The sequence below is a fragment of the Mesoplodon bidens genome, assembly GCF_964165515.1.
Source record: "Mesoplodon bidens genome assembly, chromosome: 8".
NCBI classification, from domain to species: domain Eukaryota; kingdom Metazoa; phylum Chordata; class Mammalia; order Artiodactyla; family Ziphiidae; genus Mesoplodon; species Mesoplodon bidens.
Genome location: NC_138165.1, coordinates 78,917,082 through 79,038,977, shown reverse-complemented (window position 1 = coordinate 79,038,977; position 121,896 = coordinate 78,917,082). Strand labels below are relative to the sequence as shown.

Here is a 121,896-nt window from a genome sequence, read left to right as displayed (position 1 = left end):
ACAGAGATACCACTACCACTGATCTTTTTATTGTCTCCATTGTCTTTCTATGACGTCACACAGTTAGAACCATATAGTATGTAGCACTTTCAGATTGGCTTCTTTCACTTAGTAATTTACATCTAAGGTTCTTCCATGTCTTTTCATGACTTAATAGATCATTTCTTTTTAGCACTGAATAATATTCCATTATCCGGTTGTACCACAGTTTATCCATTCACCTACTGAAGGACATCTTGACTGCTTCCAAGTTTTGGCAATTATGAAAGCTGCTATAAACATCTATGTGCAGGTTTTTATATGGACATAGTTTTCAACTTCTTTGGGTAACTACCAAGGAGCACAGTTGCTGGATGGTATGGCAAGAGTATGTTGAATTTTTTAAGAAACCCCTGAACTGTCTTTCAAAGTATCAGTACCATTTTGCATTTTCACCAGCAATGTATGAGAATTCCTGTTGCTCCACATCCTTACCAGCATTTGGTGTTGTCAGTGTTCCAGATTTTGGCCATTCTAATAGGTGTGTAGTGGTATCGTATTATTGTTTCAATTTGCATTTTCCCCAACATATGATGTGGAGCAGGTTTTCTTTTTTTTTCTTTTTTAAAAAGTCTTTTCCATTATGGTTTATTACAGGATATTGTATATAGTTCCCTGTGCTATATAGTAGGACCTTGTTGTTTATCTATTTTATTTTATTTTCTTATAAATTTATGTATTTATTTTATTTTTGGCTGCATTGGGTCTTTGTTGCTGCGCGCAGGCTTTCTCTAGTGCAGTGAGCAGGGGCTACTCTTCGTTGTGGTGCATGGGCTTCTCATTGCGGTGGCTTCTTTCGTTGCAGAGCACTGGCTCTAGATGCTCGGGCTTCTGTATTTGTGGCACGTGGGCTCAGTAGTTGTGGCTCATGGGCTCTAGAGCACAGGCTCAGTAGTTGTGGTGCATGGGCTTAGTTGCTCCGCGGCATGTGGGATCCTCCCGGACCAGGGATGGAACCCATGTCCCCAGCATTGGCAGGTGGATTCTTAACCACTGCACCACCAAGGAAGTCCCCGTTTATCTATTTTATATATAGTCGTTTGTATCTGCTAATCCCAAACTCCTAAGTTATCCTCCCCCACCCCTTTCCCCACTTGGTAACCATAAGTTTGTTTTCTTTGCCCGTGAATCTGTTTTTGTTTTGTAAATAAGTTCATTTGTATCACATTTTAGATTCCACATATTAGTGATATCACATGATATTTGTCATTCTCTTTCTGACTTACTTCACTTAGCATGATAATCTCTAGGTCCATCCATGTTGCTGCAAATGGCATTATCTCATTCTTTTTTATTATTCCATTGTATATATTGGAGCATCTTTTCATATGCTTATTTTCCATCTGTATGTCTTCTTTGGTGAGATGTCTGCTAAGATCTTTGGCCCTTTTTATGGGAATTCTCTGGCAGTCCAGCGGTTAGGACTTGGTACTTTCATGTTTTCACTGCTGTGGCCCGAGCTCAGTCCCTGGCTGGGGAATTAATATTTTGCAAACTGCGTGGCCAAAATAAATTAAGTATTTTTTAAAAAAAGATCCTTGGCCCTTTTTAAAATTAGATTGTTTCCTTGTTGTTAGGTTTTAAGATTTCTTTTTATATTTTGAATAATAGTTCTTTATCATATGTGTCTTTTGAAATATTTTCTCCCAGTCTGTGATTTCTCTTCTTATTCTCTTAATATTGTCTTTTATAGAGCAGAAGTCTTTAAATGTTAATGAAGTCCAGGTTATCAATTATTTCTTTCATAGATGTGCCTTTAGTGTTGTATCTAAAAAGTGACTGCCAGGGCTTCCCTGGTGGCGCAGTGGTTGAGAGTCTGCCTGCCGATGCAGGGGACGCGGGTTCGTGCCCCGGTCCGGGAGGATCCCACATGCCGCGGAGCGACTGGGCCAGTGAGCCATGGCCAATGAGCCTGCGCGTCCGGAGCCTGTGCTCCGCAATGGGAGAGGCCACAACAGTGAGAGGCCCGTGTACCGCAAAAAAAAAAAAAAAAAAAAAGTGACTGCCAAATCCAAAGTCACTTAGGTTTTCTCTGATGTTATCTTCCAGGAGTTTTATGGTTTTACGTTTTATATATAAGTCTGTGATCCTTTGAGTTAATTTTTGTGAAAGGTGTAAGACTTGTGTCTGTATTAATTTTTGGCATGTGTATGTCCAACTGTTCCAGCAGCACCTGTTAAAGAGACTATTTTTTGCTCCATTGTATTATCTTTGTCCCTTTGTCAAAGATTAGTTGACTATATTTTGGGGGGTCTATTTCTGGGATCTCTATTCCATTCCATTGATCTATTTGTCTACTCTTTTGCCAATACCGCACTGTCTTCATTACTGGAGCTTTATAGTAAGTCTTGAAGTCAGGTAGCATCAGTCCCCCAGCTTTGTTCTTCTGCAATATTATGTTGAGTATTCTGGATCTTTTGCCTCTCCACATGAAATTTAGAATCAGTTTGCTGATATTCATAAAATAATTTTCTGGTATTTTGGTTGGGAATCCACTGAATCTATAGATCAAGTTGGGATTGGTTTAGTTCTGGAGAGGACCTATACCTATTGGGGAGTAGGAGTTATTTTGGAGATAAAAAGATAATAAATAAGTTAATTAAAATCAGCTACAGGCAAAGGGGAGATTTTAGCATAGATTGTGTGTTAGATAATACTGTGTATTTATTTTAAATTTCTTGGGTGTAATAGTGGTAATTTTATTATGTAGGAGAATGTCCTTGTTCACAGGAGATAAATACTGAAGTATTTAGAGGTAAAGTATCACGGTGCCTGCAAGTTACTTTCAAATGATTTAGCAAAGTTTGTGTGCGTGTGTGTGTGTGTGTGTGTCTCAAGAAAAATGAAACAAAGTGGCCAAATGTTATCAATTGGTGACTCTAGGTGAAAGATATATGTGTATTCTTTAAACCTTTCTGATTTACATATTTGAAATGTTTGAAAATAAAAAATTGGAAAAATATCTATTTGTGATTCTGATATCCTACCAATTGTATTCAAAATGCAATACAAGATTTTTCACACACATCATTTTGTTTTAAAATATTGTATTGACTTTGGGAAGGATACAAGTATAAACATTTCCTATATAAATGTTAGTCAAGGGCTTCCCTGGTGGCGCAGTGGTTGAGAGTCCGCCTGCCGATGCAGGGGACACGGGTTCGTGCCCCGGTCTGGGAGGATCCCACATGCCGCGGAGCGGCTAGGCCCGTGAGCCATGGCCGCTGAGCCTGTGCGTCCGGAGCCTGCGCTCCGCAAGGGGAGAGGCCACAACAGTGAGAGGCCCGCGTAACGCACCAAAAAAAAAAAAAAAAATGTTAGTCTAAAACACTGTATAAAGGAAAATATATTCTTTGAAGTTTGGGTATTAAAAGCAAGATGTATTCTACTAGGAACACATGAACTAGGGAGGTGCTTTGCAGGGTGTGACTATATATATGTTTCTTTCCTTGTTTATCTTTCTTGACTAACCTTTAAGATCCATGAGCTAGGGATCATTATATTTTTGTTTCTCATTGAGCATCCAGCATTTAACACACTGCTTGGTGCACAGTAGGTCCCTGTATTAGTAGGATAACACTCACTGCTTTAACATAGTAACCCCCAAATAGCAGTAGCTTAACACAATGGAAGTTTATTTTGTCATCACCTAGCTGATCAATGCAGGTGTTGCCGGCAGGCAGCTTCCCTCCATGCAGTGATTTCAGGGACTGAGACTCCTTTCATGTTTTGGCCTCACCATTCCAAGGGTACTTGTTATCCTCAGCATTCAGTCAGCAGAAGGGGAAAGAGTGTGAAGAAACATATCTGCTTCTTAACATCCTTGCCCTAAAAATGACACACCTCATTTCCACTCACATTTCATTGGTGAAAACTAGACATATGGCCACTGAAAAAGCAAGGTGTGTGTGGGGGGGTGGGGGCGTCTGGAAAACCATAGTCCCTGGCCTTGCAGCCACTTCCCAAGGACAATTCTGTAAGATAGAAGGGCGGCAGATTGTAGTGGACAGCTAGCCATCTCTATCAGTGTTTAAATATTTGCTGAATGAATGGATAAAGTTTCTAGGTCTGCTGTGTTCTTTGCAAATGTAATGCCATGTAAATCTCAGGATGTGGAGGAGCTCAGATGCAGTCCATGCAACCACTGGTGGTTCTGTTGACTTTATAAGTTCTCTGGCAAAATGTAGTAACAAGGCCTGGAGTACCCTCCTGCCTGAGACAACTAAAAAACCAGATGGACAAAACCAGGTCATGACACAGGGAGAGAGAACTCAAGGAGAGCCTGGTAGTCTCTTTAAATTGAGGAGACAGAGTCCAGGGAGCCACAGTGGCTAGAGTTCACAGGGTGAAGTCTCGGAGGTGAGAGATCTGCACAGAGAGACTGCTCTAGGGAATTTCCGAGAGTCTCCCTCAAGTTTTCAGCTGAATACTAATCAGTGCATACAAGGAAGGAAACCATACAAGTCTGGAGAAGAACTACCTGAAAGGAGCAAAGGAAGCAATTCTTGAAGCTCATACAAGGACAAGAATAGTTCAAGTTCATACCAGACAGAATGGAAAATCTTATAATTCATGGTTCTGAGTAGTAGAGGAAAATTAGCCCTAGACTAAAGGCAACTCTAGTCCTACATAACAAAGCTGAAGAGCAAGCCTCAAAAAGATTTAACTGTTTATAAATAATTTAACTGCATTTCTAGAACAAATTTCAAAAATATTTATAGGAATACAAAAATATCCAGCACCAACAAGGTAAAGTTCACAATGTCGTGCATTTAATCAGAAAATTACAAAAATGCAAGGAACCAGGAAAATACAATCTATAATGAAGGCAACAATCAATTACTAGAATTAGACTCAGAAATACCACAGATCATAGAAGTAGTAGACAGGGATATTAAAACAGATACTATTCCATATGTTCAAGAAGACAGAGGAAAAATTGAGCATGTTAAGTCAATATATGAAAGATTAAAAGACCCACATTAAAGTCCTAGATGCAAACTACAATGTCTGAGGTGAAAAATATATTGCATGAAGTTAGCAGCAGATGACATACTCAAGAAGAAAAGATTAGTGAATCTGAAGGCATAACAATAGAAACTATCCAAAATGAAACACACAGATAAAAAAAAAAACCCAGTGTCAGGGAAGCTGTAATATAACTTTAAGCAACCTAACATACATGTAACTGGAGTCTCTGAAAAAATGGTGTGGGGGACAGAAAAAAACACTTGAAGAAAAAATGACTGAAAACTTCAAATTAGATAAAAAACTATAACCCATAGATCAAAGAAACTCAATGAAACCCAAGTACAAGAAAGATGGATAAAATAATACCAAATAACATGATAAATTGCTTTAAACCAGTGATATGAAATGACTGACCGATCAATCTGTCCCATAACTTTCCATTTGGACTGGAACTGACCAAACTACAGACACAGTATCGCTGGAATTTTGCCAGAATATGAAGTTTAGTGTCTGCTCCATTCTGGACTCTTTAAATGAATCAGATCAGCCCTAAAATGTGAGATCCAGCCTCAGGCAATACCAGCTGTTACCAGCTTTCATTCAGATGGCCTGTCATTTACTGTCCAGAATTGTACCATTTATTTTCTTTGCCTGCCTGGCTTGACAATCCCCTTGAATTTTAATTTATGCACACATTCTTTGTAATTGCACAATCCATTTGGACAGGATTTTCTGCCTCTGGCTTTCAGCACTCTCTTCAGACCTGACTTGGTAAATGCCCTCTACCCCAGTCCTCAGGAGCTATACTAGATAGGCCACCCACCATTCCTACCAGTTTTCCTGTGAAAAATTTCCAGGAAATTTTAAGGGAATAGGTCTTAAAAGTTCTCATCACAAGGAAAAAAAAAGTGTAACTATGTGAGATGATGGATGTTAACTAAACTTATTCTGGTAATCATTTTGTAATATATACATATACCAAATCATTACGTTGTACACCTAAAACAAATACAATGTTATATGTCAATTATATCTCAATAAAACTATTTACAGAATTAATTTAAACTTTCTAACCATCTGACCAAATTCTAAGCAGGCAATGTTGGGATCCACCCGGGTGCTGTGAAAGTTTCAAGTTGAAAGTTGAGAATTTCAGTAGCATTTGCCATATAAATTTGGAACCTGAATTGAAATATATCCTCACATCAAATATGCCTTATGAGAAATAACTGTATTCTTGCTGCCTCAGTCACAATTGAGCAATAACTGCTAATGTTATTGGCACAAATACTAACTCTACAGCAGGGCACTTTTGTAAAAATAAAGTTGAAGAAAGTATTTTTGGACATCTTTCATACTACTGAAAAAATTAATTTTAGGAAGTGCTGACTTCTATAGTTGTCATTTAAAAATTAGCCTTCTGGGCTTCCCTGGTGGCGCAGTGGTTGAGAGTCTGCCTGCCGATGCAGGGGATGTGGGTTCATGCCCCAGTCCAGGAAGATCCCACATGCCGCGGAGCAGCTAGACCAGTGAGCCATGGCCGCTGAGCCTGCGTGTCCGGAGCCTGTGCTCCGCAGCGGGAGAGGCCACAACAGTGAGATAGATGCCCGCGTATCGCAAAAATAAATAAATAAATAATAAAAATAAATAAAAATAAAAATTAGCCTTCTAGACACATGGATTTCTAATCATATTGCTCTTTGTTAAAAACACGTGGACACCCTTCTGCTGTATAAACAATGCTTACATGTCTATGTAGTCATATGTGGGTTATGTGCTCAACCCTAAAATAAACCAGAATGGGTGGTGCAGCTCTAGTGGTCCCAAAGGAGGATAAAACCAAAGTAGTTCTGGAACACAACTTTATTTTTATTTTGGTGAACATCTAGACCATCTGGACCTACAATGGGATGACAGGGGAGTAGTGAGAAGATAAAGATGAAAATACCTAGTCTTAGTCTCAAGGAGTTAACCTAGAGGCAAGATAAGAGTCATGCAAAGTAGAGTGAGATAAATTGTAAATTGAGTATAAGCATTGTGCTGAGGGCTTGAAGAAATGGGACTTATTACATTTGTGGCAGGAATTAGGTTCCAGTAAGTAAGACAGGGAGTGAAAAGGAATGTGGGACATCAGAGAAAACAGCCTGGGGCTTCAAACAGTTGCTAGATGTTGAGCTTTGGAATGCTTGTGGCACTGCAGCTAAATCTCTGTGGTTCATGGCTTAGCAGACAGATGTCTCAGTGTCTCCTCTGGCCTATGGTGACCATAGGACCTTGAGCACAGACAAGAATGCTTCCTATTAATCTACATGACCAGGTCAGCCCCACTCTATGATTGACATACTCAGGCCACCTCTCACGTAGCCCAGACTGCCACGTAAACCCACTACATATCTGCAAATGTAGGCCACTTCATTATTTTAGCTTTTGTAACTCTTCGGAATTATACACTTTATTATGGTCTTTATTATAACTTAGCAAGAATAATCAATTGACTTTGAAGGATAATGGAACAGGGGAAGAAATGATGTAATATATGAAGCAAGTATGGTAAATGCTTAAGTAGATTTAAAAAAAAGAGAGGAGATCAATGTAAAAATTTTAGAGAAATGCAAATCATTTCTCTAAAATTATTATTTTAAATTAGAGAATTAGCAAATTATTAGAGAAATGCAAATCAAAACTACAATGAGGTATCACCTCACACTGGTCAGAATGGCCGTCATCAAAAAAATCTACAAACAATAAATGCTGGAGAGGGTGTGGAGAAAAGGGAACCCTCTTGCACTGTTGGTGGGAATGTAAATTGATACAGCCACTATGGAGAACAGTATGGAGGTTCCTTAAAACCTAAAAATAGAACTACCATATGACCTAGCAATCCCGCTACTGGGCATATACCCTGAGAAAACCATAATTCAAAAAGAGTCATGTACCACAATGCTTATTGCAGCTCTATTTACAATAGCTAGAACATGGAAGCAACCTAAGTGTCCATCGACAGATGAATGGATAAAGAAGATGTGGCACATATATACAAAGGAATATTACTCAGCCCTAAAAAGGAATGAAATCGGGTCATTTGTAGAGACGTGGATGGACCTAGAGTCTGTCATACAGAGTGAAGTAAGTCAGAAAGAGAAAAACAAATATATATTGACATATATATGTGGAATCTAGGAAAATTGGTACAGATGAACCTATTTGCAGGGCAGGAATAGAGATGCAGATGTAGAGAACGGATGTGTGGACACAGCGGGGGGAGGGGGAAGGGGAATTGGGATGAATTGGGAGATTGGGATTGACATATATACACTACCATGTATAAAACAGATAGCTAGTGGGAACCTTCTGTATAGCCCAGGGAGCTCAGCTCGGTGCTCTGTGGTGACCTAGGTGGGTGGGAGGGAGGTCCAAGAAGGAGGGGATATATGCATACATATAGCTGATTCACTTTGTTGTACAGGAGAAACTAACACAACATTATAAAGCAACCATACTCCAATTTAAAAAAATCTGATGGTTATGTTTTTATTTCCTCAGTTACTCTTTCATTTCCTTTTTAAAGGATTGATTTTAGGTGGTTAGGCAGAAGAGGAATTTACAGTCCTCATAAGAACTGATTTAAGATTTTTTAAGTAAGTAAAATTACTTTAAACATGTTCAATTCTGTTCAGCAAATATTTATTGAGGTTTCCTTTCCACAAAGCACTGTGAAAGAAAAGTAGTGTAATTGTGTATAAGTAGTTTAAATGAGAATTATACTCATTATAAGAATTGTGATAAAGTCTTTGTTAAAAAACAGAAATAATGAATAGACGTTTTTTCAAAGAAGTCATACAGATGGCCCACAGGTTCATGAAAAGATACTCAACATCACTAATCATCAGGGGAACGAAAATCAGACAATGAGATACCACCTCACACTTGTTAGAATGGCTATTATCAAAAACAAACAAACAAAAAAACAAGAAATAACAAGTGTTGTCAAGGATGGAGAGAAAAGGGAACTCTCTTACACAGATGGTGGGCATGTAAACTGGTGCAGCCACTATGGAAAACAGTGTGGAGGCTCCTCAAAATTTTTTAAATAGAAATACTCTATCATCTAGCAATTCTACTTCTGGGTATTTATCCGAAGAAAACAAAAACACTAACTTGAAAAGATACCTGCACCCCCATGTTCATTGCAGCATTATTTGCAATAGCCAAGATATAGAAATAATATGTGTCCATTGACAGATGAATAAATAAAGAAAATGTGGTATGTATATGTACAATGGAACATTATTCAGTCATAAAAAAGGAATGAAATCTTGCCATTTGTGACAATAGAAATGGATCTTGAGGGTTTTACGCTAAGTGAAATAAGTGAGACAGAGAAAGACAAATACCATGTGATCTCACTTACATGTGCAATCCAAAAAGGAAAAAAATAAAGAAAAACAAACGAGCCAAGCTCATAGATACAGAGAAGAGATTGGTGGTTGCCAGAGGCAAAGGGTGGGGGGATGGGGGAGAATGGCTGAAGGGGATCAAAAGTACAAACTTCCAGTTATCAAATAAATAAGTCATGGAGATGTGGTGTACAGCATGATGACTAGAGTTAGTAATACTGTATTGTATATCTGAAAGCTGCTAAGAGTACATTTTTTTAAAATATTTATTTATTTATTTAATTTATTTAGTTGCAGTGGGTCTTAGTTGCGGCATGCAGGCTCCTTAGTTGCAGCTCGCCAGCCCCTTAATTGTGGCATGTGTATTTTTAGTTGCGGCATGCATGTGGGATCTAGTTGCCTGACCAGGGATCAAACCCAGGCTCCTGCATTGGGAGCACAGTCTTAACCACTGCACCACCAGGGGAATCCACAAGAGAGTAAATCTTAAACGTTCTCATCATAAGAAAAAAAATTCTGTGTCTATGTATGATGATGGATATAAACTAGACACTGTGGTTATCACTTCACAATATATACAAATATCAAATCATTGTGTTGTACACCTGAAACTAATGTAATGTTGTGTGAACTATGCCTCCATTTTAAAAACCAGAATTCAGTCCAAATTAAACACTTGTTGAACATTTATCATGTGTAAGGCACTCTGTAGGAGATAAAAGAATAAATAAGGTAAGATTTTCAAGAATTTAAATCCTGCTAGAGAACAAAGCAAGTATAAAAATAACTGAGTTACAAGGTAAGGCAAGATATATTTTACTAGGAGGGTACAAAGTTCTGAGCAATTTATAGGAGGGAAAGATCATTATCAAGAATCAAGACTCACTGACAAACTGCAATATCAGATTTATAGTCTTAGGAAAAAAAAAGTTTGGTTGGCAAAATATACTGCATGTGGACAAAATGTCTCTCGTGCCTGCCAGGTAGAGAATAGACCCACTGTTAGTAATGATAATCCTGCACCCGTATGTAAGTACCAAGAGGAGAGAAATTCGTCTGTTTTATTCATTGATGTATACTTTGTGCCATAAAGATCCCTGGTACCTAGAAGGTGCTCACTAAATATTTAAGTGAATGAATAAAATTCGAAGAAAAGGAGCTGAGATGTCTCCTTTCTAGTTGTAACGCCCTGAAGCTTCTTGACTTGGACTTTGGAGGAAGGTTGGGCAAGCATGCCTTATTTGCATGTAGGGGTTATGTTCCTTGTAATCTTGAGAAAACAAAACAAAAAATGACCAATGTATTGAATGAGAAATATTTATTGCATGCAACAGCCATAGGGTAATTGGTTGGTTGCATTTAGCAGAAATTAGTCTTGACCTCCGATGGTTAGTATTTTTATTACTAACTCATCAGCAAGTAGGGGAAGGTTACATAGCATGTGTCAGAAAGCTTAGGCATAGCTCAGTTCTAACATCCTCGCCAAGGGATTGGGGAAATGCCTTCCAGTCCTGGAATATGTGCCCAGGTTACCATCACAGGCCTTTTGTAAATGATCTGTTTTCTTGTAGGCAATTGGAACCAATGAAGCCTCTTAGACATTGGAAAACATGTGACCCTCTCCAATCCTTCATTCCCACTAACCCTTTATTGATTCATAGATAAGGTGTTAATCTGTGACTAATCATTTCTATTACCTCACTTGTATATTTAGATCTCTAATTTTGTTTCTTTAATATAAACTTTTTAAAATACATTTATTTATTTTATTCATTTATTTTTTACTGCGTTGGGTCTTCGTTGCTTTCTCTAGTTGCAGCGTGTGGGGCCTACTCTTCGGTGCGATGCGCGGGCTTCTCATTGTGGTGGCTTCTCTTGTTGCAGAGCACAGGCTCTAGGCACATTGGCTTCAGTAGTTATGGCGCGCAGGCTCAGTAGCTGTGGCCCATGGGCTCTAGAGCACAGGCTCAGTAGCTGTGGCGCACGGGCTTAGTTGCTCCCCGGCATGTGGGATCTTCCCGGACCAGGGCTGGAACCTGTGTCCCCTGAATTGGCAGGCGGATTCTTAACGACTGTGCCACCAGGGAAGCCCTAGATCTTTAATTCTGAATTCATTCATTCAACAGACACTGCCTAAACACCTATCACAAAGGTACAGTCCCTGTCTTCAAGGAGGCCATAATCTAATGAGGGAGTCAGACACTGAGTGAATAATTAAGACGCATTATGATTAGTGCTATAATAGAAATATGTTTAGGGTTTAAGGCTGTAAAAAATTTCTTTCATTTACTTATAAATGTATAAATTGATTTATTAGAATTATAATTGCTGATAAACCCAGGCCAAATATAAGGGAGCATTTATAAGCCATGAATGAAGGAATTAATACCTTGAGTTTAATCTCTGTATTGTTTTTTTTTTAATATTTATTTATTTATTTATTATATTTATTTTGGCTGTACCAGGTCTTAGTTGCAGCATGCGGGATCATCGTTGCAGCATGTTTAGTTGTGGCATGCGAGATCTTTAATTGCGGCACGCGTGTGGGATCTAGTTCCCCGACCAGGGATTGAACCCGGGCCCCCTGCATTGGGAGTGCGGAGTCTTACCCACTGGACCACCAGGGAAGTCTCCCTGTATTGTTAAATACATGAATTGTGACATGTTTCCTTGTTGGAACTTATTTAGCATCTACAGATACGGTTTTAATTTTTAATTATGTTTCACTAGAAATCCTGGTCTAAATATAAGATCTAATTTTAAACTTTTCTATCTGTATTAAACCCTCATGTTACTATCACATGGGATTCCCAGGTCCAGGTGATACCACTGCCTGTGAACCTGATTCATCCTCAGTAAGATGATTCCATCTGCACTGATACAGGGACTCTTTATTTTTAGGACAGCTATTGCCATGGTTACTGTGAACCACAGAGTTGGCCTTCAGTACTATGTCCCTGAACAGTATTTCCCACAAAATTTTGTAGCAAGAGAATAAACGAAATAAAATATATCATACGTATAACACAAGAAGAGCTATAATCACAAAACATTCACTTAACTGTGTCATTCATTCAAATGTGTAATGCAAAGATTTTTTGAAAATCCCTTTGCTCTTCTACAATAAGTAAAAATGTCTGACCAATGTATTTAAAATAAGTACATTTAGAAAGATGTTTGGTTAATTATCAAGTCAGCAGGAAAAGGCAAGTTAAATGCTATTATTATTTCCAAATTCAGTTTGGGAAATGAGCAATTAAAATTAAAGTAGGTGGGACATTTGCATGGGGTATTAAATGCTTTATTTATAATGAGATTTAATTAATAATTTACAAATACTCTGGCAAAAATCTAAACGTAAAAGATTTCTTTCTAGTCATAATTTGCTTTGCAGGGCACTCTTTGGAACATTATTAAGAATTATTCTTTCAGTTTTAAAACACAAAATGAAAATATATGACTTTTCCAAATGGCACAAAATCTTCTGATTTACATCTTAAATATACTTAATGTTCTTATTTTGCAATGGATTTCCAGAAATATAAGTCTTTAGCAATCCTTTTTAGGTAGTTTTGTAACTTGGGGCCACATTTCAAGAGTTTTTTTTTTTTAATGTGAGATTCAACAGAAAAATATACAGACCTTGAGACAAGGAACTTTGTTGTTGTCGTTTTTAAATAGCTAAAGCCAGTTTTAAATTGTTCTATGTGTCAAAGTTAACTCAATCTAATACAATATATTGCATTTAATAATTTAATGAGTTAAGCATTTTGAATATTATATTTATAATATATGATAAATGTAATACTATATAAAAATAAAGTATATAATATATATTTTATATATAACATAATGTGTTAAAATAACACTCTGCAATAGATCCTTTTTAATATAATTATTGGCAGGCAATGTAATTTCCATTGTGTGGTCTAGTTTTTGAGTTCCTGAAGCTGATTTTCTGACCCAAAATAAAAATAAAAACAAAAGCAAAAAAACCACCCCATTTCTCTCTGCTAACTGATATTGAGGTAAATTAGGACTCAAGTGGACGATTCTACTCTCAATAGTATAGCTGTTTAATTTGAATACCTTGAAATTCTAGAGATTCTGAGGACCCATGAGGATTATATCAAATTTTGAAACTCATGTTGCCAACTGAGTGAGAGACCATCATGAAATAACATTTAATTTTTGTTGCTAAACTACCCGGGTTTTATATAATTAACTATACATTAAAAAAATAAAAACTTTAAAAATCTGATGAGTCCTCTGAATGCTATTTTTTAATGACAGCTGAATACTCTGAGGAGAAAGTACATTAAATCTCCATCTTTGTCTTAACATTTTATATGTAATATGTAAATATTATCATCGACATTAAGAATACACAAATATAGAAATTAAGGGTAACACAAAGATTAAACACAATTTTTTAAAGTGTTTAATTCAGGGGTTATTATTATATTCACAGATATGTGTACCATCACTACAGTCAATTTTAGTAATTTTTTTGGCCTTACCGCACGGCATGTGGGATCGTAGTTCTCAGACCAGGGACGGAACCCAGACCCCCTGCAGTGGAAGCACAGAGCCTTAACAGGTGGACCACCAGGGAAGTCACCAATTTTAGTAATTTTTGTCAAACATAATTTTAAATGTTTTCCTAATCATAAAGACTACATGGGGACTTCCCTGGTGGTCCAGAGGTTAAGACTCTGCACTCCCAATGCAGGGGGCCCGGGTTCGATTCCTGGTCAGGGAACTACATCCCACATGCCACAACCAAGAGCCAGCATGCCAGCAACTAAAGATTCCACATGCCACAAGTAAAGATCCTGCATGCTGCAACAAACATCCCACACGTGATAACGAAGATCCCGCGTGCCTCAGCTAAGACCCGAGTAGCCAAATAAATGTTTTTTAAAAAGGACTACATGCCATCATTAGTTAATATATCAGATTTATATACTCTTAGGGCAAGGTTTATTGTACTAACAGAGGGTCCAATCCATATTTTGATCTTTTTTTTTTTTGGTTGACTTTTTTTTCATGGTTAGCTCATTGTAATTTACCTGGTAATGTTGCTGATGAAGAGTTCATAACTTATTTTCTTCTTGTTTGCTTGTTCATGTATATCACTATTAGCAGCTTCTTTGTAAAAAATCTTTTTAAGGCACTTACCCACTTCACGAAGTTTAGTTTAGTAAAACTAGTAGATAATAAATTCCAAGAACCAAGTACATATAAAGTACAATCTGTAGCAATCCACTGAATAGTCCCTTTGTTCTCCCCTTTGGAGGGCAGAACTCCCACTTTCCCCTCAGGATACCTTAGTTACCAACAATTCTATGTGATCACTTGGTAGCCACCAAATAAGGGAAAACCCCACTGTCTGTACCTTAAACATTAGCAAAATTGAATTAATTTTTATTAAACATGAAAATAAATGTTTAAATTTATTCTCTTTCTCACATCAATGCATAGTCTCGCACATCCCATGAGTTGTGTGTATCCCATTTGGGGAAACACCATGTTAGAAAATGTCTGTCTAGTCTCTGATACCCAAATTTTTAAAAAGAAAAATGACAAATATGATCAGTGATAGGAAAGAGAAAGAGAAGAATGAAGGGTAAGACTCAATTTATTTCTACTGGAATAGTTTTATCTAGTTCCTAACCAAGCAAGCCTTGCCAATGTCCTCTCTCTCCAAACTTAAATCTATGTTAATATGTAGACGGACTGTGTTAAAACCCAATGTAAAGTACCTTCCTTTTCACAGTATCATTAAGGTCTATATTTGATTGAAGCAGCGAGTGGATGATTGTAAATACATCCTATTGTGCACGTTCTGCTTGTCTCTGCTGCTTCCATCAGGTCCATAATCCTACAACCCCTTCTTTCCCTTTTTTATTTTCTTCTAATTTGTTTCTTCCATCATATTAATTGCCCACTTGGATAAATTCTTATTCTTTCCATGGTTTTGTCTTTGTACAGATTTTCTGTGCCAACTTGTCCCTCCAAAATCCTCATGTTACTTTAAAAAAAAGTCTAAATCTGTTTCATTAGGTGTATCAAAACAGAGTTCCCTTCAAAGTACAAGTATACAGTAAAATGACTGTATTCATTATTTTCTTTTTCATAAAATATTACATGCCATATTTTAGATTTTTAAAAATCCCTACTGTTTACTTCAAGCGTAATTAGAAAGTAGCGCTGAGAAAAGATCCCAAACGATAATTTTATGGCATCTTATAGTAGTTATCAGATACAACATGATAGGTAACATAATTTAGTGGTAACTATGGGCTGTGGAGTCCGACCTGGATTCAAATCTAACTCTAGAACTTACTAGCTATGCCATCTTAGGTTTTGTTACTTTACTATGAACTTGGCCAACATACAGGAAAGGGCTAATAACCCTTTTAATAATCATCTACAGTGCTTATTCATGAGGCTAGCAGACACATAAATTAGCATTACTCTCAAATGTACTTTGGTTATTTTAAGAACGAGTATCACACTTAATTGGTTCTAATTCAAGTAATGGCAACAGCTAAGATGACAGTCGTTTGTATGCTTTGCAACTCCTAAGGTATTCAGGCAATAATTTTCAAATTAAGATATAAGGAAAACTTTACTTCTTGTTTCCAGCAAACATTGATGGATAAGAAAAATCAATTCTAAGATTTGAGAACAAAACTACTGTTATTCTCTACTATTAATGTATGAAGCACTGCACTTTCCATCTTTTTGTTACCTAACCCAGCAAATGAATTTACAATTAACCAGAGATTCAATTTCTTTAATATATATATGGCTATTCAGGTTATTTACTTTTTTTTTTTTTTTTTTTGCGGTACGCGCGCCTCTCACTGTTGTGACCTCTCCCGTTGCGGAGCACAGGCTCTGGACGCGCAGGCTCAGTGGCCATGGCTCACGGGCCCAGCCGCTCCGCGGCATGTGGGATCTTCCCGGACCAGGGCACGAACCCCTGTCCCCTGCATCGGCAGGCGGACTCTCAACCACTGCGCCACCAGGGAAGCCCCAGGTTATTTACTTCTTTAGTGAGCTTTGGTAGTTTGTCTCATAAGGATGTAGTCAATTTCATCAAAGTTTATTTGCATAAAGTTGCCAATAAATATTATTGTTTCATTGTTGTTTTAATGTCTCTAAGGGATCTGTAACGATCTCTTCTTTCACTACTAGTATTCCTAATTTGTGTCTTTTTTCTCATCAGTCTAGCTAGAGATCAATCTTATTAGCTGCATGTCACAAATTTTGCTATTTGTGTTTTCATTTTATTCAGTTAAAGATATTTTCTAATATACCTAGACTTTTTTGGGCAGGGGTATTTACAAGTGTGCTGCCCAATTTCCAAATACTTGTAGATTTTTCAGATGTTATTTTTAGTATAATTTCTTCATGGTCTAAGAATATACTTTGTGTTGTTTCAATCCTCTTAAACATAGTTTTATGGCCCAGAATATAGTCTGTTGTGGTAAATGTTCCATGTTCATTTGAAAAGAATGCTCTACTGAGCCTGTGCTCTAGAGCCCGTAAGCCACAACTACCGAAGCCTGCGTGCCACAACTACTGAAGCCCACGCGACTACAGCCTGTGCTCTGCAACGAGAAGCCACCGCAATAAGAAGCCCGTGCACTGCAACAAAGAGTAGCCCCCGCTCTCTGCAACTACAGAAAGCCCATGCACAGCAATGAAGACCCCATGCAGCCAAAAATAAATAAATAAACATTAAAAAAAAATCTGGGGACTTCCTTGGTGGTCCAGCCTTCCAATGCAGGGGATGCAGTTTCGATCCCTGGTCAGGGAACTAAAGATCCCACATGCCACGGGGCAACTAAGTTCGTGCGCTGCAACTACTGAGCCTGTGCACTCTAGAGCACATGCACCACAACTAGAGAGACCATGTGCCACAACTACTGAGCCCACACGCTCTGGAGTCTGAACACCACAACTAGAGAGAAGCCCACACACCGCAAGGAAAGATTCCGCATGCTGCAATGAAGATCTCACGTGCTGCAACTAAGACCTGATACAGCCAAATAAATAAATAAATATTGTTAAAAATATTTAAAAAATTAAAAATAAAAATCTGGGGACTTCTTTGGTGGTCCAGTTGTTAAGACTCCATGCTTCCATGGCAGGGGGCACAGGTTCAATCCCTGACTGGGAAACTAAGATCCCACATGCCACAAGGTGCAGCCAAAAAAAAAAAAAAATCTGTTAGAGTACACCTGTGTTCATAGCAGTATTATTCACACAGCTAAAATGTGGAAGTAACCCAAGTGTCCATCAATGAATGACTGGATAAGCAAAATGTGGTATGTACATAAAATGGAATATTATTCAGACTTAAAAAGAAAGGAAATTCTGACCCACGCAACACAGATGAACCTTGAGGACATTATGTGAAGTGAAATGAAATAAGCCAGTCACAAAAAGACAGATTCTGAATGATTCTACTTATATGAGGTACTTAGTCAAAAATCACAGAGACAGAAAGTAGAATGATGGTTGCCAGAGGCTGAGGGGAAGGCAAAATGAGGGGTTACTAATTAATGGGCATAGACTTTCAGTTTTAAAAGATGAAAAGAGTTATGGAGATGGATGGTGGTGGTGATGGTAGCACAACATTATTAATATATTTAATGTCACTGACTGTTCACTTAAAAACAAGATGGCAAATTTTATCACAATTTTAAAAATTAAAAAAAAACTATTAGAACATACCCATTTGTTCAAATATATGCTGGCTGTCTGCTATTTGCAGAATGTACTGCTGCCAGTCCTCAACCCCCCAAGTATTCCAAACCAAATCTGATATGGCTGGAGACACTTTTTTTTTTAAAGAATGACAAAGCAGACTGGTACATGTTCTCTTTATTAAATCTTACTAGTATTCTTTAAGGAACAAACACACAGATGAGTAGGCTACAGTGAAGAAATCTTCTTTTTATAAGAGTTAAGAAGACATTAAAAGATAATTCCAGGTATTATCTTCAGTGATGCTTCTTATCTTTTTTCTGGGACTCCAGGTAATATTCAGCCCCTACAGCTACCACAAATGCAGCAAATCCCCATTTGAATCCTTTTAATAATGCACCAACAAAGGAAACATTATTTGCAAAGCCACCCGTGTATCTCCAAGCTTCATTGCTAGAGGGAAAAAAAGGGGAAAATTATATTCACATATGACTTACATACATTCATTGAGTAAAATATATTTGATTTCATCTTTCTAACAGACTTAAATGCAATCTTCTATAAGATAATCTAAGTGGATCACAATAGGAAACTTTCTTTGACATAAGATAATTAGATCTATATGCCCACATTTCGTACATGAAATACAAGAAAAAACACTTGATGATTTCATATTTCACAGTCATTGTACTCAGGATTTTACAGAATTCTCAAATCCAAGGCTCACCTTGGCCTATTCATCACAGGTCAGTTGTGTAGCTTTGCTCATACTAGTCATTACAGCTTCATGGAAAGAGGAAGTTAAGAGACCTGGGTATTAATCTTTGCTCTGCCATACTAGATACACAACTTAGGCTCGGCAAGTTACTTAACCTGTTGCGGCCTGTTTCTTCTACTCAATAATGATTAATGGTTACTATTTACCTTACAGCGTTATCATAAAGATTAAACAGAGTAATGTATGATGTATTTTGGCACAGAGAGTACATAACACTCGATAATACTATTACTATTCAAGAGGATCATTGATTTTCCCTGTCACAGAAGCCGGAACTTTAGTAGACTAATTTCGTGCTCTGGCAATCATTCTTTTGAGTATCCTGAACAGAGAAGGAAACAAATCAGAGCGCTCTAGTGAAAAGAAGTCTTCTCTCACAGGTAAGGATAAATGAGTGGAAAAAATCATGCTTTAAAGAACAAAACCCATTTAACTCTAAAAATCTGACTTACGAAAGCTAATCAAATCTAATTTAAGACACCAAAACCAGGCAAAGACATTAGAAGGAAACTACAGATGAATATTCTTCATCAACATAGATGCAAATATTCTTAACAAAATTTTAGAAAATTGAATGCAGTAATATTTAAAAGGATAATATATCACGATGAAGTAGGGTTTACCTCAAAAGAATGCAAGATTGGTATAACATCTGAAAATGAATAAAATTAACTCACCATATTAACAGAATAAAAAAAGAGGTGAGCGTCTTAATAGATGTAGAAAAAGCATTTAACAAAATTCAATACCTATTAGTAACAATAACAATAATAATAGTAACTCATAGTAACCCAGGAAGAGAAGAGAAATTCCTCAACTTGATGAAAGGCATCTCTGAACATCCTACAACTAACATTACACTTAATGATGAAAGACTGAATGCTTTCCCCAATTAGGAATAAAGCTAGGATGTTCAAATACACCACTTTTATTCAACATTATACTAGCAGTGTTAGCCCATGCAATAATGCAAGAAAAAGAAATTAAAAGGTTATAGATTGAAAAAAAAAGTAACGTTGTCTTTGTAGACGAAATGATCTTCTATGAAGTAAATTCTAAGGAATCTGTAAGAAACGCCTGCTAGAACTAAAAAGTTAGCAAGGTAACAAGATACAAATTCAATATATAAAAAGCAATTATATTTTTATATATTAGCAATGAACAACTGGAAACTGAAGTTTAAAAATACTGTTTACAATAGCATAAAAATACGGAATAAGTCAGGATAAATTGAACAAAATATGTACAAGACTGTATGAACACTGCTGAGAAAATTAAAGAGGATCTAAACTGTCCATGGACTGGAAGACAATATTGTTAAGACAGCAGTTATCCTCAACTGAGCTAAAGATTCAAGGTGATCCCAATTAAATTCCAAGCAGGCTTTTTATAGAAACTAAAAAGCTCATTCTAAAATTTAAATATAAATACAAGAACTTGGAATAGCTAAAACAATTTTTTTTAAAGTTGGACATCTTAGTTTATACTACCTGATTTGAAGACAGTGTGATATTGACATAAAATAGATATATTGATCAGGGTAACAGAAAATAATCCAGAAATAGACTGTACAGATATTGTCAACTGACTTCTGACAATGGTGTCAAAGTCAATTAATGGGGAAAGACAGTCTTTTAATATATGGTGCTAGAACAAGTGGAGGTCCATATGCAAAAACATTAACCTTCATCCTTACCTCATATGCATAAAAATTAACTCAAATGGATCATATGCCTCAATGTAGGAAAGAACACTATAAAAGCTTCCAGAAGAAGATTAGGAGAAAACCTTAGGATGCAAAAAGCACAAACCATAAAAGAAAAAAATGCTAAATTGGGACTTCAGCAAAATTTAAAACTCTTTTAAAGACATCATTTAAAAAATGAAAAGAGGGACTTCCCTGGTGGAACAGCAGTGAGAATTTGCCTGCCAATGCAGGGGACATGGGTTTGATCCCTGGTCCAGGAAGATCCCACATGCTGCAGAGCAACTAAGCCTGTGCGCCACAACTACTGAGCCTGTGCTCTAGAGCCTGCAAGCTACAACTATTGAGGCTGCGTGCCACAACTACTGAAGCCTGTGCACCTAGAGCCTGTGCTGTGCAACAAGAGAAGCCACCGAAATGAGAAGCCTGCGCACCGCAATGAAGAGTAGCCCCCGCTCACCGCAATTAGAGAAAGCCTGCGTGCAGCCATGAAGACCCAACGCAGCCAAAAATAAACAAACAAACAAACAAACAAATAAATAAACTTATTTTAAAAAAAGAAAATGAAAAGATAAGCCACACTCTGGGAAAAACATTTGCAAAACTTTTATCTGATAAAGAACTTATATTAAAAATATATAGACAACTCATAATTCAATAAAAGACAAACACTCTGATAAATAGAATGGGCAAAAGATCTGAATAAACATTGCACCAAAGAAAATAGACAAATGAGCATATGAAAAGAGTCTCGTGATCTTCATTCTTCATGGAAATGCAAATTAAAACCCAAAGAGATATTACTATCACATTCACCAGAATGGCTAAAATTAAAAGGCTGATAATACTAAGTACTGATGAGGACATTGAGCAATTGAAATTCTCATGCATTGTTGGTGGGAATGCAAAATGGTACAGCCACTTTGTAAAACAGTTTGGCAGTTTTTTATTTAAAAAAATACACTTTTCAAATGATTCAGAAATCCCACTGTTAGGTATTTACCCAAGAGAAATGAAAGCATATGTTCACATACACTTGTACTTGAATGTTTAAAGCAACTTTGCTCATAGTAGCCAAAAACTGGAAACAAGCCAGATGGTCATCAACTGCTGAACAGTAAACAAAATGAGGTATATGCATACATTGGAGTAGTACTCAGCAATAAAAAAGGAAGGAACTGGGCCTCCCTGGTGGCGCAGTGGTTGAGAGTCCGCCTGCGGATGCAGGGGATACGGGTTCGTGCCCCGGTCTGGGAGGATCCCATATGCCGCGGAGCGGCTGGGCCCGTGAGCCATGGCCGCTGGGCCTGCGCGTCCGGAGCCTGTGCTCCGCAACGGGAGAGGCCACGACAGTGAGAGGCCTGCATACCGCAAAAAGAAAGAAAAAAAAAAAAAAAAAAAAAGGAAGGAACTATGGATATAAGTTAACAATGTACATAAGTCTCAAAAGCACTATGATAAGTGAAAGTGGCCAGAAGAAAAGACTAGACTGTATGATTCTAATTGAAAAAGCAGATCAAGGGTTGCCAGGAACCAGGGGCAGGATAGCACTGAGTGCAAAGGATCATCAGGGAACTTTTTGGTATTCTAGAAATATTCTGCACCATGATTGTGGTGGTAGTCATGTAACTGCACACGTAACTGCACACATCTGTCAAAACTCATGGAATGATACACTTAAAGTGGAGTGAATTTTACTATATATAAGTGGTATTTTAATAAAGCTGATTTTAAAACTTAAATGTAAAAGGCCATTTTCAATGATTTTTTAAAAAAGAGAATACATTGAAAAGGAACATAGATACTGCTTCTCTAGGATAAGTTCTATTTAAATTATTTAATTATTCTTACCGGCACCACGGATCCCTTAGCCCTCGTGCAGCCAGCTTCTTCTGGACAGTTTCTAATGGTGTCCCTTCTATACTCCATTGTTTATAATCTGGAAGTTCCATTTTACTATGACCATGTTCATGTCCATGTCCATGGGCCATGTCTACAGGAAAAGATTAATTTAAGGGAGAAATACATATATTGTGGATATCAAATACCCAAGTTTACTATTTATGTTTTAAGGTAAAAATTTAATGTTTTAAAAAGAAAAGCAATATAAATACTTGAAAATTCGAAGCTAAGAAATTTTATAAAACAGTGTCTCTTTACATAACTAGTACCTGTTCACAGTTTGGAAATATACATATGCAAAATATAAAAAAGAAAAATAATCAGTAATCCCATCACTAAGAGATAACCATTTACTATTTGGTTTCTTTCTTCATTATAATAATAGCAAATATTTATCATGCCCTATGTGCCAGGTGCACTATGATAAAGTGCTTTAACTGTCTTGACTCCACATTATTCCTAAAACAACTCTCTGAACTTAAATTACTATTATTATCCCCATTTTATAGATGAAGACAATGAGGCTCCAAGAAAATAAGTAACTTTCTGAAGGCAACAAAAATAGTTAATGGTACCATTGGGTTTTGAACATTGCAGTTTCATTTCAGAGCCCTTGCTCCTAACTTTTAAGCAATACTGTTTCCTTCTTTTCAGTCTTTCATAATGCATGAATATCTATTACAAAAATGTTGTACATACTGCTTTGTTACGTGCTTTCTTCAGATGATTCTTTAAAAATGCGGTGTTACTGTGGTTAATACATATGGATCACGTGAACTTTTTCTGTAAAGAGTCACATAGTAAATATTTTAGGCTTTGTTGGCCAAGAGGTAAAATCAAGGTTATTATGTAGGTACTTTATATAACAGGAGAAAAAACAAATTTCCATAAATATTTATTGATAAAATTCAAAATATAACAACTGAGTATAATTTCTTATAATACAAGTCTTCTGATGAAAAAATACAATTCCTTTTTTGGGGGATAACATTTTGCTTAACTAGGGCTCAAAGTTTAGTGTTCCTTAGTATCAAATTGATTACAAATGTTCATCTGTAAAAACCCTTCTTAACTCATTGGCCACATAAAAACAGGCAATGGGCTGAATTTGGCCAGCAGGCTGTAGTTTGTTAACTCTTTTTTTTTTTTAATAAATAAATAAATAAATTTATTTATTTATTTTTGGCTGCATTGGGTCTTCATTGCTGTGCGCGGGCTTTCTCTAGTTGCGGCGAGAAAGGGCTACTCTTTGTTGCAGTGCGCGGGCTTCTCATTGCAGTGGCTTCTCTTTTTGCAGAGCACAGGCTCTAGGTGCATGGGCTTCAGTAGCTGTGGCTCACGGGCTCCAGAGCGCAGGCTCAGTAGTTGTGGCTCACAGGCTTAACTGCTCCGCGGCATGTGGGATCTTCCTGGACCAGGGCTCGAACCCATGTTCCCTGCATTAGCAGGCGGATTCTTAACCACTGCACCACCAGGGAAGTCCCTAGTTTGCTAACTCTTGACGTAGATCAACAGAGACTTTTTAAAAAAATTTTTATTGAAATATAGTTTATCTACAATGTTGTGTTAGTTTCATGTGTACAGCAAACTGATACAGATATACATATATTAAGTATTCTTTTTTTTTAACATACTCTTCCATTAACAGAGTCCTTAGGACCCCTTTTTAATCGATAAATTTGCTTTAATAAAATATACCCCAATGGGTATATAAAGATTCCAGTTTTCTAGTGTTACTTTTATAGATAATACAAAAATAAACTTGAGCTCAGTCCCCAGTTATATTGTTATGAATTTCAAATTAACAGGGTATGAATTAATAATGCTATACTGTAATTTGTATAAGGTTAGCAGTAGCAATTCTAGAATCACTGCTTTCCAGAAATAAAACCAAACCAAATAATTATTACCATTTTGTCTGCATTTACAACTATAAACAAGTCCAGTAATAAGGCAGGATTCTTACACTGAATTTTAGAAGACAGAGGTAATTATTAGATAGTGTATACTAAAGACACATTATGTGAAGTGCTCATTTCATTAAACAATAGTTCCCAGAATATGGGGGACAAAACTGTACATAGTAATTCTGACAAATTAGCCAACACTTAATATTTTTGTTTATAGACATGTTAAGATATCAAAAAACATTATGTTGATGATTTTCACATTTAAAAGAGAATAAAAATGAACACCTACCAAACACAAGTTAAAACTACAACATTCACAACTTTGAATGAAACATTTAATCCATTATTTCATTATTATTTGGTGGATTCAATAATACAAAGGAAACAAATTATGGTTTCAGATTTCAGTCTGACTTTTGAGATTCAATACATTATCACAAAAGAAAGACTTCTAGAAGCATTTAATTATAATGATAAAGTGTTGTCTTCTTCTAACTATGTTTTCCAAAAAATATTTTTTAAAATAATGTTTCATTCCAAAAATCTTTAGATTACAAGAAAACCCTTATTTTGGCAAATGTCAATTCTCGAACATTAAACGTACTTGAGTATCAATGTACTTGGAAGAGAATACAAAACAAAGGTCAAAAATTTTTGATTAAATAGCTTGATTTTGAAAATGAAAATTGAAATATTACCATGATATGAAAGCTATCTCAAAGTTACAATACTACTATGCTCAAAATATTAAGTAATTTGGAAAATATATCTTTGAAAAAAAAAACCATGAAAGTATACCTATACTTATTTCTCCTAAACAAATTTCCTTTAATAAATTCAATGTATTTTCTCTTCTATCTGATTAAAATATTTCAGTAAGAGTCCCTTCATAGGCATTTACTAAATATTTTAATGACTTTTCAAGAAGAACAAAAAGTTGAACAACACTATTTTTAGGGAAGCTTCATTTTCTCTTAAAAATTATTTCTACTTCAGAATAGCCATAAATCAAACAATGATATCCTGATCACTTGAAGGAAGAGTTTGGAATCCTACTGAAGTGCAGACTTTGGTGCTGTACAGATCTGGCATCAAACCCTGAATGTACCATTAACAGCTGTAAAATCCTGTGCAAATCATTTAAATCTTGCTCAACTTCAGTTTCTTCATATAACATGAGGCTAAAACCTACCTTGCAAGATTGTGAAAATTGGGGAAAACACATTGTGATGATATGCCTTCCACTTTCACAACCAGGTGGTGAGAATGTGATTTAACAAAACCACTGTAAAAAACTGTTTGGTATGTCCTAGAAAAGTTAAACATTTGAATACCTTACGGCCTAGCAATTCCAGTCATAGGTACTGTATATATACTCTAGATCTGCACTGTCCGATATGGTAGACACTAGCTCCCTAAATGTGGCCTATGCAACTGAGGATCTAAAAATTTTTATTTAATTTTAACTAATTTAAATTTCAAAATGGATTTTCAAACCAGTTATTGGAAAATTTTAAAGTGTCTTTGGTACAAACTGGGCATGCAAAGCTGCCTTATCAACTGTAAATTTTATGAAATATAAATGCAGATCAAGTGTTTGCATTTATGGAAACAGCATATTCTGTAAGAGTAAAACATCACTTTTGAAGACAGCATGAAGAAAATGTAAAATATTTCATTAATAACTTTTAATACTGATTACACCTTAAAATTATAATATTTTGAATATATACACTCAGATAAAATCATTATTAAAATTAATTTTGTTTCTTTTTACCTTTTTAAAATTTTTTAAATTTTTTTTATTTTTTTGCATATGAATGTTTATTTATTTTTTCCAGCTTTATTGGAGTATAATTGCTTTACAATGGTATATTAGTTTCTGCTTTATAAAAAAGTGAATCAGTTATACATATACATCTGTTCCCATATCCCTTCCCTCTTGCGTCTCCCTCCTTTTTAATATGGCTACTAGAAATTTTTAAATAACATATTTGGTTTGTATTATATTTGCACTAGACAGCACTGCTCTAGAGAAACTCTTGCATCTGTATAACAGATATATTTTATAATCAACAGGCAGATAGATAGGGACTTCCCTGGTGGCGCAGTGGTTAAGAATCTGTCTGCCAGTGCAGGGGACATGGGTTTGAGCCCTGGTCAGGGAAGATCCCACATGCCGCGCAGCAACTAAGCCCGTGCACCACAACTAATGAGCCTGCGCTTTAGAGTCCGCATGCCACAACTACTGAAGCCTGTGTGCTGCAACTACTGAAGCCCATGCACCTAGAGCCCGCGCTCCACAATAAGAGAAGCCACCACAATGAGAAGCCCACACACAGCAACAAAGAGTAGCCCCGGCTCGCCACAACTGGAGAAAGCCTGCGTGCAGCAATGACGACACAACGCAGCCAAAAAAAAAAAAAAAAAAAGCTAGAGAATCAGGCGGAAAAACTGTTAAAATAAAAATTCAACAAAAATGCCAAACACACAATGAAAAAAAAAATCTTTCTAGCCATATTATTTATGCTAGCCCCAAACTGTAAACAACTCAAATGTCCAACTATGGAATGGATTAATTATGCAATATTACACAATGAAAAACAACATGCAAAAGTATGAATGAATTTCACAAATGTAAGAATGAGCAAGGGGTGAGTTAGAAAAAAATACACACTTTGAATCCCATTTATATAAATGGAAAAACCTAACAATTCATTTTCTAGGAAAAAAGTTTAAGTGAAACAAGTAAATGATTATTACAAGTTAGGATGCTGGTTACCTCTTGCTGGAGGAGAAGGAAACACAGAAACTCATTCAGGGAGCTTCTAAGGCAGTGTTTTTCAACGTATTGTAATTACTGTACCCCAAAGGTGCTTTCTTAAGACCTTTTTTCCCCCTCATCATGTTCTCACCCTACCCCTCCACATGAAAATTTAATACCACAGTTTATGTACTATGGCTCTTTGGAAGGCCACAAACTATTGTATTATCTAAGGGCTTTTTTGCCCTCTCATCCCCACCCAACAAGAACCAGTTTTTACCTCCTTAAAAGGCAATCACCTCTGCTGAGAATGCATATTTAAGTTTTTGGCAATGCTTTATTTCCTAACCTGAGGGGTGGTGATCAAGTGTTTGCTTAATTATAATTCTTAAAAATGTACTTATGTTTTATACAGCCTTCTGTTATGTATACTTCACAATAAAAACTAAAATTAGATAAAGTGACTTAAATCGTGCCAAGGACTCAACAAGAGGTGATTATTTCCCTTTCAGAGCTTTTCAAACAAGAACAGCAAGGAAATAAGTTCAACAAGGAAAGAACATGTAATCATGAATTTTTTTTCATCTCCTTCTATCTACCTATGTTTGGAGTGAACCTACAAGTTTGTTGGATATCAACCTCCACTAACGGGAGCTGGCTCTAGTGCAGGAACAGTGTTGGCATACTTTCCCTAAGAAGGAAATAAAAGGGAAATGCCGCTTACACTATATGTAATTTCACAGTTTACCGAAGACTTTGAAGTATATATCCCAATTTCTCCTCATTTAAAAAACTGTACCATAAGAACATTAGAAAATAAAAGACAAATTAACTGTTTTCCCCTTTAGTGTCCCTTCCAGTCCCTGTATCCGCGTATATGCAATTGAATAGTAATCACACGAAAAACTGATGTTACTTTGTACCCTTTTAACATTGTGTCATAAACTTTCATACCAGAAAAATCTTATTTAAAACTGTACTATACATGCTCGTGAGGTAGGCATTACAAGTATTCCTATTTTATAAATTTTCGATTTGAGTGCGGTTGTGCCTTCATTCGACTCAAAGATAAACCAAAAAACACGGGGCGGGGGGTGTTGCGGGTGACGCAGGAGGAAAAAAAGCATCTGGACTTAACCACCACAGTGATCCTCACAGCATCCTTCTACAACCACCCCTCACTACTCCAGGACTTCATAGTTCTCTCCTGCTAGTTCTTCGATCTCCTTCCCTCTTGAGCTACTCATTCTCATCATCCTTCTCTATTTAGTCTCTCCTTTTCGACAATCCCCGGAGTAGAGTCTCATTCTCATTCCCGATCAAGAGATCTACCACCAGCTCCCCTGTTTACCTGACAGCAATCTGACCTCTCAGGACACTCAAGATTCAACGCACCAGCCGGAGGCAACCGGAAACGGAAGTTGTCACCTCGAGTACCTTACGGCAGGAAAGCAGAGGAGAAATTTAACATTCTGGTCCTGGGTCACTGATTCCTGGACCAGGTGGAGGTGACATGAAGGAGGCTGGAAGTGGACATTTTCCCCGCACATCTGTGCATCCGGAGTCTGACCGAGGTAAGAGAAACCGTGGAGGACAGAGGGAGGGGAAGAAGCGACGTGGTCCTTCCTAGGAGACCGGAATCTTTAGACTCAGCACAGGGGGAGGGCCGCGGGCATACTGCTGCCAATCAGCGGTGCTGTTGTTGGAGCGTGGAATCACCCAATGGGAGGGCCGATTGTTGCGCTGCAGTTGGCAGGCTGCTGCGGGAGGCGGTGGCGGTAAGAAGCCGGAGGCAGAGGGGTGACAGGTAGGCGGCGGCGCTATCTCTGGGGGACGCGGAGTGCCAGATAGGGGGGATTTTCTTCTTCTCCGGCTACAGGAACTATAGAGGGGATCTGCCGAGGGTGGTCTGGGAAGGCGGTAGCCGGGGAGTTGGGTGTTGGTGGTTTCGGAACCTCTAGGAGACCAGCTAGCAGCTTGGGAGGGTCGTGAGGAGAAGGCAGCCGAGGCGGATGGAGGCTGAGCCCTGCTGGGCGACGTAGGGGCCTCAGGCGTGGGGGGCTGCGGTGGCGCCGGCGGAGACGGGAGAGAGGCCGGAGCAAGACGGCGTCGTGAGGGCTGGAAGAATTCCTTGCACGGAGCTCCGAGAGAGAAGAGGACGCGCGGCATTGCAGGCACCTGAGAGAAATCCTAGGGCTTGCTTCTTCTTAGGGCCGTTTCTCAGGGTGGGAACGGAGGAAGCGGAGAAGAAAGATATTTATTGGCGGCCAGATCCTTGAAAGTCTTCGTAGCTGTATATTATGTAACCCTTGGCCGTTATTTACCCAAACAATCAGGTTGCCCCTCCTGGAAGAGGAGGTCTTGCAATCTCTTGATGTGTGAGGATAGTTCTTTCGTTTGTTTGACTGTTTTGTACCCCGGCAGGCTCTGTGGGCGAAGAAGCATGAAGGATAGAGTAGTCACGAAGAGCTTATCCCAAATATGGACTTGGGTTGAGAGATGTGTTAGTCTGAGATGAACGTGGCCAGGTTCACGTTCTGTAGTTCGTGAATTTATTTGTTTTGAGGGTCAAGGCTGACTACAAATCTTTTTTTTTTCTTTTAATCTTCAGGAAAGTGGAGACCCTCAAAAATCTATAGTAGGAGGTAAGTGCAAGTTGGAAAATGACTAGAAGATTAGTTGGTAGATTTTTTTACCCCCTAAATATTGTGGGTGTTAGAGACTGTGAAAATTAGGTGGTGGTCTGATTTTGGTGGGGGGAGAGTCGTCTTTTTAAGCAATTTGCTCTATGAGTCTGAGAAACCAGTTTGAATTATTTATTTCTTAGGTTTAAAAAGTATGTTCTGTGAACCTCTCCGGTAGAGGTAAAATGTATTTACAGACATAATTAATTGTAGATTCTCCTGTTTTTTCTAAGTTTTTATAATTCATTATTTGCACAATGAAATACAGAATTAAAATAGGAATTCCATTCAGTGTGTATTATGGAATGACAGACTACGTTAAAAACTTGATTTTATAGCTCACTGGAAAGCAGTTTTAAAGGAAGTGTTATAAATTTCTAAAATGTGAGCTGATGGAAATGTTGCCTTTAGCTTAGAAGATAAAGACTCATGTAGTATTTATTAGCAAGTGTATCATTTTCCTGAGCTTATTTTAATACTGCATGTCAGAAAAACTTTCTAAAATGTGATTTTGTTTTCTATTATTGATAATTTATATTAGTGTATCCCAGAAACTAAATTGAAAAAAGTTTTTTTTCCACATGTCATTTGGTAAAGAGAGCTGGATCATTAGAGTTTGTTTTGAAATATTTAGCATACTGAGATGTTTATCAGCGTTTCAGATAAAAATTTTGATACTTGGTGTTTCATTCTTGGTCGTTTTATCTTTTGGCAAGAATAATACTCTCAGTCCAAAGAACAGTTCTGCTTCTGTTTTAGGTGCAGTTCTGTAGTGTGAGTACCTGTGAACAAATCTCTGCTTTCATGCAGGGTATATGTGTCCCTGTGTGTGTATGTATGTGTTTCTTCTTATTATGTAACCAGCCTACTAGAGTTGTCTTAGAGAACTAATGGCTGATTTTGAATGGCCAGTAGGTGTCCTTGTAGAATGCAATAAAGTTGAACATTGAGTAGGAAATTACCAAGTGATTTAAGGAATGCTAGTCCAAACTAGAATATAATAATAATTGGCTGATTATTTATACATCATTAGAAATTCTCTTTTCTGATACACTTCAGTATTGTTTATAAGGAATTTGAAACAATGACTGTAAAGAAGTATAAGTGTTTGCCCTAAAATGGGCTTTGAAAGCTTGTTTTTTAATCCAACTCTTAAGCTATCTTGACATGCGATATGGATTTAGGATTATTTGATTGTTTTTTAATACAGTTTTGTCATCTTATTGTAGTTTATTAGGGTCTAGAATGGTTAAGATTTTCAGCTTGACTGAATTTTGTAATAGAAAAACCAATGCTACATAATGAAAAACTAAAATGATAAAACATGGGCAGAAAGTCTCCAAACAAATTAACAGCTGCACAAAATAATACTTTGTTATTGTTCTTTTAATGCTTTGTTATGTTCTTTTAAAGAATAGAGGAATTTTTGTCTTTCTTTTTCTGTGGCTTAGTTTTTTTGATGTCCCAAATAGCTTCTTTTTACATTTTTATCTGACTGGTAGACAGTGTGCTTTTCTCAGGATGATGAACTGAACATTTGTCATTGTCTAAAATATATAATGGATTCTGGAGGGAGCTGGCACAGAAAGATTAGGGCTGCTATTAGTACAGCCCCTTACCTGCAGAGCTTTCTGCTGTTCTCTTATCACTGTGTAGCTCTGCTCGTTTTGCCTGCTGTTGATACAATGTTAAAAAATAGAGTTGGACCTAATTCAGGTATTCTCCATAAAAGTGAGTGACTCCAAGAGAGTTACATGTGTATCAGAATAATCTAGGAGTTAAAAAAAAAAGGCACACATGCATATCCGTTATATCATCTCCACTTCCCTGCAGAATCTTAGTGGTAGGGGGAATATGAAGGGAGGCAGATATATTTTGAAGGAAAAAAAATTCTCTGGATGATATGGTTTATGACGGGCTTCTACTTGAGAATCATTGATCTAATTCAAGGCTCTCACACTGTGGTGTGAACCAGAACAGTAGTTTTAGCTTGAGAAAAAGGGCTTCTAAATCTATCAATATATTATAGCTCAATAAATTTTCACCATTTAATGTCATAGCTGGGATGATGGATTTTCTAATCAGGAGCTAAAGTTGCGAGAAATAAAAATTGTGCTGAATGTTTTGGTTGGGATTACTTTTTACTTGGCACTTAGCTGCTTTACATAAACCAAGCTAATTTCTTTCATAATTCAGACCTGTGCTTTGCACAGATATTTACTTGTACCTGTTCTCTCAATGTCTCTGAAAGCTATCTAGTACTAAATTAAACTAGAATTGGAAGTTTTCTTGATAGAAGGTTTTTTTTGCAGTATTGCTATGATATGATGAAGGTATACATTTATCTTTTTGTAAACAAATAATATATATTAAAAATTGAAATTGTGAATGTGTTGACTTTGACACAGGTCCTGTTTAGAAATTCATGGTATATTCTTATGAATCCTAGACTTTCTGTTTGGGTATTTGTCTGCCATGGAGACAATTACGAGAAAAAGTAAATGAATAGACTTTAATTTTGGAGAAAGGAGTAAAAAACTCAATTATGTAATATATTAAGGGTGTGACTTTGATTACTTATGGGATTATAGTTCTTTCTAAGTTTGAAATACAACTGCCAAAAATGTGGTCATAAAATATGGTAAGTGGGGCTTCCCTGGTGGCGCAGTGGTTGAGAGTCCGCCTGCCGATGCAGGGGAAACGGGTTCGTGCCCCGGTCTGGGAGGATCCCACATGCCGCGGAGCGGGTGGGCCCGTGAGCCATGGCCGCTGGGCCTGTGCGTCCGGAGCCTGTGCTCCGCAACGGGAGAGGCCACAACAGTGAGAGGCCCACATACCGCAAAAAAAAAAAAAAAAAAAAAAAAAAAAAAAAAAAAAAATATGGTAAGTGGCACTTAAATTGTTAAATGGCAAAGCATGGATTACATAATAGTTATTTTGTTCTGTTCCAAAAACTGAACTTCAAAAAAGGTTAGAATCAAACTTATCTATCACTTTTGTCATTATGAATCCTTGCCTTTTTTTCATTGAGGTGTAATTGACATTATCCGTTGACTCTTTTTTTTTCTTCAATTTTATTTATTTATTTGCATGGGTTTTCTCTAGTTGCGGCGAGTGGGGGCTACTCTTCGTTGTGGTGCACGGGCTTCTCGTTGCAGTGGCTTCTCGTTGTGGAGCACGGGCTCTAGGTGCACCGGCTTCAGTAGTTGTGGCACACAGTCTCAGTACTTGTGGCTTGCAGGCTCAGTAGTTGTGGCGCACGGGCTTAGTTGCTCCGTGGCATGTGGGATCTTCCCGGACCAGGGCTTGAATCCGTGTCCCCTTCATTGGCAGGCAGATTCTTAACCACTGTGCCACCAGGGATGTCCCTATCCCTTGACTCTTGATATTGCTTGCTTCTTAGTTAGCTACTAAGATTTGTCAGTTTACCTCCTTAAATTCCCCATTTTTTTTTTTTTTTTTTTTTGCGGTACGCGGGCCTCTCACTGCTGCGGCCCCTCCCCCTGCAGAGCACAGGCTCCGGACGCGCAGGCCCAGCGGCCACGGCTCACGAGCCCAGCCACTCCGCGGCACGTGGGATCCTCCGGACCGGGGCACGAACCCGCGTCCCCTGCATCGGCAGGCAGACTCTCAACGACTGTGCCACCAGGGAAGCCCTCCCCATACATTTTTTTGAAAAATGGGTGGAGGGAGTTGGATGCTGAGTGGGGAGTGAAACTTATGCTTTTTACATATTCTTTTGTACTGAGGCTTAATTGTTTTTGTTTGTTTGTTTACTGGACGTTTTAGAGCGGTTTTAGATTCACAGCAAAATTGAGTAGAAAGGACAGAGATTTCCCATAAACCCTCTCAGATATGCATAGACCCCCCCCCATTATCAATATCTCCCACAGAGTAGTACATTTGTCACAATTGATGAGCCTACGTTGACACATTATCACCCAAAGTTCATAGTTTACATTAGGGTTCAGTTTTGGTATTGTACATTGTATGGGTAACGGTCAAATGTATAATGACATATAATCACTATAGTATCATATGGAGTAGTATTAAGGTTTTTTAATCAGCAGGTATTCCTTTTGTAGTTCTTTTTAAATGAAAAAGGGAGTGGGGAGGGGAGCGTATATTACTCCCTTTATACTTTATACGCTATACTATGATTGTAAAACTCATATGGTAGACATGATGTGCTGTAATATCTAAAGTTAATATGAATTTGCAGTCTGTCACAGTACCTACTGTTTTATTGTTTGTGGGAAAAAACTAGAGGAAATGAATGTTTCTGTTCTTCATGGATCTGTTGTCACATCTCTTTGTCATTCTGTACCCTGTCCCTCTGATGTTATTTACTCAAATCAATCTCTAATCCAGAGCCTTTTCTTAATCTCTGGTTCCTATTCTATACACCTAATTGCCTGCTAGTTGAGGATGACCTGCAGATACCTCAAATACAGTATATATAAAAGTGAATTCGTGGGCTTCCCTGGTGGCGCAGTGGTTGAGAGTCCACCTACCGATGCAGGGGATACGGGTTCGTGCCCCAGTCTGGGAGGATCCCACATGCCGTGGAGCGGCTGGGCCCGTGAGCCAGGGCCGCTGAGCCTGCGCGTCCGGAGCCTGTGCTCCGCAACGGGAGAGGCCACAACAGTGAGAGGCCCGCGTACCGCAAAAAAAAAAAAAAAAAAAGTGAATTCATATTTTGTCATCTATCTAATGTGCTGAAGCTGGAACCTGGTGTTATCTTTGACACTTTATTCATATACCCCTCATCTGAGCAATGCTATATTCTGTTGACTCTGCCTTTTTATTTACTTCTCTCAATTTCTACAACCACTGGAAATAGTGTGAAGAGTTAGGACCTAGAGGCAGATTATCTAGATTAGAATCCCAGCTCCACCATTTATAGCTTCAGTTTCTTTAAAAACAGTTGTACAGTCCAGCAGTTGCACTATTGAGCATTTATTCCAGAGAAATTGAAACTTACATTCACACAAAAACCTGTACCTGAATGTTCATAGCAGTTTTATTCCTAATAGTCAAAAACTGGAAACAACCCAAATGTTCTTCAACAGGTGAATGGTTAAACAAACTGGCACGTTTATACTGTGCAGCAATAAAAAGAATGAGTTATTGATACATGCAACAACTAGGATGGATCTGAAGTGAAAAAAGCCACTCTCAAAAGGTTACATACTGTATGATTTCCTCTATATAGCGCTCTTGAAATATCAAAATTATAGAGATTAAGAGCAGAGTAGTGTTTGCCAGGAGTTAAGGATCAGGGAGAAGGGAGTGGGTGGCTACAAGGGAGCCTCTCGGTGATAGAACAGTTCTGTATCTTGATTGTGATGGTAGTTACACATATCTACATCTGTTATAAAATTGTATAGAACTACACACACATACACAGACAAATGAGTGCTTGTAAAACTGGTGATATCTGAGTAACCCTCTGTGGACTATACCAATGTCAGTTTCCTGATCTTGATATTTTACTATAGTTATGCAAGATGTTACGATTGGGGGAAACTGGGCAAAGGATACATGGGACCTCCTGGCACGTAGTTTGGGAACTTCTTATGAGTCTGTAATTATTTCAAAATAAAAAAATTTTTTAAAGGGTTGTATTAAGGATTAAATGAGCAAACACATATGAGGTTCTAGTTATAGTACTTGCTTGGTTCATCATAAATACATAATACCTCTACTATATATAAAATAGATAACCAACAAGAACCTACTGTATAGCATAGGGAACTATACTCAATATCTTGTAATAACATATAATGGAAAAAAATCTGAAAAAGAATATATATATATGTATATATACACACACATATATAAACTGAATAACTTTGCTGTATACCTGAAACTAACACAACTTTGTAAATCAACTATATTTCAATAAAAATAAAAATTAAAAAATGTCACCAAGGTGACATTCTATTAAAACAAATAAAATAAATATATAGTGCAAATAATAGTAGCAGCAGTAGCAGTAGTAATGATAGTCTAGCCTTCTAACCTCTTACTAAGCCTCTCACTAGGACTATTCCAGCAGTATTCATATTGGTCACTCTGCCCTCATAGGTCTTTCCTCCCTGTGGTCCACTCTACAGTGTAACCAGAGTTCTCTTTCTAAAGTGCCTATTACATATTACTCACTTCATACAAAAATTTTTAATGGCTCCCCATTGTATTTTCATACATCAATTTCTTTTTTTCAATCGTAGTGGAAAGAAGCATTGGAGTCGGCATGGCTTCCAGGGTGCTATAACATATGAATTAAAGATAAAAACAGAAAAATCTCAAGCGAGTGTTCTCACCTTCAAGAAGCTGTTATTTTAAGTGTTATCTTAAAGTTTATTTGATATTGCTGCCTGAAACACTACCGCAAAATTAAATGACTCTGGACAAAAAGATTTATTGTAAGTTTTCATGATTCTGTAGGTTGGCTAAATTGTTCCTTTATTGGTTTCACTTGGCTGTCTCATGTAGCTGAATCCACCTGGAGGGTTGACTGAGTTAAAAGGTCCAAGATGTCTGCACCCACATGTTTGCACATGGTGCTGGCTGTCCATTAAGATGCTTCAGTTCTTCTCAGTGTGGTTTCTCATCCTCTGGTAGGCTAGTCTGGCATCCTTACATGGCATTCTCAGGGTAGCATTCTAAAAAAGGTGAAGGTGGAAGCTGTAAGGCTGCAAGACCTCTTTGAGGATTAGGCTTTGAAACTATATAACAGCCCTTCCACCATATTCTGATGATCAAAGCAACTCACCAAGCTAGTCCAGATTCAAGGGAGTGGAGAAATGGAAAAGGACCTTTGTTGCAGACAATTCAGGCTGCTATAATAAAGTACCATAGACTGGGTGGTTTAAACAACAGACCTCTATTTCTCACAGTTCTTGAACTTGGGAAGTCCAAGATCAAGGTGCCAAAAAATTTTGTGTCAACTAGGGACCCACTTTCTGTTTCCGAGATGGCTACATTCTCATTGTGTTATAACATGTGAGAGTGCTCTCTGGGGATCTCTTTTATAAGGACACTAATCCCATTCATGAGAGCACTACCCTCATGACCTAATCACCTCCCAAAGGCCCCACCTCCTAATACCATCACACTGGGAGTTAGCATTTCAGTATATTTTGGGGAGACCCAAAAATTCAGTCTATAACAATAGTCCACAGAGAGATCAGATTATTTTCTGTTTTCTTAATGTAAGAATGAACAACAGTCCAAAAAATGACACAGTCACTATAAGAATTTAAAATTTTTTGCTGGGATCTATCAAATAAAAGTAAAAACACAAGTACCAAAGACATTAAATAGCAAGCCAAGAAGGACAGATTCAAAATCTTCATGAAGTAGAATAATGTGCATAATATGTGGGAGATTCAGCCTTATCTAACTGTTGTGCTACAGTAGTGTTTCCTGAAACCTTGAAGGAGGTTAATCTGTAGAAAGTTCACTGGGTTTTTATTTGAACAGGTTTTAAACAGCTGATTTAACATCTCCATTAAACTGTTTATTTTTCCTAACCTCTCATTTTCATATAATTTGGTTTTGGCCAGTCACAGTAAGCCACATTACTTTTCTAGAACATAACTCCCAAGTGTTGGCAAGAAATTATAGTACTGCATTATGAAATCTTGTCAGTGTACTGAACTATTATAAACACCCCTCTGTCTGAACTGTAATGGTGGTGCACCTTCACAGAGTAGATTCATTCTTTGGTCAGTCTTGCTTCCTACACTCCCCACCACCCCAATTTCAGTGTAATATCCTAAACACTTTATTCTTAGCATTAAATTGAAGCATAACTGAGGTGGCTTGTTGTCATCTTAGACCATAAATTTGTTCCTGCAGTCTCTTTCTTACCTTACCAGGTGGGAATTGTGTTTGGCTGCTAGAAACAGAGATAAGAAATAACCGTTGCTTAAATAAGATAGTAGTTCATTTCTTTGTCTTGTAAAAACAAATTCAGAAGTAGTCTAAGACTGGTACCGCAACTCCATAGTCTTGTCAAGGACCCAGTCTCCTTCTCTCTTTCCTTTGCCATCCTTAGCATGTGGTTTCTATTCTGAAGATCACAGAATGGCTGCTGGATATCCAACTATCACATCCATGATCTAGGCAGAAGGAAGGAGGAAAAAAGGCAGAGGACAAAAGGGGCATACCTTCCATCTTTTAAGAAAACTTTCTAGGGACTTGCCTGGAAGTCCAGTGGTTAGGACCCCATGCTTTCACTGCCGTGGGCCCGAGTTCAATCCCTGGTTGGGGAATTAAGATCCTGCAAGCCACATGTGGCTGACAAAAAAAAAAAGGAAAGAAGCCTTTCTAGAATTCCCTACACAGTATTTCCTCTGATCTCATTGACCAGAACTTAGTCATTTGGCCATACTTAGCTATAAGTGAGGGTCAGAAATGGCTTTAGCTGATTGTATAGACTAGATCATTGGGGGTGGAGGTGTGCTTCTCTATCGGGTGGGAACTAGTAGTCTTTACCATACTTGCCGCCTGTCTCCTCTGCTGAGTCTGCAGCTGACTGACTGCTTGTTGCTGTTAGGCCCTTCACTCAATAGTCATGAACTAAGTGCTAACTGTGCTAAGCCCTGTCCCAGGAACTGGGAATACAGATACATCTGAGATGTCCTCCCTGTCCTGGAGAAGTTATAGATCTTACAGTTTTCCTGCCCTACCCCCCCCCCACCAAGCAGTCACATCTCTCTCTAGGTATCAGGCGTAGGTATTGTTGATTTCTTCTGGTCTTTGGCTTGCCTTTTCACTCTCAGTTTCTTTTGATGACAGTCCAATTTATCATTGTTGTTGTTATGGTTATGGTTAGTACTTTTTGTGTTTGCTTAAAAAATATTTGCCTGCTTCAAGGACACAAAGATGTTTTGCTATGGTTTTTTGTTTGTTTACTTTCACATTTAGAGCTGCATTCTATTTGGAATTTACTTTTGTTGAGTTGTGTAAAGTTAGAGATCATGATACACTCATTATTTTCTATAGGGATATCCAGTTGACCCGGCGTCTTTTATTTAAAAGAATGTCTTCCCAACTGCACTGCAATTTGCCTTTGTCATAAATAAAGTAGTCTTATTTGTGTGTGACTTTCTAGGCTCTATTTTTTCATTGGTAAGTTTTAGTTACTATACTTGTACAGTTAATTACTATGGCTTTATAACAGGTCTTAATATTTTACAGTATAGTCCTCCAATTTTTGTTGTTTTTCAAGGTTGCTTTGACTATTCTTGGCTCCTTGTAGTTCCCTAGGGATTTCAGAATCAGCTTGTCAATTTCTCTTTAAAAGGAGAAGAGTGGGATTTTGATTATGATAGCTTTGAAACTAGAAATCAATTGGGAGAGAATTGACATTTTTACTATGAGTCTCCAACCTGTGAACATGGTATGTCCTTCAATTTATTTAGACCCTTAAATTCTCTCAGTGTTTTCTTGTTTTCAGTGTAGTGGTCTTGCACATCTTTTGTTAGATTTCTTTCTTTTTTTAAAAAAATGCTGTTGGAAGTTGTGTTTTTATTTTCTTTAATTTATTTATTTGATTATTTTATTTACTTATTGTTTTTGGCTGTGTTGGGTCTTCGCTGCTGTGTGCGGTCTTTCCTCTGGTTGCGGTGAGCGGCGGCCACTCTTCGTTGTGGTGCGTGGGCTTCTCATTGTGGTGGCTTCTCTTGTTGCAGAGCACGGGCTCTAGGCGCGTGGGCTTCAGTAGTTGTGGCGTGTGGGCTCAGTAGTTGTGGCTCGTGGGCTCTAGAGCACAGACTCAGTAGTTGTGGTGCATGGGCTCAGTTGCGCCACGGCATATGAGATCTTCCCAGACCAGGGCTGGAACCCGTGTCCCCTGCATTGGCAGGCGAATTGTTAACCACTGTGCCACCAGGGAAGCCCAAAGTTGTGTTTTTAAAAAACACTAGTTTACAGAAATATAATTGATTGTTATATATTAGCCTTTTATCTAGAAACCTGGATAAATTCACTTATTAATTCTAATAATTATTCTGTAGAATCTTCTGAATTTTCTTGGTACATATTCATATTGTCTATTAATAATAATGTCATCTCTAAATAATGACCTTTTTTCTTTTCTGGTTATTCTTATATCTTTTTCTTGACTTGCTGTAGTAGCTAGGCCCTCCAGCACAGTGTTGAATAGAAATGGTGATAATGGTTATCTCTTTCTTCTTTTTTTTTTTGGTATCACTCCGCGACATGCGGGATATTAGTTCCCTGACCAGGGATCAAACCCACGCCCCCTGCAGTGGAAGTGTGGAGTCTTAACCACTGGACCTCTAGTGGAGTCCCTCTTTCTTGTTTTCAACCTCAGAAAGTAAGTTTTCAATATTTTATCGTTGACTGTGACACTTGTACAACCTTGGTGTTGTTTCCTCCTTAACTGTTTGGAAAAATCCACTGGTGAAACCATCTGCACTTGAGATTTTCTTTATGGAAAGATTTTTAATGATAGATTACATTTCTTTAATATCTATGACGCTGTATGGATATTCTATATCTTTCAGTGTTGGTTATTTGTATTTTTCAAGAAATGTGTTCATTTCATGCTAAGTGTAACATTTATTGGCATAAAGTTTATCATAACTTCTTGTCTTTTTTTTTTTTTTTTTTTTTTGGTGGTACACGGGCCTCTCACTGTTGTGGCCTCTCCCGTTGCGGAGCACAGGCTCCGGACGCGCAGGCTCAGCAGCCATGGCTCACGGGCCCAGCTGCTCCGCCGCATGTGGGATCTTCCCAGACCGGGGCATGAACCCGTGTCCCCTGCATCGGAAGGCGGACTCTCAACCTCTGCGCCACCAGGGAAGCCCAACTTCTTGTCTTTTTGATGTCTAAAAATTTCATAGTAATTTGTGTTTTCTCTAATAAGTATTACTAGGGGTTTGTCAATTTTATTAATCTTTTCAAAAAACCAACTTTTAAAAATATTTTATAATTTATTTGGCTACGTCAGGTCTTAGTTGCGGCATGCGGGGTCTTTGTTGCGGCATGCAGAATCTTCTGTTGCGGTGCACGCAGACTTCTCTCTGGTTGCAGTGCTTAAGCTCTAGAGCGCACAGGCTTAGCTGCCCTGTGGCCTGTGGGATCTTAGTTCCTTGACCAGGGATCGAACCCACATCTACTACATTGGAAGGCGGATTCTTAACCATTGGACCACCAGGGACGTTCCAAAGAACCAACTTTTGACTTTGTTGATTTTTTCCCTTTATTGTGTGCTTGTTTTCTGTTTCACTCATTTGCTATCCTCTCTGACCTCTAGAGATAGATATCTGTCAATAGATAAAACCACTGATTTTTTTTTCAGCCTCTCTGCTAATATAGACAATCTTAGCTTTGCAAGGTACCAGGTTAACTGAAACTCCTAAATGCATATAGGAACTATGTCTTTGCTTAATAATGCAAAGTAAGAACTTTCTACATATGAAATAAGGCTACAGCTACATCCCACAAGCTTTAATATATCTTTCTTAGCACTGAGTTAGGCATTTTTACTAATTTTGGTTGTTTTTTGGGTTTTTTTGGCTGTGCTGTGCAGCATGTGGGATCTTAGTTTCCTGACCAGGGATCAGATCTGTGCCCCCTGCATTGGGAGTGTGAAGTCTTAACCACTGGACTGCCAGGGAAGTCCCTAATTTTGGTTTTAATATCTTCTTTGACCCATAGATTATTTAGAAGTATAATTTAAAATTTCCAGGTAGTTGGGTTTTTTTTAGGTTTTTATTTATTAATTGTTGTTAATGATCTCTAGGTTACTTTGGTTGTGGTTAAAGAACATGAATGGCTCAGTTTTCCTGTCATTTACCCTGTTGGGTTTTCTTGTTTTGTTTTGGCTTTTTCCTCAATTGAGAGCCTAGTATCTGTATCCTTAGCCATGAAAGACTGTCAGAGACAGTCTTCCCAGCATAGCTCTCAAGTCTGCCTGCCTGCACTGCTTCAAAATCTGGTGATTGTCTTGGTGGTTCCAAATTCCCAAGGTACAAAAAGACAGTCTCCTTGGCACCAGCTGCCTCTTCCCAGAGTGTTACCAATTTCCTGTGTATCTTTCCAGAGACTAACAGAGAAAACTTGCTAGTCCTTTTCAAGTTTTTTCCCCACTGCAGAACTTCTCATGAAATAAAAATCCCATGCGATAGCCCAGTATATACGAGATGGTTGGAGTAGGAGCTCCTGACACATTTTCAGTTTGGAAAACATGGGAGACTTTACAATGATAATGTCGTTTAACTCCAAGAGAATATTATTGCAGTATTCTTTGTATTAAAAAATGTTTTGTCAATGGACATATTTTTAAATGCTAATTTTCTTTTTGTGTTTTAGCTTTTAAAGTTGTGATAAGTGTTTTTTTTTTTTTTTTTTTTTTTGTGGTATGTGGGCCTCTCACAGTTGTGGCCTCTCCCGTTGCGGAGCACAGGCTCCGGACGCGCAGGCTCAGCGGCCGTGGCTCACAGGCCCAGCCGCTCCGCGGCATGTGGGATACTCCCAGACTGGGGCACGAACCCATGTCCCCCGCATCGGCAGGCGGACTCTCAACCACTGCGCCACCAGGGAAGCCCTGTGATAAGTTTTGAATCAAAGAAGTAGAGTATAATGTGGTCAGCAACTACATGATATTAGTTACTAATTTATGAGAAAAGTATACTTTTATCAATTTGAAAATAATTTTTAATATTTTTTGGCCAAAAGTTCAAGTAACAGCATTTTCTATGTTCTTTCTCAAAATGATAGAATTTTCAGTCTGTGAAACTTATCCGAAATTATAATGTAGCCATTGATACTTATTTAAGCTTGGTTTTATAGTACATATTAAAATTTTAATGATCGTTGCATGTGTGTATGTGTATGTGTGTGTGAGATCACTGTAATATGTTTCAAAAGTTGGATTCATAGAAGTTTTGGCTGGAAAGTACTTATTTTTGTAGATTTTTCAGGTGAGGCTCCAGAATATTTAACTTACTCGAAGTCTTTACAGATATTTAATGGTAAATTTGAAACTAAAACTCAGACTTCTTTTTTCCAAATCTAATGTCTTCTAAAATAGGTTTGATAATGGTACATAAGTATAGCCTAGTTATTATAGAAAACTTAAAAATAATCCCAATTATTTTAAAAATTAGATAAACTATATTATAAATGCCTTTTCAGAATTGTTCTTTCTCCTTTATATTACATTCTTGAGGATATTCTCTCTCACTATTTCACAGTTTTTCGTTTTCATTTTTTATAGAGTTGGAAAACATTTAAGTCTCAACAAATGAATTCCACACTTGAACTCTGCCGCATTCCTGTGCCACCTCCTCCATTGGAACACTGATCTTAAAACAGAGGTAAAATTATAGAATTTAACTTTTTAAAGGGTAAATAATGAAGTTCCCATAGTTAGACATGTTAGAATTTTTGGTAATTTTTGGTGGGTAGCTTCTATATATTAAGCAGTTTTACCTAGGAGAATAGTCACATCTTAATTATTGCCTTTGAATTTTACTTTTGTAAGTGTTTCCTTTTTCATAGTTGTGACTTCTGGGCTTCCCTGGTGGCGCAGTGGTTGAGAGTCCGCCTGCCGATGCAGGGGACACGGGTTCGTGCCCCGGTCCGGGAAGATCCCACATGCCGCGGAGCGGCTGGGCCCGTGAGCCATGGCCGCTGAGCCTGTGCGTCCAGAGCCTGTGCTCCGCAACGGGAGAGGCCACAGCAATGAGAGGCCCGCGTACTGCAAAAAAAAAAAAAAAAAAAAATAGTTGTGACTTTTAATTTTTTTGTTACCTAAATTTTACAGCTCTTGAATTACTGAGTTTACTCAGCATAATTGTATTATCTAGCTACATCTAGATCAGTGCTGATCATAGAATTTCTTTGATAACATCTGTATTCTACATCTGTGCTGTCCAATATGGGAGACACCAGCCACATGTAGCTACTAAGTGCTTGAAATGTGGCTAGTGCAACTAAGGAATTGATTTTTTTTTTAATACAATGTTAGGTTTTTTTTTTTTTTTTCAGTTTTTTTGGCTGTGCCACACAGCTTATGGGATCTTAGTTCCCCAACCAGGGATTGAACCCAGGCCCCCTGCAGTGGAAACGCAGTCTTAACCACTGGCCCACCAGGGAATTACCAGGAATTGATTTTTAAATTTTGTTTTTCTTTTAATTAATTAAAACTAACTGGACAGTGCAGCTCTAGTTTTTTCCTTAGGGAATTTGGTATTTACAGTACAGTAATAGCACATGTTAAGTGCTTTGTTTCTGATTTATACCTTGAAATATCTAGATAGTTGTTGGCCTAGTTTGAAAATCTTCAGTAACATAGCCATTTTTTTTACTGTCATATGTTGCCCTGATAATTGTATAGGTTTGTTTATACAATAATTTTGGTCCATTAGAAACCCTTGAGAGCACTTATAATTTTGCTCACTGATGTGTTAATTTATTTAATCTTTAAAAAAAAAACACTTTGACATAGATACTTATATTATCCCCATTTTATAAATGAGGGATTTGAGGCCACAGGTTAGGTAAGTAACTTTCCCAAGGAAACACAACTTGTAGGTCATTGAGGTGGAATTTGAACTCAGGCAGTCTAGAGCAAGAGCCTGTCCTCTTTAACCATTAGGCCATACTGCCTGTTATATCCTGTTTCTCTCTAAGTTGACAATTCCTAAAAAAATATATGTGCTGACTATCAGCTAAGACACAATTTCTACCAGTGTTGTTAGTGGAGAACTTACTGTACTTGTGCAAGTAGTGTGAGTTTGCTTCCTGGCAAGTAGTTACTGACCTCTTTCAGATCATGTTCCAGCACTTTATTATTTTTTTCATTATGTTTTATTCAGGGCTTGCTAATAAAGGTTGCCATTACCATGGTCACCAAAAAGATAATCATTTTCTGTGATATCTTCTTTATTTTGCTTCATACTCTGGAAGTGAGGCAATATGGGCCTGAATTGATCTGCATGCTAGAATATCAGCTTGACTTTTGCTTTTAAATACAGCTTTTAAACTAAAAATAGAACTACCATACGACCCAGCAATCCCACTACTGGGCATATACCCTGAGAAAACAGTAATTCAAAAAGAGTCGTGTACCACAATATTCATTGCAGCTCTATTTACAATAGCCAGGACATGGAAGCAACCTAAGTGTCCATCAACAGATGAATAGATAAAGAAGATGTGGCACATATATACAGTGGAATATTACTCAGCCATAAAAAGAAACGAAATTGAGTTATTTGTAGTGAGGTGGATGGACCTAGAGACTGTCATACAGAGTGAAGTAAGTCAGAAAGAAAAACAAATACTGTATGCTAACACATATATATGGAATCTAAAAAAAAAAATGGTTCTGAAGAACCTAGGAGCAGGACAGGAATAAAGACGCAGACGTAGAGAATGGACTTGAGGACATAGGGAGGGGGAAGGGTAAGCTGGGGTGAAGTGAGAGAGTGGCATGGACTTATATATGCTAACAAATGTAAAATAGATAGCTAGCAGGAAGCACCCGCATAGCACAGGGAGATCAGCTCGGTGCTTTATGACCACCTAGAGGGGTGGGATAGGGACGGTGGGAGGAAGACGCAAGTGGGAGGAGATATGGGGATATATGTATATGTATAGCTGATTCACTTTGTTTTAAAGCAGAAACTAACACACCACTGTAAAACAATTATACTCCAATAAAGATGTTAAAATAAATAAACAAAATAAATAAATATAGCCTTTATACATCAGATGATGGGATGGGTGTAACACAGTAGAAGAAATGATTTTCAGAATTCCATATTGTCTGTTTAAATAGAAAGAGGGCTTGCAGTATGTTTATAACTGTGTTCATAGCTACTTCTAAATACTAAAAGATGCTGATTCTAGTTAGAAAACATATATTTAAAAAATTTCTCTGTAACTAGTACTGTTCTGTTTTCCAAATGAAGGTACTAAAATATATTTATAGGATTTTAGATTTAGAAAGTAATTTATCATTGTAGTGACCTGAAGCCCAAAGGGTTTAAGCGATTTGTCCAAGGTCATATAAGCTATGTGGTTCATTGATTCAACGAATATACATTAATTACCTGTCATATGTCTAGATACCATAATATACTTGTTAGCATTGAGTCCATAGTGAGCCCTCAAATGCTAGCAGAACAGAAAAGGACCCTGTTCTCATGGAATTTGTGACTTGATGGGAAAGATAGACAATAAGTAATAAGGTTTAATATACAAGGTATAAAATCCAAAGCCCTAGGAAGGAAATGAAGCATATTTGTTTGAATGGAAAATACTGGAGAAGGGAGGAAGGGCTCCTATTTAGATAAAGTCAAGAAAGGCCTGCTGAGATTAACAGGATTGGAAGGAGCCAGTTATTTAAATAGCAATTGTAGGACAGCATTCCAGGCTGGAACAGCCCACCCAGAATCCCTGGGGTGAAGGTGTGCATGAAGCTCTAGAGAAACTGAATTGAGAATATGGCCAGAACATAGGAAGCTGTGGTGGGGGAGAACTATGAGCTATAAGAAAGGGACCACGTTACATTTTTCAACCATAGATTTTATTTTATTTATTTTTTTAAAGTAAGGGTTTTAAAAAATTTTTATTTTAATTAATTAATTTATTTATTTATTTATTTTTGGCTGCCTTGGGTCTTCGTTGCTGCGCACGGGCTTTCTCTGGTTACAAGGAGTGGGGGCTACTCTCCGTTGCCGTGCTCGGACTTCTCATTGCAGTGGCTTCTCTTGTTGCGGAGCACGGGCTCTAGGCGCACAGGCTACAGTTGTGGCACGTGGGCTCAGTAGTTGTGGCATGCAGGCTCAGTAGTTGTGGTGCACGGGCTTAGTTGCTTGGTAGCATGTGGGATCTTCCCGGACCAGGGATCGAACCCGGGTCCCCTGCATTGGCAGGTGGATTCTTAACCACTGTGCCAGCAGGGAAGCCCAAGGATAATTTTTTAAAGTCATATGTGATTATATGGATATGCTTATGCTCTTATCCTTTAAACATTTTGTTTCATTTTAATAAAGGATTGTGTCTTACTTCCTACTTTAATTTGTTAATAAATTACTGTCTTAAAATTAGTATCATAAAATTGGGGAAATATGTTAGTGTTTTGGTTATAATTATCATTAACACCACTATGTTCTTCTATCTAAAGTTAATTAACTTGCAGTCATTTAAAAAATGGTATTGGTTGAAACTAAAGTGATTTGATGTGCCAAATTTGTGGTTATAGGAGAGATCCTACAGGAATTTAAAATAAGAAATTTAACCTGGATGTGATACTTTTTTTTTTTTTAACTGAAGGGTGGTCATCAGGATTACTTGGGAAACTTTTTCAAAATATATATTCTGGGCCCTATATCAGATAGGGATTCTGATGCAGAATATATCACATTTAAAAATTTTGTGTTTCTTTCAAAAAATAATGTTTGGTTTTCTTTTTTATTTTAAGAGCTGTGCTGATGTTTTTTGTAAAGAATTTGAAAAACTTTTTTGGTTAATTGTACTTGCTTTTTCTTATCCCTTTCTATAACATAGTCAACATTGAAAAAATCTTCTAATCCATTGTAGTTAGTAAAAAGATGACTTATTAGTTTATAAATTTTTCCTAAAACACAGAAATCTTAATTTAAGCCATTTTCAGTATTTTAAATATTTATCTAAAAACTTGTTCATTTTGATTTTTTAAGAAAGTGTTTATTTTTATGTGTGTAACAACAGCTAGTTTGAAATAATGAAAAAGAATCACAGTTGCAGCAGGAAAATATAAACTTTTAACCCTTGAACAACACTGGTTTGAACTGTGAAGATACATTTATACTCAGATTTCTTTTCAATAAACATCGATACATGCAGTGCTACACAATGCATGGTTGGTTGAATCTGCTGATAGGGAGGGCCAGCTCTGGGACTTGAGTATTGTTGGATTTTGGTATCTGCAATGGGTCTAGAACCAGTTGTCCACAGAAGATTATACTTAGGAATCAACTTAATTTGAACATGTTGATCTATATGAAGAAAACACAAAATTTATGCAGACATATAAAAGATTTTTCTTAAAAAAATTTATTTATTTGGCTACGCCGGGTCTTCATTGCAACACATAGGATCTTTTAGTTGCAGTATGTGGGATCTAGTTCCCTGATCAGGAATCAAACCCGGGCCTGCTGCATTGGGAGCGTGGAGTCTTAACCACTGGACCACCAGGGAATTCCTAAAAGAAGATTTTTAATAAAGAGTAGTGCCATGCTTCTGTATTGGATAACTCAATTATGTGAAGATGTCACTTGAAATTAATTTGTAAATTTAATTCCAATAAGGATGGAGTATGGGAAAGAAACTTATCATTAGAAGTCTAATATTCAACTGGAAGAATAAGCAGGCAATAATAATAAAATACATTTTTAGGAAAAAGAATTATTATGGGACTTGTACTATTATAAAGTGCATTATAAAGCCACAGTAATTAAAATATTATAGTCCCGGTACCAAATTAATGGGAAAAGTAGCTCAGAAATAGTTCCAAATATACGTGGGACTGTTAGTATATGATAAAAATAGCATTTCAAGTTAGAAAAAAATGGACATGGAAACAAGGTATTAGGACAACTGAGAAAACAGTTTTTATTGGGAGAAAACATTGTTAGATCTTAATCTCATACTGCATTCTAAAATAACTTCCAGGTTGTTTAAAGAGTAAACTATAGATGTGGTTTTTAACTTTAGGAGATTCAAGCCTTTACTAAACAAGCAGAGTAATTTTTAAAGTACAGTAAAATATATTGTGGTATCTTTTTTGCTGTGTCTCTTTCAAATACATTACAGCATTTGTGTATTAAATTTTGAATGTTTTGGTAACGAGTACTCACTCGAATGTTCTGATACCGATTTTTGTTGTCCTAGTTTTAAAAGTCATATACATCATATTAACAAATGTAGAAAAATTGAGGTATTTATATTTATATTCTTTTTAGATTTCAGTGCTAAGGTATTAACTTTATAAATAGAGCAGGAAGAAATTATTTTGTATATGTAACAATCATATGCTCTTTAAAATTATATGATGGATTATGGTCTTGAGAATTTATTTGTATTTGCATATGCTATTAAAAATATTTATATCCTGTGACCTTAAAAATTCAAATTCAAGTTTTAGAGTTTATACTACAGAAGATAACAATACAAATACATAAGTATGTACAAGGATGTGTATTGCAACATTTTTTTGTAATATAAGGAAGTTGAAAACAGATTTATTAGTAAATAATTAAATAAATTATGGGATTATACTTATAATTAATTACACCCATTAAAAAGAATGAGCTTGAACTATAGGTCTTTCATATATTTTTGACAATTGAAAAAGCAATTATAGAATACTATGTACAATGAACACAACTATATTTAAACTGTATACACACACATATACATATATGCATATACATAAAACATATGTGAAGAAAAATACATACCAGCTGGTTAACTCTGTTTATCTTTGTGGGTGGGGGAGGTAGTTAGGTTAAGTTCCTTTTTTAATAGACATACACTATTTATAATAACTATTTTAAAATTATTTAATAATTGAATATCAATTATTCATATTTATAGCTAAGGATATTTGTAAAATTAGAGGTAATAGTTGGGGTACAGAGGAAGAATAGCTTTTTAAGTTTCCAGTAAATAAAAAGCAAAAATCAATCATTATTAAAATTCAGCAGTGGAAATAAAGGAGTTTTGTGGGTTTTTTTAAAGTTCCTATTTTGTTTATTTTGGAAGATAAGTCCTTTCTGTCACCACTAGAATGAAATTGTGGTTTTCTTCTTTACATGGTAGTATATTTATTGAAAGTATTTACCTCCTTTTCTGGAGTATTTCTCAAAGAGGACGTAAAATTCAGTCTATTTTTCCTCAGTCTTGTGGCCTGTGCTCCGCAACGGGAGAGGCCACGGCAGTGAGAGGCCCGCGTACCTCAAAAAAAAAAAAAAAGTAACCTATAATAATTCCTTGAATTAGTATCATCCAGTATTAAGTAATAAGTCATACAATAAGTCACGTTTAACCTTTTCCAATTGTGTTATGCTCTTTTTTATTGTTTGAATCAGAGTCCAAATAAGATTCATACTTTGGTTCTTGATTTTTTTTAACATATCTTTTAATCTGCTGTCTCTTTTTTCCTCTTGCAATTTATTTGAATAAGTCCACCAGTCCATCTTAAGAGCATTTGCTACTTGAGAATAAGGGACATTTCTTACTCCTTTTTGTACTCCTTGCTTATATAATACTTGGTATAGTGCATTATATATGGATATTTAGGGAATGGGAGGGGTTTAGAAAATCTGATTTCTTTTTTTTAGATAGAAATTTATTATGGAATATGACACATATTGTCTTTTTGATAAATATGTCTTTTTAATAAAGGAACTTTCATTTTAGTTGCTCTGGAGACATTTCCCTCCCTGCCCAAAAAATTCCTTTTTTCTTTTGGTTACCTTTTGAGCCTTAAATTTAAAACCAAAAACCTTCTGTTGTTTGTCTCACTTAAAAAATAATACATACCAATTTTTATTTTTTTTTATAATTCAAAGTTACATAATTAGAATATCCTCAGTAATCCTTCCCTCAGAGGCCAACACTTAATAGTTTAGTATATATATTTTTCCTCCCAGCTTTTTCACATTTATATAATTTTTAGTGGAATTATTATAGCTTATATACTGTTGTACAACTTGCTTTTTCTATCTGGCCGTTTTTCCATTTTAGAAAACATATAAATCGACCTCCTTCAAAGACCTTATTTCATATAATATATATATATGTTTATAACCAGTTTGTTGTACATATAACCCTTGATTTCTAATTTTTTTACCTTTGTAAAAATCTGTCCCAGTGTTCTATTATGTATAACTTTTTCCAGTTGTATGTGCCAGTTGTATATTTAGTAAAAGTTCTAGGCATAGACTGTGCATTTGTCTTGGGTAATGTGCAGTTTGATTTTACTTAGTAAACTTGTTTTTGCTACTTTGGAGTATAATTGGAAAATAGAAAAGCATTAGGAAAATAGATTTCAAACGTATCATTAAAAATAGAACTTATTTCTTATAAACAGTTCTGTTTTAATTGAACACTAGTCTAAAAGTAAGCTTCCTTATCTAAAATATACACTAGATGAGTTTCTCTTTTAGTGAAAGGCACACATCATTTACCTTTGATAGTTTCTGTAAGTAACACTGTCCTCAAGTTCAGTGCCTTTTTCTTTCAGAGAGAAAAGAGGAATAGAAGGTAGAAGAAGATGCTGGGATCTGAACGTGGCGTTGTGGAAGAATGGTTATCAGAATTCAAGGTAAATTGGATTGAGGATAAGAATGTGTCATATGATTCTATATATCAGTAATTCAGTTATACATTTTCATGGAAAAACTGAAACAAAAGTTATGAAGTAGGAATGGCAAAATATGAAGTAACATGTTTCTGTAGCTGCACCTCTTTAAAAAGGCACTAATGTGAATAATGGCTAGAAGGTAACATAAAAATGAAGCTAGTAAACTTGTTTTTGCTACTTTGGAGTATAATTGATATGGATTGATATCAATGGATTGATAAGGTGATATATAAATTTTAAGATATATTCAATAAAAGAGGGGAAGCATCCAAGCTTTAATAAGGCACAGGAATGAGATTTGTGCCTTATATTTTTATTTCCTCTGATTAAAAAAATCACTCATTAATTTTATTGAAAACTATATAATTTATAAACACTATGAAAATAAGTGTTTTGTGAACATAAAATACAAGAATTGAAATATATCCCACACTCAGGGACATCCCTGGCGGTCCAGTGGTTAAGGCTTCGCCTTCCAGTGCAGGGGGTGTGGGTTTGATCCCTGGTCGGGGAGCTAAGATCCCACATGCCTCGCGGCCAAAAAACCAAAATGCAAAACTGAAGCAGTATTGTACCAAATTCAATAAAAAGACTTTAAAAAAATGTACACCTCATTAAAAACAAAAGAATATATTGCACACTAATTTTTTAGACTAGATTATAAGGTGACTCATTTCAGCAAATCTTGGTGTAATGTGTGATTTCTAATCATTTCTCATTGTTGAGTAGTTAGAAGAATTGTATAACATCCTAACTAATTTGTTTTATTAACTCTCATGGTTATTATATTAATTATTTTTACTTTTCTTAGTTGACTCAATTATAAACCTTTTCAAGAGGAACTCATATAAAATAAAGTTTCTAACTTCTCAAATATTAAGTTCACTTTTGGTTTCCTTTGATGTTTTCTTTTAGGCATTACCTGACACTCAGATCACCAATTATGCAGCAACTTTACATCGGAAAAAAACACTGGTACCAGCCCTGTATAAAGTTATTCAAGATTCAAATAATGAGGTAGGAGAGTTTATAAGAAAAGTAATTTTAATGTAGTACATAATGAAATATGTGCACTAAAACACATACATGTAAGTTTTGCAGTTTTCCTTCTTTTTTTAAAATCCTTCCAGTGGGACTGGAAAACTTTCTTTCTGCTATTTTTCATTCTGATAGTTGCTTTGGCTTTCCCCATGACCTCCCTCTCCATATTTTTAAATGTTTTGATTAAATTTGTTCCTGTTGAGGACAGTATGTTTTGATTCTTGATTTGAGTGACCACCATCTCAGTAGATTATTTATTTAATTTGAAACTTTTCTCTGTTTCCTGTTCTGGAATGTTTCCTTTCCTGGAGTCCAAATTTTAACCATATACTGATTGAGATTTATTAATTTTAAGTATTGTTTGCAGTCCTTTTATTGACAGTAAAGAACTATGTGTAATCACTCTAATTAGTGAATTCAGTCAAACTGGTAACATGAAATGATGCTGCTGTAAGTTTAGCTTGAAAATGATCAGAGAAAGCCTAAATAGTCAGGATCAGTAAACTTAGAATAACAGTTTCCTATTATTTAGCCTGTGCTAGAAGGGAAAAAAAAGTGCAGCTATTGGCTCTATGTGTAAACTTACGCAAAATACACACATTATCTTTCCATTAACACAGTAGTATGACATACAGTTTTATCACCACTGGATTCGTGTATGCTTTAAAATGAAATGAAAGGAACACACAGGAAAGTAGCTTCTTATCTTCCCAGATACAGCCTCCAAGAGTGCCTCTGCTGTGTACTGAAGTGAGTTTGAAGAAGTTCAGGTAATCATCTTCTAACCAGCAGCTTAACTTAAAGTGCATCTTCATTTTTGTACTATCACTAAAAGCTTGCTTATTGACCTCTTTCTTTCCTATCTCCTAAACTTGGATTGGCTCTCAGTTGGGCTTGCATCTGTTGCTATTTGTAGCAGCAACTGCAGGATTCATTTGCTTCTTTTTCTCTTGCTATGTATTTTTGAATGTTTTATAACTTAGGTATGGTAATGGACATATATGCATATCCTTCTTGGTCAGGAGTTTTCAAAATTCTGTGTGAATATGAATGTATGTATCCCTTGTTTTGCACTGTCTTAACATTAAGCTTTGCTTATTAAAATGCATTTGTTTTATGCTTTCTCTTTAAATTGTAAGCTCTTCATGGGCAGTGGTCGTATATTCTATATCTGTTAACATATATATCTGTTAATTCCCTAGAATCCAGTATTTTATCATGTGCATAATGAACACTTAATAAATATTGATTAGAAGAATAGTGAAATACATGGAATTCTCTGGCAGTCCACTGGTTGGAACTCCACGATTTCACTGCCAAGGGTACGGGTTCGGTCTCTGGTTGGGGAAGTGAGATCCTGCAAGCCACGTGGCCAAAAAAAAAAAAAAGAATCACCAGGGGAAAAAAAAGAATAGTAAAATACAAAATGAGATTCTAAAATGCTGTCATTTTCATTAAGACTCACAAGTATGTAAAATGTATTGGCTTCCTTTTTTTCTTTTATGCTTTGGAAGCTGTGATATTGATATTATAAGAATTAACTCACTTTATATTGTCATACTTCATAATACTAATGTGTGAGACTTTGTCAAGGCTAGAAATAGAAAAATTACAACTTGCGAGACTCAAGCTTAAGACCCAGCAGTCATTATAATCAACCAGTTACTAGAACAGGTCTGTCTGTCCATCCTTTCTCCTGTCAGGTCATAAGATTCTAACCATGCATTCATACTTCAGAAAAACAGAGTGCTAAGTTCCGTAGAATCTCAAAGCAATTCTGGACTTCAGTTCTAGAAGGAGAACCCTTTTAGTCCTGATTTTGTTATATTCTGAAACATAAATGTATTATTTACTTAATAAGAAACGGATTTGCCTTAAATACCATGAAAGTTCTTAAGAAAGTATATTTCCTAGAAGTTCTTTTTTTGTTGTTTTGTTTTGTTTTGTTTTTTGGCCGTGCCACGTTGCACGGCTTGGGAGATCTTAGTTCCCCAACCCAGGATCGAACCTGGGCTATGGCAGTGAAAGCGCTGAGTCCTAACCACTGGACCGCAAGGGAATTCCCAAAGAAGTTTAATATTACATATCATGGCCAACCTGTACTACAGCTCAAGTTTTAATCTCTAGACCAACATGTTGCTTTATTTTTCTCCTTTCCCTCCTTCCAGATCCCTTAGTCACTCTAGCATTTCTTCCACTTCAAGGAGACCATTAACCCTATTGCTTTTTTACATTTGATTGTCCTTTTGCCTCCCTTCAAATGTCTCACTTCCTTCAAATGTCTCACTTGCCTCTTAGCTAAATTTTCTTGATCCATCATTACAGTCATTCCCTTGCAAACATTCTGACGTCCTTTGCCTCTCATTCCCTTAGGTCATATTCTTTGGGCAAAATCTCAACACTGGATAAAACCCAGCCATCCACTTCATGCCTGTACCTGAGCGGCTGAACATACCTGGAAAAAACACAATTTTGTTGACTTTTTCCATTTAAATAGAGGACTAAAAATCATAAATGAGCACATAATACTTCATTGGTACACTGTCCCAGTGTTCATTTTATACCTTCTCTTTCCTCACACTTACTGCCCTTCCTCCTCATTTTCAGTTTGCCTTCTGTGTCATTATAAAAGAAGAAAATAGTTGGAAACTCTATTCTCCCATTCAAATCTACCACTCTACCAGCATCTCTACCCACACTCTCCTGCCGTTTCTGCTGTTCGATGGATGAAGTGTCTCAGGTTGTATCAAAGGCCATCTCTTCCACTTAGGCCTGGATCCCATCTTCTCTAACTACCTCAAAGATTGCTACTGCAGTTATCCCCTCCCTTTCCTCTGTCACTGATTTCTTTTTTCTTAAAACAGCAGTGTTGTTTTTTTAAATTAAGTTATTTTATTTATTTATTTTTGGCTACGTTGGGTCTTCATTGCTGCGTGAGGGCTTTCTCTAGTTGTGGCGAGCAGGGGCTACTCTTTATTGTTGTGCACAGGCTTCTCATTGCGGTGGCTTCTCTTGTTGTGGAGCATGGGCTCTAGGCGTGCAGGCTTCAGTAGTTGTGGCACGCGGGCTCAGTAGTTGTGGCTCACAGGCTCTAGAGTGCAGGCTCAGTAGTTGTGGCCCCCAGGCTTAGCTGCTCTGTGGCACGTGGGATCTTCCCGGACCAGGGCTCGAACCCATGTCCTCTGCATTGGCAGGTGGATTCTTAACCACTGTGCCACCAGGGAAGTCCCTGTCACTGATTTTTTTTTTCCTTTCTGATGAGAGGAATATGATAAACAACCATATTCTATTGTTTTAAAAACCTTCTTTGATTTGCCTCCTATTTTATTATCTACCCCATTTTTCTGTCCTTCTTCCCAATGAACTTTATAAAGTATTGCTTATTCATAGTCTCTGTCTACTTGTGCCCATTTCCTCACCTCATATTTTTTCTTTAACCCACTCATATTTGGGTTCAGTCTCCATTATTCCACCCAAACTGCTCTCAATGCGTTCATCATGTGGCATGCCTCTTAGTAATTATCATGTCAAAACTATTTGCTAAGTTTGGGGAAGGTGTAAATTATTCTTAAGCTTTTATTTAACGAGAAGATAATGATTTTTAACACCTTTTGCTGTGGGTGATAGCACCATTTAGGGAAGGTCATTTCTGATACTGAGAAATTGAGAACACGATGGCATGATAACATATGCTTAGAATTAAAGGTTTTAACAGAGCACATTGGCAAGTTTTTAACAGTCTTATTTTGCAGTTGAGTTGATGAAAATTTACTGGATTGCCAGCCACTCCTCCCTCCTTTTAAAAAAAAAGCAGAGTAATAATTTTGGTAACTCTGTATTTCTTTGCAATGCTTATTAAAATATAGTCTCTACATGCCAATGTACTTGCTGCTGAGGAAGGAAAATAAGGTCTTTATGACATAGACAAACTGTAATTGTACCATGGCCAGTGAAATTTAGAGAAGGCAATTTTAGAGTCTTCTACTAAAGAGGAAAGTAGATTTGAAACGTGGACATATATTTTTAAAACATAAATTTATGAGAGAAACAATGTTTAATTGTCCTAAGGAGCTGAATATTGTTGTCAGTACTTTACAAAGTTGCCAGCAGTTGACCATTTTCAAAAGTTTATTACTTCGTTATTAGCACTACATGGACTATGCTATTTGTAATTAAACAACGCTCACCTCCTCCTCCACTTCCATCCTGGTATAAGAAATGTGGTATAGTGATAACATCAGCTTTGTGTCAGAAGATCTGAATTCTGGTGTCTTTCTCGCTACTAATTTCTGTAACCTTGGGCAAATTGTCTGACTGGTCTAGACTTCAGTGTAAGGGGAGACTTGGAATGTTTTTTAATATTTTAAATCCTATGAGAGTGATTTCATATAAAAAGCTTAGTAGTTACTAGACTAGGTGTGTAAATTTTTTTAGCTTTAGAGTTGTTAAGAGCTAAGCTTAAGTCATCTAAGTATATTAACTGTACAAGCAACATAGGATTTGTTGACTTTTAATTTACAGTTTTGAAAGTAATGACTTTATTCTGGAGTGTTAGATTATTACAGACATATATAACTACATTCAAGCAGATATACAAGTGTATATATATATTATTGTAATCATTCAGAATAGAAGTAAGCATATAAATTACTGAATCGTTCTTTTTTTTAAAAGCTAGTGTTACACTATTATATATAAAGTAGATAACTAATAAAGACCTACTGAATAGTACAGGGAACTCTACTCAATACTCTGTAATGACCTATATGGAAAAGAATCTAAAAAGAGTGGTTATATGTATATGTATAACTGATTCACTGTGTTGTACACCTGAAATTAACACAACATTGTAAATCAACTATACTCCAATAAAAATTTTTAAAAAACAAAACAAAAAAAAGCTAGTGTTAAATTTTTTTATAGTTTCCTCTCAGTGTTTTATCTGCATTTTAAAATCATAGTCAGTTTTGTGTAGTCTGCAGTTATTCTAACAAAACCAGTCTAAATTAGCAGTACAAGTTTAGGGGAAAAGGGGAGGGTTGTTTAAACTGCTCATTTTCTTCAGTTTTTAAGATTGTGAATTTCCTTATAAGTCATATTGTATGATATCATATGAAAAATTATCCAGTTAAAATTGGAAAAGCTATTTCTGTATACTTCCTCCTTTTCAAAATCTTTCCAATAAATATAATTAGTAGAATTTGTCAGTCTTAAAACATAGAAGTAACCTGTTTTACTTGTATGTATTTAAAATATTAACTAGCATTTTGGATGTCCAAATATTATGTATTGCCAAGTCCCTTTATCTACTGAGTGGTATATAATTTGTTTAAATCATAGTCTTAAGTTGAGATTTAAAGTTTATTTCCAACAAGATTATTTGAAATTATTTTCTTCCAATAGAAACTTTTAAAAATGGAGGATAGTAAGGGTTGGTAATAACAGAAAAGGAAACTCAATATAAAGTAGTACATTGGTTAAAGAACTAATTATCTAATAAGTTTAATAGTACAGTGTATTGAAAGATATGTTGTTATTATCTGGGCACAAAGTACTTCTTGCAGTTACTGGATTGGTCAGTTTAATGTGTAGTCTCTGAGTATAAATAGAGATTGAGGTTTTGGTTGCATTGATTCAGAATAAGCAAAAATTAATGTTGAGAATTTATTTTAAAAATATTATACAAGTATATGTGCCTAAAAAAAAATTACAGTTACAGCCAAAAGAATGGAAATAACTGATGCACTTTATTTTCTTCTTAGCTCCTGGAGCCTGTCTGCCACCAGCTGTTTGAGCTCTACCGTAGCTCTGAAGTTCGACTTAAGAGGTTCACACTGCAGTTCTTGCCAGAATTGATGTGGGTTTATTTACGGCTTACAGTTAGCCGAGACAGACAGAGTAATGGTTGCATTGAAGCACTACTTTTAGGAATTTACAATTTGGTAAGTGGAAAATGATAGTTTGGGAAATTTTAAGTATTTTTTAAAGTCCTCTGAAATAATACTTGAAGAGTATTTAGAGGAAAATAAATTTAAATGTCTCTTGAATAACTTATTTGAATTAATTAAATTGAGTACAGAGGTGTTTAATAAGTAATTGCTGGTAATGCATTTTATAAAGTAGGTGAAACTATTATAATTGATAGCATTACTAATATTTTATGGCTTATTTTTCTAATTATTTTATTTGGCTAATATTTATGAATGCCTTGCATTTAATTTTTTTAAATTTATTTTTAATCATTTGATAAAACATTATGTATTTGATACATTATTTATGAAACTTTTTTCTTCTAAGGAATTCTTAAGTACTTTAAATGTTATTATTCTGTTGTTTTTTTTTTTCTTCCTCATGGTGCCCAGTTTAGAACATTGGTATTGAAATTCCTGCCCTTTGAATTCTTATATTCTGTGTATTTACTGTAAACAGACACTCCACATATTAAAGTTAAGTTTGTAGTTGAGAGGTACCTCAACCAAAGTACCTCACAAAACATTGAATCTCACAAAAAAATAAGTATTCTTCTGCACCAGTGCTCATTCCTCTAAGTATTATCCCTTAAAAAATCATTAAAAATCATTTCCATTACTAGAATCTGAAGCATGGAGCCTGGCCTGTGGAATCACTTGTATTTTGTTTAAAATCAGCTCCTGTCACTTACTGCCTGTTTTAAATTTAAGCAAGTTACTTAATATCTTGACTTCAGTTGCCTCGTCCTGTAAAACAGAAATAAAACATTGTTAGTAGGATTAAAAGCAATTAGAAGAACCCAACATTTTTCCTGAGGTGTTTATCAAATGTTTACCACTATTATTATAAATAGTAGTAGTAATAGTTGTATCATAATTAAAGATGAGTTTTTTTAATGAAAAGGTGGTGTAGGTATAAAATTCTTTATTTTGCTACCTTGCCTGATTTTGTCTTTTAAAGTAGGAAATTTGTTTCACATATCACTGTGTTTCTAGTGCTTAGCAAGGCACTTAGTAAATGTTGATTTAATAATTGAGTTTAGTGTTTTAGATTATGTTTGACATTAAGCTATCATTTGTCTTGTTTAATGTAATAAAATTCAGTAGTGGGACAAGTGAAGCAAAAAATTTTGTATAGTGGGATGCCTGACAAGTTCTTGACAGTACTTGTTTGTGCTATGGTTTAATTATCTTTTGGTATCTCAAAAATAGTGTACTGTTTTAAAAATGCTCAATTATATATCAGAAATGTAACCTCAGGTTTCTGTCTTCTTTTAATTCCCTTGATACCTGTGTTCTCTCTTCTCTGTGGTTCTTGATTTTTCTTACCACACTGGATTTCTTTTATATATTAATTTCTCTTTCTTCTTTTCTCACTCCAGCATTTCTCCCTTGCTTCAGTAGCCCAAGAGAGAGTTTTATATTGCCCTCAACTTAAAAAAGTTTCATAACACCCTTCTCCACAGATATATACACAGATATAAATAAAAAGTATTTGGCTTAATTCGAAATTTAGGAATAAAAATTAAAATTTTATTGCCTAACTTAAATCAGGCCCATTCATCTTAGCATAGATGTTCTCTGAGTCACAGTGGCCCAGATGTGGTGGTAACTATTTTGCCTACAGAGTAGTTAAATGATCTTTCTAGGGATTTTTAAACCATTTTCATGCCAAAATTAGAGGTATGGCCATTGTTCACATGTAATTGATACTCTCCTATGACATATTAAACCCCAAAACTAGCCCTATAGGGAAGTTCTTTTGGGTTTGTGTCTTGGTGATGATAGTTGTTTGTTTTTTTTTCCCTGTTGTTTCTTCCTCTGATGCTGTGCAACTACTCAGTCTCTGTCTGACTACCTTCCTTCTAGGGCAGTCTTCTCTGTCTGGATTTTATGCCAGTTGTGTATACTAATATGAGTTTTAAAAGAAACAGACTAAAGACAGTAGAGAAAAGGAGTGATTCAGGAGGAGCATTTCACCCCTCTAATTGCTGGCGTCTGTAGGCAGTTTTTTTTTTAAACATTATTAGATCTTTTATTATTTTTTAAATAGGTTCTCACAACTGTTTTTTTGGGGGGGAGTGCTGCACTGGGTCTTCCTTGCTGCCCTCAGGCTTTCTCTAGTTGCGGCGAGCAGGGGCTGCTCTTTGTTGGTGGTGCGCGGACTTCTCATTATGGTGACTTCTCTTGCTGTGGAGCACGGGCCCTAGGCATGTAGGCTTCAGTATTTGTGGCTCGTGGGCTCAGTAGTTGTGGCTCACGGGCTCTAGAGCGCAGGCTCAGTAGTTGTGGCGCACCGGCTTAGTTGCTCCGTGGCATGTGGGATCTTCCCAGACCTGGGCTCGAACCCGTGTCCCCTGCATTGGCAGGTGGATTCCCAACCATTGCACCACCAGGGAAGTCTGTAGGCAGATTTTTATTGATACCTGTAGAAGATTGGCGGTGCTAGAGACTGTAGAAATAGATGCTGTTGACCTTTTCAGTGAAAGATAAAGTGCTTTTAAAAATCACAGGAATGTTTTTGTAGTCAGTAAAAACCACTTAAGTATGAACTTATGATTAGTCACTTGGACTACTATTAATCATGTTAATATGTAGCTTATTTCAGGTCATTAATTTATTGCTGAATAATTGTAAGATTTTCTTTTAGTTAAGATTCATCCTGTGTTACAACAGTGTTTTTCTTTTTTTTTTCTATGAATTTATTTATTTTATTTTTGCTACATGCAGGCTTTCTCTAATTGCAGTGAGCGGGGGCTACTCTTTGTTGAGGTGTGCGGGCTTCACATTGCGGTGGCTTCTCCTGTTGCGGAGCACAGGCTCTAGGTGCACAGGCTTCAGTAGTTGTGGCTCATGGGCTTAATTGCTCTGTGACATGTGGGGTCTTCCCTGACCAGGGCTCGAACCTGTCTCCCCTGCATTGGCAGGCAGATTCTTAACCACTGTGCCACCAGGGAAGCCCTGTGTTTCATATTTTAATAAGTGTGGATTTTTTGGCTAAAACCTTTAATTTTAATTTTTTATGTGGTGATTCTACCTTTAGCTTTCTGAGGAACCTCCATACTGTTTTCCATGGTGGCTATACCAACTTACACTCCCACCAACAGTGTAGGAGGGTTCCCTTTTCTCCATACCCTCTCCAGCATTTGTTATTTATAGACTTTTTAATGATGGCCATTCCGACCAGTGTGAGGTGGTATCTCGTAGTTTCGATTTGCATTTCTCTAATAATTAATGATGTTGAGCATCTTTTCATGTGCCCACTGGCCATCTGTACATCTTCTTTGGAGAAATGTCTATTAAGGTCTTCTACACGTTTTTCGATTGGGTTGATTGTTTTTTTGTTGTTGTTGAGTTGTATGAGCTGTTTGTATGTTTTGGAGATTAAGCCCTTGTCTGTCTCATCATTTGCAAATGTTTTCTCCCATTCCAAAAATACGGAACACTTCACGAATTTGCATGTCATCTGTGTGCAGGGGCCATGCTGATCTTCTCTGTATCATTACAATTTTAGTATATGTGCTGCCGAAGCGAGCGGTGATTTTAATCTTTTAAACTCAGTCATGTTTCAACTAAAAGATCTGATCACTTATAATCTCCCTAGCCTGTATGTAAATTTATCATGAAATTTGTGTGCCTACTTCATGTCTTTGTTGTCATGGTGTATTTGATTGATTGTAGTAGTAATCTTTCAGTGTTTCTCAAAGGATAACTCAACTACCAAAGTGTACAAATCTGCTAATAGGTTAGAAAAGATACACTAGGGTAATAATATTTTTATATATTACTATTTCTAAACATTCTCCTCAATTGCCAGTGATATATTTGTTAAGAAAGTAATTATTATTTCTTTTAATATAGTCCTATGATTATTTCATTATCTCTGCTTTTTTTTTTTAACCATAGGAAATTGCTGATAAAGATGGGAACAATAAAGTTCTGTCTTTTACTATCCCTTCCTTATCCAAGCCTTCAATATACCATGAGGTAAGTAAGACTGGAAAGGTAGAATTTTTAAAAATTATGTTGAGTAAAAGTCAATTTCTTACTAGAGATAAATATTCCTAACACATCTTTACTGATTTGTTTCTTAATGGAGATGTTTGTTATTAGTGATATAAAGCTGAGCTGTTGTCAAGGGAGAGAGAGTGTAATTAATGGAAAATTTTCCTCTAGTTCTGGTTTATTTCTTTTTCATTCTTCTACCAGTATCATTTTTGGTCTTTTTTTTCAAAAATACTTTCAAAAATATTCTTTTAATTTTTTTGTCTTCCATATTAATTAGAAATCATCTATGTTAGATTGATTTATTTTCATTATTTTTTAGGAAAATAATTACACTTCTGATTTTTGCTTATATTTATTTGGTTGAAGATTGTGAGAACACTGATAATTATATAAGTAGATGACTCCTGTTGAGCTGAACTCCTTCTGCCTGCTCTCTTTAAGGACATAGACTTTGAATCAAGCTTCTTGTCTGTAGTGGCCTTCAGTGCATAAACTTGTGAGGAAAGTGCTTAAAGAAACTTTACCAGTAGTCTAAAAATTAAAATCCATTTTCTTACCAACAAACAGTATCCAGTTGCCTCATAGCTCTATGCAACTATTTATTTTCTCAATTAATTCCCCTGGGACTTTGTTTTGTGTTGAAAATAGAATGCCTCCTATTTAACCAGGGCTGATTTTAGCATAGAACATTTCTGAGTAATAGATTTTGCCTGTGTGTTACAAAATAAAATGGAGGGTAGTGAAAAGTGTCCAAATGGATGGTTCTTCTAACTTTAGAAACATGAAATCAATTATGTCACTATTAAAGAGACATTTGATCCTAGTATTCTTGTTTGTGTTCCATAATTATAACTCTCTGCACCTTGCTTTCTTCAGTGTGGAATGAGATTAATGAGAGCAGCAACCTTCCTGAAGTTAGAAAGACCTCCAGGTTTGAATGCATAGTCCCCAAGAGTGCTCTGCATTCTGGAAACAAACAACTTAAAGTTGATTCATTTGTAGCCTTTATTCTGTTCAACGACTTTTCTTATTCTGTCCTAAATATAGATTCACTCCATAATATTTCAAAAAACAAAGCAGTGTATTTTTAGTTTTATATATTGTATAAATATTTTTTAAAAGGAGCTGTAGAATGTATATAATAGAAAAGTGGAAGAGGTTTTGAAACGGAAGAAATGGTCTGAAACTGTCTTTTGTTGAGACAGAATTAAATATCCTCACATGATATAGATTTTTACTTCATTTTAGAGACACAGTCTCATACTTTACCTTGTTTTTGTAGCCCTCAACAATTGGATCCATGGCTTTGACAGAAGGGGCATTGTGTCAGCATGATCTCATCAGGGTTGTTTACAGTGATCTTCATCCGCAGAGGGAAACATTCACTGCACAAAACCGGTAATGGTCAAAACTGTAGACAGTAAAAATTGTTAATTTATGCTTAAGTTATCTACAATTACTTTGGTTCAGGTTTGGTGTGAGAAAAGACAAAGTTAAATATGTCATACTAGTGAAATACATCATAGCAGTGAAATACTCATCCGTAAACGTAGCAGCTCTTTGTTGGTCAATAGAGAGTTGTTCACAGGGCCCCATCTAGGTGATAGATAGAATCTGGCAGATTGTCAGGTGGTGCCAAAGTTGGCCCTAGGGAAAAAGAGGTTTCCTGCCTCCCTGCTTATGAGTACTGTAAGTACTTCTTTCCATTCCCTTGGTAGCATGTTTCTGCACAAACCATTTGCACCTTATTATGGAACTCTTCTGGCACTTATAATGGGACTCTTCTGGCACTTATTATGGAACTCTTCTGGTGTTTTTCTGACATTACCCAGGATATTATGGGTATTTCAGATTTCAGGATTATTTTGTGTTTCAGTCATGGGGGCAGTCTCACTTCGTACCCATTGGTAAGCATGTTGTCTCTCAAATGGAAATTTTCTGGTCCCAAATCCCAGAAGTTGTTGCTAGGTGGCACTTACTGGCTTCTGCCATAAGCTCAAGTCTGTATTCCACACAGGGCTATTGTTCAGCAAATTAATGACCTTGTAAGCTTGGGCAATCTTATTGATCCCAGTTGAGCATGTTCAATTAATATTAGAGGAAGGATGGATGGATTTACATGCCTTCTGTTTTACAATACTAGATAGGGGAAGTGTTCCTCAGACACAGACACAGTATCTGTTCCCATAATGCATTCAGGTAAATGAGACACAGTCACTTCACATAAAGTTCACCCAAACTTTCACCTTAATCCTGTCAATCATCGCAGTCTTAGAGCCTTTCAGTCTAGCCGTTACCAACAAAGAGAGCCTGTGTCACCAGCCCCCACTCTAAACAACTTGTCAGGTATGACATAGGTTACTTCCCAGAAGCTGAGGGCAAAGGCTAAAACTTTCTTTGGGCATGGCCAAATTTTTTACCATACATTGCCCTGCATGGTTATTGTGAGAAGTAAATGAGATGATGCTTAAAACATGCTTAGCACAGTGCCTGGAACATAATATATGTTAGTGATACTATTATTATTATTCTTTTTTACAAAATGTTTATTTATTTATTTACTTGGCTGTACCGAGTCTTAGTTGCAGTCTGTGGGATCTTCGGGATCTTCGTCGCGGCATGCGGGGATCTTTAGTTGCGGCATGTGAACTCTTAGTTGCGGCATGTGGGATTAGTTCCCTGACTAGGGATCAAACCCAGGCCCCCTGCATTGGGAGTGCGGAGTCTCAGCCACTGGACCACCGAGGAAGTCCCGATACTACTATTTGTTATATAATATTTTATGTTCATAGTAAAATAGTACTCTTATCTTATTGGTTATAATATTAGAGTTATGGAAGGACTATAGGATCAAGCAGATTTCTCAGTTATTGACCTTTGATCAAGTGCTTCAGTCTGGAATTCCAGTTCTTCTTAAGGGTCTTTCCAATATTACACATATGATAGAAAACACAGTGGCTTCCCTTGTTTCCTAACATATTGGAATTCAGCTTTAGTGATTGTTCTTTATTAGCCAGCAGGGTGCTGTATAACACCTGGAGAAGGCCTTATCCCAACTTAAAGTAACAACTTAATTTTTCTCTATACAGTTATGTTGGGGTACTCAAATCATTTAATAATAGAAAATGTATATTAGAATAGTGGTTCATAAGTACTGTTTGCAGACTAGTTTGCATTAAAATCATCTGGTTACCTGATTCCTTTTTTGTTTTCTCATTTTAATTTTTTAAAGTATAACAATATATACTTGTGGTACATTTAAAATAGAACAGAGTATAAAGTAAAAATAGGCAAGAGTACAATGAGAAAAGTATATGTCCTCTTCCCTCTAACCACCCATTTCTACTCTCAGTAGTTAAATTATTAGCAGTTTTTTATGTGTCCTTCCAGAAAATTTTCATGCATGCAAAAGCATATATTCAACCTTAAACACTTGCAGACCCATACACACTGGATTCATTTGTACATGTTGTTGTACAACTTGCTTTTTTTTTTTTTGGCCACGCCACGTGGCATGTGAGATTTTAGTTTCCCCACCAGGGATTGAGCCCACACCCCCTGCAGTGGAAGTGCGGAGTCTTAACCACTGGGCCACCAGGGAAGTGCCCATACTATCAGTTTTTAACCACTCTCATTCTAACTAAAATTTAGATTTTTTCCAGTTTTTTTAAACAATCTTATAAGGAACACAATATTTTTTGTATAAATATTTGCATGGGAGCACCAAAGTATCTGTAAAGTAAATTCCTAACAGTGAAATTTCCATGCTAAAGAATGTCTGCTTTTTCAGTTTGAGTTAGTATTGCCAAATTACCCTCCCCAAAACTGATGGACTAATTGAATCTCCTATGAGTAGTTTGAGAGTGCCTCTTTCCTCATACTAACCCCCAGTACTGGATATTTTCAAATTTTTTAATCTTTGCCAATCTGAACATTAAAAATTGATGTCACATTATTTTACTTAGCATTCCTTTAATTATGACTAGGCTTGAATGCTTTTAATATGTTAATTCATTAAGTATTTTTCTTGACCTGTGAACTGCATATTCGTGTCCTATGTCCATATTTCTTATTGAACTGTGTATTTTTTTTCTAGTGATTGGCAAGGGTTTTATTTGTTTATTTATTTATTTATTTAGTTTGTTTGTTTGCACCGAGAGGCTTGCGGGATCTTAGTTCCCCAGCCAGGGATTGAACCCATGCCCTCTGTAGTGGAAGCACGGAAACTTAACCACCGGACCACCAGGGAATTCCCCGAGAGTTTTTTAAGTATTGAGGAAACTGCACTGTGTTTTATATTTGCACATTTTAAGTTAATTACTGACTTTTAAATTTATTTTAAATTAAGATATAATTCACATACCATAAAATTCGCCCCTTTAAAGTATACAATTCAGTGATATTTAGTGTATTCACAAGCTTGTGCATCCACTACCACTAGCTAATTCCAGGATGTTTTCATCACACTAAAAAGAAACTCCCCTTTCCTTTCTCCCCAGCCCCTGGCCACCATGTATCTCACTTTCTACCTCTATGGTTTTGTCTATTTTAGATGTTTCATATAAGTGGAATTATACAGTATGTGGCCTTTTGTTGTGTCTGGTTTCTTTTACTTAACATGTTTTCAAGTTTCGTTTATGTGGTAGTGTGTAGTTCCTTTGTATGACTGAATAATATTCCATTATGACAATATACATTTTGTTTATCCATCCATCCATCAATTGATGGATATTTGGGTTATTTCCAGTTTGGGAATATTTATGAATACTACTGCTGTCAACATTTGTTTACAAGTTTTTGTGTAAACATTTTCAGTTCTTCTGAACATATACCTAGTAGAATTGCTGGGTTATACGGTATTTATTTCATTTTATTTTACTTTATTTTATTTTTATTTTTTGGCTCCACCACATGGCATGAGGAACTTCCCTGACCAGGGATCGAACCCGTGCCCCCTTCAGTGGAAGTGCGGTGTCTTAACCACTGGACCACCAGGGAAGTCCCTATATGGTATTTAACTTAATACTTAACTTTCTGAGGAACTGTCATATTGTTTTCCAGAGTGGTGTACCATTTTGCATTCCCACCAGCAGTGTATGATAGTTCCAGTTTCTCAACATCCTCACCAATACTTATTTTCCATCTTTTTGATTATATCCATCCTAGTGGGTATGACAATTGGTATCTCATTATTGTGCTATTGTTTTGTCTTTGCTGTATATGTTACTTTTTTGTATAGCCGACTGTATCAGTAATACACACACACACACACACACACCCTTTTTTTTTTCAGTTAAATATGCATTAGTCCTACAGAGCTTATTAAGAAGAACTGCAATCTCCAGATCCCTCTCCCTTCCACTTCTCCCTTCCCAGATGTAACAACTTTTAACCAGTGGTTTTCAGCCAGGGCACTTCTGCCCGCCAAGGAACATTTGGCAATGTCTGGAGACTTGTTTGTTTGTCACAACTGAGTGGGAGGGAGGACTGCTACTGGCATCTCAAGTGTAAAGGTCAGGGATGCTGCTCAACATCCTACCATGCCTGGGCCAGCCCCCCACAGCAAACACTTATCTAGCCCAAAATGCCGATAGTGCTGAGACTGAGAAATCTTGCTTTTAATATTTACCTCCACTTCTTTGATTAATTTACTGCTTTTTAATTTTTCACTTTGGGCCATTATCTAATAACTTATCTCCAGGAAAGATAAAAATTTAGGTTGTTACCTCTCTCATTGTCCTATCTTATGTTGTAATTCTGGGGAACTCATTATTTAGATTTCTCATTATGAATGATCATTGTTCATCAGAGCTATTCAGGCTGAGCTTTGTGATTAGTTTATTACTTTTCCTTTCCTGCATATCTTTTTGTTTTCCTTGAAGTTCATCGTTAGCCTTTTGTTTTCTTTGTTTACTATGTGCTTTGTAATTCAACCCTGCAAATTTTCTGTCAGTTTTCTACATAGCCTTCCAAGACTTCATTTACACCAGTTATTTTCTCAGTTTTATCTCAGAACCTTTTGACTTATTCCAGTCTGGACTGTGTTACCCTCTTTGCCTGGTGTACACATTATGTTGGGATCTTCCCTCACTCTTATCCTGGGAATTCTCTTTGTCTTTTTCCTGTGTGGATGGATCCACTGTTTCCTGCACCCTATATCCTCATTTTTTGTTCCTAGTATTCTGAAATTCCTTTGTGGTATTTCTTGGTGTGGGTTTATTTCCTCCTTTGTGCTGAGCACTATGTGGACCTTTTCTATTTGGAAACTCATGTCCTTCAGACTGGGAATTTTCTTGAATTATTTTTGTTAATTAGTTTAGGCTCCCCAATTTATCTGGTCTTTTACTATTTGTCTTTTATCTATCTCGTCTTTTATTATCTTTCTTCTGGAGCTTTTATTATTTGAATGTGGGAACTCCTGTTGTGGTCCTCTTTCCTCTTCCATTCGCCATATGTTTTTCCTTTTACTTCACTTTCTGTGGTATTTCCTCAATTTCATCCACCAATCCTTTTCTTGAGTTTTTAATTTCTGTCATCATATTTTGTGTATCTAAAAGGTGTTCTTGTTTTCTGAGTGGTCTTTTAAAATAGATCCTTTTTGGTGTTTTTGGTTTTTTTATTTTTTAAAACAACATCTCATCTTTTAGAATTTTTTTTTTTTTTTTTTTTTTTGCTGTACGCGGGCCTCTCACTGTTTGTGGCCTCTCCCGTTGCGGAGCACAGGCCCCGGACGCGCAGGCTCAGCGGCCATGGCTCACGGGCCCAGCCGCTCCGCGGCATGTGGGATCCTCCCAGACCGGGGCACGAACCCGTGTCCCCTGCATCGGCAGGCGGACTCTCAACCACTGCGCCACCAGGGAAGCCCATCTTTTAGAATATTAATGATAATTTGCTTTATTTTTTCCTCTTCTATGTTCTCTGTGTCCTCCAAATTGTGCCCCCGCCACCCCCCATTTCTTTATTTTGATCTCATTTTCATGTTAGTGAAGTTCCTCAGGTGTCTGGTAATCCTTTTTTCCCACTTATGTTTAAAAGTAGGGGAATAAAAAAAATGAGAAGCTATGGCCATGTTGGTAGGGCTAGTTGATGGTGAACTTCACAACTTCTCACTGGGCCATCCAGCTGGGGAACTTCCCAAGTCTATATCTTTAAGTCTTTCCTCTTAGGGTGGTCAAATTCCCCAAAGAAAACTCTTCCAGTCTCTTAACCAGAGGGCTTGCTGCTAGCATTCTGATGACCACATGGGGAAGGAGGACTTGAGGTCTCAATATCCAATAAGACCCATTTCACTTAAGTTTTCTATTTTCAGTATCTTCCCTTCCTCCCCCACCCCCCGCCCTGACCCCAAATCATAATTGTGCCTGGTGGTTCCCAGGTAGAAATTTCTCTTTTATCCTTTCAGAAAATAAATCTTCAGTTTCAGAAAATAAATCTTCAATAAACCTAGCAGCATAGAGAAGGAGAAAGGATCTGAAGATGTGCCTGCTTCCACATCAGACTTTCAACTCACTTTTTACTTTTTCATTTTGAAATAATTTCTGGCTTACAAAAAATGTTTCAAAAATAGTACAGTGAGTTTCCATATACTCTTCACCACCTATGGGAAGCTTTTTAGACAAACAACGTTCCTGGGTCCTGCCCTCAGAGATTCTAATTGGGTCATTCTGGGTTGAGACACAGGAATATATTATTCCAAAATGTCCTTAAATAACTAAAATGTGCATCCAGGCTTAGGAGCCACTTTCTTAGTGATCATAAAGATTAGGAGAGCATTCATTTATTCATTCAATAAAAATTAATTGAGCAGTAATAATGTATTAAACACTATGCTGGACACTAGAGTTAGAGATGAATAAATCAAGGTCTGTGTCCTAAAGTTGCTTATTACTAAATAGATAAAACAGAGGTAAAGACAGAGTTGATTTAGTGGGATAAATGCTGTATTAGAGCTACACAGATAAAGGGAACAGTGTTTGTTTGTTTTAGTTAGAAGAATTAAGAATGGCTTTATGTCTGAGATTAAAGTTTGAGCCAGAATTTGAAACCTTAGCAGGAGTTTCCCAAGTGAGAAGTATGTTCTAATAAGAAAGGGTAGCATCCATAAAAGCAAGGAATTTTGAAAGGTTATGGCATATTCATGGAATGGTATAAGATTGATGTAGTGTTGTGTATGTGGTAGACAGTAGAGGGAAGTAGGGTTGGAGAGGTAGGTTGAGGGTGGGTTTTAAAGGACTTTGTATGCCATGATAAGTTTGGGCTTTATCATGCAGTCAATAGGAATAGTGGATTAATGTAGCATAGAGGAGTCATCTGTTCAAGCATGTTGGGGGTTTTTCTGAGGAAGAAAATATAGATGGCAGCAAGAGCTGTGACCTTTAATAAGGCAAATGGAAATAGAGAAATTATTGAGGTGGATATTTCAGTACTCTGATTGAGAAATTATGAAGGTCAATATTAAGGCATTGTTGTTATAACCGTCAAACGAAGAAATCATTTGCTACAGTCTCTAAGTAGAAATAATTGTAATCCTTTTTCCTTGTTTTTGTTTTTTCTAGGTTTGAAGTCCTGAGTTTCCTCATGTTATGTTATAATTCTGCTATTGTGTATATGCCTGCTTCATCTTACCAGTCTCTTTGCCGAATGGGCTCCAGGTAAGAAGAATAATTATCATTAACCTTCACACATATTTATTGAGCACATTCTCTCTGGTAGGCACTGTTCTAATTTCTGGTGATACAGCAGTAAACAAAACTCAGGGAACTTACATTCCTATAGGAATCCTTATCCCTCATGCATCATGATTTCTTGAAAATATTTCAGTTATTAAAGCATTTTCTAGCTCAACATTGAGCTAAGCCAAGATGTTTTAGGTTTAGGGTGGTTTAGTGATATACCTAGTCACTGCCTGGATGCCAATTTTTATAAATCACTTTGAGTGATTTGAATAAATAGTCCTCTATGTAGAGAAAGTCATAAGAAACATGAACTTTTTCCTTTATATATCTCACAAATAACTGTCTGCTTTGGATAAGATTAGCAGTGACATCAATTATGTGTATGTCTTATTTGTATTTGTATATTCTAATCTTTACTAAATCAGAATTTCTAATAATTTGGACAGACCTGAGCTGAAATTTTAAATTTCCACTGTTGAAAAAAAATTAAGTAATATAAATGAGATTGGAGACAGAGGAGCAGAATTTTGATTATAGAAGGAACACTCAGTTTATCCTGCCCAGTTGATTTTTATTTGAGGAAACTAAGCCCCCACAGAAGTTAAATGCTATTTTAGTTTTTCTATTGCCTCATAACAAATTACACCATGAATTTAGTAGCTTAAAATAGCATGCATTTATTATTTCAGTTTCTTGGGGTTAGAAGTCTAGGTATCATTTAGGTGGGCCCTCTGCTTAGGGTATTACAAGCTGCAGTTAAGATGTTGGCTAGAGTTGCGGTCTTATCTGAGGTTCATTTGAGGAATTATACACTTCTCTTGGCAAAATTCAGTTCCTATAGTTGTAGGACGGGCTTCATTTTCTTGTTGACTGTCTGCTGAAGGCCAGTGGTCAGTTCCTCTTACATAATATAATCACATAACGTGTACGTGTACGCATGCGAATCCTATCACCTTTGCCTTGTTACAAGCAAATCACAGGTTCCAACCACACTCAAGAGGAGAGGATAACACAGGGTGTGAATACCAGGAAGGAGGGATCATAGGAATCAGGGCCCCTGACCCCACCCCTCAAAGAGTCTGCCCACTGCAAATGCTTTGTACACATTCATGCTGTTGTATTATTGGGAAGAGACCAAAACTCAGTTTTGCTAAATGGAGGAAGGCCGATCTAAGTTAGCTATGAGATTGATTTATATATTATCTTAAAGTTCACTTGCCTATAATAACATGATTAATGACTAACAAAATTCTTGTCTCGGGCTTCCCTGGTGGAGCAGTGGTTGAGAGTCCGCCTGCCGATGCAGGGGACGCGGGTTCGTGCCCCGGTCCGGGAAGATCCCACGTGCCACGGAGCGGCTAGGCCCGTGAGCCATGGCCACTGAGCCTGCGCGTCCGGAGCCTGTGCTCCACAACGGGAGAGGCCACAACAGTGAGAGGCCTGCGTACTGCAAAAAAAAAAAAAAAAAAAAATTCTTGTCTCTAACCTAGATACTGTTATCAAGAGAGTATATTGTTTAAGCACTTGCTGCCTATCTACAGATAAATTTATTTATAAATGACTATTTTTTGGCTCATTAAAACAAATCTGCCATATCTCTAATTGGTAACATTACTGTGGCATGATATAGAGTTTCTTAATAACAAAAGTGATGATAGAGTTTAGTAGTCCTCAGACTTTTATTCACATATCCCCTAAGGAATTTCAAAAAACTGTGTAGCCTTTGTACACTTTTAAGTTAACATTTAAATTTTTTATTCTGTTTTAAATAGTTGTAAATTATATGATTTTCAGTAGGTAAATATTGACATAATAAAACAAATAATTGTTGATCACTATTTTAAATGTATATAATGTAAATACACAGTGATCTGATTGATAACCACCATCATCCCATGTATGGAATAAATGAACAAGCTTTTCTTTAATAGTCTAACATTCTTTTTCTCCTTAAAATTGAATTTCTGTTCCACTTTATCCACATAATTTTATCCTAATATCGTGCCATATTATACTTACAAATCTTTTATTGATCACCTAATTATACATCTCTGCTACCAAAAAAATGTGTAAATTAAAAATTAAAAAAATATTTCCTGACCATAATGCACAAAACACTAAAAAATTTCTTCTGGACTCACCATTACAATTATTCTAATAAATTAATTTCTTAAAATAATAGAAGTACATAACAGTTTTTGATAATTATTAAGGGTAACTTTTCTGGAAGCATCTCTTAATGAGATGGAAAACAGAGAATTGTTTTTGATACTTTGGTTATTTGTTTTGAGATTTCTGTATCTTCCACTCATTCCATCCTGATTCAATTTGGGATGTGTGAAAGTTATGCATTTCTTTTGTGAAGAGGGAGAAGGATGATTATGAAAGAGATGCCTATTTGAGAAAAGTTATTACTTGTATTGATATAGTCCACTAGAATGTACGTTTTATGAGGGCACAGATTTTATTTTTATCTTTTTGCCTGTTTACAACTGTATGCATGGGCCCAGGATAGTGACTGACACATAGCAAGTACTCAAAAAATATTTGAGAAATGAGTCATTGAATAAGTGAATTTATGGAAACAAAAATGTTTTATTTAATGTATCAGGAAATCACATGTGATAAATAATGTATTTTCCTAGGGTTTGTGTGAGTGGGTTTCCACGGCAACATGAAAAACACTGGAAAGAACTCTGTGGTCGAATAGTATTGGATCCTGAATTTATGGTGCAACTTCTCACAGGAGTTTATTATGCCATGTAAGTAGGTGTACTGTGAAATTGGGTGAATTCTTTCTAGTGTTTGGAAACTTATGTTTCTCTTTTTTCCTTATTAGTTGCACAACACTGAATTTTTTGTTCCATTATGGACCCATTATCTTGTTTTTCTAATATGAATTTCTTTTAGTACTTTTTTTTTTAGAGAAACTTGTTATTAAATTTAATTTTCTTTAAATACATACATTTTTCCCACCCTCACCCACTTGGGGGAGGAACAGAAAACCCCTACCCCTTCCATTTGGGGGATTCCATGTATAAAGCCTGAGATGGTGAGGGTGAAGTATAAAAATACTATTTACAAAGGGGAAGAGGGTGTCCACTGCGACCTTAATATTCAGACACCCCCATTCCCAGGCCCCTTTTTGCTCCTTTAGAAAAAACCCTGGGAATCCATTTGGGTGTAGACCAAGCCCTTCCTCTGGGGCAGTGGATACTCAAACCCCAACATGGAATAGGAAGCTCTGAGATCAACCAAAGAACAGGGAACAGATAGCACCTCAGATCTAGGAGGGGGAGGGGGCTGCCCTCTACCCCCCTGTAGTCAGCAGGCCGGCCAGACAGCCTTTGTTTCCATAGGTCCCATGTAAACATTGACTTTTCTTCTGTTCATCCCTGCTCTTGCCAATTTCCTACAGAGCCTCCCTTGCTTCCACTGGAGGCACTTGGTTCCTCCATCTTTCCTTCCTTCCCTTCTAACCTTCCTCTGGAAGGAGTGGGGAGGGGACGGGGAGGTCACAGGTGGGGCAGAGCCCATCTCATCCCTTCTTCTAGGTCAGGGCAGCTTGTCCTCCTCAGCGGAACCTTCATGGGAGTGTGCTCTAAGTTCTTGGGCAAATAGGAATGGATTTCTTTTCCCAGAGCAGGGACAAGGCAGGCAGATAGTCCAGTACCAGGATACAGTGGTCCTGATGGGCAAGTCCATCAAAACTGAGTAGCAGGGAAGAAGGTTTCAGGAAGCAGAGAGGTGGGCAAGTCTAGTCTCACCCTGATGCTGGAAGACCAGCCCTGCACCGCCGCCCCTCCAGGTGAGCATGCCCATCACCACCCAACAGTCTTGTTCACCACCTCTTTGTGGAAGGACCAGGCACCCATGAGGCTAGAGGTCTTCTCCAGGCCTTGGTATGGAGGCAGCACTCACACCAGCTCATCCAGTAGGATCCCGAGGCTCTGGGTGGCCTCTGAGGGACCAGCAATGGGCTTGTTACACATGGGGCAGACACAGCACACTTCCAGCCACTTCACCAGACACTTGTGGTGAATGGCATGTTGGCATGAGAGCACACCCTGCTCATCCTTCCCCTTGGAGTCTTCCAGACAGACTGCACAGGTCTGCCCATATAACTAACTTCTTGGCATCACCTTTAAGCACCACCACTTTATATCCATATCGTTTGCTCTATGCCTAGTTCCAGAGTTTGCTGATAAAATAGCAGCCGAAGATGAGGCTGAGCATGAACACAAAGATGCCTGTGCCGAAGATGACCATGTAGATGTTGAGGGGAAGGTCTTGGAAACTGATGGGTGGCATCGAGCAGGACTTGTTGGGGCTCACCAGTCCTAGGCCGCAGAAACACCCATTACACCACTGGAATGGGTGCATAAGTGAACTCTCGGTTGGCTTCCTCAGGCGAACGAATGCAGGTGGCGGGTCGGGCAGGCGGGCTGGGCGCACCGGCTTGCGGGGTTGCAGGAGGGGTGGATGTGGAGCGCGGCAGCCGCCTTCGTCTGCAAGTCGAACTCTCTTTTTTAGTACCTTTTTTTTTTTTTTTACATCTTTATTGGAGTATAATTGCTTTACAATGGTGTGTTAGTTTCTGCTTTATAACAAAGTGAATCAGTTATACATATACATATGTTCCCATATCTCTTCCCTCTTGCATCTCCCTCCCTCCCACCCTCCCTATCCCACCCCTCTAGGTGGTCACAAAGCACCAAGCTGATCTCCCTGTGCTATGCGGCTGCTTCCCACTAGCTATCTATTTTACGTTTGGTAGTGTATATATGTCCATGCCACTCTCTCACTTTGTCACAGCTTACCCTTCCCCCTCCCCATATCCTTAAGTCCATTCTCTAGTAGGTCTGTGTCTTTATTCCTGTCTTACCCCTAGGTTCTTCATGACATTTTTTTTTCTTAGATTCCATATATATGTGTTAGTATACGGTATTTGTCTTTCTCTTCCTGACTTACTTCACTCTGTATGACAGACTCTCGGTTCATCCACCTCATTACAAATAGCTCAATTTCATTTCTTTTATGGCTGAGTAATATTCCATTGTATATATATGCCACATCTTCTTTATCCTCTCATCCGATGATGGACACTTAGGTTGTTTCCATCTCCTGGGTATTATAAATAGAGCTGCAATGAACATTTTGCTACATGACTCTTTTCAAATTATGGTTTTCTCAGGGTATATGCCCAGTAGTGGGATTGCTGGGTCATATGGTAGTTCTATTTGTAGTTTTTTAAGGAATCTCCATACTGTTCTCCATAGTGGCTGTACCAATTCACATTCCCACCAACAGTGCAAGAGTGTTCCCTTTTCTCCACACCCTCTCCAGCATTTATTGTTTCTAGATTTTTTGATGATGGCCATTCTGACTGGTGTGAGATGATATCTCATTGTAGTTTTGATTTACATTTCTCTAATGATTAATGATGTTGAGCATTCTTTCATGTGTTTGTTGGCAGTCTGTATATCTTCTTTGGAGAAATGTCTATTTAGGTCTTCTGCCCATTTTTGGATTGGGTTGTTTGTTTTTTTGTTATTGAGCAGCATGAGCTGCTTGTAAATTTTGGAGATTAATCCTTTGTCAGTTGCTTCATTTGCAAGTATTTTCTCCCATTCTGAGGGTTGTCTTTTGGTCTTGTTTATGGTTTCCTTTGCTGTGCAAAAGCTTTGCAGTTTCATTAGGTCCCATTTGTTTATTTTTGTTTTTATTTCCATTTCTCTAGGAGGTGGGTCAAAAAGGATCTTGCTGTGATTTATGTCATAGAGTGTTCTACCTATGTTTTCCTCTAAGAGTTTGATAGTTTCTGGCCTTACATTTAGGTCTTTAATCCATTTTGAGCTTATTTTTGTGTATGGTGTTAGGGAGTGATCTAATCTCATACTTTTACATGTACCTGTCCAGTTTTCCCAGCACCACTTATTGAAGAGGCTGTCCTTTCTCCACTGTACATTCCTGCCTCCTTTATCAAATATAAGGTGACTGGGGCTTCCCTGGTGGCGCAGTGGTTGAGAGTCTGCCTGCTGATGCAGGGGACACGGGTTCATGCCCCAGTCCAGGAAGATCCCACATGCCGCGGAGTGGCTGGGCCCGTCAGCCATGGCCACTGAGCCTGCGCGTCCGGAGCCTGTGCTCCGCAACGGGAGAGGCCACAACAATGAGAGGCCCGCGTACCGCAAAAAAAAAAAAAAAAAAAAAGGTGACCATATGTGCGTGGGTTTGTCTCTGGGCTTTCTATCCTGTTCCATTGATCTATCTTTCTGTTTTTGTGCCAGTACCATACTGTCTTGATTACTGTAGCTTTGTAGTATAGTCTGAAGTCAGGGAGCCTGATTCCTCCAGCTCCATTTTCTGTTCTCAGGATTGCTTTGGCTATTCGGGGTCTTTTGTGTTTCCATACAAATTTTGAAATTTTTTGTTCTAGTTCTGTGAAAAATGCCAGTGGTAGTTTGATAGGGATTGCATTGAATCTGTAAATTGCTTTGGGTAGTAGAGTCATTTTCACAATGTTGAGTCTTCCAATCCAAGAACATGGTATATCTCTCCATCTATTTGTATCATCTTTAATTTCTTTCATCAGTGTCTTATAATTTTCTACATACAGGTCTTTTGTCTCCTTAGGTAGGTTTATTCCTAGGTATTTTATTCTTTTTGTTGCAATGTAAATGGGAGTGTTTTTTTAATTTCACTTTCAGATTTTTCATCATTAGTGTATAGGAATGCCAGAGATTTCTGTGCATTAATTTTGTATCCTGCTACTTTACTGAATTCATTGATTAGCTCTAGTGGTTTTCTGGTAGCATCTTTAGGATTCTCTATGTATAGTATCATGTCATCTGCAAACAGTGATGGCTTTACTTCTTCTTTTCCGATTTGGATTCCTTTTATTTCCTTCCTTCTCTGATTGCTGTGGCTAAAACTTCCAAAACTATGTTGAATAAGAGTGGTGAGAGTGGGCAACGTTGTCTTGTTCCTGATCTTAGTGGAAATGCTTTCAGTTTTTCACCATTGAGGACAGTGTTGGCTGTGGGTTTGTCATATATGGCCTGTATTATGTTGAGGAAAGTTCCCTCTATGCCTACTTTCTGGAGGGTTTTTATCATAAATGGGTGCTGAATTTTGTCGAAAGCTTTCTCTGCATCTGTTGAGATGACTATATGGTTTTTCTCCTTCAATTTGTTAATATGGTGTATCACATTGATTGATTTGCGTATATTGAAGAATCCTTGCATTCCTGGGATAAACCCCACTTGATCATGGTGTATGATCCTTTAATGTGCTGTTGGATTCTGTTTGCTAGTATTCTGTTGAGGATTTTTACATCTATGTTCATCAGTGACATTGGCCTGGAGTTTTCTTTTTTTGTGACGTCTTTGTCTGGTTTTGGCATTAAGGTGTTGGTGGCCTCGTAGAATGAGTTTGGGAGTGTTCCTCCCTGTGCTATATTTTGGAAGAGTTTGAGAAGGATTGGTGTTAGCTCTTTTCTAAATGTTTGATAGAATGTGCCTGTGAAGTCATCTGGTCCTGGGCTTTTGTTTGTTGGAAGATTTGTAATCCCAGTTTCAATTTCAGTGCTTGTGATTGGTCTGTTTATACTTTCTATTTCTTCCTGGTTCAGTCTTGGAAGGTTGTGCTTTTCTAAGAATTTGTCCATTTCTTCCAGGTTGTCCATTTTATTGACATATAGTTGCTTGTAGTAATCTCTCATGATCCTTTGTATTTCTGCAGTGTCAGTTGTTACTTCTCCTTTTCCATTTCTAATTCTGTTGATTTGAGGCTTCTCCCTCTTTTTCTTGATGAGTCTGGCTAATGGTTTATCAATTTTGTTTATCTTCTCAAAGAACCAGCTTTTAGTTTTATTGATCTTTGCAATTGTTTCCTTCATTTCTTTTTCATTTATTTCTCCTCTGATCCATATGATTTCTCTCCTTCTGCTAACTTTGGGTTTGTTCTTCTTTCTCTCGTTGTTTTAGGTGTAAGGTTAGGTTGTTTATTTGAGATTTTTCTTTTTTCTTGAGGTAGGATTGTATTGCTATGAACTTCCCTCTTAGAACTGCTTTTGGTTTTGGGTCGTCATGTTTTCATTGTCATTTGTTTCTAGGTATTTTTTTATTTCCTCTTTGATTTCTTCAGTGATCTCTGGGTTATTTCGTGGCATATTGTTTAGCCTCCATGTGTTTGTATTTTTTACAGTTTTTTCCCCTGTAATTGATATCTAGTCTTATAGCGTTGTGGTCGGAAAAGATACTTGATACAATTTCAATTTTCTTAAATTTACCAAGGCTTGATTTGTGACCCAAGATATGGTCTATGGGCTTCCCTGGTTGCGCAGTGGTTAAGAGTCCACCTGCTGATGCAGGGGACACGGATTCGTGCCCTGGTCCGGGAGGATCCCACATGCTGTGGAGCGGCTGGGCCCGTGTGCCATGGCTGCTGAGCCTGCACGTCCGGAGCCTGTGATCCGCAGCAGGAGAGGCCACAGCAGTGAGAGGCCCACGTACTGAAAAAAAAATTAAAGATATGATCTATCCTGGTGAATGTTTCATGAGCACTTGAGAAGAAAATGTATTCTGTTGTTTTTGGATGGAATGTCCTATAAATATCAATTAAGTCCATCTTGTTTAATATATCATTTAAAGCTTGTGTTTCCTTATTTAGTTTCATTTTGGATGATCTGTCCATTGGTGAAAGTGGGGTGTTAAAGTCCCCTACTATGATTGTGTTACTGTCGATTTCCCCTTTTATGGCTGTTAGCATTTGCCTTATGTATTGAGGTGCTCCTATGTTGGGTGCATAAATATTTACAATTGTTACATCTTCTTCTTGGTTTGATCCCTTGATCATATGTAGTGTCCTTCTTTGTCTCTTGTAATAGTCTTTATTTTAAAGTCTATTTTATGTGATATGAGAATTGCTACTCCAGCTTTCTTTTGATTTCCATTTGCATGCAATATCTTTTTCTATCCCCTCACTTTCAGTCTGTATGTGTCCCTAGGTCTGAAGTGTGTCTCTTGTAGACAGCATATATATGGGTCTTGTTTTTGTATCCATTCAGCCAGTTTATGACTTTCGGTTGGAGCATTTAATCCATTTACATTTAAGGTAATTATCATTATGTATGTTCCTATTACCATTTTCTTAATTGTTGTGGGTTTATTTTTGTAGGTCTTTTCCTTCTCTTGTGTTTCCTGCCTAGAGAAGTTCCTTTACCATTAGTTGTAAAGCTGGTTTGGTGGCCCAGCACCATTTAGTAAAGACACTATCCATTCCCTATTTTATATTCTCATATTTGTTTAAATTAATTGATTATATATGCATATGTTTATTTCTCAGCTCTCCATTCTGTTCCATTGATGTCTGTGTTTTTAGGCCTAAAACTTTGTGATACAGTTTGAAATTAGTAAGTATCATGCCTCCAGGTTTGTTGTTGTTTCTCAAGATTGCTTTGGCTATTCAGGGTCCTTTGTGGTTCCGTATAAATTCTAGGGTTGTTTGCTCTGTTTCTATGAAAAATGTCACTAGAATTTTGATAGGCATTGCACTGAATTTGTAGATTGCTTTGGGTAGTATGGACATTTTAACAATATTAGTTCTTTCAGTCCTTGAGCGTGGAATATCCTTCTGTTTATTTGTGTCTTCTTCAGTTTCTTTCATTGAGGTATTATATGAAAATCATAAGTGTACAATGCTCAGGTCTTTCACCTTCTGAGTTAAATTTATTACTAGGTATTTTTAAATTTAATTGTTAATGGGATTATTTTCTTAATTTCCCTTTCTGATAGTTTGTTATTAGTGTATAGAAAGCAGATTTTTTTTTTTTTTTTTTGGCACACAGTGTGGCTTGTGGGATCTTAGTTCCATGACCGGGGATTGAACCCACGCCCTCAGTATTGAAAGGGTAGAGTTTTAACCAATGGACCACTGGGGAATTCCCTTTTTTTTTTTTTTTTAAAGAAATGCAGTAGATTTTTGTCATTGCTTTTATACCTACAAGTTTACCAAATTTCTTTATTCTAACAGTTTTTTGGTGTAGTTTTAAGAGTTTTCTACAGTTGACTCTTGAACAGCAAAGGGTTTAGGGGTGCCAGTTGCACAGTTGAAAATCTGAGTATAACTTTAAAGTCAGCCTTCCATATCTACGCTTCAACCAACCACAGATTGTGTATTACTGTAGTTGGTATTTATTGAAAAGCATCCACGTATAAGTGGTCTTGTGCAGTTCAAGCCCGTGTTGTTCATGGATCAGCTGTATTATATATCATGTCATCTGCAAATAGAGACAGTTTCACTTCTTTTTTTCTGATTTGCTAGAACTTCCAGTACCGTGTTGTATAAAAGTTGCGAGAGTGGACATCCTTGTCTTGTTCTTGATCTTAGAGGAAAAGCTTTCCATTTTTCACTGTTGAGTTTGTTGTTGACTGTGGGCTTATCATTATGGCCTTCATTATGTTGAGCTACATGCCCTCTGTACCCACTTTTTTGAGAGTTTTTTAATCATGAATGGATTTCAGATTTTGTCACGTGCTTTTTCTACATCTATTGATATGATTGTGTGATTTTTATCCTTCATTTTGTTAATATGGTATATGGTATATCATGATTGATTAAATTGTAGACGTTGAACCATCCTTGCATCCCAGGGATAAACCCCACTTGACCATGGTGTATGATCCTTTTAGTGAATTGTTGAATTTAGTTTGCTAATATTTTGTTGAGGATTTTTGCATTTATGCTACGTTCATCAGGCATATTGGCTTGTAATTTTCTTATAGTATCCTTGTCTGATTTTTGTATAAGGGGGATGCTGGCCTCGTGATATGAATATGGAAGTGCTCACTCTTGGAAGAATTTGAAGATTGGTATTATTTCTTTAAATGTTTGGTAGAATTCACCCATGAAGCCATCTGGTCCCAGACTTTTGCTTATTGGGAGGGTTTTTTTTGTTTTTTTTTGTTTTTTTGCGCGGTACGCGGGCCTCTCACTGTTGTGGTCTCTTCCGTTGTGGAGCACAGGCTCTGGACGTGCAGGCTCAGCGGCCATGGCTCACGGGCCTAGCCGCTCCGCGGCATGTGGGATCTTCCCGGACCGGGGCACGAACCCGTGTCCCCTGCATCAGCAGGCGGACTCTTGACCACTGCGCCACCAGGGAAGCCCTATTGGGAGGTTTTTGATTACCGATTCAATCTCCTGTGGGTACAGTGATGGGTCTGTTCGGATTTTTATTTCTTCATGATTCAGTCGTGGTAGGTTGTATATTTCTAGGAATTTATCCATTTTCTAGGTTGTCCAGTTTGTTGATGTATAATTGTTCATAGTCCTTTCAGTACTTTTAAAATAGCCAAAATACAAGTACTCATTAAATTGAAGACTAGAAACTGTCAGGTTTTCTGTATGGAACTCTATGTCTTCCTACGTAGTTCATAACCCAGGTTTTCATGAATGCATTAAATAGATCACCCTAAATAGCAACACATGATAAAAAGCAATTAATATGTAGAGACTTCTGTAAAATATTTTATTTTTAGAAAGTTTCATGACTTTCTTTTTTTAAAATTAATTAATGAATTTATTTATTTATGGCTGTGTTGAGTCTTCATTGCTGTGCATGGGCTTTTCTCTAGTTGTGGCGAGTGGGGGCTACTCTTCATTGCAGCGGACTTCTCATTGCAGTGGCTCCCCTTGTTGCGGGGCATGTGCTCTAGGCACGTGGGCTTCAGTAGTTGTGGCATGCGGCTTCAGTGGTTGTGGCTTGTGGACTCTAGAGCGCAGGCTCAGTGGTTGTGGCATACGGGCTTTGTTGCTCTGCGGCATGTGGGATCTTCCCGGACCAGGGCTCAAACCCATGTCCCCTGCATTGGCAGGTGGATTCTTAACCACTGAGCCTCCAGGGAAGTCCTGTAAAATATTTTAAATGTTAGTATTGAAATCTTCATTTTGTTCTTGTAACCAAGAAATGAAATGGTGCAAAAAGTAACGTGAAAATCTTGTTACAGAACCAAAATAATAGGACTTGGAAGAATAGAAAAGATGGTTGTTGAATATTAGAGATATTTGCTAAAGATAGTAAATAATCTGCTTCTCCATAGGTATAATGGACAATGGGACCTTGGCCAGGAAGTCCTTGATGACATCATTTATAGAGCTCAGCTAGAACTCTTTTCTCAACCGCTATTGGTAAGTTGTTATATTTAGTTTTTTTTTTTTTTTTTTTTTTTAAGTTTATTTATTTATTTTTTAAATTAGTTTCTGCTTTATAACAAAGTGAATCAGTCATACATATACATCTGTTCCCACATCCCTTCCCTAAGAAAGAGCTTTTTTTTTTTTTTTTTTTTTTTTTTTTTTTTTGTGTACGTGGGCCTCTCACTGTTGTGGGCTCTCCCATTGCGGAGCACAGGCTCCGGACGCGCAGGCTCAGCGGCCATGGCTCACGGGCCCAACTGCTCTGCGGCATGTGGGATCCTCCCGGATCGGGGCATGAACCCGTGTCCCCTGCATCAGCAGGCGGACTCCCAACCACTGCGCCACCAGGGAAGCCCTATATTTAGTTTTTATTAAACATTCCTGTGCCTGGAAAGGGCACTAGTAGGTTTAAAATTCAATATGTAATATATGAGGCATTTTAAATCATTGAGGGAAAAAGATTTATTCCATAGTAACAATTGGAGAGAAAACAAAATTGGTTTAGATCCTGTCCTCTTACAACATATCAAAATAAAGTTCAGATAAATTAAAGAATTAAATGTCTTTAAATCCTTTAAGAAAAGAAAGAAGAAAAGTTATAAATATTTACTCAAATTTCTAGAGAAGGAAGGACTTTCTAAGCTTTAGTGATGGTGACACATCACCAAAAAAGGTTGATTTTTTTTTTTCCTACATAAACATCTAAATTCTAAACCATCAGTTTTTGTTTGTTTGTTTTGTTGGCTGCACCGTGCAGCATCTGGGATTTTAGTTCCCTGACCAGGGATCAAACCCATGCCCCCTGCAATGGAAGTGCAGAGTCTTAACCACTAGACCACCGGATAGTCCCTAAACCATCAGTTTTTTAAAACCAAAATTAATATGTGGTATACAGATTGAGAAAAATATTATCAACAGGCATGACAAAAAAGCCAATTAATATTTTGTTCTATATAAAAATTTCATACTCTTCCACAAAATAAATATGTCTCCAAAGGGTAAATGATCAATCAAAAAATAAATGTGAACATCCAGTAGCAGAGTAAGGAAGGCATTCTCTATGTTACCAGTAACAGTATGACACAACTCTGATCATCCCTTTGCAGTAGCAGTTTGGTAATGTGTGCGTATTTTCTTTGACCTACTATCCCATGTGTAGCAACATTTCCCAAGAAACTATTTTTAAAATCTAGACAGGACAAAGGAAACAAAACAATGTTATAATGGTGATTACTCTCCAGGCACATATCTCACTCTCCTCCATGGAGGGCAGAAAGTGGTGGAACAAAATGCCAGACGTGTTTAGGGAAAATTTCTCCTCATGGAAACAAAGCTAATTTTTAAATTAAATTTTATTAGATTAAATTTTGCATGTTATTTATCATCTGAATAATCAGAAACTCATTCTAAACTTTCCTATATCAGGGTTCAAATGTTAAAAACACTTTTTCTTTCTTTGGAATGTTTTTTCTCTTTGAAAGTCAACAACTTCAAGGAATCGATGGGGGTGTGTGACTCACATTATTTTAAATGAATTCTCATTTTAAAGCCTGCCTAAAAGAATATAGACCAGTGGAGATACAGACATTTCTGACACATTATGCTTGTATATTTTATAATAGATGTTTTAAGTACATATTTTAAAAAGTAGGGAAACATGAAGTGTAAAATAAGCATAAATTGTATATTGGGTGTAAATATATAGAGACTTACGTTATCATTTTAGGTTGCCAATGCCATGAAAAACTCATTACCATTTGATGCTCCTGATTCTTCACAAGAAGGCCAGAAGGTACTTAAAGTCGAAGTCACTCCAACAGTGCCGAGGATTTCTCGGACTGCGATTACAACAGCTTCAATCCGTCGCCATAGATGGAGGAGAGAAGGTGAGTACGAAATCCCTACAGCCCACTCACGGATTAAAGTAAGTTTTTACAGACTATATTAGCACATGATATTATAGTACTTTATGTAATTACAGTAAAATTGTTTAGTTGTTAAAAATAGCACTAGAAATATGGTTTAAATACCTGAATTCATTTTAATATGTATATAGATTTTATAAAACAGAAAGATGTTATTTAGACTGCTCTATGAATGTTAAAACAGAAAATAAGATCAAGTTAATTTTTGTCTTTTTTTGAACTAGTAATAACAATAGGAAAGAAATTTCTGTAAGCCTGTTACCATACTGGGAAAAAAGGTGCCTGTATGAGAATTGTGGGAGAAAACTATTTAACTGGCCAAACTAATGGTATAATACAGCTATCCATAAAAGAATTGATTTTTATCTTTCTTTTTCTTTTCATATAAGTGCTGAGTCCAGCAGTATTTCATAGGCGTATGGTACTTGAATAGTCAAGCTGTCTTGCCTAAGAGATATTAATTGCCGTTTTAATGATCTCTATTTTTCTCTCCTGTTCATTTGCAAACCTCACATTATTCATCTGCTGCCTTATGTGTGTGCATGCTGTGCACACACATGTAACTATATAAATAATATTTGCGTTTATATCATATCCATATATACATTCTCTTATCTGCCTGGGTCAAAATGCTCAGAAAAGAATAGAACAGCACAAAAGCACTAAAATTTTATATGTTGAATCCCAGATGGCTTTGACTTCTCAAACGAGGCTGACTCGCGTATTCCTGGCTCCCCGATCCAACACGGCTCCACTGACCTAGGGATCAAACGTGTGCAAGAGGGGGAGGTGCTGGTGCGCAGGACTCCTGAGCACGGCTCACCGGAGCCCAACTCAGCAGCAGCCACAACAGAGGGTAGGACAGAGATGAGGAGGCAAAAGTCAGTGAGGCAGTTGCTGGAGAAGGATCCTGGCTCTCTGTCCCCAAGCAGAACATCTTTCCATTCTAGTGTGTGTTTCCACTACCCCAGGGTATATTAGCTCCTCCTTGCAAAGTGCACCCCCCCATATGGCTAGCACCAGGTCAGGTACAATCTTTAGTTACCATTTGTGCTGGCCTGGAGTCTGCATCCCTGTGTAATTAAAGAACAGCTTGGCATGGCTACTAACAAGGGAGAGGCCTGTCTCCAAAAGGTCTGCAAATGCTTGGGATTTTTTCATTACTGAGCATGTTTATTCTAACATCAGGAAAGGAAAAATGCACCCAATGGACATGAGCCTTATTAGTCACTATGCATCAATTTCATTTATATAGTAATGTATTCTTTTGAAAATATGTGAGGAGAGTTGTAAAGCATTAACACATTATCTTTGAGAAACTGGACTAAAGTGGAGCCGGCTGATTTGTCTCTAGTCCCAGGGTGGTCAATTAACAAGAATTTCTTATCTCTTTGACAGAATAAACAAGTATTGATTGGCTTTTTATAATCGTCGAGTCAGGTTGCCTGGGTCTAACTAGTGAACTACTGACATCTTTCCTCTATAAATGTGCTGTCCTGGTGCACACTACATTTTATCATTTATTGTAAATAATGATTGCCTTATAAAGCTCCCAAACAGAATTGAAATGTATTATTTAGAGGTTATAAATCCTAGCAGATCCTTGTTTCTACAGTGTGGGTATCTCAAATGAGAATTTTTTTTACCCCTCCCCTGCCACCACACCCACGACCACTATCTGGAAAAGAATACTTCTCTCTGATAGGAAAGTATTATTTGTAGTTTTACATGTGATGCCATAGAAGCTGGTTTTGTGAAAGAGGAAACTGTGGCCTAATAGTTTTTCATTATTTAATATATTGCTGCTGTGGAAGCTATACACTAATTTATGAAATATAGCAAGAAAAGAAGTTTTAGAATAGGTTACATATTTTTACTTATTTTAAAGACCAAACATACATGAAGCAGTTACCTTCTACCTTAGGGAAATCTCTTGCTTTTTGGTGCATTAGAAATTTGAGCATGCTCAGTAAGAATCTAAATCTACCCTCTGTTCCCTTGCCCATTTGCCCAGATTGACCTTACTTCATTTAACATTGTTGCATGTGCATGATCTAGGGACACAAAGAAGTTGGTGCTATGAAGAGAATCGTGTGAAAGACGCAGCCTTCCCTTTTTGTTCTTCTGTATCTCTTTATGTTATCCCTGGGAGTCAGTTTTATCTTGTATAATGCATAAAAATAAGTATATGAATAGATGTCGAATTCAGAGTTGGCCTAAATTGAACAACAGTCTGTTTCTCCACATTCTTGATGCCTAAATGAGACACTTGAAGTGTATCTACTACCATTGTTAGAATATTGGAGTATTTGTGCTAAACGGAAGTACATTAACACTTGATGAAATTCTAAAAAGTATGGGATTAGATAGAAACATTTCTTCCTGTTAATCATAAGTCATACTCTTTGAAAAAGAAATCAAAATAGAATTCCTTTAAAATATCCTATTAAATGTTAAAACATCCTATTTTAATATTTCCTATTACTGGTAAAATTTCACTTTGTGAGGGTGGGGTGTAGCCACAAAGAAAGAGGAATGAGTCCCTTTGGTGTGTTTGAAATTTCTCAAATTATTTTCCCTTTTAATCTAGCTTAATTGTAGCTTTAAATCAATATTAGTAAAAGCTAATTTATAAGGAAAGGCAGACATAAATAGAAAAGTTCATTAAAAATCCTTTTTGGTTGCCTCATCTTTGGATCATGAATAGTATTACCACCCAGGGAGAAAACTAGAAAGGAAAAAAGTTGTTATACACAATTGCCTTTTTATTCTTTGAGGTTTTTTAAACAGAAATATGGAAATTGCTAAAACCTATGAAAAGTTTTGGTAATTCTGAAGTCTTCTGGAGCTTTTGGATTAGCATCAATAATTGGTCTTCTAAAAGAAAAAGAAGGGAATTCCTTGGTGGTCCAGTGGTTAGGACTCTGTGCTCTCACTGCCGAGGGCCCAGTTTCAATCCCTGGACAGGGAATTAAAATCCTACAAGCCGTGTGGCACAGCCAAAAAAAGAAAGAAAGAAAAAAAGAAAAAGAAAACATGTTTTCTAATGGTTTTAAATAGTTTTATAGTTAAAGTTTTATTTATTATATGTTGAAATTGAAGGGAGAATATGAGCCCATCACCTACCTTTATCCCGATTGTGAAGTAACATTTTATTTGTGACTTTTAAAAGCTGGATTTAAAGTTATTACTAAACTGAGGACAACGCTTGTGATTAAAGTATATTCAGTGTTCCACTATACTGAAATAGCATTTCTTAGTGTATAAAGTATCAGTAGATTCTTTTGCATGGTGGTTTTTATGTTATCATCATCTCTTTATGGCCATATTGCTTGGGCATCAGATCTGCATGTGGCAAGATTCAGAAGCTAGCACTAAGTCTCTCAGTCTCCTTTCCTAACCATTGTATATACCCAATGATACATTTCTCTTCACTCCTAGTTTTATATTACTGATATTAATTCTGAACCAGTAACTATCTTTTCTTGGGCATTGTGGAGTTCTTTAGAGTAATTGTAAATAAATTGCTAAGATGATGTCATATAAATATAATTTAAAGTTTTTGTTTTGCTGTACATTATTTTGCTGTTCTTTTGAAGAAGGGGGTTGAGAGAAGTGGTGTCAGCTGCATTTTCATATGGCTTTGCATGATGAATAAAGATTGTTAAACTGCTGGATATAACAAGATGCCTTTTGCTTTAAGGATAGCCTAGTTCATTCTTCTTTTGAAGGAAAGAAATAACTAATCCATGTGAGAAAACATTTTTATTTTTTTCAGGTACTGTGTTAAATAAAGATTGTGTTTAAGTATTTCATGTATATTTTACTTAGGTAACTTGTATCTCAAAGTAATGTTTTTTCAGATTTCTTTCCTAACATTTTACCTTAACTATAATATTGATATCTGTATGTAGATTCAGATTTAACTTTCTTACAGTCTGGTAAACATATTTTAAAGGTAGCAAACTGCTATCAGTTTTTGAAAGAAACAAATGTTCTACTTTCTAGAGAATGTTGATCATACTTTCAGTAAGAGAATTGGGCTTTCTGGAAACCCCAAGCTAAATATATTATATATGCTTCCTTTCTTACAAAATCCCAAGATAAGGATTCTTTCATTAACTGCAGTTTCTGCATGAAACGTAATGAGACACTATAGTATTTTCTGATCCCGACAATAATATATCTCAGTACTAAAAATATTATAGAAATACATCATATAAAAATTATTGTATATATTATTTATATATTATAAAATAGTAAAAATTCTTCCTCAGTATCCCTGCTGGTTCCCTACCCTTGCTCTCTGATAATCAAATATTTTCACATTAATCGATGAAGAAGATACGGAAACCAGTGAGTAGAGATTTTCATAAGACAAAATGTGAATATGAAGTTACTGGAAGCAATCTAGAGTTTTTAGTTTAGAGTTAGAAAATGTACTAGTTCCATGTTAAAGGTTTTAAAGCCATTTAGAAGCACTTAGCTGTTGAATAAATATAAAATTTCATTGTAGTTAAAAAGGGTTTGGGGATGAGTTTTTGACATTATTCTGGGTGACTGAAATTAGAAGGGGGTCTCATTTCTATGGGGGTCTAAGTTCTATTTCATGATGGGTTAAGGAAGATATGAGGAAAAATTTTTGTTTTTTTAAATAGATATGCTCACCTCAAATTGACAAGGTGTATCATAAAGATTTATGTAACAAAATATTGTATTTTACCTTAAGTTGTTTTGTGTGTCTAAATATTGATAGTATGCTAGGTTTGTTTGTGGATAGTTTTACAAAAGCTAGCCTAATTAAAGCTAAATGAATAGAATGAATAACATTAGAATTCTGTATAGATTAAGGTTTCTTCCCCTAAATTATTTAGGGGAAGTGTTGATAGCAAGGGCCATTGCTGACCTATAGCAAACATTACCTAGGAGATAAGGTCAGTTGAGTTGTTATTCACAGTTGCTTCTTATTTAATTTAGCTATTGCTGAGTCTGTCTGATTTGTTTTTTAGGTGCTGAGGGTGTAAATGGAGGAGAGGAGTCGGTAAACCTGAATGATGCAGATGAAGGATTTTCATCAGGGGCTTCCCTCAGCAGCCAGCCAGTTGGCACCAAACCATCCTCCTCTTCTCAGAGGGGAAACTTAAGGAAAGTAGCAACTGGGCGTTCAGCCAAGGACAAAGAAACAACTTCTGCTATCAAATCCAGTGAGAGCCCTCGAGATTCAGTAGTTCGCAGGCAGTATGTACAGCAACCAACTGATCTTAGTGTAGATTCAATTGAGCTGACGCCGATGAAGAAACACCTGAGCCTGCCTGCTGGCCAGGTGGTGCCAAAAACTAATAGTATAAGTCTAATTCGGACAGCCAGTGCTTCCTCAAGTAAATCGTTTGACTATGTAAATGGCAGTCAAGCAAGTACCAGCATTGGGGTTGGCACTGAGGGTGTTACTAATTTAGCAGCTAACAATGCTAATCGATATTCAACTGTCAGTCTGCAGGAAGACCGGCTAGGTCAAGCTGGAGAAGGTAAAGAGCTCCTCAGCCCAGGAGCTCCCTTAACCAAGCAGTCTCGATCCCCAAGTTTCAATATGCAGCTAATATCCCAGGTGTAGTCTTGACATCCTCTCTCATCTTTCTGCTTACCTTCTAAACTGAACATTTCATGTGCAAGAAGACACTTCATCCCACTTGTGAAAATATTGGTCATCATAAACAGATTTGATTTAGTTTAGGTATCTTCATACTGTATTTTGTATGGAAACAGCAATAAGGTTTTCTTTTCCCTCCTTCCTATGTCTTCTCTTCACCTATTCCTTGTAAATGTGTTTGTGAAGCAGTAGAAAATGTTTGTGTTTTCCACACCTTCCTTTCTCCTTGGGTGAAGTGCAATCCATCGTAGGCTGATCGGTCCCATTTCAACACTGTGAGACTGAGGTTATGTTAGAGGAAATGGTGTATATGATCCCTATGAATGATTCTTCAGCTTTTGTTTAAAAAAAAAACGGGTTTGTTCTCATAATCTATGAAGATTACTGGGTCATATTTTTCTCTCTTAACCAGGAGTGCCTCAGAGATTCTGCTATGACTTTGGACTTCTCTGAGTCTGTGCAATTATTTTCTTGAGAAGCATGGGGAAAGGTGGTAGACTGCTGCACTTTTTCATTAAAACGAGGGTGGCTCTTTTTTCCCCCATCTCCTTTATCTCGAGGACACAATGTTCAATTACTGAGGCATTTAAATCAAGTTGTGGCCGCCTCTGTTGGAGGACAGGGCTCTAAGTTGATTGTGTAATAGATAATGCACTTTCTCAATGGCTCTATAGTCATTATTAACATGTCTTCCCTCCTCCCCACAAGGACATAAGGTCATTTCTGTCCTTCAAGTTTGAACAGCTAATAAATCAGAGAATCCAAGGGGCATGTTCTATTTCCCAGGAATGATTGACACTTTGGTGCTGGGGTTTTATGGGGGGAGGGGGTAGTTTTTGTTTAGCTTGTGTGGGATTGTGTGTGAGGAGAAGTTTTGATTGTTTTTTTTTCTTTTCCTTTGTGAGCTGTTGACGACTGAAGTAGAATAGGTACGTCTTCAGGTAAAGAGAGGGATTTCTCAACCCACTTTCTGTGATGTCAGACTATTGGAGAAACCCTTTCAGCTGCTTTCTAGATGTACCTAAATTCAGTCAGATATTTTGGATTAAAAACCTGAAGTCCTGATAGATCATATACTCCAAGGAAATACATCAGGGACAGATAATTGGCTGAAAACACTGACGCTTCAATGTGACACATTTTTATAGAACATTTCTGCCAGGGGGTACTGACTTGATTTCTCCTACAAGGACCACACTGCCTTTGTGTTTAATGTAATGCAATTTGTGTACCTTCTAATCATATATCTGCAAAAGTTTCTCATTTTTATAAAATATCATGCCAGTAAGCTAGATGTTGAATGTATGTAAGTAGCATTTGGTAACTGTGCTAAGAGGCTACAAAAGTGCATTATTGGTTTAAAAAAAATTTTTTTTTAGTTCTGATTTGGTTGGATAAGGTTTCTTTATGACCTCTTCTGGGTCTCAGGCTCTAATCCTTGATTGAAATAGAAGAAGATATATTGGTTTTTGAAAATCAGTGTATTGTGACTTGAACTGCTATACATTCTTCCACACAGTATGTCAGAGTGATTAGTGCTTTGTACATTTAGACATTTTAATTTTATTGTTGTGAAAGAAAAATATACTGAATTTATAGAAAGCAAGTATTCTCCTAATTAACAAAGTTTAAAATATTATCTCTACTGATTAAAATTACAATAGATTTTGATAAATAAAATAACCAGAAAAATGCCTCTTGTTTTTTTCACACCTAAAAATCTACCCATCCCCCCCCCACCTTTTATTGTAAGAGGTTTTTGTAAGGGACTTTCTGTTAGAATCTTTATAAGAACAGTGAGATGCTTGTTTGAATTTGGTGGTGTGTAATATTTTTCAGCTCACATGAAAATGGAAAACTAGAACCTGAACTATTACCTACAACATTGCCAAAGTCCGGGGGAAAGCTAAAAGTTGATAAACAGAGATTTGTTGATTTGTGTATATATGTATGTTTGTGTGTGTGTGTATAGTGTGTATATGTATAAATCACAAAGAATATTTTAGATATCCCTTCTTTTCATTTAACTAAGGGATGTCAGATAAATGAATTAAAAGCAACGAAATAAATGAGGTATAAAGGTCTATAACATACAGAGTTTCAGGTGTGAAAGGAAAAGAGCATTGTACTTACTAGGGGGTGAGATCTTGGCCGTGGCTGGAGATCAGTCACTTTATGGCAGAAATGTCTGGTTGATTTAAGAGACTGAAGGGTTGTTTTTAATTCAACACATTGTGCATTTATTGGCATCTAAATCTAGCATGATTTTAGTTAAAGCACAAAAAAATACCAAATAATACCAAATTACAACAAAGGCTATAATAAATATAATAAGCTCTCCCTCTGGTTTGTTAGAAATCTTATGTTATACCTGAAAAGTTGGTTCTGAAAAACTTTCACCATAGAGAATTTCATTTACTTCTATGTGTATTCGTATATATTTTGTACATATACATAGCTGTTAATATTTCATGACCCTCTAACATTTGTGTTCCATTCTTTTAAGTGATATAATTTGGCCCCAAAGAAGAAACATTTCATTTAGTTCAAATTTTGCATTCGGGGTCTTAGAACAGATTTCCTGTGCAAGATATAGTTAAAATGGAATGAGTCAGTCATAAACCATAGTCAGATTTTCTAAGAGATTTTTGATATTCATTTGCATTATTTATTGGCATTTAATGTAAAATAGTTTTCAGATATACAGCTGTTACAAATATATGCCAGCAATATTCACGCTTTATCCTTTAACAACCTTTTGTTTCTATACTTCCTAATTTCCATTTTAAAAAGTTCTTCCATTTATGGACAAGCTAGTTAGGGAGAAAATACTTGTTTTCTATAACAAAACAATTTGATTGATGCCATCTGTGCCAGGTTTGATTAAAAAATACAAAGAAATATCTGAAAGCTTTGGGAACTCTCCTCTATGACATTAATTTGAAATCATGTTACTAGAACATTTACGTGTTCTAGAACAAACCAAGTGTAAAGTGAAAGCTACCTACCTTGGAAGTAAGATTTTTAAATATAAAAATATTTTGAGAATCTGGAGGGGGATGATGGTTGTAATTTGAAATCCTGACCCCTACCACCACTCTTACCCTCTTGATGACTCTCCTGTGCCTGTTTATTATAGAATCAGAATTTTTGTGCTAAAGAGACCGTAGAGATAATCTAGCCAGTCTCCCAGCACCCACCCCTCCATATCCATCCTCAGGAAACTGAGGCTCAGAAAGGTTGTAATGTGATCAAAGTCACATAACTAAGAAGCAGAGCCAGAATTAAACTCCTGTCTCCCGTTGAATGCGTATTAACACCCCACTGCCTCCTTTTACTCGTCCTATGGTAAATGTAACACTCTCCACTTCTGTAGCTTCTTTACAGTTCTGGTCTAGTAGTTGGTGAATACAGCATGTGAAGAAAGGTATTAAATCCAGAAAAAAATGTAGAGTAGTAAACATAGATGGGGAAGTGTTGGAAATGTAGGTATCTATACCACAGATATAAGGATAGATACATTTTTCTTATTCTAATTTATGCCTTACTATTTTCTGCCACATAGCAGTTGAATGCTGCCATTTTATAGTTGATTATATTTCTGGGGATTTATTTAAATGCAAAAATAAACCCAATGAAATGACTTTGATCAGTGTTTCTAGCTATCTTAAGTAATAGCTTTCACAGTCACCTAGATGGCAAGTTAATTGTATTGCACAGTGGGGTATTGCAAAGTAAAGATTAAATAAATTTGATTCCACAATTTCTAATGTAAAGAGATTGGACCTTATTTGTGCCCAGAGCAGATAGATAACAGCAATATTTCCTTATGTGATTGAAAAAGATATATAGTGTGAAGCTTACGGTTCCATAACAGAATGGTGACCATGTCATTTAAAGTGTATATACAGTATAAAATATCTTAGTTACAGTAGTCTCAGCTATATAAGCTCAATATTTCCAACCTACATTCTCAAACTCCACTTAGTAGTTTTAAAGTAATTATAATTATTTATTAGACACTGGAATACTGAGAATAACTTCTTTCAAATTGTTTTGTTTGCACTATTTTTGTGACTTTTAATGAAGTGGGGTGTTTTTGCTACCTCACTTGGATAGGTTAGTATGGGTCCATTTTTTGAGTACTTTAGTTGTTGACAATCAGTTGTCTCATTTCTCTGCATGTTCATTTGTAAATAAAAACACTAGTATCTGTCTTTAGTGGGTAGTACACTATACAAACACTGGCAAGGAAGGTCTCTCTATTTCTGATCTTAAATTACAAAGTGAGGTTTATGGTTTTGTTTTTTTTTTTAATCAGTATTCATTTACATACTTGTTTTTCAGTTTAAAAATGTTTAAAGGCCATGCCAGCGGTCAGAAAATCTACAAGAATTTCAGAGCAACTTTTCTATACTATGGCTATGTTAAACAGTCTGAACCTGAGACTTTTTATCTTTCAAGTTGAATGATTATTGTCATGTTTCAAACCATGAAGTCGGTTGAGACACTTGTTTGTAATACTTTAATTTTTTTAAAGTGCTTTTTAGAAACAAATTGTTTGAGAACCAATTAGAAATAATTGATAGCTTAAACTCTAAATATTAGAATATTTGCCAGATTATAAGAAGATGAAATGCAGTGTAAAACTGTTAACATGCTAAAAAAAAATCATGAGTCACCAGATTGGTACAACTTTCCATTGCCAAGGTGGTCATGTTGATAAATATAAGACATAAATTTTAGTATTACCTGCGTTGTGTACCTAATGGGTATATCATATTGGCACTGAACATACATAGGAAATACTATTCATAGAGTCAACCAATGTGCACTTAAACTATATTAGATTTTTGGCGGTGCCAGAAATTTGTGTGGTGATATCAACCCATTAGAATTAGAGGAGTCATATCATCCAACCTTCCCCTGCCCATGTAGGTACATTCCTTCTGAACCTGACCACACAACCACAACATTTTGGTTAACTTCAATCTCTTCAGTATTTTTGTAGTCTTTGCCATTAGTCACATGAGAAATACACACAAGAGCAAACAGTTCAGGATAGACATTAGTAGAAAGCTGGGACTGATGTGAAATAACTGGCAGCATAGTACAGATATGTAAGTTCTATGTTTTGTTTCTGGATTTTAAGAAATTGTTTACAAATTAAGTCACATTCGGATGTCTGCTATTATGCTATTCTGTTTAATATAGATTTTACCCCCCAAATTAGAATTAGGTGTAGCTTAAAGTATAAATGAGTCTTTTTTTCATAATTGCATACCTGGAGGTAGGTTTAATAAAGAAAGTCTTTTGTTTTCAAAGAAAATGAACTTAATTGGACAATCCATCCCCAGCTACAGAATTGATATAAATCTGGTTTGCTGTATTTGAGTGTCAAAAGTGCCGTGTTAATTATATCAGAGGAAGTTCTTCACATCTTCATAAATTACAAAATTTACCAAAGAAAATGTATTAACCAAATATAAATTTTGGAGTACCTAACTGTTAAGGAATGAGGCTCCTTTAACATAAAGGATTGATTTCTAGCCCTGGGGGAAATGTTCTTCCATCTGGAACAGATATACAGTACTTACAAGATTCCATTTGAGGTTTTCTTATCATGTTGGTAAAATGTCAACATTTATACTTCCAGCAAAAGTACCAGTGAAAGATTAAGTCCAAATATTATTTCTTACGGCACATTTTCATGTCTCCTTAACTCAGATTGAGGATTCTACTCATCAGTATTAAATAAAAGGGGGAGGGAGGAATTCCTAAAATTGGCATATTGTATGATATTGTGACTTTTTAAAAATAAAATTGGGTAAATTATGGAAATGTATCTTTTTAAATGGGCAATGTCAATTATATCTAGTAAATATGATATTGGCTAAAACAGTATGTTTACATATTTATGTACATGATCACTCTGGGTATTGTTTTTTTTTGTAGAAAAACAGGATTGGGTTCAGAAAGCTGAAATACTCATTTTTAAATGTATAGCTTAATAAGAACTAATGGATTTACTTAAACTATTAAATAATGATTTTTTTGGAAAATATAAAACTGTATATTAACTGATGTTCCAGACAGGCTATATGTATTGTTTTTTCATATCAGTTGGTAGTTAAAAAGTAATGAATGTGTTGATCAGCTACCTTAGAAAAGAAGATTGGCTTTCTAACAATTACTAATGTAGATTTTTGTGGGTTTTTTAAAGTTTTATCATCCAAACTGAATTGAGAGATATGTTCAATGTTCTTTGTTGGTTTTAAAATATTTGTAATAAGTTCATTAACTACAGTGGATTCTTATTCTAAAAATTATGCTGGCTTTACATTCAGTTTAACTGGTTAAGTGAAACCGTTTTTATGGTGCAGATTATTTTTCCACTTTCTCATAATAATTTGGCTTTCCTGAGCTACAATTTCTGAAAAGTTTTTACTGCTGTAACATTAGGTAGTCTGATCTCTGTCACAATGGACAAGTATACAGGAAATATCCCACTTTCACATGTTTGCTTCATAAAAGGATATAGATTGTATAGGTCAGCTCTTGCGTTTTTGTTTGTCTTTTCACCAGCATCAACCTATTGCTTGGTGTAAACTTCCCAAGTATTCAGAGAATAGTGCTGGTTAAAATTTAAATAGGCTAGGCATGAAGAAAATATGATCTCTATTGACTGACGTCCTTTCAAACTAGGACTAGTGAAAACATTCATTTTTTTTCAGAACTGAAGAAAAAAAAACGTACATTTAAGATCATATTTATTGGTGCATGTAAGCCATTATCTTAACTGTCTTACTGAACTGGTTAATGCTGTTGATTGTTGCAATGTGAAATGTAGTCACTGTTGACCTTGTAAATATCTGCCAGAGATGAAAAAATATTTTAAGTTATTGTAAATAAAGATGTATAAAATTCATTAACAGTCTGCAATGCAGAAACATATCTAAGATGTTAAATATTGTGTTTCTTGAGAGATGTGTAATTTTTCCCTAGATGTATCTAGATATATTAAGAATGTAAATTTTCTTTTGTACAGTATAAAATACAGCTTTATTTGGCTTTTGACTGGATTTCCCGGAGTTAATTTTATATCTACCTAAGTTTCATAGATTAAAATGGTCCTTCATTGCATTTTTCAAAGCATGCAATTTTATTTATGCATGTCTGAACTTTTTACTTTTTTTTTTTTTTTTTTTCTTTTTGCGGTATGCGGGCCTCTCACTGTCGTGGCCTCTCCCGTTGCGGAGCACAGGCTCCGGACGCGCAGGCCCAGCGGCCATGGCTCACGGGCCCAGCCGCTCCGCGGCATATGGGATCCTCCCAGACCGGGGCACGAACCCGTATCCCCTGCATCCGCAGGCGGACTCTCAACCACTGCGCCACCAGGGAGGCCCAGAACTTTTTACTTTTTAAATTTATTTTTCTAATACAGCAGGTTCTTATTAGTTATCTATTTTATACATATTAGTGTATATGTGTCTCCCAATACCAGTCTCCCAATTCATCCCACCCCCACCCCACCCCCCACTTTCCCCCCTTGGTGTCCATACGTTTGTTCTCTACATCTCTGTCTCTATTTCTGCCTTGCAAACTGGTTCATCTGTATCATTTTTCTGGATTCCACATATATGCGTTAATATACGATATTTGTTTTTCTCTTTCTGACTTACTTCACTCTGTATGACAGTCTCTAGGTCCATCCACATCTCTGCAAATGACCCAATTACGTTCCTTTTTATGGCTGAGTAATGTTCCATTGTATATATGTACCATATCTTCTTTATCCATTCGTCTGTCGATGGGCATTTAGGTTGCTTCCATGACCAGGCTATTGTAAATAGCGCAGCAGTGAACATTGGGTTACATGTGTCTTTTTCAATTATGGTTTTCTCAGGGTATACGCCCAGTAGTGGGATTGCTGGGTCATGTCATATGTAGTTCTATTCTTAGTTTTTTAAGGAGCCTCCATACTGTTCTCCATAGTGGCTGTATCAATTTACATTCCCACCAGCAGTGCAAGAGGGTTCCCTTTTCTCCACACCCTCTCCAGCACACCCATTCTAACTTGTGTGAGGTGATGCCTCGTTGTAGTTTTGATTTGCATTTCTCTAATAATTAGTGATGTTGAGCAGCTTTTCATGTGCTTCTTGGCCACCTGTATGTCTTCTTTGGAGAAATGTCTATTTAGGTCTTCTGCCCATTTTTGGATTGGGTTGTTTGTTTTTTTAATATTGAGCTGCATGAGCTGTTTATATATTTTGTAGATTAATCCTTTGTTGATTCATTTGCAAATATTTTCTGCCATTCTTGGGTTGTTTTTTGTCTTGTTTATACTTTGCTGTGCAAAAGCTTTTAAGTTTCATTAGATCCCGTTTGTTTATTTTTGCTTTTATTTCCGTTACTCTAGAAGGTGGGTCAAAAGAGATCATGCTGTGACTTATGTCAAAGAGTGTTCTTCCTATGTTTCCCTCTAAGAGTTTTATATGTCCGGTCTTTAATCCATTTTAAGTTTATTTTTGTGTTAGGGACTGTTCTAATTTCATTATTTTACATGTAGCTGTCCAGTTTTCTCAGCACCACTTATTGAAGAAACTTGATTTTCTCCATTGTATATCCTTGCCTCCTTTGTCATTGATCATAGGTGTGTGGATTTATCTCTGAGATTCCTATCCTGTTCCATTGATCTATATTTCTGTTTTTGTGCCAGTACCATATTAATCTTGATTACTGTAACTTTGTAGTATAGTCTGAAGTCTGATTCCTCCAGCTTCGGTGTTTTTTTTTGTTGTTTTTTTTTTTTTTGCGGTACGTGGGCCTCTCACTGCTGTGGCCTCTCCCATTGCGGAGCACAGGCTCTGGACGTGCAGGCTCATCGGCCATGGCTCACAGGCCCAGCCACTCCGCAGCACGTGGGATCCTCCTGGACTGGGGCACGAACCCGTGTTCCCTGCATCGGCAGGTGGACCCTCAACCACTGCGGCGCCAGGGAAGCCCCAGCTTCGTTTTTTTCCCTCAAGATTGCTTTGGCTATTCGGGGTCTTTTGTGTCTCCATACAAATTTTAAGATTTTTTGTTCTAGTTCTTTAAAAAAATGCCATTGGTGATTTGATAGGGATTGCATTGACTCTGTAGATTGCTTTGGGCAGTATAGTCACTTTCACAATTCTGATTCTTCCAATCCAAGGCCGTGGTATATCTCTCCATCTGTTTGTGTCATCTTTGATTTCTTTCATCAGTGTCTTAGTTTTCTGAGTACAGGTCTTTTACCTCCTTAGGTAGGTTTATTCCTAGGTATTTTATTCTTTTTGTTGCAATGGTAATAAATGGGATTATTTCCATAATTCCTCTTTCTGATCTTTTGTTGTTAATGTATAGGAATGCAAGAGATTTCTGTGCATTAATTTTGTATGCTGCAACTTTACCAAATTCATTGATTAGCTCTAGTAGTTTTCTGGTGTCATCTTTAGGATTCTCAATGTATAGTATCATGTCATCTGCAAACAGTGACAGGTTTACTTCTTTTCCAATTTGTATTCCTTTTCTTTTTCTTCTCTGATTGCTGTGGTTAGGACTTCCAAAACTATGTTGAATACGAGTGGTGAGAATGGACATCCTTGTCTTGTTCCTGATCTTAGAGGTAGTGCTTTCAGTTTTTCACCATTGAGAATGATGTTTGCTATGCAGTTGTCATATATATACTTTATTATGTTGAAGTAGGTTCCCTCTCTGCCCACTTTCTGGAGAGTTTTTATCATAGATGGGTGTTGAATTTTGTCAAAAGCTTTTTCTGCATCTATTGAGATGGTCATATGGTTTTTATTCTTCAGTTTGTTAATATGGTGTATCACATTGATTTGCGTATACTGAAGAATCCTTGCATCCCTGGGATAAATCCCACTTGATCATGGTGTATGATCCTTTTAATGTGCTGTTGGATTCTGTTTGCTAGTATTTTGTTGAGGATTTTTGCATCTATATTCATCAGTGATATTGGTCTGTAATTTTCTTTTTTTGCAGTATCTTTGTCTGATTTTGGTATTAGGGTGATGGTGGCCTCATAGAATGAGTTTGGGAGTGTTCCTTCCTCTGAAAATTTTTGGAAGAGTTTGAGAAGGATGGATGTTAGCTCTTCTCTACATGTTTGATAGAATTCACCTGTGAAGCCATCTGGTCCTGAACTTCTGTTTTTTGGAAATTTTGCATCACAGTTTCAATTTCATTACTTGTGATTGGTCTGTTCATATTTTCTATTTCTTTCTGGTTCACTCTTGGAGGGTTATATCTTTCTAAGTATTTGTCCATTTCTTCCAGGTTGTCCATTTTATTGGCCCAGAGTTGCTTGTAGTAGTCTCTTAGGATGCTTTGTATTTCTGCGGTGTCCGTTGTAACTTGTTTCATTTCTAATTTTATTGATTTGAGTCCTCTCCCTCTCTTTCTTGATGAGTCTGGCTAATGGTTTATCAATTTTGTTTATCTTCTCAAAGAACCAGCTTTTAGTTTTATTGATGTTTGCTGTTACTTTCTTTGTTTCTATTTCATTTATTTCTCCTCTGATCCATATGATGTCTTTCCTTTTGCTAACTTTGGGTTTTGTTTGTTCTTCTTTCTCTAGTTCCTTTAGGTGTAAGGTTAGATTGTTTATTTGAGATTTTTCTTGTTTCTTGAAGTAGGATTGTATTGCTAAAAATTTCCCTCTTAGAACTGCTTTTGCTGCATTGCATAGGTTTTGGATTGTCATGTTTTTGTTGTCATTTTTCTCTGGTATTTTCTGATATCCTGTTTGATTTCTTCAATGATCACTTGGTTATTTAGTAATTGATTGTTTTTTTGGTTGTTTGTTTTTAAAGCAGAAGCTGCAAGATCTCTTTTTTTTAATTAATTTATTTATTTTTGGCGGCATTGAGTCTTTGTTGCTGCACATGGGCTTTCTCTAGTTGCAGCGAGTGGGGGATATCTTTGCTGCAGTGAGTGGGCCTCTCACTGTAGTGGCTTCTCTTCTTGCGGACCACGGGCTTCAGTAGTTGTGGCACACAGGCTCAGTAATTGTGGCTCATGGTCTCTAGAGCGCAGGCTCAGTAGTTGTGGCGCACGAGCTTCGTTCCTCCATGGCATGTGGGATCTTCCTGAACCAGGGATCGAACCCATGTCTCCTGCATTGGCAGGTGGATTCTTAACCACTTGCGCTAACACGGAAGTCCAGTAATGTATTGTTTAACCTCCATGTGTTTGTGTTTTTTACGGTTTTTTTCCCTGTAATTTATTTGTAATCTCATAGCACTGTGGTTAGAAAAGATGCTTGATATGAGTTCAATTTTCTTAAATTTACTGAGGCTTGGTTTGTGACCCAGGGTGTGATCTATCCTGAAGAATGTTCCATGTGCACTTGAGAAGAAAGTGTAATCTGCTGTTTTGGGATGGAATGTCCTATATATATTACCTAATCTCTGTGGTCTATTGTGTCATTAAAAGCTTGTGTTTCCTTATTTTCTGTCTGGTTGATCTGTCCATTCGTGTAAGTTAGGTGTAAAAGTCCCCCACTATCATTGTGTTACTGTTGATTTCGTCTTTTATAGTTGTTAGCATTTGCCATATGTATTGAGGTGCTTCTATGTTGGGTGCATATATATTTACAGTTGTTGTATCTTCTTGGATTGATCCCTTGATCATTATATAGCGTCCTTCATTGTCTCTTGTAACATTCTTTATTTTAAAGTCTATTTTATCTGATATGAATATTGCTACTCCAGCTTTCTTTTGATTTCCATTTGCATGGAATACCTTTTTCCATCCCCTCACTTTCAGTCTGTGTGCATCCCTTGGTCTGAAGTAGGTCTCTTGTACACAGCATATATACAGGTCTTGTTTTTGTGTCCATTCAGCCAGTCTGTGTCTTTTGGTTGGAGTATTTAATCCATTCACGTTTAAGTTAATTATCGATATGTATGTTCCTATTACCATTTTCTTAATTGTTTCGGGTTTGTTTTTAGGTCCTTTTCTTGTTTCCCACTTAGAGATGTTCCTTTAGCATTTGTTGTAGAGCTGGTTTGGTGGTGCTGAATTATTTTAGCTTTTGCTTGTCTGAAAAGCTTTTGATTTCTCCATTGAATCAATGAGATCCTTGCTGGGTAGAGTAATCTTGCTTGTAGGTTCTTCCTTTTCATCACTTTAAATATATCCTACCACTCCCTTCTGGCTTGTAGAGTTTCTGCTGAGAAGTCAGCTGTTAACCTTATGGGAGTTCCCTTGTATGTATTTGTCATTTTTCCCTTGTTGCTTTTAATGATTTTTGTCTTTAATTTTTGTCAGTTTGATTACTATGTGTCTCAGCATGTTTCTCCTTGGCTTTATCCTGCCTAGGACTCTGTGTGCTTCCTGGACTTGGGTAGCTATTTCCTTTCCCATGTTAGGGAAGTTTTCAACTATAATCTCTTCAAATATTTTCTTGGGTCCTTTCTCTCTTCTCTCTCTTCTTCTGGGACCCCTATAATGCGAATGTTGGTGCATTTAATGTTGTTCCAGAGGGTTCTTAGGCTGTCTTAATTTCTTTTCATTCTTTTTTCTTTATTTTGTTCTGTGGCAGTGATTTCCACCATTCTGTCTTCCAGGTCACTTATCCGTTCTTCTGCCTCAGTTATTCTGCTGTTGATTCCTTCTAGTGTATTTTTCATTTCAGTTATTGTATTGTTCATCTCTGTTTTTTTGTCCTTTAATTCTTCTAGATCTTTGTTAAACATTTCTTGCATCTTCTCGGTCTTTGCCTCCATTGTTTTTCCGAGATCCTGGATCATCTTCACTATCATTATTCTGAATTCTTTTTCTGGAAGGCCGCCTATCTCCACTTCGTTTAGTTGTTGTTCTGGGGTTTTATCTTTTTCCTTCATCTGGTACATAGTGCTCTGCCTTTCGTTTTGTATATATTTCTGTGAGTGTGGTTTTCATTCCACAGGCTGCAGTATTGTAGTTCTTGCTTCTGCTGTCTGCCCTCTGGTGGATGAGGCTATCTAAGAGACTTGTGCAAGCTTCCTGGTGGGAGGGACTGGTGGTGGGTAGAGCTCAGTAAAACTTTAATCCCCTTGTCTGCTGATGTGTGGGGCTGAGTTCCCTTCCTGTTGGTTGTTTGGCCTGAGGTGACCCAGCACTAGAGTCTACATACAGGTTCTTTGGTGGGGCTAATGGTGGACTCTGGGATGGCTCACGCCAAGGAGTACTTCCCAGAACTTCTGCTGCCAGTGTCCTTGTCCCCACAGTGAGCCACAGCCGTCCCCCACCTCTGGAGAAACCCTCCAGTACTAGCAGGTAGGTCTGGCTCAGTCTCCTATGGGGTCACTGCTCCTTCCCCCTGGGTCCTTATGTACACACCACTTTGTGTGTGCCCTCCAAGAGTGGAGTCTTTGTTTCCCCCAGTCCTGTCGATGTCCTCCAATCAAATCCCACTAGCCTTCAAAGTCTGATTCTCTGGGAATTCCTCCTCCCATTGCCCACAGGTTGGGAAGCCTGATGTGTGGCTCAGAACTTTCATTCCAGTGGATACACTTCTGTGGTATAATTGTTCTCCAGTTTGTGAGTCATCCACCCAGCAGTTATGGGATTTGATGTTATTGTGATTGTGCCCCTCCTACCGTCTTATTGCAGCTTCTCCTTTGTCTTTGGATATGGGGTATCTTTTTTGGTGAGTTCCAGTGTCTTCCTGTCGATTTTTCAGCATTTAGTTGTGATTCCAGTGCTCTCGCAAGAGGGAGTGAGTGCACATCCTTCTACTCTGCCATCTTGAACCCATCTCCCTGAACTTTTTAATTTATATGATACCCTATTAAGGACATTTATAAAATTAAGGCAATATATAAAATTACCTATAGCACCGAAAATAAGAAATAACATGTAGGCAGGAGTGAAATTAATACATAAAATGTGTTCATACCTTTATGTTATTGTTGAGATACAGATTTCTCTCTGAACTTTATAGCAGCCAAAGAGGCATAGATTAGTCATGTGATTTTCAGATATCCTTAAGATAGAACAAATCAACTTCTCAGGTGAAGCACGACTGTTTCTAATACTGAGACTTTAGAACTAATTTTCTTTCCTGGGTCCTTATAAGAGGAGCCATCATTATTACAGTACCGTTTACACTCTTTAGCAATGTATGAAAGTGCCTGTTTTCCTGACAGTCTTACCAGCAGTTAGTTCTCTAATCAATAAACTTTTCACTCTTTCCCACATTGTCTTTTCTAAAGGTAATACTTTATTTAGCATTTTCTTGGAATGTGGGTTTAATGAAGGGCTGAGCCCCAGGCCTCCTTTTCCCCTCCCTTTACATGCACTCCCTAGAAAAATCTCTTCTATACCTGTTCCTTATGGCTATTATTCCTTATTGATGGACCAAAACTTTGTTTTCTCTTTTATATCTTGTTATGCCTTAATCGAAAGCTGCTGGTGTAGATTAGCAGTTCCAGAAGAGTGGCTTAAGGCAACTCATCAAGCCTGTTTTTCTTTTTCTCCTCGACTCTAGTTCTGCATTAGTTAGGAAGAATGAGCTTTACCAGTTGACAGTTTCAATTTTCCTTTTATTAAAAATGTATTACTTGGGGCTTCCCTGGCATTCCCATGGTTAAGACTCCACGCTTCCACTGCTGGAGGCGTGGGTTTGATCCCTGGTCAGGGAAGTAAGATCCCGCATGCCATGCAGTGCAGCCAAAAAAAGAAAGTATAACTTGCTCATTTTGAAAACCTTAGAAAATACAGAGAAAATACAAAGGGGAAAGTCACTTTAAGGTACTGTAATAAAATAGTGAATATTAGTAAGATAATGGAGGCACTATCCCTCCACACACATACAAGTCTGGTCCAGGTCACAATACTTTATGGTCCAAAGATGTATTAAGCAAAAACAACATTTATTCAGTGCTAGGATGTGCCAGGCACCATTCTAAACACTTTGATGAAAGTGCCACAATTCAATATTCAGTTTATACAAGTGTCTGATAAGTAGTTATTCTTCCTTTATAAGAAAAGGAAAGTTCATCTGTCCAAGGTCACAGAGCTAGTAAATGGTAGAGCTGAGATTGAACCCAGACACTCAGGCTCACAGGCTTATGCACTTAACTATCAAGATACTGCATCATACAATGTTGATTGTTCTCAGCTATTAGTACACTTGCCTTATCCCCACAAGGCCAAGGCCCCTGTGGGAGTTGGGAAGGAAGGAGAGATTTGACCTCAGTAGAGCTAGATAACTAGCAGGCAAATTAAATCCATGAAAGAATTGAGTCCTAATACACTAGGTATCCATAGTTATAAATTAAGTTTTCTCCTACATATATACAATGGTTCTAATTGTGTACTATCCTTAATTATGTACCATTCTCTGGAGAAATGAGAAAATAGTCTTTCTGTGGTTCATATGAGGAACCTCAATTGAGAAAAGCTGGTTTAGACCATAATAAAGTAGAAGAGGCTGCCAAAATACAGAACTTAAAAATATTTTAGTTCCTTCCTCCCAACCACCGTGGAAAAAAGTGGCCAGGTAACTTAGGAAGAAATCAGTATTTTGTTAGACTTACTTGAAATTATTTTATGATTTAATGTTATTTTAAACTACATGGGAGAGGGTAGAAATAAAAGTCTTTTGTGTTTAGGGCCTCTAAAGGTCTGTGGCCCTAGGTCATAATCCAAATAGGATGGATATAATCTGTGGTAACAGCCTTAGTTTTGTTCAAGATGTTATATCAGAAAGGGGTGGTACTGACTTTTAAAACTTGAAGGGCCAATCACTTTTGGCACTTTGTCTTAGGGAACAATGTTTAGTACACATTGAAGGACGAAAACTTTTTTTTTTTTTTTGTGGTACGTGGGCCTCTCACTGCTGTGGCCTCTCCCGTTGCGGAGCACAGGCTCCGGACGCGCAGGCTCAGTGGCCATAGCTCACGGGCCCAGCCGCTCCACGGCATGTGGGATCTTCCCAGACCGGGGCACGAACCCATGTCCTCTGCATCGGCAGGCGGACTCTCAACCACTGCGCCACCAGGGAAGCCCCAAAAACTTTTTTTTATGGCAGATTATGTTAACCAGTACAAACTTAGGTTCTGAATCACTGTATAATTTAACTAAAAAGCACTATTACATTCAAAAAGATTAATCACGGGATTTTAAGAAATCTATAGACATTAATTTATTATCAACTGCTATAAATAATGGTGTTATGCACACTGTAAAATTATTTCTGAAGATTATAGTCTATATCTAGTTTCCCAGAACTTGAATTACTGTGTACACATTTTTTAGGGCTTACGCTGCCAAATCTTTCACTGCTAATTTGTGTGTGATTTATGAAGGCCTCATTATCCCTGGTTCAAGAAAATCCTGCAGATAAAATAGCTTCTGGTTACCATATTCTTTTATTCCTAGACACTATGAGGTAATCACTTTTGTTTCCTGAGCATGATTAAAATCAATTGATATCTTTAAATATCTCTCAGTAGAAATTACTTGCTGAGGCATCTGCCACTGACATTCTAGACCTACTGTACCCTTATCAAGTGTGTGTTTAATGCATAGCATCTAGGTCATTTCATATCTGACAAAAATTTATTGCCAGTTTTCATTTTCCCTAGCTCAGTGGTTTTCACCCCTAGCTGAACATTAAAATCATCTGGGAATCTTTTTTTTTTTTTGGCTGCACCGGGTCTTCGTTGCAGCACACGTTGTGGCCTGCAGGGTTGCGGCATGCATGCAGGATCTAGTTCCCTGACCAGGAATCAAACTCAGGAGCCCTGCCATTGGGAGCTCAGAGTCTTACCCACTGGGCCACCAGGGAAGTCCCTGGGAATTTCTTTTTTAAATTCTGATGAACAGGCCACATTCAGACCCTCTGGAATTGGGATATGGCATCAGTAGTTTGTTTTTTTTTTTTAAGTAAATTTATTTTATTTATTTCATTTTTGACTGTGTTGGGTCTTCATTGCTGCATGCAGGCTTTCTCTAGTTGTGGCGAGCAGGCGCTACTCTTTGTTGCAGTGCGTGGGCTTCTCATTGAGGTGGCTTCTCTTGTTGTGGAGCATGGGCTGTAGGCATGTGGGCTTCAGTCATTGTGGTTCGTGGGCTTAGTAGTTGTGGCTCACGGGCTCTAGAGTGCAGGCTCAGTAATTGTGGTGCACTGGCTTCGTTGCTCCACAACATGTGGGATCTTCCCAGACCACGGCTCGAACCTGTGTCCCCTGCATTGGCAGGTGGATTCTTAACCACTGCGCCACCAAGGAAGCCCAGCATCAGTAGTTTTAAAAGCACCCCAGGTAATTCTCATGTGCAGTCATCATTGAAGACTCTCTTTAATCCTATGACAATCTCCTGGCATTCATACCTAAATTTTCCTTCTTCCATCCAGAACTACTGACTCAGTAAGAATGTTTTCCTAAAGAAATATATTAAACAGTAACGACAATATAAGAAAGGCAGTAATCCATTCCATAAAAAAAATATTCATTCATATCAATGTTGCAATTTGCCTTCTCTAATACCTTAATCAGGCCATTGAACACTATGGGCATCAATACAATTTCATTGGCCCCAAACTTAAGCCCCCAACACTTTGAGTTCCTTGTACTTCTTGGCCTGCCCTAGTTCTATTCCTTTCAGTTTCTGTTCCAAAGCTTTATCACTTTAAGTATCACTTTCTCAGCAGCCTCAACTCTTGCTTCCTCCATAAAATGGAGGTCATCAAGCTAGAACACTCTTAATTTCCTCTTCTCACCTACCACTTCAAAGAACAACTATATCTGCAGCTATCCTCATCCCCTCGCTGCCTGCCTCAGAAGATGAAGTATCTCACTTAATTTCTTATTGTACTCAACATCTCTGGGGAATTCTTAATTTTCCCCCTTTGGATTTAATCTATACGCTAATGACCCCTAGATCTCTCTCTCGAGGCCTTGACCTCTTGAATGAATTTCAAACTCATATCCAACTGTTGGCAGGATGTTTGAATATCCCTCAGGCACTTCAAAGTCAAGATGCCTCAAGCTAAACTCAATTCTTCTACTCCTTCCCTCTATTTGTAATCTCTCTTTCATAGCACAATTGGGAACTTATACCCAAGCAACCAAACCAGAAACCTGGGAATTATATCTTTCCTCTCCCTTACCTCTATAACTAGTCTCCAAATCTTGCTGACTTTGCCTATTTTTTTTTTTTTTGCAAATCCATCATTTCCTCTCAACTTTTACTACTACAGCTCGAATTCATGTCTTACTTTATATCCACACTGCTTTGATAGCCTCCTAACTAGACCCCGTGCTCCTCTCAAATTTATCTTCCTTTAGTGATTAATATAAAACTCCTATGAATTATTCAATGGTTCCATCACAGAGGATAAATTCTATGTTCTTTAGCCTGGCCTTTACTTCTCCCATCCCATCTCCTATCATTCTTTTTTTTAAAAAGATTTATTTATTTAATTTATTTTTGGCTGTGTCAGGTCTTAGTTGCAGCATGCAGGATCTTCGTTGAGGCATGCAGGATCTTTCATTGCAGTGCGCAGGCTCTTCGACATGGTGCTCAGGCTTCTCTCTAGTTGTGACGTGCAGGGTCCGGGACACGTGGGCTCTGTAGTTTGCGGCATGCGAGTTTAGTTGCCCCATGGCATGTGGGATCTTAGTTTCTTGACCAGGGGTTGAATCTGCATCCCCTGCATTGTAAAGCGAATTCTTTACCTCTGGACAACCAGGGAAGTCCCTCTCCTATCATTCTTACTTACACTTAAGATTTAAGTAACACCAAACTTTGTATTACCACACCCAGTTTGTATTACCATACTTTCTTCCTGAAATTCCTTCTATACACCACTCCCCACCCCCACCCCACCCCCGTTCTCTACCGTTTAAAGTTGGAATGGCCTTTACTCTGCTATCCCACCCTCTTACTGACTTACCCACCAGGCTGAGCTAAATGGTATTTGTCCTAGCAGTTCTCAGTAAATTCTATCTTTGCACTTAACACCTTAGTATTGAAATTATCTGATTCCTTCTACCCAACTAGAATCTTAAGGGTAAGGGACATACCTGGGCGCTATGTTCCTGGTACAGGTAGGGGCTCAGAGTTCATTGAATAAACTGAACAGTTCTAAAAAGAAGACCCAAAGACAAAATGGATTTTTTCAAACAGCAAAAGTATCAATATAAAGCTTTTCATAAGACTGGCAATAAAAACAAAAGTTAATTGAGTTTCCCAAATTTAGGAACAAATGCAAATATCTCTTAACTTGTCCGCAAGAACTACCTGGTCCTGGTTGATTAACCTAGATCTTTCACTGACATCTGTGCAGCCATTTAAGTTATATTTCAATTTGCAACATAGGAACTGGTATTCTTGAATTTGATCTTCTAAAATATGATTTGGGTAAAAACTCTTGTTTGAATATAAAGATAATTAAACTTGAAAAAATGATTTCACATTTTTAAACTCAGTCATCTTCCTGAGGAAGAAATACATAAAGACATTCTGATTTGTTGTGCTGACAAATGAGATCATTGGTGAAAAAAAATGTGCAGCTGATATCTTGATGCTGCAGTCTACTGTTTAAAAATTAAAACTTTATTTTTTCTTTAGAAATCTAAACTTGATGACCCACATTCTTTTTTATATTCCTTCTTTTATAAAGTCTTTATCTCTGAGGTATTTTTAATTACAGTTCAGAATAAATTTTCTTCTGGTTCCTACATAGTCTTTTTGCTCCTGGTCTATTTGTTTTGCCTCTTTCAGAGTTGAGGCTTTATTCAAGTTTGGTGAAGCAAAAATTGACTGGAAAGTCTGCCTGCAGGGGCAGGGATTATCAGCTAACAGGTTTCAATGTGGATCAACAGATCAACTGGCTTTTCCCATTGGGGCCTCCTCATCTTCTGATTAGTCTTCTGAAGAGTAAGTGTTTAAATAAATGACTAGTTGCCAGTGCTCTGGGAGCCAAACAAGAGAAAATTCCTAGTCTCCCACATAATCTTCCAGTTCCACCCCCACCCCCAAACTCAGTATGACTTCTCATTTCTACTCTGTTGAGTCTCAATCCTCTGGTTCACCTTGTGAACGCCTGCTATTATGCTAAGTATGACAAGAGATCAAGGATCTAATTGTTCCTTGTTTCAGACTTTGACCATTTCTCCAGTTCTCAGTCCCATTCTCCTCTTCTGACTTCAGAGGTTCCTGTACACTAATTCCTGAGACTAACTGGAGTTCTGGGACAGGAACAGACTTATTGTCGTTATTCTTTGCTGGCCTGGGTTTCAGCTTACTGTGCTTTGCCTGATCACTATACATCTTCCAAAATTTTATGAACTTATCTCACTTCCTTTCCTGTTCTTTTGTGTGTATGTTTATACTTCAAAAATTTTTTTTGACTCTGTTATTTTAGTGGCATTTCAAGACAGTGTTCAATTCACCATGTTTAATCAGATTCTATTAGAGACTTTTAAAGCCTGGTCCTAAATTTCAAACTATAACCCAATTAACTGCTGGCATCTCTACCCCCTTAAGATATACACAAAATTGACTTGGTCCTCTCTTTCTCTTGGAAAAATCTAGTGTTCTACACAAAATGTGTGTGAATACATGCGGGAGTTGCCATTTTATGATCACCTCTATCTTCAACTTCCTACCACTTCTGAATTCTGGATCTCCATTCTGAATGGTATGGCTCTTTGTTTTTATCTAGCCTAGTATCAATCTAGAAGGGAAACTCAGCTCCTTCCATTTTCCCACACATATACCATTAAAAACAAAAACAAAACCCACTGCTCACACCAAGTCCTCTGAGTTTGCAGAAGAGTTTAGTGAAGATTTGAGGGGGAGATGGAAGAGAGTTTACATCATAGAAACATAAAGAACATATTAGTTGAATATTAAATATTCCCAGATTTTCACATTTTTAAGAACTTTTCAAGCACTTCACTGTTAACTGTTGGCTATGTTTTCTTTCATCTTCTCTCTACTCAGCCCCCCAAATTCTTTATCTCCAATATAGAGAAAATTACCTTTCTCTTTTGTTTTCTTAAATCCTGCTAACCAAAATGGAATACTGAGCTATCCAGGCTACAACCATTTCCATTTCCCAATCTGATGTCCTAAACAGCTTCCAAAATGGTGTGACTCCATCTGTCTCTTCCTTCCCTCTGCTCCCACTTTTCACCTCCTTTATCCAGAGTGATCTTTCAATACAAATCTGACTAATGCCCTAAGGGCCAAACTAGCCCTTCATAACAACAGATCCAACTTTGGCACTTGTGGCACTTGCCTCTTGGCCCTTAATACACCCACTATATTGATTTGGGCCTTCTACCTGGAAAACTTTACCCCTCCTCTTTTTCTGGCTTAAAGCTACTCAGTCCTCAGGTTTCAGTTTAAATATCTCTTCCTCCAAGAAAGTTGTTCCTGAATCCTGCTGTACTTTAATTAGATATTCCTGCCAGTGGTTCGATAAACACTGGACTTCCCAAATCGTAGCATTTTTCTCTATATTGTCTATTCAGTATCTTCCCCTATAGGATCTACTGTGAGGGCAGAGACCGTGCTCAGCTCGCTCAAAAGTGTAACGTTATTATCTTGTACGTAGGTTTTGTTTTGAGTGAATGAATGAATCCAAATAAAATCGTATTATTAGTGGTGACACTGTTACTCCAGCAGGTTCATTCCTTTTCTTCCTCATTATCTTTTTCCTCAGCTTTCTCCGCGTCTATTCCTTCTATTTTCCCTGTCTTTTCATCCTATTAGCAGTCTGATTCCCATCTCCACATTCAGTGACCCAGCCGAAATTCTCTTCTTACCAGAGAGCATTGCTCCCCGCCTCCCCACCCCAAACCCCTGAGATGCACTTGATCCTACCTTTCACGCCAAATGAGGTAAAGTTATAAATAAATAAATAAATAAACAAACAAATCAATCAATAAGTAAACTCAAATTCATTCCCATTATCTTTTTCCTCAAAATAAGGTATAAAGAGAAACCAATGAACACTTTCAAGATTGCGTCAAGACAGAGAGCCCACTCAGCCCACTACAACTCCTCCAGTTTCCTCAGATCTAACCAACACTTCCTTCTCCCTTCACCGGAAACGGAAAGAGGAAAAGCAAAGCCCAGAACCCACCGCTTAGGGATTCGTTTTCTTCGGGTTTCTTGTGGGCGAGGCCATCAGACCGGCGCCGACTGGCGGGCAGAGCCGTCGCTCTCAGGCAACTCCACTTCCTATTGGCTCCCTGGGGCTCCGCCTCCTGAGCAGGGCGGGAGATTCGGTGTGCAGCTGGGAGGCTGCCCTTCCCCCCCACCCCCCGCCGGCCTGCGGAACGCCCCTGCTCGACCCTGCGACCCCGCGGGCCTGCTTCTGCACTGCCTAAAAGAATTTGGCCTTTCCCGCTGGGGCCGAAGCCGCCTTTCCAGCGGCGACCATTCAGCGGGGTAGCGTCCGGCAGGCACGAGGCGGCCGCAGGCGCGCCACCCGGAGACCTGGCGGTGCGTGGTTGGGCGGCGGGGCAGCTTGCCTCCCTCTCCTGCTTAGCTCGGGGCTTGTGAGGTGAGTCCAGGCGCGCCCAGTCCCCGGCCTTCACCTCGGCACTCCGGGCAGCGTCGCTGCGCCTCCCTCTCTGCCCTCCCCAGGCTGCCCCCGGCCCCGCCGGCCTGAGGACCCTCGGCTGGCCGAGAACGGCCAGCTGGTCAGTTGCGCGAGGCCCAGACCGAAGTCAGTAAATACTTGTTGGGGTGAGAGGCTCCCTCTTTAAAGACCGTTCCTCTGTCCAGCAGTGATGGGCCTTCTGTGCAAGGGGTGTCTGTTACCAACGTATGTTTCCCGGCGCGATGAGCCTTCCGCGTGCAGAGGGAGAACTGTAAAAATCCATACCGAAAGTAGTAAGGTGTCCTGGGAGAGGAACAGGTACAATGAGGGCTGAGGAGGAAGAGATCTTGTCCCAGAACTACCACTGGAGCGAGAGCCCTTTGATGTCATCCCAGCCTGGAACCACCAAATGAATCCTCCTAACTGAACACAGTCACCCTGGGACAGTGCTTGGTTGTAAAATGTTGATAAACCAGGCTCCTTTGGTAGAGCTTTTTAAGTTAAAACAAGTTGATGCAGTACTTTTTCGCTTTACAGCTGAAATCCTAATAGAACCACTACACCTTCCCCTAGTTAAATTGAAATCTGAAGAAAAATAGCATGGCCCTACACCTTTGTGTGATGGCACTGCACATTAAATGGGCATCATTCATTCAACATTTATTGAGCACTTTTTCTGTTAGCTGTGCTAACGAAAATTGATCAGTAGTCTATCTAAGAAAGAAGTGGAAAATTTTATTTGAGCCAAACAGGGTTATAACTCCGAGAACAGCCTCTCAGAAAGCTCTAAGAACTGTTCCGTTTGTTAGAAGGCAAAGCACTGTTAGATGTTTTTGAGACTGTGGGCTGTACATTAAATGGCATATTATTGACAGTTTACACAATCCAAATCTACACATACAAAGCAAAGAGTGGGTCATGGGTCATCCTGGCCCCTTACAAGATAAGAAGGAAGTTATCTCCTAAAGAGGTCTGGTTAATGCAGATGCGCAATACACACTAAAGTGGAGGGAGGAGGCCCAGGTAGGCAAAGAAAAATTTTATGTTTATGTTTAAATATGTTTAAATCGTCTTGCTATAAAATATGAATTTTATTTCGTCAGACATTAGTTGGGATATGGAGTTGTACAAGAGATCTGCATGGTTAAGTTGAAATTTAAAGTAAAAATACCCGTAGTAAAGAACCTAGTTAGCATTTTCATAGGCCAAGCACATGGTTTCATTTAATCGTCACAACTTTGTCCAAAGTCACACAGTTGTAAGTGTGGAGTTAAGATCGGAACCCAGGTTTATCTGATATTAAAATTGGTGCATAGCCACTAAACTATACCACCTTCTTTTTTTAAAGGCTTTTTTTTTAATTTTAGCAAATCTTTTATTTGCTCTCAAAGGGGAGAGTGTATTGTGTTAACGCTCATTTGGTGCTGCTGTATTACCCTGTTAACTCCTTGAAAAGAGTCTACTTAAAAGTAAACACCAAGACAGTGCATTGAAGAGTAAGTGGTCACTAAATATTTTCATTTTATTATGCGATTGTTCTGGGGTTGTTTTGTTTTTGTTTTCAGAAAATGTTGGAGAAGAAGGAAGGAAAGGTTTCTTTCAAAGTTTTTGTAGAAATTTCAGTTTTTTGATTCTGTACTGTATAATAAGATGCCTTAAAATCTAGAAAAGGAAATTACGTATAAATGCATTTGGCTACAAACAAGACTAAGTTAGGCTGCCTCTGTCCAGACAATTCTTACATAAAATACCATACGGAAATTGCCTAGGACAATATTAAGTTGTCTAGAATATTTGTTTTTAAATTTTCCTTGAAAATCTTCTTTTTTTCCCCCGAAGGGACTACTAAACTTTTGCTAATAAGAGGTAATGTAACTGACCTTTACTCCTTTTGATTGCCAGGAAGCTAAGAGCCCAAATTCTTTGTATGATTTTATTTTCTGCCTTTCTTTCTATTTTCCCTCATCCAGATTTCCTATTAGTGTGTATAGTTTATCATTTGTTGTATTGCACTGCTTATTGTCATTGCTTCAAATCCTTTGTAGAACACAGCAGTATATAGGTTTAAATAATGTAGCCTATGCTGCTCTTAAAAGTATGCTTGATAGAACTAGTGATGTTTAACCTAATGAACTAGAAACCTAGAGGAACTGTAGAAGTTCTTGGATATTTGAACCACTGTGTGGGAGAATGACTAAACATATTATGAATAGTTTCCAGAGGTCAAGACAAGCATTTAGGATAACAGATTTGTGTTTAATGGCAGGAGAAGTGTGTCATTTAATAAAATGATCAGGGTCTTTGGAATTAGTCAAACTTGGGTTTCAGCCCTAACACACTTTCTAATTGTGTGAATTTGAGTGAGTAATTTAATCTTTAACCTCAGTTTACTCATCTGTAAATTGTGGGAATTAAATACATTTTAACCATCTCAGAGAATCTGAGGATTTATTGATCTGGTATACATAAAAGTGCCTAACACAGTGCCTGACAAACAGCCCCTTAAAAAACTTTATTTTATACAGATAGAAAGAAACTGTGTTTTTTAATTTTGTATAAATGTCACATAGATGCATTAAACTTCTCTAATACACCCAGTTCCCCATAATAAGAAGCAACCTTCATGACTAGAAGGTTGGTCCAAATGGATATGTTCTACTGGCAGTGGCCATATAAATTATAGATGAAGTATAATCTTTGTACACAAAGTATAAACCTAATGGAATTGTTGTGAGGATTAAATGAGAATACATATAGAATATTGAGAAGAGTGTCTAGCACATAGTAAGTGCTCACATTTTGGCCTCCCTCCACCTACTTGCCCCCACAAGTTAGATCTTCTCAGTCTCTAAGGCTCCCTGGCCAAAATGGTAATGGTCATTTCGCCCTTTACTGTGCCATCATAACAACTTTGGCTTTCTAAGATCTGCCTTTATCTACTCATCTTGTTTGTTAAAACTCATGAACTTCTTTGGTTGCTTTCGTTTTCCTGTTAGCTGGCCCGACTGAGTTCTTTTTCCAATTACAGGTGACTCTACTTGAATTTCCCAGCTGCAAAATATGTAGTACCTTTAAAGGTAAATGAAAACTGAGACAAATCATTTAAGTGTGCTAGTTACAGAAGAAAACTTGGCAACATTTAGTAAGTTATCTGCATGCAGATAACTGACTCATGGGGGACTCAATCTGTAGATCCTCTTGTCAGGGGAAAAGGCATAAATAGGATTTATGAGAGAGAGAAGAGAGAAAAAAATTCATTTTTTGAGTAAACTGATTAGCTGACAACTAGTTGGAATCGTTTATTTGTTTCAGGCATTAGCATTATAAGTTCTGAAACTAAATTTTGTCAGCGGAGCCAGAGTTGATCAAACTTTTGCTTGCCAAATCCGAAATTTGTTCAGTGAAGAACTGACTCTGAAGTACTGGAAAGATTCATGCTTACTCTTTAGTTACCAGGATACCTAGAAAGCCATATCCATGATTGTCAAGTTGTTTGGTGAGCATGCAGTTTAATAGTAAAGGGAGATGCTTGAAAATTATTTGATCCAGTCTTGGTACACCAAGTGAAGCACACAGACTTCCCCCAGTGGACTATATCTTTCTAGTGAACAGATATGACAATCCACCAAACCATTATTCTTTGTTTGGCTGGCCCTTTTCTAAACTCTCATGTATTAACCACCCCCTTTCTAATAATGTTGTTATTCTGTATATTGGTTAGAGCTTTCTTTACAGGCAGAATTATTTTCTTGTCATTATATTTTAGTTGCCTTGATTGGATTTGGCTTTTTCCTAATCTCAGTCACTTCTTCCTCTCTTCCATTTTTCAGATAAAGAATTGAGTTACTTATTATCAAAAACACAATATTGATACAATAATGATAATGTATTTTTTTATACTTAAAGACTTTTATGCAAATACATGTATTCATTATGTGAATGTTTATTTGGCTGTTGATACGAATTTTTCATCACTTCTGAGTGCTTTATTGCTTTTGTTTAGGTTGGCAATGATGAGCAAGCTGGAATCAAAGGAAGACAAGATGCTGGAGGTTCAGTTTGTGGGAGATGATGATGTTCTTAATCACATTCTTGATAGAGAAGGAGGTACTGAATGATTATACAATTGAGGGGATGCTTATATAATGGTTATGTATTATTTCACTTTTAAAAATAATTTAATCTTCTATTTTGAAAATACAGCACAGAATATTTGATCCAGTAAGACTGCAAATAAACCTTAATTTTTAGTTTAATCCATTCAAAATGTATTGAAAATTAAAAATAATAAAGCCTCATCTAATGTGAAGTGCTCAGTAGTGGTGGTAAGTGATAACCACCCATTGTAATTAAAATGTATAGTCATTTTGACCCCCCAAAATATATAATTTAAAGGTTTTGTTTTTTTAACTTATAAACTTTGGAAGAGAGATCTGTACCTGAATCAAAGAGAAAACACTGAATTTTTTTCCAGCTTTTAAGTAATGACAATATTATAGTATAGTTTATTTATTTAACTGTAGTGTTTAGAAAGAACTTATACCTGTCATGTTCTGATTCTTTGGATGTTCTTATAGGAGCTAAAATAAAAAAGGAGAGGGCCCAGCTTTTGGTCAACACAAAAAAAATAATAAAGAAGCCAGAATATGATTTGGAGGAAGATGACCAGGAAGTTTTAAAAGATCAGAACTATGTGGAAGTATTAGGACACCATGTTCAAGGTATTTGTGGAGTGAGGGGGGTGGTCGTTGTTGGAGTTGGGAGTGTACGCTCATATTTCTGTGAGTGGCTGAAATTGCTTTGCAGGATACATAAAAGTAGTCTGGTAGGTTAGGCAACATTGTGCTACAATTTTTTTTTTTTAATTTATTTTGGCTGCACGAGGTCTTAGTTGTGGCATGCAGGATCTTCATTGTGGCATGTGGGCTCTTAGTTGCAGCATGCAGACTTCTTGGTTGTAGCATGTGGACTCTTAGTTGTGGCATGTGGGATCTAGTTCCCTGACTAGGGATCGAACCCGGGCCCCCTGCACTGGGAGCACACAGTCTTACCCAGTGGACCACCAGGGAAGTCCCTTTCCCAATTTTTTAAATTGTAAGATACCCATAACATAAAATTTACCATCTTTACCATTTTTAAGTGTACAGTCCAGTTATATTAAATACATTCATAATGTTGTGCTACCATCACTATCATCCACCTCCAAAACTTTTTATGTGGTGTGCTATAATATTTTATTTCTCATCAGAAGAGCATTACTTTAGGGCTTCCCTGGTGGCGCAGTGGTTAAGAATCCACCTGCCAATGCAGGGGACACGGGTTCGAGCCCTGGTCCAGGAAGATCCCACATGCTGTGGAGCAACTAAGCCCATGCGCCACAACTACTGAGCCTGCGCTCTAGAGCCCATGCTCCACAACAAGAGAAGCCACCGCAGTGAGAAGCCCGTGCACCGCAACCAAGACTAGCCCCTACTCACTGCAACTAGAGAAAGCCTGTGCCCAGCAACAAAGATCCAACACAGCCAAAAATAAATAAATAAAATAAAATAATTTTTAAAAAAAAGAAGAAGAGCATTGCTTCAGATTTTTTCTCTATAGTTGGAAAGGTAGGAAGCACTGAGTTTCTACTGTACGTTTTTTAATCTATACATAGTTCTTTTTTTTAAAAAAACCAGTCTGGTGCTTAAATATTTTTAGAAAGATAGTCTACAGACCAAGCACTCTAAAGTTGTTTTTTTAAGATATCTATACTTTTAACTAATTTGAAATAATTTCATAAAGCAAGTCACTTTATTATTAACTTGATATTCTTTACAAAAATAGTTAGAAGGAAGATTCCAAGAAGTAATGTGTTCCAACCTAGGTATGCTGATGTTATGTTTTTTTACACCTAAGCCAGATTCCTGCCAGACAGTGCTTAAAAAATCTTAGTCTTGAATTATAATTTACTTAACTTAGGGCTCAAAGAGCACAGATTTATATCAGGGTGCAAGGAGCATAGACCTACTTAAGTTGACTTAAAAAAATAAAGATCAAGGAACAAAATCAGTATTGTTGGGCACTAGGGGCATTGGAGCTGGGAGCATGTTACGAAATGAGGGACTTTGCTTTCACGTATCTCCCGGTCTCCCTCAAGTCTTCTCTGTGCATCAGTTCTGTTCTCTCTGCCACCTGTCTCCCTCATGTACATGTCTTTTACTCTCTGATATTTGACTTATAAATGGCCACTGTGACTACTCCCAACCTTTTTGTCACCTCTTGAGTGATACTGCTTCTGGATTTGTTCCCAGTGTTAAATGATATGATATAAAAAACAACCATTGGGGCTTCCCTGGTGGCGCAGTGGTTGAGAGTCCGCCTGCCGATGCAGGGGACACGGGTTCGTGCCCCTATCCCGGAAGATCCCACATGCCGCGCAGCGGCTGGGCCCGCGAGCCATGGCCGTGGAGCCTGTGTGTCCGGAGCCTGTGCTCCGCAACGGGAGAGGCCACAGCAGTGAGAGGCCCGCGTACAGCAAAAAAAAAAAAAAAAAAAAAAACAAAAAAAACAAAAAAAACAACCATTGTCCCTCAGTAGGCTTACTGGGCAGGGCATATTCTTGTTATTTATTTATTTATTTATTTATTTATTATTTTTGGTTGTGTTGGGTCTTCGTTGCTGCACGCAGGCTTTCTCTAGTTGTGACGAGCGGGGGCTACTCTTTGTTGCCGTGCGCGGGCTTCTCATTGTGGTGGCTTCTCTTGTTGCGGAGCATGGGCTATAGGTGTGTGGGCTTCAGTAGTTGTGGCATGTGGGCTCAGTAGTTGTGGCTCGCAGGCTCTAGAGCGCAGGCTCAGTAGTTGTGGCGCATGGGCTTAGTTGCTCCGCGGCATGTGGGATCTTCCTGGACCAAGGCTCGAACCCATGTCCCCTGCATTGGCAGGTGGATTCTTAACCACGGGCACTACCAGGGAAGCCCTTAGGGCATATTCTGAATAGAACTTTGGATTCTTGACTCTTGTGTTAGACCTAAGAACAGATTGAAAACAATATTTTTTCTAAGTGTTTTTTTTAAATAGTTTCTTATTGTAATGGTAATATATCTGTAGTAGAAACTCAGTGCTTTCTTGTAACAGCACCCACAGCAAATGATATTTGGAGGCACACTGAAATAAAGAGGAAAATTTGGGATTTCCCTGGCGGTTCAGTTGTTAGGACTTGGTGCTTTTACTGCTGTGGTCCAGGTTCAATCCCTGGTGCAGCCAAAGAAAAAGAAAGAAACAAGAAAAGAGGAAAATGCTCCAGACCAGGGATAAATGCCTTGGGCTTCTGACCCCTGTTCCCACCCACTCTGCAGGCCCTGACTGCATCCTCAGAGGCCTGAGAGGATCAATACTCAGCACACCTGTAACCCATGTCTTTAATTTCTGCACACTGGTTGGGGAACTTTGCTTTAAAGCTGTATTTCTCAAGCTTTTAAAAATTATGATCCCCTAAGGAACCTTTCTAGACTTTTTCTCCTTATCACCCCCCACCCATGAAATTTAATACTACATATATGCTGTATATCTCTTATGTACTAAGATTCTTTGGAGGGCAACAGACCATTGCAATATCTAAGATGTTTTCCACACTCCCCCTCCTCCCACCAAGAGCCATTTCCGTTGCATCAGGAGCAGTATTATTCCTGTTGAGAATGCATGCTTTAAGAACATGGACCTGGGACTTACTTGGTGGCGCAGTGGTTAAGAATCCGCCTGCCATTTAGCTATCAGGAACAATGTTGCTATGAATATACATCTATCCTGATATACATATGTACTAGTTTTTCTGGAATATATCCCAAGTAGTGGAATTTCAGGGTCATAAGATATGGGTATCTTCAACTTTACTGGATAAGGCCAAGCTGTTTTTGTGGTTGTTTAACCTGTGATCTCTTAAAAGTTCATAGAGTCTGTCATACAGAGTGAAGTAAGTCAGAAAGAGAAAAACAAATACCGTATAGTAACGCATATATGTGGAATCTAGAAAAATGGTACAGATGAACCTATTTGCAGGGCAGGAATAGAGACGCAGACGTAGAGAACGGACATGTAGACATAGAGGGGAAGGGGAGGGTGGGATGAATTGGGAGATTAGGATTGACATATATACACTACCACGCATAAAATAGATAGTTAGTGGGAACCTGCTGTATAGCACAGGGACTCAGCTCAGTGCTCTGTGATGACCTAGATGGGTGGGATTGGGGGCATGGGGGTGGGAGGGAGGTCCAAGAGGGAGGGGATATATGTATACATAGAGCTGATCCACTTCGTTGTACAGCAGAAACTGACATAACATTGTAAAGCAATTATACTCCATCAAAAAAAAAGTAAACTGAAAAAAAAAGAATCTGCCTGCTAATGCAGGGGACACGGGTTTGAGCCCGATCCAGGAAGATCCCACATGCCGTGGAGCAACTAAACCCGTGCGCCACAACTACTGAGCCTGCGCTCTAGAGCCCGCAAGCCACAACTACTGAGCCCGTGCGCCACAACTACTGAAGCCCGCGTGCCTAGAACCCGTGCTCTGCAACAAGAG

General features: G+C 37.4%; 3 protein-coding genes, 1 long non-coding RNA gene and 1 pseudogene across 11 annotated transcripts in view; 2 read left to right on the top strand and 3 right to left on the bottom strand.

The window, feature by feature from the left end:
* Positions 1–18,296: 18,296 nt before the first annotated feature.
* On the bottom strand, positions 18,297–28,673 carry NDUFB3 (NADH:ubiquinone oxidoreductase subunit B3). The gene is made up of 4 exons (XM_081242451.1): positions 28,542–28,673; positions 23,216–23,299; positions 22,466–22,607; positions 18,297–18,584 (listed from the first exon to the last, which is right to left on the bottom strand). Exons 3-4 carry the CDS (start codon positions 22,603–22,605, stop codon positions 18,428–18,430), a joined length of 297 nt encoding a protein of 98 aa, XP_081098577.1. The 5' UTR covers positions 22,606–22,607; positions 23,216–23,299; positions 28,542–28,673; the 3' UTR covers positions 18,297–18,427.
* A 3-nt stretch (positions 28,674–28,676) lies between these two features.
* HYCC2 (hyccin PI4KA lipid kinase complex subunit 2) lies at positions 28,677–97,814 on the top strand. Of its 5 annotated transcripts, XM_081242445.1 has the most exons (15): positions 28,934–28,997; positions 29,802–29,835; positions 40,122–40,225; positions 43,133–43,232; positions 51,155–51,235; positions 52,190–52,291; positions 58,078–58,257; positions 62,191–62,271; positions 63,575–63,690; positions 70,848–70,943; positions 73,613–73,729; positions 83,069–83,156; positions 84,892–85,051; positions 85,779–85,946; positions 90,100–97,814. In XM_081242445.1, exons 5-15 carry the CDS (start codon positions 51,185–51,187, stop codon positions 90,699–90,701), a joined length of 1,761 nt encoding a protein of 586 aa, XP_081098571.1. In that variant the 5' UTR covers positions 28,934–28,997; positions 29,802–29,835; positions 40,122–40,225; positions 43,133–43,232; positions 51,155–51,184; the 3' UTR covers positions 90,702–97,814. The 5 variants fall into 5 exon arrangements, with proteins under 5 accessions (XP_081098570.1, XP_081098569.1, XP_081098572.1 ...); XM_081242444.1 differs by lacking the exons at positions 28,934–28,997; positions 40,122–40,225 and adding an exon at positions 28,677–28,764; XM_081242443.1 differs by lacking the exon at positions 40,122–40,225 and having other exon boundaries at positions 28,923–28,997.
* On the bottom strand, positions 74,073–75,712 carry LOC308621728 (RING finger protein 122-like; annotated as a pseudogene). The gene has a single exon. The product of its transcript is annotated as an RING finger protein 122-like (transcript).
* Positions 97,815–107,419: 9,605 nt separating the features above from the next.
* On the bottom strand, positions 107,420–112,938 carry LOC308621725. Its single transcript, XR_014016502.1, has 3 exons — positions 112,611–112,938; positions 109,802–109,862; positions 107,420–109,428 (listed from the first exon to the last, which is right to left on the bottom strand). It is a non-coding gene; the product is annotated as an uncharacterized lncRNA (long non-coding RNA).
* A 125-nt stretch (positions 112,939–113,063) lies between these two features.
* The window catches only part of ORC2 (origin recognition complex subunit 2), a 51,068-nt gene continuing 42,235 nt past the window's right edge, over positions 113,064–121,896 (top strand). The window contains exons 1-4 of one of the 3 annotated variants that reach the window (XM_081242432.1): positions 113,064–113,295; positions 116,363–116,411; positions 117,338–117,441; positions 117,912–118,055. In XM_081242432.1, the coding sequence (XP_081098558.1) occupies positions 117,345–117,441; positions 117,912–118,055 (241 nt within the window). In that variant the 5' untranslated portion in view covers positions 113,064–113,295; positions 116,363–116,411; positions 117,338–117,344. Of the gene's footprint in view, positions 113,296–114,780; positions 114,831–116,362; positions 116,412–117,337; positions 117,442–117,911; positions 118,056–121,896 lie in introns of those variants that run through there. The other 2 variants (XM_081242433.1, XM_081242434.1) reach the window with 2 other exon arrangements.

Excerpts from the sequence above, each read along its gene's own strand:
- NDUFB3 (XM_081242451.1), bottom strand. The coding sequence starts at position 22,605 with ATGGCCCATGGACATGGACATGAACATGGTCATAGTAAAATGGAACTT. Across the intron at positions 18,585-22,465 it reads CTAAGGGATCCGTGGTGCCG|CAATGAAGCTTGGAGATACA; the intron begins GTAAGAATAATT and ends TTTTCCCTCTAG.
- HYCC2 (XM_081242444.1), top strand. The coding sequence starts at position 51,185 with ATGCTGGGATCTGAACGTGGCGTTGTGGAAGAATGGTTATCAGAATTC. Across the intron at positions 51,236-52,189 it reads AATGGTTATCAGAATTCAAG|GCATTACCTGACACTCAGAT; the intron begins GTAAATTGGATT and ends GTTTTCTTTTAG. Across the intron at positions 63,691-70,847 it reads ACATTCACTGCACAAAACCG|GTTTGAAGTCCTGAGTTTCC; the intron begins GTAATGGTCAAA and ends TGTTTTTTCTAG.